This window comes from Castanea sativa, chromosome 6 (genome assembly GCF_040712315.1).
Source record: "Castanea sativa cultivar Marrone di Chiusa Pesio chromosome 6, ASM4071231v1".
Taxonomy (NCBI): Eukaryota; Viridiplantae; Streptophyta; class Magnoliopsida; order Fagales; family Fagaceae; genus Castanea; species Castanea sativa.
This window is the reverse complement of record NC_134018.1, coordinates 50244094-50387728: the sequence shown is the minus strand read 5'-3', so window position 1 is coordinate 50387728 and position 143635 is coordinate 50244094. Positions and strand designations below refer to the sequence as shown.

Here is a 143635-nt window from a genome sequence, read left to right as displayed (position 1 = left end):
TATCCAAATTAATATTTTTCTATATAAATCATAGAAAAATTTAAAAAATAAATTATTTAAAATAAATAATTAGTGAACTACGTATAAATTATTAATACATAAAAATAAATGTATATTATGCTTAATGATATAGCACAAATATAGGCTACTATAGTGCTAGTTCCATATGTGTGTGTCATTAAAAGGATTTAGGAAATGTAAATTATTAAGATTAATATAATTAAAAATAAGAATTCCTAAAGGTTATATAAATTTTACTACATATAGTATACAAATTAACTAATGTGCTAATAGATATGATTGGTAGATTTCAACCACCTCATAAATGGGTTGGGTGGGAATTTCATTTTGAGCCTTAGGTTTAAGTTAATAGTTTTTTTCAACTCATTTGACTCAACATAACCCATCATATATCAAAGTTTATTTTTCTTATGCTTATTTTAATTTTTTTAATTTTAGTATTTTAAGTAATTTTTTCGATGAATTTGAAAATTTGGAATAATATTATATGAATTGAATCATTTGTTGAAAAAAAAATATTTAAATAGTTTATGAAAGTCCAATTTTTTATAATGGAAGCACAACTCATGTGAGTTGCGTTGGTTTTGACTCGGGTTAGATTGAGAAGTTCTCACCTTAACAAGATTGGATAAGTGACATTATAAGAGTTATAATTGTGTGTATAATATACTACATTAAAGTCACAACAAAAGTCGGTAGAATAGTATTACTTCTGCTACTAGTATTGGGTTACCTACATTATAAGAGTTATAATCATGAGCACCAAATTAAAGTCACTTGAATACACCACCTATTCAAGCCACTTATTAACATTTGGTCATATAATAAAGAGAAGTAATATGTTCACAATATTTTCATAACTCTTTCATGATAAATTTTAAGTGGTAAGTTGTTATTGGTTCTAATTTGAACTCATTAATGAACTTACTTTTTATCCACTAATAACAACTTACCATTTTGAATTTGTTATAAAAGTATTATGAAAATTTTATAGATATAGCATTTTCTAGAAAAGGGATCTTTTGGGTGTAACATTCAAATCTTAATCCTAAGAAGAAATTAAGGCTAGGCAATATTGATAAATTTCTTTAATTCAGATGGAAAAAGCAAGTAAAACCGGTTCAAGTAATTAAAACCTTCTGGATAAGGTAATTAGGGGTTAAATTATAAACATGATAGTTTGAGACTTTAAAGGTTTGTCAACCAAAAAAAAAAAAAAAAGTGAGACTTTGAAGGTTTGTTCTTGCTTCCATGTGACAAGTTACCTGATGAGGCAATACAAAATATTTTGTCCACAGAAAACTGAACTTGCGATTGCAATAATTAGGGTAACTTTAGGTCATGTACTCAAATTAGCCATCGTTTTCTCATCCCAAATGTGACAAGTACTGTTTTGAAAGGTCAGGTCAGGTCAGGTCTACATCCAATTCCTGCTTGATTGAAACTCTCAATATTGAATATTGGCTCACTTATATATCCCATATATATATCACTAAGGTTTGTAGAAATTGTCATTCTAATCCAAAATGTTCTTTCAAATTTATACACCTAGCTAGCTACTGTAAGTCATTAGTCATATCAATCTTATTCCATAATAACCAATTGATGATGATGATGATGTCTAAGTAATATAGAAATGTGTCAATCAGCTATAAGCTGTTCTTCAGAAACCGCATGCGCCAAAAAGCGAATTAAAAGTTCAGGTCGGCATTGACACTAGCTAATATCCAAACAACAATACTGCTTATGATAATTTTAAGTCATAACCAATTCATTCCCCACTGGCCACTCGGCACTTTGCATAATGTGACTTTTTTTGAAAGATCATATATATGTAAATGGTACTTCCATACTCACATGTTGCTAATCCCAGAACCATGTATATTGATTAAGACCTTACTCAAATTTGTTTCATTATTGGTCGGTTGAAAAATTGAAATAAGTTAGGCACAGCCTGACATGGTTAAAAAAAATAAAAAATAAAAAGTAAGAAGGGATTTGGTATCAAGAGACGGTATCAAAATATAATAAGTAAGAAACATAACTGCAAAAAATAATTACCTTATTAATAAATGAAGGGAACACGTGTGTTAGTGAGTAATTATTTTTGTATATATACCTCTCATTTATGGATCATTGTTAACCGGTGCTCCTAGAATAATTATTAATAAATTATTTTAAAAAAATTTATACCATTTTTATAAAAAACTGAAAAAATTGTCAAAATATTAAATGTTTTTTTCTCTTTTTCCATAAAATTTAAAAAAAAAATTAAAAGTTTTATACCATTGGTTAATATTTCGCCTCACCACCACTTCCCCTTGATGCAGTGGTCACTCTACAAAGTATAAATGCTTGTGAGATGTGGGAGGTAAGAATCTCCAAGAATGAATTTCACACACATATACACTTAAATTAGACTAAAGTAGAAATTATATCTTTTATATAAAAATAAATAAATAAATAAACATTTCGCCTCATTTATTATTTCATTTGTTACAAAATATGCAAACGTCAGCCTAACTAAACCCTTGAAATTTGAAATTTATTCGTTATTGGTAGTATGAAGAGTGGTTGAAAAGTAGCACCTTTTTTAAGAGTAGCACTCAGCTTAAATTAAACCCATAATCAGATCATTGTCACTCTATCTGATAGAATAATTAATGTAGATTTAATGAGTCAGAAACTCCAATGGTGTACTGCAACAACGTACTCAAAGTAGGAATAGTCATTTTACACACTTGTTGTTTATCTAAGAACTTTAACCAATTTCTTAAACAAATAAACCATTTTTTTCAATATATTCACTTTTTAAATTTATCATATATATATATATATATATCATTCTTAATTTTTTTTTAAATTTATAATTAAACCTAAAACTTTAATCGTAATTTTTTGTTTTAAGAATAGAGAGAGATGAAATCAAGAGAACAAGTTTGAATGAAAAAGAGAAGTGCTCTCCGAACTTGTTGAGCATGGTAGTATTTTGCAAAAAAATAAAATAATATTAGAGAGCCCGAACATTTTCTGTGGGATTCTAAACTAAAATGTTCTTCAATTGGACTAAAAAAAAAGATGATTTGAAGAGCCCAATGCTAATGCTCTATGAGGTTAAACCAAATGAACCAAAAAATAATATAATAACAATAAAGTGGTTAAACAATACCGACAAAGGTTAATAAGGACAATCGCAAAGATTATAGTATCTTAAAACACAGTAATGAACTTAATAAAGAATTATACAAAACATAGAGTGAAAGAGAGCACACCCATTTGCCCACTTGGAACCCAACATATATAGCATATGAAATTATGAATAATGAGTGATGATGTATGTGTGAGAGAGAGTAATTATGAAATTATGAATAATGAGTGATCGATGATGTATGTGTGAGAGAGAAATTAGAATGTGTATGATAGTAAGAAAAAATGGTTCTATTGATGGGGTGCCTTGAGAAAATTATTAAAAAACTATTTTAAGAAAATTGTACCTCTATTTTTATTAAAAATAGAAAAAATTGTCAAAAAATTAATTATTTTTTTCTTTTTTCAATAAAAACTTTTTTTTTTTAAATAGTTCATTAACAAATGTCTTTAGAGGCAAGTATAAGCGCTTGTAGAGAGTGAGAGACACAATCATATACATTTAGATTAAAATAGAGTAGAATTTTTATCTTATATTAAAAAATAAAAATTATATATAATATTTTAATTATAGAAAAATATAGTTATTGGCTCCTCACAAATTTTAGAATATAAGCATTTAACTTTCAATCCTTTTGAATTAGTTTAAAACACAAGTTTTATACATTGTGCAATTATTTAGGCTTTAGATAGCTCTTAAATAATTTTTTTTATATTTAGTTTATTAGCCCTTTGGAAAAAATTTCTAGCTCCACCAATATGTACTTAGAGCATTTATTAACATTTAAAAAAAAAAAAAATTTGAACTTGGGAGGAAGCTTGAGCTAGTTTGAGAAGAGAGTGATCAATCTTCCATGTCTAGAAAAGGGTGCAAAGAATTTCTCCTATCGTTTCCTTGTCTGTAGAAAATGGTAAGCGATCAAAAAGAAAAGAAGAAAAAGGTTAAGAAACCCATATATTAAAAATGGGAAATGGAGGGGGAGCTTTATCGTGTAGAGTGTTGGAAGCAACAAGTGTGGGAATCCTGGTGTCAGATTTTATTGGCCCCCTCTGGTTTTTTGTTCACTGATCAGTGTCCCTTCCCTTAATGTTTGTATCTAAGTGTCTCACGGTTAGATTCTACTCCAACCCTATATTTCTCTTTCTCTCTCTCTCTTTCTCACACAAAGCTAAGTTACTGGAGTGACTGACTCATCTGGCTTTAAAGTTTTGAAAAACCTTCTCTGCTTCTATACATTTTTTTGCCTCGAACTACACGCAAACACATCCACGCACGCAGCTATTGGCATTAGTATTGTGATGATGAAGGGTGTGGTACAGAGAACCATGTGCTAGCAGCAACTTACTTCATTCTTCTTTCTCTCTCACACTCTTTGCATATATATACAAAATGTTATATATATATATATATAGACACACACACTCATTGCTTTGCTTTGCTCCTCGAATTTAACACAAGCAACACGCATGTTGTTGAGAGTATAATAGTACCCTCCCAATACACATACAAATGGTACCATTGCTCTCCCCTTTTGAGGAAAATAGTATTCCGCCGCTTCTCTTAGTCAGCTCCCTTTGTGTCCCACTCCATCCATAGCTACTACATCTGCTAGTTCAATCTGAAAACCCTAACTCTCTCTATCTCCTTCTTCTTCTTTTTTAATATTAAGTAAATGTAATAGAAAATATATATATTTAGTGCACACACTATAGCTTTAATTATTTGTGGTGAGAAAGAGGCCTTGGAGGGCTCCAAGATTCTTACCTTTCTCTCTAAAAAAAATGATGATGAATGTCAAGTAGAGACACTCAGACACCTTATTTACCGACACTTTGGATATTACACAATTCATGCTACAATGAACATTGATTATTATAAGTAATCTAAACTGTATTGTCCAATACTTTGATGAAGCAAAATATGGGTTTGAAACTCCCCCACTTAATGCAAGAAATGCATGTGTTTTCTATATATATATAATTTTGGAGAACAAGAGTGTCTAAGGAGATATATAGGTCAAAAATAATATATATTCAATAATTATGAATTTTCAATATACATTTTAAACAAATAAATTTGCCAATTACACGTAGCATTCACTGTAGGTGTCTAGGTGTTTTTCATGATATTTGGGCATAGTTTAATTTTATTTTGTTAAAATTGTATAAAGTTATTAGATAATGGAAACTTAAATTCATAACTTGTGTCCTTAGAGCATTAGCATTAACATAGGAAACTTTTTAGTCAAATTTTAAGTTAAGAAGCTACTTTTTCTAGTTTATCTACTTACTTTCAAAGACACACATCTAACTCTTTTTTTTTTTTTTTTCATTGTATTAATTTTTTTTTTCTCTCTTTCCCTTCACCATAGCTAGGGCCGGCCCTAGGCTTAGGCCAATTAGGCCATTGCCTAGGACCCGTTACTAGAGATGGCCCCAAATTTGGGGGCAATTTATATATATATATATATATATATATTCGGGAGATATTAAAACATTTTAGTTTACATTTTTTTCACTATTAAAAAAGGTCAAAGAATTAAGTAATGTTAGAGATAGAGATAAGACAAATGTAAATAAATAGGTCTTACAAATAGACGTGTTACTAATCACAAGTAATTCAAATAGGAAAATGTTAAAAATACTATAAATTTTACTACATTACTTTTATTTATTTAATTATTTTTATACAAGATAAAAATTCTACTCTAGCCTAATCTAAGTGTATGTGTGTGCGAAACTCTCTTCTAAAGATTTAAATCTCGACCATTGTCCCCTACACTCTACAAGTACTTGTAGAGTGATCACTGCACCAAGGGTACATAGTGATTTCCATAACTTTTATAATTTGATGTGACAATAAAAAAAATCATATTAAAAAGTAAAAAGAATGGATTTAAAAAAATATATTATATAAAATGCTACTTAAATAATATTTAAGTGATAACTAAAGGCCCCATTTGAAGATTTCGTCTTAGACCTCCAAAATGCTTGGGCAGCCCTGACCATAACCTATAAAACCAATCTCACCGCAATCAACCCTATAGTCCATACCACCACTCACATTGCAAAACAAAGTGATCAACACAACACAAAAACCAAAATCTCCACTTTTAAATCTTTGTTCTCATCAAAAAAGATGTTAAACGTGTGATAAGTTTGTGGGCTTTAGACCCACTTTATTTGTCTTGTTTAGAAAATATGTTTGTATAGCACACATACTTGTATTGTACATATAACACTTGTACTACACACTCTTGCCTCTTATATAAAGTCACACTCTTGCCTCCTATATAAAGTCATTCTTTTTGCTCATCCCACAAGCCTATTAAACATTAACGCAAGAATTAAACAAGAATCTCTATGGTAAAGATTAGTTGTTTCAGTTTAAGAACCATGAAAGATGTCGTGGGATATGGATCGTTCACGTGCATGAGAGAGAGAGAGAGAGAGAGAGAGAGAGAGAGAGAGAGAGAGAGAGAGAGAGAGAGAGAGAGAGAGAGAGAGAGAGAGAGGGGAAATGGGGATTAAATAGAAAAAAAAAAAAATCAATTACTAAACTACAAAACTAGTTAAAATTTCATAAGCATTGTAACTAGAACCCATTTTGCCTAGCGGAAAAAACTAGCTTAATGTTGGGTGATTTTTTGAGTTGGAAATTCAAATTTTAGCTGGACTAGTTTGATGGTGTCTAAATAATGCTAGTGCTCTTAGGGAACTTATTAACAAAAATTTTGTAAGATCTTATAATCGTTAAACAATAGTGAGTGCATTACACATATAATAACGCGTACCGTATTTGATTACACGTATTATTGCATGAGAAAATAACTATTTTATTTTTAGAAACGTTTAACTATTTTAACATTAAATAATATATCATATGGGGTAACTGTTGCACTCATAATTTCATGTTAAGTTGCAGGGATACTACAAAAGAGTTTTTGTATATGTTCCCTTATTTTTTAGGACAATAAACCCATAAAAATATGTCCATCCAAAAGTTTATGTTTGAATTGACTTATTTATTTATTTGCTTATTTACTTAAATTGGATAAGAGTATAGTTATATCTTAAAAAGTAAAATTTTAAAATGTTGTGCAAAACCAAATAAACTTCCTAAAAAACCTAAGGTGCACTTTTTAATTTTATTGGATCAATAAGATAATAATGTAATGTATCAACTGTCGGTAGCAGGAATGCCTGCGAATTCGAATGAGACAATGCAGCTATATACAAAGAATTTTATTTGTTATTTTATTTAAATTACACCCCTGACATAGAGTCAAGTGATGTGTGCAATTCATACAATGGACAGATAATAAGTCATTTCAAAGGGATAACATGTCACGCATGTGATACACGGGACTCATGTATCATGGCTTTTGTGGCAATTCACATGTGCATGTAAAAATTAGGATTAACATCATGATTTAAGAAATCTAGATATATAGAAGGTGCAGAGAAAATACCATTTCCCTTTTTAAAGTTATAGAAATTATGGTAAGAAAGTTCTGAGATAACAAAGTTATTTAGATAAACAAAATTTTGCTCCAAATTGATTTGAAAGAAAATTCTATCAATCTAGTTATTAAGTGATTCAAATAATTTAATAAATTATGTAATTTAATATATTTTAATAAGGGTAAAATTTAGCTACAAAATTGGTTATAGCCTGAGGCTACAACCTTACTCAATAAAATAAAATAAATACTACATATTTTGAAAATATAACTATGGAATTACATGTTCTTTACACTCTTAATACACATGTCAAATTTTGTGTCAATTGGATATTATAATATTATATACTATATGATCTATAAACTTATATTTTATGCATAATTTTAAATTATAAAAACTAGCAATTTAAACAATTTATTGATGGCATATATATTGATCTTTAATTTTCTAGAAATTTTGCAAACATGGAGGATATAAAAAAAAGATGTAATCCAACAGTGGAATTCTCAAAATTCACCTCCAATAAAAAGCTATTAAGTAAAGTTGTAGTCTTATGCTATAACCAATTTTGTAACTAAATTTTATTTTTTCAATAATCTTCTAAATTACTTATTTGACAAAAAAATTTAGCCTTTAAGGGTCAATTTTAAACCCCCCCCCCCCCCCCCAAAAAAAGGAAAAGCCATCAAAACATCCAAACAAGAAAACCTATATCCCCCTAATTAAGGTAACAGTCAAGACCAAATACAATTTGGTGATGAAAAGAGCTCTACATCAGAATCTTCTGTATATGATACTAATTGGAATAGGAGTCCTTATTGTTCACTTCTTCTTTTTTTCTCCATGAAATAATTACAATATACTACTAACTTCGGAGTTTAAATTATTTCCTTCTAGACCTCTAAGCACTTTATGCATGAAGAGGTATCAATTCAGGTACAAGACTCTTGACTTATTATCCACTTTTCCATACACTCCCAAAAGATATAAATAAATAAATAAATAACTAAGCTATAGTTTAAAAACCTCATTATTCATATATAATAAAAGTTATAGAAGATTCTCAAAAAATAAATAAATAAAAGTTATATAACCAGCCAGGAAATCAAAATCACTATCGGCACTGTTGCTAAATGCGACTCACTAGAGGTGATGGCCTAGAAAACGCCCAAATGGGCCTTTCATGATGCAGGTGATCATAGGCTTGGTACATTTGTACAGTATGGCCCACTAAACCAATAAATCCAGAAAGCAACTTCGGCTTCTTCTGGGCCAGAAAGTGTTTTTTAACAGTTAATGTAATGTTCCTAAAAACCGTCCATTAGTATATGTGGACCTTCACCAGCATTGGCTTTCACCTTGGCCCCTCGCTCAGGTCTGACTCCGTGGAACCTTCCGGAGAAGGCCCACCAACTTTGCGGATTGAGACCCAAAAGGAAAGCAATGAACAAAACAAGGAACCCAGTGAAAAACTAGGTGCAAGGGGAAGGGGATCGTCTCATTTCCAATAAATAAATATATGTATATATATAAATAAGATTAAAGTTATATCTGACATAACTCTAAGTAATGTTATACTTTTTAATAATCTTTTGTTGGATTAATTTTTCAAGACTCTTTTAGTTGAATTGTACGTTCTTTATATTCTTAACATGCATACTAAATTCCGTGCCAATCGAAGACTACTTACTATTCGATCTCCAAATTAATCTTTTATGAACAATTTTAAATACAAAAACTTAAAATTTAAACATTTAATTAATAACATAGTTATTGATCTCATATAATTTTAAAATTTTGCAAGCATATAGAGTATAAGAAGTGTATCTAATTCAACAATGAATTTGATTAAATTCACATCTAATTAAAAGAATATGTAAGTGATGTCACTAAATTTAAAGTTATATATATTTCCACGAGATAATTCTGCTTATTATCTTTTCAACCTTCTTAGAGGGAAGAATTCTTTGAGGGTAATCCCAAGTTGGGGGTCAAAAACTTCAAACCAAAACTTTATAAATAATGCCTTAGGAATCACTAGGCTAATTAACTTCTTGATTTTTTTTGTTTTTTGTTTTTTTTTTTTTTTAAATAATAATCTTAGCTTATTCCTTCACATAATTTAAGACGATTTCCAAGTCGAGGCTGTTGAGCCCATTCACCTACGAATTAAAAGTTCCAAAAGCCCATTACAGCCCACTTGATCCAAAAGCCCATCAGACCACTTAGCCCCACCACTTGCATATGAAAACCCTTCTTATATCCACTGCCAGGCGCCAGCACTGATGTTTGTAGCTTTGCAATTTGCTTTTCACTAGTTGTAAGCGTGTGTTAAGTCCACAATTAATTCTAAGTATCCTTAGGGCTGGTGTCTTCTTTTATATCTTGTAGTTTCATCACGGGCAGTGGCGTTGGGCTTACCCGCATGAAGTTTGGTTGGTGATTGAATCTAGGATACCCGGTTCTTTATGGGTAAAGCTTAACTGGGTAGGGTATGGATATTACCCGAATTGTTTGGGTAGGGTATGGATATTATCCAAACCCAACCCGTATTAAAAAAAAAAACCTCTCTCACCGTCACTCACACTCTCCGATGAGAAACCACAACAACAACAACAACAACAATCACAATAACTACTTGGAGGAGAGATTCAACGGAAGAGATTTCCTATTGAAGCGGTGGTACTCATTTAGATTCGAACGGAATTTAGCGTCCAAGAGGATGGTGATGGAGCCAGCAACAACGTCACCATGGCAGTACAGAAGAGGAAATTTCTAGAGCAAATGACCATCGCCGTTTGGATCCATAACAAAACCTAGAGTTTTCTCATTCCACTACTACAGAGGAATGAAATCGCCGTTTTTTCGAAGAAGAGGATTTTTCCCGTTATCAGAAAGATTCGCCAACTCTGACAATAGCGTCGAAGGTGAATCATCAAGAAAAACGAAATCACGCTACTCCACCCTGGTCAGACCAGCTAATCTCTCTCTCATCTCCACTATGTCTCCACGTTGCAATGGTATCACTCTCAACGCCGTTGTTTCCGCCTCTACCTTCCTCCATATCTCCGATCACGTTTACGACCTTCTCCACAATCTCTCTCTCTCTCTCTCTTATAGTCTTTGTTTGCTTGCTCAGAAAATTTTGTGTTCTGATTTTACTTTTGGATTTTGTTTTAATGACTGAGGTGGAGCTAAGTTTCTGCTTGGTTGACGAGATAATATATATATATATATATATATAGACACAGTAACAGACCAAAGAGTGGGAAAAAATACACATGGAGGGGCCATAAAGCTATTGATTAGTTTTTAAGTTAAAATGTTTTGGATTTAAAAAAAAATTAAATTAAATGGGTTTCGGGTAGGGTATGGACATTCATGGATAATATATCCGGGTAAGATTTGGGTATGGATACTAATGGGTATTGATATTCGGGCATCCATGGGCAAACTTTTCGGGTAGAGTATGGATATACCCGATCCATACCCTACCCATGGCCATCCCTAAAATTGAATCCACATCAAATCTCAAAATGGGAAGCGATTAAGATTATTTCCTTGCTACCAACCTTCTTAGATTTATTAAATAATTCTATTGTATTCAACAAAATAAATTTGAAATGAAATTCCCTTAATATTGGGAGACATATGAGTACAATACAAATATGTGTGTAATACAAGAAATGTAAATGACAAACAAACAAACTACGTTGGGCCTAAAGCCTAATAGATTTGTACACTAGTGGCCATAGTCTCCACTAGTGCCTTCAATGGGGGTTGGGTTAGGTTATGACTCAACCGGTTACCTTGTTTTTGCAGTCCCAATACTAGGCTCTTAACGGGTAAGATGTTATTATAATTACACCCAAATAGAGAACCCACTTTTAGTCACCCCCTTTTACCCATTTTAATGTTATTTTTAAATATCCCATAGCTTTTGTTAATGGATCAAGCCATATGTGAGAACTTATTTTACCCATCTGATGTATTGTCCTTTTCATCCTTTTCATTTTGTGTTGGACCAGAAATTATTAGACTAAATTTAAGGGAATATAAAGATATTTATATTCATAGGAGTATTACCCAAACCTCTTTTTCCATTGCCAAATTAAGTTGTAATTTATTATTACTTCATTTTATTTTTTAAAGCATACTATATCTCAAACACATCAAAATCCCACATATACTTTGTGGAGAAAATTTAGGACCACAATCTTTTGTGCCATAACTTTCTCACAACTTTGATATGGCCAACTATGAGTGGTGAAAAAAAAAATATAGGTTTATATGAAAATAATACGCAACCAATCATAGTCTGATGTATCGAATAATTGTGAAAAATAATGTGGTAAAAGTTGTGGCCGTAGAATAACTCCCGTAAGAATTTTACTCACATTAAAAGCCATTTGAGAATCAAAAAATCAGTAAGTAAAGTAAGCATGGTATATTTATACATTTTTAAAAAATTTCGGTTGGGCTAAACATCAACATTAGATTGATGACAAATCAAACTTTGTTGTTAATTAGTATGTTAAAGCCAAAGCTACTTTTTTTTTTTCCAATTATAATGATTTAATTATTATAACTGTACAGGCGTCTCCCTCCTTCAAGCCCACTTAGAGCCCAGGGAGGTAATAACACATATGAAAGGCTCGTGCCGATTACGTTTATAAACATTTACAGAATGGCCGGTAAGCATGAAGTCAAGTCCCCTCCGACAAATACGTCATCCAAGCAAGCTGAGCTCGAAATGCGCGACATCACTTAGGGGATGCCCTGCCGAGTGTAAAGCCTACTGGCGAAGCAAGTTCTGATGCCACTATCACCTTCTCCCACCCATCACCAAACATCCACTTAAATGAGATGGTATTGGACATCCACGCCGTTGCCTAGGGAGTGCCTTTGCCGAGCATCAGGTTCAGCGGTGGAGCTAGTTCCAATGCCACTGCTTCCCTCTCCCACTCATAGTTAAGACTCCACTTAGGAGATACAGTATTGGACCTCTCCCTCCACCCACCAGGAGAGTGATCATGACCATTTCCACTAATTTTGGTTCTAAATAGGCAAGGAAGACTCAGTTGAGTGGGTTGGCAATTCTGGAGTGAAAAGATTAGAGCGAAAAAGTGATCATCTTGGAAAAAGAAGGAAGGTGTCAGAGAGAATAAAGGAAACTTGGGAGCTGGGCCAGCCGAGCATAGCATCACCCATTGTAGGAAATCCGAAAGCCCACCATACAAATAGATTATGAGCCCAAATACCTCTGAGACCCAATAGTCATATCTGGGTGCGCACAATTAGTGCCATTTGTGGGAAATCCTACGTAGTTGTAGTACTATCTAGGCGCGCACGGGAGAATGTTTGGAAGTAGACAGGGGAGCCATGCAAGGAGCGACTCTAGAGGGGTCGTCGCGAGGTTCTACTTGGCGAGAGAGGAGGCAAAAAAGGCAAGAGGACCGAAAACATGAGGAGGCAGAGGAATCTAGGCCCGGAGAAGGGTCGTACCAAACCCTTCGGACAATATCTGACGCCTCGATAGAAGAGACCAAGAGCATGAGCAGAGGGATCAAGAACTCGAGCGCCTACATAGGACGGTGAGGGATTTGGAGTTGCAAGCACGGGGAAGACGCAGGATGAGGGACCATGAAGAGCACAGGGAAAGGTCGGCAAGTGTGGGGAGCCACCATGTGGAAGCGTCACATCGATCCGGGTCTCGTCAACACCGTGACCGTTTACGAGAATACGCAGGCCATGAATCGACTTTTCCAGATGAGGGAAGGCCTTGAAATGTGGTCGTGGATGCCATAAGCCGGGCATTGTGCCAAGCTGCCCGATCTGCATTTTCGGGAGACATTGAGAATGCGCCTATGCCGAGCAAGTTCACACAGCCACCGTTCAATTCTTACACTGGAAAGATAGACCCGGTGGAACACGTAAGCCACTATATTCAAATGATGTCTTTACACGCCCATAATGACGCATTGATGTGTAAGGTTTTCCCCTTGAGCCTCGACCCCACTACTTTGAGGTGGTTCAACGGGTTGAAGAAAGGTTCGGTCCATAATTTCTCGGAACTGATCCAGGAGTTCGGAGTACGGTTCATGACGTGCAGCTGGGTTCCGCAGCCCGTAGACGCACTACTGTCAATGAAAATGGGGTCCGGAGAAACCCTTCGCAGCTATGCCAGTCGATATTAGGAGTTGTACAATGAGATCGGTGGGGGCAATGAAAAGATCGTGGCAAGCACCTTCTAGATGGGGTCACCCAAAGAGTCCGGGCTGAGGGAATCGTTGACCCTGAGGCCTCCCAAGGATATGAGGCAGTTGATGAGGCGGTTCGGAGAGTACAAGCGCTTAGAAGACAATCGGCTGTAGACCAAGGGGAAGGCTTCCATCATCAATTACCCGCGGAATATTGGCTTCAACCCCAGATACAGGAAAGATTTAAGAATTCAAGAGCCCGGTACGGTGGTTGGAGGAGTCAATGCGGTGTTTAAGGAGCCCGTGCATGGGATCGTTGAGAGGATAAAAAATGAGCCGTATTTTAAGCATCCGAACAAGATGGCGGGCAACCCATCAAGAAGAAACCATAATTTGTATTGCACCTACCACTGTGATAAAGGGCACAGTGCAGCATATTGAAGGGTCACCAAAGCAGTTGGTCAAGGCAGGACATTTGAAGGAATTTCTGACTAAGACCAGGCAAAAGGGTCAGCAGCGTCGAAACCCCTCCCACCACCTCTGGGAGTAATAGAAGTCATCCATGCAGTACCAAGAGGCATACGAGCATCCACAATGAAGGGGGTATTGACCGTGGTATCAGCAGAAGGTTGCACAAGAGAGCAATCCCCGGGGAAGAAGTTGAGGTACACCAGACAACCCATAGTGTTTGATAAAGATGACTTGGAAGGCACCACTCAACCGCACTACAATGCTTTAGTAGTAATGGCCCGTGTGAGGGGTTTCATAGTAAAGAAAGTAATGATAGACCAGGGAGTGGAGCAGATGTGATGTACCCGGACCTGTACAGGGGGCTTGGCCTGAAAAATGAGGATTTGTCCAAGTATGATATGCCATTAATGGGATTCGATGGGCACCTGGTGACACCAAAGGGGCAAATTTCACTACCGGTCAACATAGGAGGTAAGGAGGTGATTGTGACTTTAATAGTGGTCGCTTCTTTCTCACCGTATACGGCAATCCTCGGGAGGCCATGGATTCATGACATGGGAGCTATACCGTCCACACTGCACGTCAAGGTCAAGTTTCGAACCGAAGATGGGATTGCAATGATACGGGGTGATCAGCAAGCAGGTAGGCAATGCGTAGTGGCCACAGCCTACAAATAAACCGAAAGGGAGGAGTCAACCGAGAAGGGCCCCCTATAGCAATTACAGCAGCCCCAAGTGAAAGGGACCGATGTCATCGAGGATTTAGTGAGAGTGAGAATCCTGCCGAGAGGCGAAAAGAGCTTCCTGATAGGGGCAGGCCTGAACAATGGGGATAGGGTGGAGTTGCTCCTTTTTCTCATACGAAACGTGGATGTGTTCGCTTGGAGCCCATATGAGGTACCCGGGGTTGACCCCGAGTTTATAGTTCACAAACTAAATGTGGACCCTTTATGCCATCCTAAGAAGCAGAGACCAAGGAGGTCCATAAAGGAGCGCACAGAGGCTATCAGGCAGGAGGTCGGGAAGCTCAGAGAGGTCGGGGCCATAAAGGAAACGTTCTTTCCAGAGTGGCTCGCAAACACAGTGGTAGTGAAAAAGAAGTCCGATAAATGGAGGGTTTGCGTCGATTTCACTGATCTAAACTGGGCCTGCCCAAAGGATCTGTTCCCAATGCCGAAGATCGATAAATTAGTGGACACCACACGCGGGCACCCAAGGATGAGCTTCCTCGATGCTTTCCAGGGTTATCACCAGATTTCCCTAGCCGCCAAGGACCAGGAGAAAACGGCATTCATAACACCCAATGCTATCTATCACTACACCGTGATGCCATTCAAATTGAAGAACGCGGGAGCCACTTATCAACGAATGATGACGAGGATGTTTCGGGATAAGATTGGACATATGGTTGAGGTATACATTGACGACATGGTGATAAAAAGGAAGAAGGGCAGCACATTGAAGACCTTAAAAAGGTGTTCGAGATACTTCGGAGACACTAGCTGCGCCTCAACGCTAAAAAATGCGCTTTCGGAGTAGGGTCTAGCAAGTTCTTGGGTTATTTGATTACTAAATGGGGGATCGAGGTTAACCCTGATCAGATCGAAGCCGTGATGTGTCTCAGACCATCGAGCAATCCAAAAGAAGTGTAGAAACTGACCGGAATGTTGGCTGCTCTCAACCGATTTATCTCCAAGTTTGCTGATCGATACCAACCATTTTATCAACTTTTGAAGCGGTGGAAGGGGTTTCAATAGAACGAGGAGTGCGATAGAGCCTTCCAAGATCTCAAGGACTACCTTGGGCGGGCACCAGCATTGGCAACCCCGGAACCAGGAGAAGACCTGTATATGTACCTCTCAATATCCGAGCACGCAGCCAGCACCATACTATTGAGGGATAGTGGTGTACAACTCCCGGTTTATTACATCAGCAAGACGTTAGTTGACGCCGAGACCAGGTATTTACCACTAGAGAAGCTAGTGCTGGCACTCGTGCACTCCACCCAAAAACTGCCCCATTACTTTCAGGCTCACACCATCCATGTCTTGATCGAGTATCCACTGCAGTCATTATTAAGGAGATCTGACTTTATAGGAAGGATAGCTAAGTGGGGGACTCGGCTAGGTTCTTTCGACATCAGTGGGCTGTCTATGTACGACAAAAGCGGGCTATCTACCAAAAGCACCTGGCTGAAGTTTTGCCAGGTGGTATACACAGGGTTAACTTCGAGGATCAAGTGAGATGCCCGATGTTGCCCGTCCTCGTGCACGAAAATCTCCGACCTGAGGACAAAATTGAGATCCCTTGCGTGTATCACTCGGGAATCCGGTAGGAACCTTTTTGATTCTGCAACAAATTCGAGGGTAAACCAATCAGTTAGACTCACAAATAAAAAATGCAAAAACGAAACAGGCAAGACTCTCGGTACCGACCAACTACATGCGGCGAAAGTGGGCAAAGTAGCTCGCTGGTGAGCCAATTGCCGCGCACCCGAACAAACTCTCCAGCTGAGTTTCTATTGGAGTATGGCAGACAAGAGATAAGCCGGACTTGCGTATCTCTAGTCTTTAAATAGTAGTCGGTGGTAAAGTTACCACACAGTTTGTACATGAAATTGATGTCATGGTGGTTCAATTGCAGCTCGAACATCTGGTTCAGCCGGCTAACATAGCTAACAACTCTATAAAAATTGGGGGGAAATTGGTTGGAGCAAAGCCCATAGAATCCTAGGGTGCCTATGATGAGGGGGTCTACAGGAAATCTAACCCCACCCTCAAGGATGGACATCGGCGGAAAGAAGGCGGCGCTTAGGTTGGCCGCCCTCTCAAGCTCGATGCTACCCTCATTGCAGTATGCAATGTCGACATCCCCTGGGACACCAAAGGTCTCTCTAAAACTAGCCAAGGCAGCCCTAGGGGTGAAGAGGTGAGAAAATCCCATTTCTAAAGTATGAAATAGACAAGAATCGAAAATGATAGAGAAGCAAAGAAAACTTACGTTAGGCTCTAGGGAGTGAAGAATTGAGGAAGAGTTTTGTGCACAGAAGAGAAATGCCCGGTAGAAGAGAAATTGGGCGTTTGAGAAGCGTGAAAGATGAAACGGGTGCCCAGAATGGGCTATTTATAGGACTTTGGTGCATTTAATGAGGCGAGGAGTGGGAAAACCCCCTCCCCCCAAGTTCCTTTTGGGTAACCTCCCCACACGTGTGGGCACGATTTACGAACCGTCAGACGGTTCGCGAACCGTCGGACGGTTCACCAGCCACCTAATCTTAATTACTAATGTGACGACCTGACACGACACCGTTTTTGAGAAATCTATTCGAACTATTGCCCTGGCCACGTATAGGGAGAGTACATTCACGAAAAGCCATCATGACCTGACTGGGCTCCTTGATTCATCACCTGAAGCGGCACATGAATCAAGGGGGGGCTATTGTACGGGTGTCTCCCTCCTTCAAGCCCACTTAGAGGCCCAGGGAGGTAAAAACACGTATGAAAGGCTCGTGCCGATCACGTTTATAAACATTTACAGAATGGCCGGCAGGCATGAAGTCATGTCCCCTCCGACAAATACGTCATCCGAGCAAGCTAAGCTCGGAATGCGCGACATCACTTAGGGGATGCCCTGCCGAGCGTAAAGCCTACTAGCGAAGCAAAATCTGACGCCACTATCACCTTCTCCCACCCATTACCAAACATCCACTTAAATGAGATGGTATTGAACATCCACGCCGTTGCCTAGGGAGGGCCCCTACCGAGCATCAGGTTCAGCGGTAGAGCTAGTTCCAATGCTACCGCCTCCCTCCCCCACTCATAGTTAAGACTCCACTTAGGAGATACAGTATTGGACCTCTCCCTCCACCCACCAGGAGAGTGATCATGACCATTTCCACTAATTTTGGCTATAAATAGGCAAGGAAGACTCAGTTGAGTGAGTTGGCAATTCTTGAGTGAAAAGATTAGAGTGGAAAAGTGATCATCTTGGAAAAAGAAGGAAGGTGTTAGAGAGAATAAGGGAAACTTGGGAGCTGGGTCTGCCGAGCATAGCATCACCCATTGTAAGAAATCTGAAAGCTCACCATACAAATAGATTGTGAGCCCAAATACCTCTTAGGCCCAATAGTCGTATCTAGGTGCGCACAATAACATATTTAAACTTAGGTACAGTAGTTATGTGTTTTTATCCTATTCCTATTATTTTTTAAAGATTATTAATATTGGGGTACATATAAGTTTTCCATTAATATTAATATATAGAATGTTTGATTTGTCACAAATATAATGTTCAAAGGGATAAATTGTTTAAGTAAAAAAAAAGGGGGATATATTGTTGAAATGAAGAGTTGACAAATGAAATTGACACTTAACTTTTCTTTTCTTTTCTTTTTTTAAGCTCATAAAGATTAAAGACAGCATAGGATTATAATTCTTAAACCCAGATATACCATTTAGTTGATAAACAAATACATACACAAGGGAGAGCTGGAGAGGAAAATGCGATTCTAACACGTTAACAGCCCTCAAATGATACACTGATCAGGCTGCTCCTGTGGATCCCAACCAAGAACACGTGCCAGCCACTCATCATCATCGAAGTCCCCACCATCACAGCCGTTGATCATCATCCCATGATCAAATTCAAACCCAATTTTAATCTCCTGTGACTGTGATGAACCAAACTTCTCCTTCCCTCCCGTCCCAGTGGGTCCCACGAACTCAATGCCAGCCATCACCGTGGACGTCGAGTCCGATACCGATGCCCCACAGCTCACACTCTTGCCGCCGTCGCTGACGGCAACAACCGGCAGCACCAACGGCGACTGCGACGGAAAATTGGCCGGGATCGAGGTGGTGGAAATGTTAGAAGCGGTGGTTGAGGTGGCGGTGCACGTGATTTCTTTGTACAACTCTTGCATGACCTCCTCTATCAGCTCCTCTTTGACAGTGAATTCCGTTAACTCGCCGTCGCCGTCGAGCTCCTTCAACAGGTCCGTCAACTCAACGGCGAGGTCAGATTTCAACGACGACTTTGGACTTTCCTCCATGGTAGCTAGTACTGTACTTTGTGAGTGTGAGTGTGAGTGAGAAGTGAGTGTAGCGTATGTAAAGGTGTTGAAGCATCGAAGAGAGCGTGCCACGTCTGCATGGAGGTTTGCCAAGCTACTGGGTAACACTTACGTGTCAATTGTATGCTGTGCTTGCCTAGTAACTGAAGAACCAAAGCTGACGATATGTATATGTATATGTTCATACCAGTACAATAACGTCAAATTTGTACAGCCAAAACCATGTTCTGTTGGACAAGCTGTATCACATGAATGCATGCATTCATATATTGTTTCCTTTTGCGCAAGAGGACATTTTTTGGGTTTTTTTCCCAGAAGAGTCAGATGGGTTGGGTCTCTTTTTATATGTTTATTCTTATTCAAAAAAATGAAAGAGGAAATTTGTGCACAATTTTTGTGTCATAACTACAGACATGTCAAATTTTTGACAAAAATTGTAATACTAAAAGAACATTTTTAAAAAAAATGAATTGTTTCAACTGAATATATATGCAACTCCTCTCTTTCACACGTATGAGTTTCATAAAATTGTGGGAGTGTGGGGTCCATGGTCCATACATTATAAGTGGAAATATATTAAGAGAGAGAGAGATTATTAATTAGTTCTATTGGAAGTTTAGGAGAGGCAAGGCATTTTAGTTAATGTGATTTTTGCGTCTATAACTTGCTCTTATTTTAGACTTTTGGATCATCTTTGGGGCTTCTTGTTAAGATAATATGAGTTGGATTAAATTTCTTTAAAGTTCTTAACGAGTTAGGGTAAACCTAATGTAAAATTTTTATCTTAGTATTTTGAAACAAGTGATTAGTTTTATTACAAAAAGTTTATAGTATGATCGGTGTCTTGTCAATAATATAATCAATAAAAGATGACACAATCATTTGTAAAGCTTATGTCGTAAATATACCATCACTTTTATATATATAAAGTAAAACGCTAATAGTACTATTTAATATTAATTGTATTACAACAAATTTATAACTTGAATAAATATGATTGGTTCAACTCTAACAAAATAATAAATAATTTATTTATTTACTTATTTGTTTTGTCTTTTTTTTTTTTTTTTTTTGAAAATTTGTTTTGTCTTGTGTTTAAGAAATTGACATACCAGTTTATAAAGATTATGTAATGGTTGTAGCATCATTCATATGCCAAAATAGAGATAACGAATGATTGCATAAATGTTGATGAGTTGGTAAATTATAATCCACACATTCAAAATGAATTTATAAAACTCTTTCTTATAGTTATCATATTCCTACCAACTTTAAAGAATAGGAAATGCTAACGAATGTCCTTAGAGTATTATTTAATAATCTATTAAAAGAAAGTTTTTATGGGAAAAGAAAGAAAGAAAAGTAATTAATGTTTTAACAGCTTTTTTCATTTTCCATAAAAGTGATGCCAAAATTTTTCTAAAATAGATTATTAATTAACACCCTAAGAGTACTAGTTAGCATGAACCTTAAAAATTATATTCAATTCCATATGTAGACGGAATATCCTCTACATGGAGCTTCTATTAAAGTGTAGAAAGTAGAAACAAATTTGAATTTTGGTACTGGAAAGAGACAAGTTGCCTAGAGAGACTAAAATTTCTCAAGACAAGGTTACCCTTCATGTGAATGTGAGACTCAGAAAATGTATGATGCAGATGAACTTGGCCTGAAAATGTGGGGCAATTAATTATTTGTATTTTCTAGTAGAGAGAAGGGCAACTTTGTGGACGCTAGAATTACACTAGTTTTCCGGATTGAATTCTGTACCATTAATTGTTTGATAAGTAAATGACCAAATATGGACAATTGGTTAGTGTGTAATTATTGAGTACTCTCGAAATACTATAAATGTGTACTTTTCCTTCTCATATAATTGTAAATTTCACTAATTAAATTTATGATAAGGTGAGACCCACAATTCATGTGAGAATGGAGAATACCCATTTATGATACTCCCAAAGTATTCAATAATTTTCCTTGGTTTAGAGCCACAGTATTACATCTAGTGTTCTTAAAAAAAAAAATTTTGAGAAAAGTGTTCTTAAAAATTAGAACCGTTCTGTTCATAGAAATGGCCAAAAAAAAAAAAAAATTCAAAATTTTTGGTTCTATTCGGTCCACTTTGGTCTCATTCTGTCCATTTGGTTCTATTCGGTCCACTTGGTCTTATTTGGTCTATTTTGGTCCATTCGGACTTACATGATCTACTTTTGTTCAATTTGGTCCTATTCAGTCCACTTCGGTCTAATTTAGTCCATTCTATCCACTTTGGTCCTATTAGGTCCATTAGGCCTACTTTGTTCATATTCGGTCCACCATTCTGGTCCTATTTGCTCCAATTTGGTCCATTTTGTCCACTTTGGTCATATTTGGTCTATTCTATTCTATTAGGTCCACTTTTGTCCAATTCTATCCAATTACGTGAAATTTGTTCATTTGTTCCAATTCGGTCCATTTGGTCCAATAGAATTTGGGCTGAGAATACCTATTCTAAATCTAAATTTATTAAAAAATATATAAATCTCAAACTCGTAATATCTAAAATTTTAAGTATAGCATTTATTATTACTACACTCTTATTGAGCCACATTGACGTAGCATTTCAATCTACTTAGGTCCAACTAAATTTAAGTAAAAATCTTTCTAAACATAAAGGCTATGAATATACAAACGTAATCTTTAGGGCAATTACTCATTTGTTTTAATGTCATTGCTTTTAAATAAATTGCAAGTTGATTACACCTTCAAGTAAAATAAGTAAAAAAAAAATAGAATTTTTATTTAACTATCTGGTACGTTGGAACTATCTAGATATGAATAATTTTTATTTAACTATTCAATGCGACACATTAATTGATTGGACAAAAAAAAAAATCACATTCATTGATGTATCAATTTGTAAAGATTATGTAATAAAATTTGCAGTATTCAGCAATATCTTACAATATAAGGTAAATTACAACGTTGGTCCCTATCCTTTACATCATATTTCAATTTGGTCCTTAACATTTAAATTGTGTCACTTTGGTCCCTAACCTTTTTAATGTCGTATAAATTTGATCCATGCCATTAAGTGTTGGATAAAAAATGTTGATGTGGCTAATAGCCCAAATAAAATATTATTTTTTGCCATGTCAACTTACTGCCACATCATATATAATTAATTTTTTTTTTTAAATATTACTCAACATGATCAAAATCCCTAAATCTTATATTGAAAACCCATCTTTGTAACAAGTTACGACCCACAATCCAAAGCTTCATGTTTTGGTCAAGAGAGAAAGGGTGAGGCCTGAAGATCACTGACTGTAGTGCTCGACAATGAGGAATGGCAGTGAGGACCGGTGTTGAGGTTGTTTCAGTTCCTCTACTGGCCCGATGGTATACTCTCTCTCTCTCTCTCTCTCTCTCTCTCTCTCCCTCTCAATTGAAATGGGTCATTGGATTTGTTTATTTCAAGTAGTGTTTTGGGGCTTGGTTGACATCTATTGAAGGTTGGACTTTGAGATGGTGGCGGCATGGCAACTTAAGTTTGAGTTGCTTCTTTGTTTGATATGGGTTTTTGGGCGATCGAATAGCAAAAGGTTTGGAATGTAGTATTGTCTCTCATAGATGATTTGGTGTCAAAGGAAATTCGATGGGGTTGAGCTTCCACTTGATAGGCAAAGATACCTATTCTTTTAGTTCTTTGGTTCAATGAACATTTGAAGATGACTTTTTCCAAGCCTAAACTATATCGTTTTGTACAAAGGGAACCTAAACACCTAACTCACTCATCTCAAACTCTCACGTCCCTCTATCTCACTCTCACACCTTTGTCTCACTCTCACGGTAAGAGTTGCACCTCACTCAAGCTCACGCGGCCACGCCTCTCTCTGAATCTCCCAAAAAAAATTTTCCTTCTGCTCATGGTGAAGGCCTCTGATATGCTTCTCATCCTCACGATCTGCTTCTGGTTTTTTTTTTTTCCCTTTGCTTGGTCTCATTCTAGGTCTCGCCCTCTCTGCTTCAGTGGCTTCATCAGGTATTGAACTTATTTTCCTTTTTCCTTTACTTTTGATTTTTGATTACTTGATTGATTCTGAAATCTGGGTTTTTTTTTTCTTTGTTCTCGGTCTCACCCTCGGTGCTCTGTGCTCTGCTTCATCAAGTATTTTGATTATTTCCCTTTTTCCTTTACTTTTGATTGTTGATTCTCTTTCTTTCATTTGATAATTTTCTCTGCTTCTGTTTTTTTTTTTTTTTTTTTCATTTCTTTCAGCTTCATATCAGGTTCTCCGTTCATGTTCTTTGCCTTCAAATTTCCAATCAGTTCAATGACTTCACTGGTAACTTCTATCGTTAACTTAATTATTCTTTCAGTCATTAGTTTAGCATAGCATTTCAGTTTATTTTTGATTTTGTGTATGTTGTGGATTTGATTTACAGAGCATTATTGTTTGTGAAATCTAGTTTAGTAGTTTACAAAGTATTATTTGTGTATGTTGTGTTGATGTATTTATTTTTTGATAAATTGGTTGCTGCCAATCTAAAATTGTTGAGTGAAATGGAGTCCGCCTCTGTACCATCTAATGAACATGCTTCTGCAACCGAATCTGATGCTAATTCTTCATCTGTGAGAGTGAAATGAGATCCCGCATGGGATCATGTAACTTAAGAGTTGAAAGACGGATAAAGTAGTTATAGATGCATACATGTGGAAAAGTTTATAAAGGAGGGGGCATCAATAGGATGAAAAGACATCTAGCTAGAATTAAAGGCGATGTGGCTGAATGTACAAGTGTACCTTATGATGTTAGGTTTCAAATGGTGGAAAATTTGAAGGAAATTTCTAAGTCTAAAGAACAAACAAAAATGGATCAAGAAGCATCTAATTATTCGCCATTAGAGGACTCACCGGAATTTGAAGATGTCTAAGAAGTTACTCCTAGAGGTAGGGGGTTAGGTAGGGGAAATAGAAGTGGTCCTAGTAGTTCTCCATCTAGATCCAATCTTGGCAAGAAAAAGGTTGGTGACATTGGTAATTATTTCGCTCCTAGAATAACACTGGGAGCTCAACCTTTTATTAAAAGTGTGCTTGCTAGCAAAGAAAAGAAAAGGAGGGTTGATATGGCTGTAGCAAGATGGATGTATGATGCTTGCATGCTAATTAATGCTATGAATTCTTTATCAACCTATGTTGAATGTTGTAGCTTCCTATGGTCCAAATATAGAGGCCCAAATTATCATGCAATCGAGTGCCTTTGTTGAGAGAAGCAAAAAGAGAAGTCCAATTGATTGTTGATTCTCACCGCTCATGTTGGGCTGACACTAGTTGTACAATAATGATTGATGGGTAGATTGATACTAGGGCTGTCCAAGGATCCGGGACAACCGATTCGCCCGACTGTATCCGTCTGACCCAAAGGCCCATGGGCGACTTCGAATGTAGACAATGGTCGGTCACGGGTCTAGCTTAAAAATAATCAAATATTTGGTTCGGGTTTCAGATTATAGAATATTTCATCCGAATTAACCGACCCGACCGAATTACTAAAACAATAATGTCTGGCTAGCCAACCATGTCCTGCCCCAACTTTTCAGTAACTGGAAAGTAGTCAGAATATTTTGACACAAGTTCCCACTTCCCAAATCAACTGTTTAAATCAAAAGCTATATTCAAGATCCACGGTCACAAATTATGTTTTAGTGCTTTAGAGTTTAGACTACTTTTTCTTTAACATGGCAACTCTAGCCTCTAGTCATAATATCATATCAGAATGGCATAATTACCCAAATTTCAAATCAGCCTTTAAAACTTAAAATTAAAATCAAGAAATAAATCCCATGGTCACCATTATAGTTACAAAACACTCTTTTGATCTGACATGATATCACAATTCCAAATCCCACTGCCACAATATAATCCCACGGTCACAAGAACTCTCTATCTCTTTAACCTCTTCAGCTTACTCTTTAGTTCAATCTCACTTTCTCAAAGACTAAAACACTCAAACCCTTAGTTCTCTCTTTGCCTCTCTCTACTCCAAACCATAGCAGCTCACTACTCACTACAAACCTTAGCCATCGCCCCTCCCTACTTACGATCAATATGGGTTGAAGGTTGAAGAAATCAACTTGGGTTATTCTTGATTTTCCTCCCCACTCAGTTCCCCCTCCAAAGCCTAGTTGTCACCATTATCTCCTCCTCAATCTGGTGTTGTCTTCTCCTCACCAACTCAGTTCTCACTCCAAATTTTCTTTGGTTAAATAATATCGGTTTCTCATCTCTCTTTTTGTATGTCTCATTGATTTTATTTGTTATGGAAATCAGCTGTTAAAATAAAATAAACCTAAAGATTTATTATTTGAAACCTTAACCGACTAACCAACAACTCCGACCCGCCCAATCGATGACCCGAAATATCGGGTCCAACCCGAATATTCGTGTTAGGACATATGTGTTTCACCTATTTAGAACATATGTCATTCTTTTATGTAATTGGCTAATCCTTTGACAAAACGCATTTTACTTATAATTGAGTAGAATTAGGATGTGTTTAATGCTTCAAGAAACTGAGTTTCAAGATTAAGTATTGAAGTCATCAAGTCTGTCCAAGAATCAAGCTGAATAGTGCAAGTTCATTAAAGCTTGACAGCTAGAATGTGTCGAGGTTTAAAGAGCTGTTCCAGCCTTGTGGCTCGACAGCATCTCGATACCTCTATTTATCGAGGTTTAAGAAAAACAGATTCTGAGTTTTGTTTTGATTCCAATCCGTGGATATGTCTTTGAGCCTTATTTTCTCCTAACCCTAGACATATAAAAGGATTATTTTAAGGGGCCGCCAAAGTGTGGCAAGTTGCACAAGCATTGAGAAATCCTTGTTCATGCAAATTGTGACTTGAGACAAAGTTCTTGCCCTAGTTCATATCTCTTGTGAAGAAGTTGTTGTATCTTTGCACCGTAGGGTTTTGTAACCAAGTATCTTCTTGATCTTCATCATGTGGATGAATTGAGGAACTTTGCAGCCAACAATCTTCTCTAGTTGGTGATTGAAGTCGCGTACAGGGATCCGTACAATTAGTTAATCACGTACTTAGGAGCCATGCATTGAAAGGAGAAATTGTCACTACAGAACAAGTCTAATTGGGTATTGGGTAAGGGTTCAACTGTAGGTTGGTAAGGTACTTGGGATTCCTTTACTTGTAACCGCTTGTTGTGATAATAGTGGAATTTCGGGAGTGGTGACCTTAAATTTACCCGGTGGGGTTTTTGCCGTGTAGGTTTTCCCCATTCATAAACAAATCACCATGTCATTTAATTTCCGCTGCATATTTAGTTTATTGGTGATTTGTTTGTGCTACCACGCATTTGCATGTTAATTTGATTAATTAATAACTTGGCTAATTAATCAACTTAATCCATCATAAGGGGTCAATACGTTTTTGGCCTATCAAGTGGTATCAAAGCAGGCACACTCTGATTAGGGTTTAATCTTTGTGTGTGATCCATTGACCCCTGTTTGTCATGGATAGAGGCCAGTCTCTTATTATACCTCCATTGTTTGATAATACTAACTATGCATACTAGAAAGTACGCATGAGAGATTTCTTGCAGTCTCTAGATGAGAAGGTGTGGCAAGCTGTGGAGATAGGCTGGACCAAGCCTAAAGAAGCGTCAGCCGATTGGGATGAAACTAAGATCAAGGCGGCGAACTTCAACAGCAGGGCATTGAATGCCTTATTCAATGCAGTCACTAATGAGGAGTTCAAGACTATATCCTCCACTGAAAATGCTAAGGAAGCATGGACCATCCTCTAGACAACCTATGAGAGAACAAAGGCTGTCAAAGATTCGAAGTTACAGAGGCTCACTACAAGCTTCGAAAAAATTAAGATGAAGGAGGATGAGTCATTTGATGAGTTCTATGCCAAGCTCAAGGACATAGTGAACTCAGCTTTCAATCTTGGAAAAATCATTCCTGAACCCAAGATTATGAGAAAAGTGCTCAGATCTCTGCCCGAGAGATTCCATGCCAAGATCACAACAATAGAGGAATCAAAGAATATTGACAAGATTCCTTTGACTGAGCTGGTTGGCAATCTACAAACCTATGAGCTATTGTTGACAAGAATCGGCAAGTCGGGCAAAGGCAAGAGCATGGCACTGAAGGCCAAGAGCAATGAAACAGATGAGTCATCAGACGTTGAAGACTCTAAGATAAAGTCCTACATCACCAGACAATTCAAGAAATTCATGAAAAATGCCAATGGAAAAGGCTTCGACAAGGACCGTAGGCAATCTAGCTTTTCTCGGTTCAAGAGCCAAGATAAAGGGAAGAAGGATGCTAGGGATGGCAGTCAGTACACTATTCCAGCAGGACCTAAGTGTTTCGGGTGTCAAGGCTTCAGCCACATGAAACAAGAGTATCCTACATATCTCAAGAGCATTAGGAAGAGCAAGGCACTAGCTGCTACTTTGAGCGACACTGAGCCTGAGGATGATTCTGACAATGAGGATAACGAAATTTTGAATGCCTTCACTGCCACTGCCAATCCTACTAAAGGGATTGTTGAAGATGTGGATGAAGAAGAGGAATTGGTGGAATCCAAGTTTGAAAAGATGGATGATCAAGATGTATCCATATAGCCGATGAGAAACTGTATAAGCTTTCTGAGAAGCATGAGAAACTCTATAGACTAGCCACCAAGAAGCTCAGTGATGTGGAACTTGACCGTGAAGAGCTTTCCACTAAGTTTGATGAAGCTAATCAGACTATTGGGGCACTGAGATTCGAGAACAATTTCTTGGCTGAGAAGACTAAGAAGCTTGAAACAGAACTATTTCAAGTTAGAGCTCAATTGGAGAGGACATCAAGTGCAAAGCTGGATGAGATGCTTAGCATTCAGAAATCTGCTTCTAATTGAACCGATTTGGGGTATGAATTCTCTTCCTCTAATGTTGCTTTTGCTAGTACTCCTGTTTTTGTTCCTCCTGCTAATAACATTAAAATTGAGAACAATGATGTTAAAACTGACTTAGCAAGTGAGAACCTAGACAAGGGTAAATTCATCTTAGGAGCACCACACCTAAACTTGAGAAGAAGGAAACTAAAAACCCAAGGCTAAGAAGGCTAACTCTCAAAAGCCTAAACAGAAGAAGCAGTATCTCTGTCATCATTGTGGTATTGCTGGTCATACTCGACCAAATTGCTATAAGTGATTAGCCATTCAACAGAGCAATGGCATGATAGCATCTGGGAACCAGAATCAGCTTCAAATCTCTCTTGCTTCTCTTGGAGATCTTCTTAAAGCCCTCATGTTTCTTTCAAACTTGAATGGTTTCAATCCTTCCCCCTCTTCACCAGTTCAAGGGTTTGCAAAAAGGAAAGGTTCTTCCAAGGTGTGGAAGGAAAAGGGTTCCAAGTGATTTATTCATTTTTCTCCCTCTCCCCTTCTTGTTTTTGTTTTTGCATTATTTGTGTGTTTTGCTTTACTGTTTTTGAGTCAGTCTAGTTTTATGCATTGTTTTGCTTTGATTAACATGTTTTTGTTTGCTTACTTTCAGTTTTTTATTTATTTTGCTTTTCATATAAAAATAAAAATAAATATTGAAAAATCAGAAAAATACAAAAACAGTGTGTGTATGTGTACATTGGTTCTTGTGAACCTTAAAATGGCTATTGAAACAGAGTTTTCTAAACTTTGTATCACTTGTAGCTTAGATGAGCATCTCTATGCATAACTAAGCGAGTAAACTTTGTAGCTATTAGTTTGTGATGAGTAAGGTTAAGTGATCTCTTGTACTTAACACTCGTATCACTCTTTTTGACGGGTAGGATTAGAAAATCCTAAGAGGAAGGCATAAATAATCATCTCACCACTGTTACCTGTCAATTATGATATGACATCTGTATGCTTCGACATAGCAAAAGTGCAATGTCAATGACATCTGTATGCTTCGGTATAGCAAAAGTACACTGTCAAAAGCTAAACATAATTGGGTATTTCTTTTCTCTTTTATATACCCATGCATGGTTTGGTTAATAAATATATATATATATATATGCAAAGAAAATAAAAGAAAAAAGAACAAAAATGCTTTAAATATGATTGCAAGCGTGTTTTTTAGGAGATGTGGGAGTTATAGGATGTACCTCAAAGGTGATAGTCTCCATCAAACAGTTATGATTGTGTGTGAGTTAAAGTGATTTTCTCATATCTCAAATCGTCATATCTTAGAGACATTTATGCAATCTTGTGATGTTTTCACACACAACACGCAATATTCTTTGCTATTTTTGATATATGTGCAGGTACAATGTGATTTGGCCATCACAAGGTTTACATGTGTTGATGTATGCTCACTAAACTGTCTTGACTTATTTTTGAAATATGAAATCGGTTAGACTTGTTTAGTGTGTGAGTGTGTATTTTGAGATCCCTGTGCTTAAAATTGTTGTTGAGAGATGATTTTGAGAGTCTAATATGTTGATTGGATCATTGGTTGAGTTGCATGCGTGATTGCATTCATGTTTGTGTTTTTCCCTTCTCGAAAAACTATTTTGAAAAGTTGGCTTGATACCTCCTCGACACTTGGCTGTCCGTCAAACTTCTCAGCTTTTTCTTATCGCAATCTCGATAGCTTCTCGACACCTTTTGGATCAATCGAGAAACCTCCTGTCCTCTCGATAGCTTCTCGACACCTTCTGGATCGATCGAGAAACCTCTTGTCCTCTCGATAGCTTCTCGGCACCTTCTGGATCGATCGAGCATCTGTTCTCGTGTCCTGTCTTGTTCCTCGACACCTTCTTAATAACTGAATCTATCGGCATTGTATTTCTTGACACCTACCTCGACAGATGTCTCGACACCTCTCAATTGTATCTATCGGGATTTACTGAACCTCTATTTAAAGGTTCTGTGCGATCTGTTTCTCTTTTCTCTCGATCTTTCTCTCGATAGATTTGTCTTTTCATCTTCCAAACTCTCTCTCTCACTCCAAATCCTTTTCTCAAGGTTTCTTCAAGCTTCTTCAAGTTTCTCTTCACTTGGTAAGCTTCTTTTCCCTCATTCTCTTGCATTTCATGTTTTGAAACCTAGGTTTTGGGGTTTTTGAAAAATTTTGGGGTTTTTCAAAATTGATGATTTTTTGTTGGAATTTTTGGGATGGGTTTTGTAGATTTGATCTTAAAAACTCCATACATTACATCACATTAGTATTCTATCTTTCTTCTCATGCATTTAGATGTGTGCAGTATGTTTGTGTGCTGGTAGGATTGGATTGGGCTGAGCCCATGATGTTTTTTATATTGCATGTCCCATATTCATGCATTCCTCATGCATACGTTCTCTTTTCAATATACTTGTTATATTTGTATTGTTTTTGGGACTTTTCTGAGTGTTTCTTTCTCCCCCCTCTCTGTCTGTTTACGTTAGTAGTGTCTATGGCACCAAAACGTAAGTGTATTCTGACCCAGAACCTTCTTCGTTCTAGGGCCTCCTCATCTTCTGATCCTACTCCTCTTTCTGTTTGGTTCCGTGATGAGAAAGCTCATCAGGACTTCTCGGAGAACTTCTCTAAACGAGGTGTTCATTCGGAACCCCAAGTTGTTCTAGCAGACTTCGCCGACACCGACCTTCCCGATGTCTTTCACAAACGGGAATGGGAGTCACTGTGTGACATCCCGGTCACTTGTCCTTCCGTGCTGATCCAAGAGTTCTACTCCAACATGCATGGATTTGATTCTTCAGTACCTTTCTTTCACACTCGCGTTCGAGGTACGCGCATTGTTGTCACACCGGAGTTGGTATCCGATGTGCTCCAGGTATCGAGGGTTGTGCATCCTGACTACCCCGGTTGTGAGCGTCTACGGACTGTGTCCAAAGACGAGATGATTTCTGCTTTTTGTGAGCGCCCTTCTGATTGGGGTGAGCACTAGTTTACGTGATGTCGACCTTTGGCTAAAGGTCCTCGTTTCTAAAACATGGTGATGACTTTTGTGTTGTATCCTCTCTCTCTACAACTCTATTACAGAGCCTCGTGCTCGTTTTCTGTTGTCTCTTCTTGAGGATCTCACCATTGACTTTCCTTCACATTTTATCTTTTCTATCATAGATGTGTATAAGGATACGGCTACCCGTGATAAGCTCATCTTTCCTTCCGCTATCACGAGGATTTTACCCCATTTTTCCATTCCTTTTCCTGTCTCCGACCCTTTTCATGTCATGGTTGCCATAGACACCGCTACCGTAAAACGTAGTGAGGCGTAGTTTAGATCACGACAGATAGGTTCAGCAGCTCCCTCCTCCCGTTCCGCTCCATCTAGATCTACCCGTGCTTCATCCTCTCCCTCCTCTTCTACGAGCGATGTGTCATTATGAGACATCATGGCGCAGCTTCAGCGCATGGATGCTCGCCTGGATACGCTCTCTACAGAGTTGTATCAGGTGAATGTTCGTGTTGGTCGCATTGCTCGGCGACAAGCGACTATGGGTGGTTTTGCTCCCAAAGGTTCTCCTCCACCACCTCCTGTGGCTTCTGAGTCTAAGGCTGATGATGGTGATGACGATGATGCTTCAGATGATGATGATGGAGATGCTAGCTCTACCGATGAGATGTCTACTTGACACTCTACCCTTTGTCACTCGTGATAAAAATGGGGAGTAGTTTTGGGTTATAAGAGTAGTCATACTTAGGGGGAGAGCTTGTATAGGGACTTTTTGATAGGGGGAGTGTTAAGTGTTGAGGGATGTAGTAAGGATTATTTGTATCTTTTTCTTTTCTCCACTTTAGATACATTTTCTTCTTGTACCTAGGTCTTGTGACCATTATTACATACATTGTGCTTATCTTTGTTATATATGTGATGATGTATGTTCTTTCACCTATCTCTACATGTGTTGTTTCTTTTCTCTCTTTATACACATGATTCTCTATTTGTATGCAATCTATTATTTCTGTTTCACACTAAGATGCCTTGATGAGTTTTGTTTAAAGTGTTTCAGAAATATAGGTTGTCAAAGTCTACTTGTCATAAACTCTCTTTTTGTAAAGTTTTTCAAGAGTTTGTGTTAGGATAGATTTTATTGTATTCAACAAGTGAGTATGAGTTGAGTGATTTATGACTTCTCTCATATGTTCATTTGTTTGTTGTGGTTTTGTCACAGATTGCCAAAGGGAGAGATTGTTAGGACGTATGTGTTTCACCTGTTTAGAACATATGTCATTCTTTTATGTAATTGGCTAATCCTTTGACAAAACGCACTTTACTTGTAATTGGGTAGAATTAGGATGTGTTTAATGCTTCAAGAAACTGAGTTTCAAGATTAAGTGTTGAAGTCATCAAGTTTGTCCAAGAATCAAGCTGAATAGTGCAAGTTCATTAAAGCTCGACAGCTAGCATGTGTCAAGGTTTAAAGAGCTGTTCCAGCCCCGTGGCTCGACAGCTGCTCGACAGCATCTCGATGCCTCTATCTGTCGAGGTTTAAGAAAAACAGATTCTGAGTTCTGTTTTGATTCCAATCCATGGATGTGTCTTTAGGCCTTCTTTTCTCCTAACCCTAGACATATTAAATGATTATTTTAAGGGGCCATCAAAGTGTGGCAAGTTACACAAGCATTGAGAAATCCTTGTTTATGCAAATTGTGACTTGAGACAAAGTTCTTGCCTTAGTTCATATCTCTTATGAAGAAGTTGTTGTGTCTTTGCACCGTAGGATTTTGTAACCAAGCATCTTCTTGATCTTCATCGTGTGGATGCATTGAAGTACTTTCTAGCCAACAATCTTCTCTAATCGGTGATTGAAGTCGCGTACTGGGATCCGCGCAATTGGTTAGTCACGTACTTGGGAGCCGTGCATTAAGAGGAGAAATTGTCACTACAGAACAAGTCCAATTGGGTATTGGGGTAAGGCTTCAATTGTAGGTTGGTAAGGTACTTGGGATTCCTTTACTTGTAACCGTTTGTTGTGATAATAGTGGAATATCGGGAGTGGTGACCTTAAATTCACCCGGTGAGGTTTTTACCGTGTAGGTTTCTCCATTCGTAAACAAATCACCATGTCATTTAATTTCCGCTACATATTTAGTTTATTGGTGATTTGTTTGTGCTACCACGCGTTTGCATGTTAATTTGATTAATTAATAACTTGGCTAATTAATCAACTTAATCCATCACAAGGGGTCAATACATTTTTGGCATATCAATTCGGTTGAATACAAATCCAAAACTTGGTCACCTAATCAAATCTGGTCAAGTTTGGATCAGACCTAAAACCAATCCGAACCAACTCGTGGATAGCCCTAACTCATACTAGGCATAGAATATTGATTAATTTCCTTGTCTATTGTCCTAAAGGAATTATTTTTATACATTCTGTCGATGTTTTTGACTTAGTTAAGGATGCTATTACTTTGAGCAACTTGTTTGATGAAATTATTAATTGGGTTGGTCCTGCATATATAGTACATTTGGTCACTGACAATGCTGCAAATTATGTAGCTGTTGGAAGAATTTTGTGTGGAAAATATAGGAACATTAGTTGCACCTTGGGCAACACATTGCCTGAACCTAATTTTAAAGGATATTGGGAAGATGGATCATGTAGATAAACTTGCAAAGCGTGCATCCAAGATCACAGTGTTCATCTATAACCATGTGGCTTTGCAAGCTTGGTTGAGGATTAGAAAAAATTGGACGGAAATTTTGCGTCCAAGGCCAACTAGGTTTGCTACTACTTTTGTTGCCTTAGGGAGCCTTAAGAAACATAAGCATGACTTACAAGCATTGGTGACTAGCAAATTTCATGTTGAATCAAAATATGCAAAAAATAAGAAAGCAAAGGCAATGTTGAAAATCATTCTTGACAATCAATTTTGAAATGATTGTCATGTAATTGTGCATATTGTGTCACCATTGATTCGTTTACTGCGCATTGTTGAATCTTATGAAAAACCAACTATGGGTTATGTATATGATGGCATGTATAGAGCAATTGATGGAATAAAAAAAAAACAATTCAAGAACAAGAAGAGATTATGGGAGCCTTATGTTAATATTATCAAGGATCGTCGGGATACTCAATTCTATAGAGATATTCATGCTGCTGCTTATTGGTTGAATCCTGCATTCCAATTTGACCTATCCACTCTTAATAAGAGTGGATGGGTCATATTCAAGCGATTCCCACTTTGGCCCCTAGATTTTATTTTTATTGTTTTTAGTCCCTATCCTGAAAAATGCTTCCTATTTTGGTCCTTGCCATTACATCAGAGACGAAAAATACACACGTGGCAAACAACAAAATTAAAAAATATTAAAATAATATCCACGTGTCACTGCTGGGCTACACGTGGCTTTCCCGCCCTTAGTTTGTCACGTGGCCCTTACGTGACATTAATTCTAAACCAAAAAAACCCCAAATCAGCAAGCACAATCCCTAAACTCTTACCCGTCGCTCATCACATGACCATAGACTTGTACAAAAAAACCCCCAAATCAGCAAGCACAATCCCTAACCTCTTACCTAGATAGCTTCAGAGTGATTGTAGCTTCTACCTATATTTCTATTTCTCTCTCTCATGTGTGAAAGGCAGATTGCGAAGGTTCTCTCTCTCTCTCTCTCTCTCCCTTTATAGCTTTTGTAGTTGACATAATGTTGACTGTGATAGAGGAATATTTTTGGGATTTGCATTGTTTGGCTGTTGTGTGTTACTTTTGCTTATAGCTTTTGGTATGCTCTGTTTGTTTTACTTTTGTTTATCAGGGGCCACAATATTGACTGTGATAAACAATGGAAAATTTTTGTTGGTATTTGCATTGTTTGTCTATATTGTGTGTCACTATTGTTTTTCAAGGGCCACTATATTGACTTTGATAAAGCATGGAATCTTTGTGTTGGTATTTGCATTGATTGTCTATATTGTGTTTTACTATTGTTTATCAGGGGCCACAATATTGAATGTGATAAACTATTGAATATGTTTGCTGGTATTGGTTGTGTTTGTCTATATTGTGTCTTGATTTTCGAGAAGTGGTTGGGTCCATGTGTTCCCTTTGTCTGTATTGTATGTTTTTTTTATTTGTTTATTAGTTTGTTAGCCTAACAAAGTATTATAAATTTCAAAAAGTAGATATCTGTTTTCTTTCCATGACTTGCATGCAGGATGGATGAATTTTTTACTTTGCATGTCCACCATGGTCGGCATTTCACGTGGGACCCTCAAGTGTATGTGGGAGGGACAGATGATATAGTGGATAATTGTGACCCAGATAAGTGGTCAAAAGTAGAGATTGAAAGTATCTGTAAGGAGTTTGGGTACACTGCAGTGGATAAGCTATGGTTTAAAATGCCTGGTGTGAACCCAGAGCAGGCAAATTTCCATCAGGTGGTTGATGATGATGCTAATGTGTTCATGACTGACTTGGTGAAGGGATATGAGGAGATTCATGTCTTTATGAAGCATCCAGTGCATGAACCACTTGAGTTACCAGTGGAGGATTGTGAGCCCTTAACTACTAGACAACCTGGTAGTGAACCAGAAGGTGTAGATGCTAAGGCCTTAGAGGTTTTTGTTGGTGATGAATAAAATAAAGATGTGGTTTATTGTGTTAGTAATGACAGTGAGCTTAAGAGTGATCACTATTATGAGTATGCTGAGTATGAAAATGATAATGATAATGATGATGCTAAAAGTACTAATGTTGACCATGGTAAGCCACATGAGGTAGATGTTGAGCAGGTTCATGCTAAGAGGGCTGGCAAAGCACCAGTTGTTGATGACCAAGTTGAGGAAAGTTGTGAGGCTGAGGGGAGTGACTTAGAAGAAGAACCAGAAATGCAACCAATGAACATTGGTGAAGATAGTACTGATAGTTGGGACAATCAAGCTGAAGATGATGAGGTTGAGCCAAGACAAATGGGTGGTGGTGTTATGAATTCTGACTATGAGAGTGAGGAGCTGCTTAGCCTTGACGAATCATCATTAAGTAGTGAGCATGGTGATGATTCAAGTGATGATGACATCCCTATTGCTGAGGTTGACAATTTTATTAGAAGGAGCAGACACACAATCTTTAGGCCAGTAGCCAAAGCTGAGCACCTTAGGTTTGAGAAGGATATATTGTTCATCTCACCTAAACAATTTAAAGATGCTATAATTGATTATGCAGTCCATGATGGGTGGGGTATAAAATTTGTGAAAAATGACTTGGTGAGAGTGAGAGCCCGATGCCAGCCATGGTGCAAGTTTGTTGCCCACCTTGCAAAGATGTCGAAGGAGAAGAGTTTTAGATTGAAAACACTGAACATGGAACACTCATGCAGCAGAAGTTATAGAAATCCAAGGTGCACAACATCATACATTGGGAAGATGTTTGTGAAGAGAGTTAAGAGACAGCCTGACATAAAACTCAAGGACATTCAGGATGCTATGCATGAGAAGTATGTGGTTGACATAAGTGCAGGCAAGGCAAGTAGGGCTAGAGAGAAAGCTCAAGATGCTATAGATAGGGTCCACACTGCACAATTCAACCAGCTATAGGAATACTATGATGAGTTAAGAAGGTGCAGTCCTGGGAGCACAGTATTGATGAAGGTGCATACTTATAATAATGGTGATTTGGTAGCTGAGCATGCCTTGGTAACTAGGCTGCCATATTTTGAAAGAATCTACATCTGCCTGGATGTTTGCAAAAAGGGCTTCTTGGCAGGGTGCAGGCTAATCATTGGTCTAGATGCATGCCATCTGAAAACCAAGACAAATGGTCAGCTGATGTGTGCTGTTGGCAGAGATCCCAATGATGAATACTCCCCATTCACATATGTAGTGGTTGAGGCTGAAACCAAGGACTCTTGGACCTGGTTTCTTAATTTATTACTTGCTAACATAGGTGATGGCAATAGATGGGTGTTCATATCTGATCAATAGAAGGTCTGATGGTAACTTTATTGCTTGCTGAATTAATTATGGTTGATGGGTGCTCTTAATTTATTGCTTTCTGAATTAATTGTGGTTGATGGTAGCTTCATTGCTTGCTAAATTAAATGATTGTGCTTTGTAGGGGTTGGTGAACACCTTTGTTGAGAATTGGCCACAGTACGAGCACGGGATCTGTTGCAAACATTTATACAACAACTTGAGGAAGAATCATCCTGGTGTCCTTATTAGAGACCTTTTTTGGAAAGTAGCTAAGGCTACCTATCAGCAAGAACATGAGAGGGCAATGAATAAGCTAAAGGAGGTGGATAAAGATGCTTCAAATGGCTGCAGTCTCACTCAACAACTATCTGGGCTAGGCACATGTTCTAAAGTGATGGTCAGAGTGACACAGTCCTAAAGAACATGTGTGAAAGTATCAACAGCAGGATAGTTAAGTTCAGGAGCAAACATATAATCACCATGGTAGGCAATCTACTCAGAGTAGTCATCACTTAGTATGCATAAATGTGCATTATGTTCCATAAACCTGTGTGATCCATGAATGATTAATTCTCCATTTCTCTCTATGTGCTTGCAGCTTGAGTGTATTAGGCTATATTTGATGACTAGATTTCAAGCAAACAGGAAAATGATTATGAAGGTGCAATTTGAGTTGTGTCCTAAGATAAGGAAGAGATTGTGCAAGGAGAAGTTGGCATGCAACAAGTGGCTAGCATGTTGGGCTAGCCGTACCAAGTTTGAAGTGAAGAATGGGCTGGAGAGTTCACTGTGGACTTGGAAGAAAAGAAGTGTAGCTGTAGGAAATGGGACATAATTGGCATACCATTTCCTGTATCTTTTTCAATAAGGAAGATGCTGAAAAGAATGTCAATACTTGCTACAAAAGGACCGCCTACATTGATTACTATGACCATATTATAGAGCCCAAAAATGGCCAGAATATGTGGAGACCTAGTGGACTACCACATGTGCAGCTCCCTATCAAGAAGAGACCTCCTGGCACGCCTAAGAAGAAGAGGCACTAGAGCTTGATGAACCTAGAAGTCACAAAAAAACAGACGTCTAGGCATCTAAAAACAAAGCAAGTCATATGGGAAATTAGGACACAATAGGAGGAGTTGCAAGGGAGAAGTAGGAGGGAACTCCTCCCTGCCTGGGAGTGCATCCCAAGTCAGCAGGACCACTAAAAGGGTAAATATAATATTTTGACTTAGATATCTGTGTTGTTTTATTTTCAGTTGGCAGATTATTAATTGTTATTATGCTTGTGCTTGCAGGCAGCCAAGGATGGTCATGCAAACAGTCCAGCTGTAGACAGTGTATAACCAAGCTCCAATGCTCAGCCAACGGTACATAAGGCAAAACCAAGCTGTAATGATGATGTGACCACAAGTGCACCCCCACCCCCCACTGATAACCAAACCAATCCAAGACCAAAAAGACAGAGGAAGAGAAGTGCAGTCACCACTAAGACCTTGAATGCAACTGGGAATGCAACAAGGTATACGACAGCAATGAGATCTGCTGGAAAATAGCAAGCTGAAGCAAGACCTTTTTTTTTGGTGTGCTATATGTTGAGAGCACTCTTCATATGTTTATGTAACTGCGAGGACAATTGGCATTTTGGTATACTTATATAATGGCTGACCAAGTTCTTTTTTTGTATGAATGTACTGGGTAGACTTTGTCCCATATTTTGTAATTATTGTGGTACACCAAAAACTGTCATTAGGGTTAATTAGTATTTACAGGTGATGTTGTGTTTCTATGTTCATTAGTATTTACCCTTTCTCCCATTGTTATGATGATTCTGCTTCCATTATTCAAATTTGGGTTGAGAACAGGTTTGGTTTTTAAAAGGCTTAAACGCATGTCTCTATTGGGCTAACAAGAAGCCGGAATCGTTGTGTTGAATACTTAATTACTGTACAGTTGAAGCCAGATTTGTTTGACTGGCATTGAGAGGTGTACGGCATATGGCTCCAAGCCCATTGAGCCTTAGCCCAAACACTCTCAAAACATTCTCAAGTAAGTCTAATGATAAGCCTTTTTCAGTTAAGTGAATGCTCTGTAAGCCCATACTGATCAAATATGAATTGGTCAAGGTGTACTTATTCGAAGCTGCCCGTAATCTCGGCAGCTCGGTATTGCCTTAGGAAATATCGCTGCTAAGCAACCTTTTGGAGGCTAAAACCAGTTCCAATACCATTATTATTGTTTCCAATGTGGTATATTCCTTGTCAGGAATAATCAAATCGGGTCGCATCCACACAAGTGAGACCAGAGCGTAATCATGAACACTCCACCAACCTCAAGCTATAAATAGAGGAATCGAGTAAAGAGTAAGTGGTTGTTGATTCGGAGTCTAAAAATAGAGAGTGGAAGAGAGAAAGAAAGCATTGTCCATAGAGAGAGAGAGGGTCTTAAAGGGGCGAGGGGAGAAATTGAGGGCTAAAGAGTTGCAATTAAGATACCCGGTAAGGAGCAACCCATAGTAGGAAATTCAAAACCCACTATAAATAAATTGTAAGCCCAACATTAGCCCCAGTCTAGTGAGGAAAATTGGGCACGCACAAAGGGCTATTGTGTTTTTAGGGCCATTGTACAGGTACCCTTATATGGTTCAGATATGCAGGTCTATGATTATGCAGGTAATATTCAACTTGAGTGTATTATGCAGAACATCTCTTAATGGAATGATAATTTCTATCATCCTGATGTGAAATAGTGAATTGCTGAAATGCCAAAGTTGCTGAAATGTTGTCTGCTTAGGAATCCAATGCTAGTATGGGATGAGATAGTGAATAGGGGGATTAAAAACTGTTGAGGCAGAAGCTTCAGTTGGTTATATTATAATTGGGGTGAGATAGTGAATTATAGCCTACTATTTACCATGTTTGGTTATATTATAATTAGGGTCTTATATTATAATTGGGGTAGTCCTATATGTCAACAGTAGGAACTAAGATGCTGATTTGCTTTGGTCTATCAGCAGTGGGCTCTGCAATCCAACTAGTTGAGTTGTTAATAAAATTTCTCTTATTCATAAAATAGAAAAAATGTAATCAGTGAACACATATACTATGTAAGCTTTCGAGTTCAGATATGGCTCTGTTTATTTGGTTTTCAGCTTGATATGCAGAGTAATATTGAGTGCACACAAGGCACAAACACTTCACAACAATGCAATAAATTGGTATACGAGTCATAGATTAATTAAAAAGTGATATTCCATTGCTAAAGTCTCAGATTACAGAGAGAAGTACACCAAAATTCAAGCCTTTTCCGACTAATACATACCAACACATACCTACACAAATTCAGGCCAACACATACCAACACAAAAAAATTTGCCAAAACCTACCAACATACACCAAAATTATGGGCTTTTTCCACTAGTACCTACCCACCTAATGACCCATTTTACCCCCACCTATTTAGCCAACCAAAAGAAGTATCAAGCAAAGTAGCATCCCACTTATCACCAGAGATAGCCTCAGGCAGATAAGCAACCTTTTTTCTCTCTTCCTGTAGCCTGCAATGTCAGCTTCAAGGGTTAAAATTCATTGCCTATACTCCGGAATCAGTACCTTGCCATGCTCGCAGATTTCATCATCACGCCACTGAAAAAATTTACACTTGCGTCCAGTTTAGCACCCAAGAGCCAAATAAAACTCATTATATCTTTAACCAAAATCATGAAAAACAACAACAAATAGTATTAGCAAAATCTACTCACAACCAATCCAACACTTATATTAGCAAAATACTAAAATCCTTCAAACTAAAAAAGACTCACTAAAGAAAATAGTTATAAAATAAAAACCCAATAACAGAATCCTATGAATGTTCCATAAAAACAACATCTTTACAGTCAAGAAAGAGAAAGCCAGATGCAGAGATAGATACTAACTTACCTAGAAATTTGGACACTCGTAGAACCTTTTTCCAGGGTTCTCAACTAAACAACCAAAACGGGTTTCTTGGAGCAAAAGCATTGGGTTAGGCCCCTTTTCATGAGAGCAGTTGAGTTGAAGATGTTTTTGGGCTGTGTTGTGAGCGAGGAATTGAGTTCGTGGTGAGGATCTTAATTTGGGGGTTAGGGATTTCAATTTGGCAAGAAGCTGATCCTTAAATGAGCAAATGATTATGAAGTCACGTGAGGGCCACGTGACCTCCTACAGGCGGGAATGGAACTAACTAAGGGCAGGAAAGCCACGTGCAGCCCAGCAGTGACATATGGATACTATTTTAATATTTTTTTATTTTGCCTTTTGCCATGTGTACATTTTCTATCTCTGATGTAACGGTAGAGACCAAAATGAGAAGCATTTTTCAGGATAGGGATTAAAAGCAGTAAAAATAAAATCTAGGGACCAAAGTAGGAATCGCCTGAAAATGTAGGGACGAAATGTCATTTCTGCCAAGTTTCAATTGGTCAAATGAAGTTGATGGAGGAATTAAAGCTATTTCAAGAGCGTGAACAAACTTTTGGAACCCAACTTGCTCAAGAATCAGCCAAGACATCTCAACCAGGTAAGATATTGCTTACTTTAGCTAATAATAAAATGAAAATATGTTTTAAAGATCATAACTCTTTTTTATATTTTTGGGATAAGTATAGCTATGTCTATTGATTCATTTTATCTTTGTTTTGTGTTGTATATGGAACTTAGATGAGTGGTAGAACTTGCTTGGATCTTGTGCTCCAACCTTACAAAAGTTTGCAATTCGGATCCTTAGCCAAACAGCTACCTCTTCGGGGATGTGAGCGAAATAGAGTGTTTTTGAACAAATACATACCAAAAGAAAAAATAGATTGGAGCATCAACGACTTAATGATCTTGTATATGTTCATTATAATTACCGATTGAAAGAAAGGTATATATTATATAATCTCTATGATTGTGAAATATAAGTGAATTGGTTACTAATTATTCATTATGTTCATCTTATGATATAGAGTCAAAAGGAAGAAGTTCAATTTTGATCCTATTGATTATGCAAGTATTAATAAAACTGAATTTTGGGTAGTGGAAGATGAGGAACCTCCATTTCTTAATCATGAGGAGATAGAGAATGCATTATATGAAGAGGGAGCTTATTTAATCAAAGAATGATCTTCTAGCCATGTACAAGGAGGTTAGCTTATAACAATTCTTTGCCTAATTACATATTTTAATTAGACTATTTATGATTTATGAGAAATGATTATTAGAATCATTATTTCATTTATTGTTCTTTGGTTTTGGAATTTGTATAGATATGGACAATGAAGTGATTGAGGATGATGATGACATCAATTTGGAATCATTTGGTGATGAACTTGATGCTCCTCCCGGATTTAGAGATAAAATCATCCTATTCAAGTTGAAGATGAAGAAGATGAGGATGAAAATGATGATAATGATGCTAGTGGTAGAGCATTTGGTTCACATGATGATATTGATTTCAATTTTCTTCATGACAAATGAGGTTTGTGTTATCAAATGAACCTTAAAACTAAATAGTTGTTTGTTTGAAACTTTTTTGTTATTTGAATGTAATGAACTTATTTATTTGGTTCTCTATTTGAAACTTATTTTTCTATTTGGATGTAATGAACTTATTTATTTAGTTCTCCACTATTTGGATGTAATGAACTTATTTATTTAGTTCTTCGTTTAAAACTTATTTGCCATTTGGATGTAATGAACTTATTTGCTATTTGTCATTTGGATGTAAATGGAATGACTAATGAACTTATTTATTTAGTTTTGTTGAAAGTTTATTATGTTAAGGATGATTGTTTTGTAATGTTGTTATATTAAATTCTATAAATAGATGTTATATACTTGTATGTTTTTTAAGGAACCATATTTATTACTATTGGTTTGTTAGTTTTAGTATATTAAAAAATTATTAATTATTTATATAATGTAAATAAATAATAATTAAATTATTTATAACGTCACCGGTTCGATCATCGGTCGGACTTCGGTCAAACCAAAAAACCAGTAATTAGTTCCTTTTTTGGTTCTTTCACTGTACCAGTTTTTAAAACCATGGATAGACTCTATTTGTAATAAATAAATAAAGGCAAAATTGATTAATGCCATCTTAATAGCAGGGAAAATTACTTTTTTATTATATTTTATAAATGTAATATGACATGGCGATACAAGTGTTAGTGGACCAAAAAAAATTTTATTTGGGTCATTAGTCACATCAGCATTTTTCATCCAACACTTAACGGCAGAGATCAAATTGACACGATACTGAAAAGATTAGGGATCAAATTGACACAATTGAAAGGTTAGGAACCAAATTAAAATATGGTGTAAAAAATAAGGACCAATGTTGTAATTTACCCAAAAATATATTGTCTTGCCAAAATTTAATGCATGTAGGACTATATGGTATTGGATTTCCTTGTTTCATCTATATATATATATATATATATATATATATATATATATAACTGAAGTCTCTGAAACTCTCATAATTTTCTACATCAGCACAATATTTAAAAAATAAATCATTATCATTTTTTAAATAAAATTATTTTTGTTTAGTCCAAACTTAACAAGGAGTGAAACTCTATCTTTCTAACAAGTTCAACTTAAACACAAACTCTCTTAAGCATTTGACTTTGATAGGCTAAGAATGTATTGATCTCTTGTGATTAATTAATTGATTAACTAGTCAAGTTTATTAATTAATCAAATTAACATGCAATGTACGTGACAGCATAAACAAATCACCAACTAAAATATAATGCAGCGGAAAATAAAGTTGACACGGTGATTTGTTTACAAATAGGAAAAACCTCCGAGACAAAAACCCTACCGGATGATTTTAAGGTCACCACTCCTGAGAATTCACTATTATCACAACAAGCGACTATAAGTAAAGGAATTTCAGTACCTTATACCAACCTAACATACAGTTGAACTTTTATCCCAATACCCAATTGGACTTATTCTGTTGTGACAATATCTCTCCTTGTATTGCATTGCTCCCAATATGTTACTAACCAATAGATGCGCAGATCCCAGTACATGACTTTATCACCAACTTGAGAAGGATGTTGGCTGCAAAGTTCTTCAATTCATCACCCAATGAGGATCATGAAGTTGCTTGGTCGCAAAACCCTACGTTGTACAGACACAGCAGCTTCTTCAAGATAAACTAGGGCAAACTAGGTTTTCGGTCACAATTTGCATGAAAACTTTTCTTCACACTTGTGCAATTGTGCTCTTGTTTCACCTGTGACGGCCCTTAAAATAATCCTTATATATCTTTAGGGTTGTGAGAAAAGAAAGCTCAAACTTACATTCACGGATTGGATGAAAAACAAAACTAAAAATCTGTTTTTCATAAATCTCGACAGATACCTTATCTATCGAGCAGCTGTCAAGCCTCGGGCTAAAAAAGTTTTTTAAGCCTCGATAGATACTAATTGTCGAGCATTAATGAATAACATTTTTTCACTTGATTCTTGAACAAACTTGCATGGCTTGAACACTTGAACTTGAAACCTTGTTTCTTGAAGTATTAAACACATCCTAGATCTACCCAATTACAAGTAAAATATGTTTTGTTAAAGGATTAGCCAATTACATAAAATGTTGACATATGTTCCTAACATGAATCACATATGTCCTAACAGACTTTTAGTTGACCTCTCCATAATTTTACATATCAGCATTTTTTATTTATAATTTTTAAATCTAATTTATTTTTTTCAATTAAAAAAAGACGCAGTACTAAAACTACACGCTTCATACTACTACTAAAACATAAAAACCCTAGAACTCTTCCCTTCCCTTACGAACGTACGGGGCTTCTTAGATTTTGTATTCCCATCTACAAATTTGTCCAACGTTTGTACTATATCCAGAAAGAAGAAAACAATTGCTTAAACTGACTCTTGCATGATACTTGTGTGTACACTAATGCTATTAATGCCTTAATGGACTTTCACACCATTCTAGCTATTAAAACTTGTATGATCTAATCTAAAGAATAAAAAAACAACCACAAACCTTTTTTTTGATAACATACAACTACAAACCTTGATCTTGGAACATGATTTTTTTTTTTTTTCATATGAGTTTTTCTAATTCTTTGTAGTAATTTTTTTTTATCTAATTGTTTTATGTAAGTATTGAATTTAAAATAAAAAAGATTTTTAAACTAAAATTTTTACTTATCAATTTATGTTAGAATATATTCATGAACTTTGAGGTTTGTAAGATTTATTGTTGAAGTTGGTGAAAGTATTTGGTTATGATTTTTTATTACACATCTTTGTAGATTTGAATTTTGATTTAAATTATGAAATATGTTATTTATAACTCCTCTTTTCATTTGTTTGATGGTTCTTCATGTTTTTCTTTTTTGGTTTTCCTTTTGATTTTGCAGGTTTCCGAGGAACACAACCTAGCAGGTAAGAGAATTAGTAATTATTTTTATCTAATTTTTCTTTTAGGTACAATGATGTTTTATAGTATTCCTCACTTAATGTCACATATAAACTGATATATAGACAGTAGATAATTGAAGGTGTTCTAGAACCATCAAAATCTAAACCTTCCAAAGGTGGTTTTTTACAACTATTAGAATCTAAATCTACAGCGCTACAAAGATCTTGGTATGTGTTTTTTTTTTTTTTTCATATGAGTTTGTCTAATTCTATGTTTTCTAATTCTTTAGTTTGATTTCAAAAACATGTGCATGTTTATGATTCCTTTTTGTGGTAATAAATTTCTATAGTTTAAAGGGTAGGTTTTTGTTTTCTTTTTATGTCAAAACATCCTCCTTCCTCCGTTGTAAGTATTGAATTTAAAACAAAAAATCTTTTAAACTAAAATTTTTACTTATCAATTTTTATGTTAGAATATATTCATGAACTTTGAGGTTTGTAAGATTTATTGTTGGAGTTTGTGCAAGTATTTGATTAGGATTATAATTATGTGCTCTCTACTATGTGGGCTAATGATAAGCTTGTTAGAGAAGCTTAAAATGTAATATCAACTTTCTCATTATTTGCCAAAGGCCTTGTAGTTGAATTGGCACCTATCCATGTACAAAGTGCTTGGGGGTCTAGGGAGGAAAGGGTCAAGTTGCGGAGTTAGCAGCATGTTGTAATTATTTCTCAACAAAAAAAAACTTTCTCATTATTTTTATTTTTTATGAGAGTAGACCACAAACAGAGAAGTTCTATTCTATTCAAAATTTACTATCAACTTTCTTCTTCTTTTCTTTCAATCTATAAACGTCTCACTCGACTTTCATCAGCCAACTTCGTATTAGCTAAAATCATATTACATGTTTAAATTTTAATGTCTATTTCAGTGCAAAGATTTGTATGTAATGTTTTTTATTGGCAGATTTATGGACACAGAGAACATGCTCTATTAGCTTGAATTCACATGTTTATAACAAAAACTACTCAAAGAAGAGGTAAACTTGTGCATTGCACGAATTAGTGACTAGTTATTCACAAATTTCAAAACTCCCTTGTTTCTCTGGATTAGTTCATTGGGGGAAGCGGTGGAATCTGCATTTTCCACGATATATGGGCCATGTGCTCCATTGTGGGCCTTAGGATATCAATTACTGTAAGTCCATAAAGAATGAGGATCCATCCACAAAAAGACTTTAAAATGAGCGGCCTTGGGTATTAGGTTGTGAGAGACGTTTTAATTTTGGCAAATTAACCTCTTTTTCTTTGTGTTTTTTTTAAATGTTTTTTTTTAGGGAGGCTGAATATCTTATCATAAATACCAACTTTGGGGAATTCACTGCAAATAGACGAAAGTAAACCGAAGTAAACAGACCGAATTGAACCGAAATGGATTAAATAGACCAAAATAGATTTTGCATGGACTAATTTATTGGCGACTTCACCACTAATTCATTCGAGATTGATGGCTAGAGGAAGGGTCAAAAGAGAGGGAAAGTCAATGAATTAAAGTAAGACTAATAATGAAGAAAAAGAAAAGTTGCTTTAAAAAAAAAAGTGTGAAAGGAGTTCTTTCTAAATTAAAGTAGATGAACGTGTAAAAACAAAGTATATAATATATATAAAGTTAAAATTGTCTAAGATATTATTAGAAAAAACACTGTCTAAAATGAATATATAAAGTCAACCAGTTAATATATTTGATATTATATAAAAATTAGAGAAACAAATTAATAAAAAATGGTGTTATAGTTGATGATGTAGTTCAATAGGAATGTAGCAATATCGAATACGACACTTCGACTTTTAAATATTATATAGATTTAGGAAGTTAGGGCAGTGGCAGAGCCACTTGATGACCAAGGGGGGCCTCCTCCCCCCCCCCCCCCCCACCAAATTTTTGAAAAAAATAATTTTTTTAAAAAAAATATCTTAAATAATTCGATAATTTTTAAATAATCTTATCATTTTGACCCCCCATACCTAATGGTTTACATACATTTAAGAAAGTCTAAAAATAAACATAATTTTCATTTAAATAAAATACAATCTATAAATATATATATATATATATATGTTAACAAATTACAATAATTAAATATTCATTATCTTTAAAATGAACACATAGGTATTTTAACAATTATCTCAACAAATAAAAGGGAAAAAAATTGAGTTGTGAAGTATTGTATATTACTATTTTACATTTTGTACCAAAAAAAAAATTTATATATGCCCCCTCCCCAAAGATAAATTCCTGGCTCCGCCACTGATGTTAGGGAATAATATGGTTCAAAATCTATAAGCATTTCATCCATGGCATCACTTCACATGTCTTTAAGAGGGCGTTTGGTTCGTTGTGATGTGTCTTTAATGTGATGTACATTACGATGATGTAACATTAAGGTTTTTGGTTTATTTTATTTTTTCTAACATTGTCATAATTTAAAATTACAAAATGTAGCACATCATCTTAATCTTATCATCTTCCTAAACAATGTAATGTTGTATTCTTGTATTAAGATTAAATTAATGTAAGATTACGATAAATATTATGGTGTAATGTAATATCACAGCAAACCAAACGCTCCCAAATGATTACAATTTCATGTCATCTATGTAATATAGAATGCATTCTAAACTCCATCCGTGTAAGATGTTCTAAACATACACACTAGGGAAAATTATGTAAACTCAAATATGTTCTAATCACATATTGCGGAAAATTCTGTCATTTGTAGTTACACAGTGTAGACTATGGATGAAATCGCCATGTCATTATGCTTCCAGTGATTAGTTCTTACTATTGTTGCAAGAGTTCTTAAAATTATCAAATGAACCACCATTTACATAAGAGATCATTATGTAGACAAGCATTGCATGAATTTAGAGGGGCTTAGCTGCCCAATGGTTCACAGAAGAGAAAAAAAAATTACCTCAAAGTCCATGAACAAATGCAAAAACTTAAGAAATATTGCTGATCTCCTTCTCTTAGTGAAATGGAGAAAAAGAATCCAAAACAATGGAATGTACAACATACTAAACTCATGTAGATTACAATTGAAAGGCTCTTAAAAGTAGCTTAAGCAAATTCTTAGAGTTCCATCAATCAAGTGTAATCATAAGGTCAATCCACTCTTTAGTATTTGATCCAACAAACTTACCACTTCAGGCATGGTAGGACGCTTAATGGGATTTTCTCTCAAAGCAAGCTCAGCTACATCAGCTAATTTGAGCAACGGTTCCACATCTCTTAGTAGAGCCACACTTCTATCAATAATGGAAGCTGCCTTGCCATGTCTTATTAGTGGCAATGCCCACTGAACAATGCATGGAGGTGAGCAATCCCTGTCATAAGCTTTCCTTCCACTAAAAATCTCTAGTAGAACAATTCCAAAATTATAAACATCACTCTCCATATCTCCATTTAAATCTCTATCACTAGCACTTAGTATCCCAAAATCTGCAATTCTTGCCCCCCATCCAGAGTCTAGCAGAATGTTTGAAGCTTTAACATCGCGATGAACAATGGGGGGTATGACTTCTTTATGTAGGTACTCAAGTCCTCTTGCAGCCTGTAATGAGATCCTCAACCTTAGGTTCCAATCTAAAGGTGAGAGCTCCCCATGAAGATGATCATGGAGTGTGCCATGAGGCATGAACTCATAAACCAACAACCTCTCTCCCATTTCTGCACAATAACCTATCAAGTTCACAATATTACTATGCCTAATGTTGCTAAGAATTTCTAGTTCTGCTTCAAAATTGCGGCTATTGGTGTGAATTATAGTGGCAGCATTAGCCCTCTTAACCGCTACTTGGCTACCATCTGACAACACAGCTTTGTAGACAAAGCCAAAACTTCCTCGGCCAAGTTCATTAAATTCCTTGAACCCATGTGTGGCATCCTTTAGTTCTGAAAGCCGGAATACTTGGGCTAATCCAACACAAGTGCTTATCGAATGAGACAATTGTAGACTGAGGTCAGGATCAGCTTCCACAACTGGCTTGCCTACACAAAATGTGCACTTGAATTTACCCCTTTCCTCATCCTTAGTTTTGATCATCCGCGGAATAAGACACCACCCAAATAAGATTAGTAAAGTACCTGACACCAAACATCCAATGATGATGACTAATTTGTTCATCTCTTGCTGCTCTTGAACCCCTGATGGCGGAGGAAGCCCACAAATATCCCAACAAGTTCTATTTTGGCATAGGGAACATGCAGTGCAAATTCTATCTGCACTGTCACTACACACACTAGAAGGAAAATAACCTTGAGAACAATTTGTCCCACAAGGCAGGCAAATTTTCAAGTCCTTCCTTACACATAAACTAATCAAATCCGGCTCGTTGAGGACACTTGCATTGAATGCAAACTTACCAGCACCACACAAGCCTAGTGAACACGCACCCGGACTACACAATTGCAAAGGCGGGCTATAAGCCAGTGGCAATTGCCCTTGAACGCTCCAGCAGTCAAGAACCAAGTCAACCTCTCTAACACCACAAATAGTATAATCTGATGAAGCAATTGACATAAACCCCGAACTCTTTGGAACCAAAGACGAATTCAATCTTCCCCAACATTCAACCCCATGATCATCCTTATGAACCCCACAATAATGTTGAGCACCAGCAGATAAGCCCACAAAACTAGTTCCAATTGGTGGAGTGCCAAAATCAGTGGCTTCACCCCAGCATTCTACTTCCTTAGACACATTAGAAATCCCACAAACAGAACCTCTCCCTGATGCTAATACATCAAAATCCTTGGAAATTGAAGGTGTTCCCAAGTTAATCGAATTGGGTCCCCAACAAACAACACCACCACCTTCTCTAACCAAACCACAGCTAAACCCCTCCCCAGAGACAATGTACCTCATTACAAGACCACTAATGTGAGGATCAAGAAACGAGGAGTTATAATTATAAACAAAACCATCATTAGCTAAACTATTGTTATGAAACTCCCAACAATCAACAGTACCAAAATCAATACTAGAATAGTAAGACCCTCTAATAGCACAGACATGGTTTTTGCCAGCTGCAATTTGTGAATAAGTTATGTATGGGAAACTTTGAGGGATAAGATTATTACTTGAACTCAACAAGTTCCAACAATAAGCCTTGGAAGTATTGGATGTAATCCCACACATAAAGCCCTCGCCACCAGAGAGAGTAGCCATTGGTGGCAGAGAAGTGGAATATAACGATGTTGAACTTGATGAGGACTTGTTGCTTTTATCCCAACATATGATTTCTTGATTGCCACCGGCATCAATGGCACAGAAGAACCGGTTAATATCACCAAATGCAGCTGCAACTGGGCCTGGTGAGCCATACCCGGAAGCAGTGAGTGGCATTGATGGAAGCAGGAGCAAGAGGAGGAGCCAAATTGGTGAACCAGAGAGACAAATATGGATTGGCATGGTCTTTTGGGAAGTGGGTTGTAGCTATTTAGTGTTTATATTAACATAGAGTGGAAGTGGGTGATGGTTTTTGTGGTATGGTCAATGGTGCTGGAGTAGTTTGAGCTTTGTTGTGAATAATGTGGGGAGTGCTTAGGCATGTTTTTATTTTACAGTTTCAGTAGTGTGAGAGGTCAGACAGTTTATGAAGTCAGTTTCTTGATTTAAAGAAGTTCAGTACCATATTCATTTTCTGCAGGCAACTACACTACAGGCTGGCTCGCTGACATGGATACCCTCCTTGTTCAGTGGAGTTTCCTGTGCACACGGCTCTGTTGTTGATTTGTTTCTGTTCCTGTTTCTTTATGTTTAGTTTTGCTTTCATATTCTTAAGGCACTCTTTTTTTCATAGATTATTTGCTTTTTTAAAATTTCTTTGACACTTCTCCAATATATTTTAAACCTTAGATCCAATCATCCAAGTTTTGAGGTCAAGCAATATGTAAGTTTATATATATATATATCTATAAACATCTCCAGACTCCATCTAATATCCCATCTAGCTCTTTCTCTATGGCTAAACCATTAGTATTTCTTAATCTACATTGGATTGTTGAAAATTAGTACGTTTTCTTTATGTTCTTATCGCCCTTGACCGAAAAAAAAAGTAATTATGTCACTTTTATTATAGTGAAGTCAAATGAAACGTCTAAAGGGGACTGATTTATATATACATGTCAAAGAAAAGGATGTCAACTATCTTTTGGGCTTTGATGCCTCATAGCTTGGTAGAATCTTTCTTCACCAGGTGTAAATTGGATAAAGGAGATGCTTATCAGTTATCAATAGTCAATACGGTGGATGAAATTAAAGGGAGGGTTCAAACTTTTCAGGAGTGCATGCAAATATGCAATGCAACACTTTGTGTTTTCACATATAAAGATGGTGTAAATTTGGTGCACTGTGAATCTGTGATAGTGGCAATCACATCTTTGCTACTTGTACACTTTGAAATTCAATATTCACATGAAAAACTCAAACTTATTGCAGTAAAAATCATATTGACATTCAAGTAACTATGACTGTCATTTTACCATAAATCCAATGGTTTTAGTTAATTTGTTTAGGCTAAGACCTATTTAAATTATACTATACATATAGGGAGACAGGAATATTGGTTTGTGGACAGGGGTTATGTAGATCTCCATACTAATTGCAATGAACAAGCAGAACATGATGTATGTAAGGGACTTGACAGTTGACATGGGATCCCTATTGAGTCTGCTACTTTGTCCTCCTGTCTTCTCAGTCAAATTGCAGATTGAACAATTAGATACTGAATCATTATTCATTTAATCTGGTACTTAGATATCTTATTAAGATATAGTCTTTTGATCTTTTTCATTTTATTTAGTATATAATTTTTTTGGTGTATTATACCCCACATGTGCCCAGAAAAGATTTAATCATGCTTGACAAACTGAGGGTTAAAACAACATTGTGCTTCTTAACAACGAGCACAGGGAATTATGATTCTAATATATACTTTATCTGAGAATTTGGATTGGTATTTGGTAGTTCCTTTAGATTTCTATTATGTTAGAAGATTCCAATACAAGGAAGCGTGATTGAACATGGGGTGTCAAAGTCTAAGTTCTAACTACTACTAATAAATCCAAAATTCAATTTCAATTATAGGAAGGAAAAAATGAAATCAAGGGAGTTCCAAATCTTCCAAAGATTATATGTTTATTCTAAGATAGATTAGTATCACATAATTGGGTGCCCCTTCCTTTTTTTATTTTGTTGTTTTGGATAATGATTAGAGATGTGAAGAACATTCTAGTCTTTGAGTTTTCATGCCCAACTTGGATCTGTCATTTTTCATTATTTTGATCCAACATTGTCAACAAAACTAGTTTCATCAAATCCCTAATGCCGATTCTTACATGTGAAGGAAATTAAAAAACATTGTAGCCAGTAACTTACAGATTACAATATGTCCTATCCTACATGTAAAGGAAGAGAAATGAGTAGACTTATAGTACTTCCGTACCCATGTTGCCAAGATGCATAAGAGAAGTTAAAGAATTAGTTTTTTGCTCTTGTGATGACTGTATAGGATCTGTCAAAACCAAAATAAGATTTAGTCAATGGAGACAATAGGCACCATTTGCGGTGAGAATATTCATAAACAAGTTACAAACCACATAATTTTCCAAACATTGGCTATTTTGTTACTTAACCCCCTGACCACAACAAGTGGGAACATGTGTATGCTTTCTCTGATTTAATTTTGCTCTGAGAATTGATTGAAAGCAAAACCAATTAGATTGTCTTTTATTCTTCTGAAATCATGGAAATCTCAATTCATTAAATATTGTTTTTTCACATTGCAGGCCATTAATTAAGTTGTTGCTAGTGCCATGGATAGGACTTAATGTGCACCTATTTCGTGTCTCTCATTATACTGGGTAATTTTTAGGTACTCCTGGAATATGAAAAATTGTGCTCCCTCCTCTCACATTCATGGTGGGGTCTACTTATTAAACTCTTGGTGGGATCCACTATGAATGTAAGAAGAGGGAGCATCATTTCTCTAAGAGCACTTAAGAATTTTTCCATTATACCACCCTCTCACAGCATATAAGACTCATACATTTTGTCACTTTTAGTTTTTCAAATAGAAACATCTATTATTTCAATACATCTCTCCAACTATTAAATTATTAAAAAATAGTAATAATAAAAAGACCGTCTTGATATTTTTTTTTTCATGATTGAATGGTATGAAGGGTATTAGGTTAATCATGGATTCAAGAATCCAAGCTAAATTTAAAATTTAAAAAAAAAAAAAATCCTAATGATGTTGATCGGGCAAATTTTTGTGGCTCCTCGTGGTTACACTGAGCCCATGGCCCAAGGGAAGCCAGTGACGCTGACTCAACTGTTCACCCAACGGGCAATGGGCTATTACAGTAAATAATGTCAAGAGTTAGGCCCAATTGTTCAAGCAACAATGATAACGTTATTATACTACTTTTCAGTTTTCATAAATTAAATAATAATTTAATAAACTAATACTAATTTATTTGATTTGGGTGTAGTTGTTGTAATGATTTTCTTTCTCGTTTTCGTATGGACTTTTTTTTTTTTTTTTCACCACTTACAATAGACCACATTAAAATTATAATGAAAATTGTGACACAAAAGTTGTGTCGATATACTTTTCTTTTTTGCCTTTAGAATGTAAGAAGAAAGCAGTGTTCCCAATCAATTGGAGATCGTTCTCAGCATTTCTCTTGACTACTGCCACGAATTATCTAGACTTGTTTTCCATTTACTAGAATCAAACAAGTACACTAATTTTCACAGTATTTTTAGGTACCAAAGTGAAAGTTAATAAAATGTAGCACTTCTAAGCTTATAATTACACAGACCAAAGAAATCCCGATTCATTACAGAATGTCACATGGACTTTTACAGTGAAAGTATGATCAAAATTACAACCCTCTTGGGATAATCACATTCCCAATGTTGTTGTGCCATGGGTCAGCCAAGTGAGTAGCCAAGTTCTCCAATGGTCCTGTGCCAGGATAAGCTGATTGTTGAACGCAGAACCCCACAAAAGCCAACAATGCTAGCCGACCTACATACAAATCAAATAATTAAAGACATCTTAGATACATAATTTACATAGAAAAATTGAAAGAACACATAAAATAGCATAATTTATACCACAATTGTTCACGTGACAGATTGTAAATGGTGGAGAAAAAATGATTCTTTCTATGAAAGTGATAGCAGTCAGTTACAGTCTGACACGTAAGACAGTTGTAGCAAAAATTGTGGTAATTTATGTGGTGCTAGATCTACTCATTTACTTAACTTCTAGTCTAAAAATGATTGCAACAATTAATAAATCAATCACTCTTACCATTTTTAATCTCTTTGACCTTGTATTCCTCGAATTTCTTAGGGTCCTTGGAGTAGCCCAAGGGGTCAAAAGCACCACCAGGGTACTTCTTCTTCTCAGGGTCTTTCTCCATGCTACGTTGGTGCTCAACGAAGGCAATTGAAAGGAATTCAATAGCCAAAATGGTGGGAAGGGTACCCCATGGTACTGGGTTTCCCAAGTATGTGGCTTGGCCTCCTGGAATTGCAGCCCACTCCTGAGCCTGCACCCAGTTCCCCAATCCCAACGCCTCTGGTACTAGGATTCCTGGCTACAAAAACATACGAAGATAGATGGAAAACAATTACATAAAGTGATAAGTTTTTGAGTTAATCAGTAGTTTATTATAGTGTCACGGTTTCAAACCGCTGATCTGAGTTCGAAACTTATTTTCACTTTACTTTCTATTTAAGAAGATAAAATTCCTACTGGGCTCACTCAATATGTTATATGAGCTCACAAGGATTATCAATTATATATTGCTACGGTCACAAATTCTCTTGATTCTTATTTGAGTCCGATATTAATATTATTTTTTTTACTTACAAATAATTACAAACCACGTAACCACATCAACAATTTGTCAGCAATTTGTAAAATAGTTTTGTGAATTCAACATTTTCTTTATAACTATAACCCAAACTTCATTTAGGAGACAAGTGTTTTCACAAGTTGCTTATGAGTCTTTAAAATGAAACTTACAACAGCAAGCATAGCCCATCTGCAGTGGATGAGTTCGGATTCCTTAAATCTTTCAAGGTTCTCTGGAACTTCACCTAGCCCAAGTGGGTCAAATCCAAAGTCACTGCCACACAAAAAAACACATGCAACTAATAAGTAATTATTCCCCACATCATGCTTACATGATACCTATAATTACACAAAAATGCTAAAATTACACTACCAATTTTACAACATAATATATAAGTGCCCCGATTTATACTTTTTTTTAAAAAAAAAATTGTTTATTATTATGGATGACACATCAGTTTGTAAAATTCATGTGTTTATGATGTATACGTACCCGGGTGCCGAGCCATCGAGGTGTGCAGGGCGAGGCTGACCTGGCATCCACTCGGCCGACATGGTAAAGCGGGACGAGGCATTGGCACCAGCACTAGAAAGAGGGGTAGCTGTGGCAAATTTGGACTTTGAAGAAGAGAGGACTGATGGGAAAGCTGTGGTGGCGATGCCACAGCTCATCAATCTGTTGGCAGCCATTTGTCTCTGATTGAAGTTTTGTGTTTTTGGAGAGGAACCAAAGTGAGAATGAATGAATGTGGATTATGGAAGAGGAACCAGTAGTACATGTATGTGTAACTGGGGATATAGGCGAATCCAAATTTGGATTGCCATTGGCTAATGATACTAGATTTTGCTATGCTATTGGGCCACGTGTCATATTCCAATCCATTGGGTACGTGGAATATCCCTGTGGATATCAGATATCTTTACGATATTTCCATGGTGGAGGTTGAGTGCCAGCGGGAAAAATCAGCAATCATTGTTACATGTCGCTGTGTGAATGCTAAAGAACTTGACTCAGACTTTTTTTAAAACATATATTTTACAAACTCTTTGTATTTAACTATTATCTCGAGCATATACAATTTTTCCGTCTTATGTGCACTAAGTTATTAAAAAAAGGACTCTCATAGAATGGCCACAAGATGCTAATAAGAGATTTCAAACCTAGAACCTTATGAATATTATGAAGTCTTAAAAACTACTGAGTCAACCCAAATACATATTATGAAAATATGCGATGTAGATCCACTCAATTGGACAAACCATCTCAATTTGCTTTCTCTCTTTCACGTTCATCTGATTCTTTAAGCCAATTTTGTTTTATTTAAATTTTGGGGGCCAGACTCAGGATTAACCCAAATGCATATTGTGAAGACAAGTCTTTTGCTTTGTTCTGTGCCATGGTCCCATGGAGTCATACTATACTCATGTTCATGAACCCTTGAAAAAATAAAGAGCAAATACTTACAAAGCCTTGAAGCCAAACAGAGTATGATCATCTCATTAATCCAAGTCACGACCAAAACCCAAGAAAAACAACTCGGAAGTCTAAAAGCACCTTATCGCACTTCACATTAGCTAAATTACGATTAATTAGCGCTCTAGTTTTTGCAACTATTAACACTAATGTGTAGCCTTGTGCATATGCGTAGTTACAATTAAAAATAATCGATTATATGATTCAAATTTATATATATATATATATATATATGTATATATAATGAAAAACTATTACATATTTTAGAAATGTATGGTTTAAAAAAGTGTAAGTTAATACTATAGAATTTTTTTTTTCCAAATGGCCTTATAATATCAAACATTTTTGTTAGTTGTCAGGTTTCAAAATAATGTTGGAAACTAACATCTTGAGTATTTAAAACTCGAGATCCAGTTAGAACTTGAGTTTTAGAAACTCGATCTTTGGTGTTTGTCCCTTATGTGGACAAATTTTCCACGTGGACCAAATTTAGCCACGCAGAAATCGAGTGTATAAGACTCGAAATCTGCCCACTATACAATCAGCCACTTTCAAACACCTCACTCAAATCTGCCCACTATACACTCAGTCTCTCAAACACTCTCACTCAAACACCCAAATCACTCACCCTCAACCCTTAAACGCTCTCCTCTTTCCTCACAATCGGCTTCAAACGATCCCCTCACCCATACCTTCAAAATCCCTTTTGTCCCTACCAATGGAAGTTCAAATTTTTTTCAAATTTGAAGGTATGTTTTCTCATTTGTATGATCATTTATAGAGAAATCAGGAATAATTTGTAATGTGGTAAAGGTACTTTTTCTTATAAAAATTTGAGCTTTTCAAATAATTATTCCATCTGGGTTTCTTTTTTTTCCCTACAAAATTTAGCCTTTTTTGGTTTATTTTGTCAGATTGCAACTTTTGATATGAGGAATCTGCAATGGAATTAATGACTATTTCCTACATTTTTAGTTAGGCAGTTTCAGATTTTTTTTTCATTTTTTAAAATCTTTCCTTTTTCTTTTATTTAATTTGTTCTTTTTGTAATAAATTTTGTAATTTTTAGCTGAAATATGGTTGTAATGTATTTAAAATTTTCATATATAATTAAAAGAACAATTATCATTGAATTTAAGTTTGTTTGTAATTTTGAGGATCTTTGTAGCTACATTGGTGAATTTGTGTAAAGACCTTATTTGTTCCTTAAAGATGACAACATTTCACATAATTTGCAAATCTGGGTTTGCAAGCATTCATATGCAGGTTTAAATAAGAATCCATTAAGGAATGTGGTGATTTTAATACGTAAAGTTTGCATTTTTTTTTTGTGTTATTTTATTGATATTGCAGCCTGCATATTTACAAACATTATGTGCTAAATTAATTTCCATCTAAGTTTGTATAATTAGGTATTAGAAGAAGAAATTGGACAAAAGGGACAAATCCTTAGATTCATTGTGAAGGAGATTCGGGTTTTAGTTGTTTGGCATGTGTCACTTATTATTGTCTTGAGTTGAAATTAATGGAAGATAGTAGAAGTCTGTTTCATCTCAACTTTTGAGGATATAGTTGAATAGACAATAAGTCGGTTCCCCAATAATTTGTTATTATTATTTTTCCTCTTCGGTAGGTACTCCTGTATGTGTACAGTACAGTATTATGTGTACATATAAAGCCAATTTTTTTCCGGAAAACATAAAGCCAAGTTTTTTTTTAAAATTTTTTTCAGTCTATAACTAGTGTTACATAATGACAACAAGTTATTTGCCACCACACTATTAATGATCTCACAGTAGCACTCTTTGCAATATGGAGCCTTTGATCGATGAGGAGCCAGAGATCATGTGCCCTGGTCCAGAAAATACTTCATTGCTGATGCAACAAACAAATCATCAATCAACCAACATTTGGAATGACAAGGTGAAATGTCTAGTTCTAACAACTGCTTTAATTTTTACAAAGCGAGTTTGACTTTCAGCAAGTTCTTTCAAAGTCAAAGCCACCATATCCATTGATCAACCCATATAAAATCTTTGACTATGTCTGTTCTTAATTTCCCAAATATCATCCCAATCACCTTTTGTTTCACATCTCATACCTTGTAGTAAGAAGGCTTATGACCATCATATTTCGACTCTATCATAGATCTGAGATGCTTAATTGGGGTAGTGTGATCCTCACATAACTTTTTAAGGATGTCTGATGCAATAAAATTACAATTCATCATTCTACCATCATTTCGCACCCTAGTTAGTATACACGTGTGGGGACCCACATACACGGTGACCATTCATAATCTATGGAGATTAGGCTTTATGGCTGCCACAACATGCCACAACATACCACTTGCATGACTCATCCACGCATTTCGCACAAAGTTTGACCTTCGTCAACCTACTGATCATAAAATGTTTGTTTTCCTTGAGGGCACAAATTGTTAATGTGCACTTCACCTCCATTTTATTGGCAAAAGTTAACCCTTTGCACAAATTCATCCCATCTCTCCAAGTAAACACAAATGGTATCTCAATATGATTAGGATCAACCATATTTGCCCAAGTATTTGCAGAAAATGACAAGGCAGAAGGGGCATAGACAAGGATTGTGTTCGTAATATTTTCAACACTAATAACATTGTCTGCATCAGGTTCACTACCGTCAAATGTCTCATCGTCATCAATGTCTCTCTCAAAGTCCCCAAAGTCCCCTCGTTCAATCATCTCTTCATACTCATCTCTATCGACAAAATCTTCACCGTTAATGGCAGTCTCATCAACATAGTCATCATCATTGTCGTCGTCATCATCATCATCATCATTATGAACATCATCCTCTACATGTGTAGAATACTCATATTGAGCATCCAAAACTATAACCTGTAAACTTGTGGTTGTTTGTTAGAATTCGTCAATACCAACTTCTGCATGCGGCTCCAATTGTATGTACAACTCAATACCATTTACTTCAGGTATTCTCTCCAACTTGTCAAACATGATTTTTACATGTTTGTCTGCTTCTATCGCCATATACTTGTAATTAATCCGGTTCTTTAAGACTTCATATGGCATACGATAAGTAATTTGTATGTTGTGCACAGTAGGATTCACACACAATTCTTCCATAACTATCATCTTCAATTCATCAAGTGTTTTCAACCTACAATCAATTTGGGTATAATAGCACTTTATACTTGGCCCTTCAAATGGCAATCCCTTGTTCGCATTGACATTCTTAAGCGGACCACCGCGGTATAAGATTATATCAATTACAGTCATTGTGAACCTGTTTGAGTCGAGTTACTATGTTAGTTAAAAAAACATTTTATCTAGTCAAACTACACAAAGTACAAATTCCAATTTATTCAAAGGGCATGAATTTCATTACACATTCGTTACACATTCATACCCAAATCTTTTTTCCGTCATGCTAAGACTACCCATTTCATACCCAATACAAAAAAAAAAAAAAAAAAAAAAAACCAAAGTCCTTGTAAAAGCATACAACATTCTATCTAGTCACATTTACATACCCATTTCATACCCAATACAAGCCATTTCATTACACATTCAAAGGGCATAAATTGCATACCCATTTTATTACAATTCATTCAAAGGGCACGAGTAAGTAACTCATTTCATTACATACCCATTTCATACCCATATACCCATTCAAGGGGCATGAATTACATACCCATTTCATTACAATTCATTCACTACCCATTTTGTACCCAAAACAATGGTGAATAAAGTCAAAAACCCTATAAGATCATGATAAAAATAAGAGCCTAAAAATGATGAATCTTGATAACAACAACCATGCAAATAAATACTCAAAAATCTAACACTAACAAAACAAAGTTCTATAATTCACAATATCAGTATCTTAACTAAGTTATGTTAACTATCTACAAAATAAATAGTCAAACTCTTTAACCTACACCTAACAACAAATAATACCCAACTACAATGACAAAGTCCTCAAAAAACCCTTACCTGATATATGAATTTGTTGAAAGAGAGGAGTAGTGAGACAGGCAATGTGGTGAGTGAGAGGCGATGTGGTGTGAGAAGTATGAGAGTTTTTGGTGAGTGAGGCAGTGAGGAGTGTGAGGCTGAGTGTGGGTGAGAGAGTGAGAGCAAAGATTGTTAGTGACTACGTATGCTGAGTGTAGGTGAGAAAGTGAGAGTTATGAAAGTTAGTGATTGCATGTTTATAAATTTTGCCCAACAAAACTCAAGTCTATAAGACTCGAAATATAACTAAATTTTAATTAGATTTCGAGTCTTATAGACTCGAGATCTATGTGTCAAAAACGTTTTTCCCTAAGAAAATCAAGTCTTTAAGACTCAAGATTTATGTGGCTATTTCCTGTCCAACTAATCAAGTATAAAGCGAGTCTTTGAGAATCGAGTTTTAAATACATCTCGAGTTTCTAAAACTCAATATGCTAGTTTCCTAAAACCTTTCAAAAGCGTGTTAACTTACTATTTTGTCCTCCCTTACTATGCTAGAGGCCAAATATCCTCTAATACTACATATAATTTGAACCTCTTCTAAAAAAAAGTATAATTTGAATCTTAGAATTTAATTGGTTTTAGACTCTTTGATTTTGCACCCAATAATTCACTTGCCACAAAAATTAAAAACTTAGATGGACAAATGGCAGAAAATTGGACTCTACTTAAAATCCAATTTAGAATCTAATTGAATTTGGAATATTTGATTTTTACACTCAATAATTCATTTGACACAAAATTAAAAATTAAATGGGACACGTAGTGCAAAATTGAGAATCCAATTAAAATCTAATTGGATTTTCTTTGAGTTTTGGATATTAATATATATATATATATATATATATATATATATATATATATATATATATATATATATATATATATATGACTTATGAGTGAATGGTGCATGATAAAATAGGGTGCGGCTTGTGTCTAGTGAAAGTTTTCACTGGACACGTTGGATTGTAGACATGTGTCCACTCTTGGACACATGTCCAAATCCTGCCGTGTCCAGTGAAAATTTTCACTGGACATAAGCTCTGCCTGATAAAATAGTATTATTGGTGAAAAATGATGTTACTTCAATCACATTCATCAACATAAATGGTTGTGAAAAACGTTATAAAAAAAAATGTGTCATAGTATTATTCAATTTTAATTTACCCTTAAATAGAGAACCATTGTATACGCAACATATTTTTCACAACTATAGGCATGGTGTGTTGTGATTAGTATATAATGAATCTACTCAAATGAAAGCGATGTTACTTCAATCACAATCAACTATCTCTTGAGAAAGAAACTGTGGAAAATGTTATATCCTTAGCATTACTCAATCAAGAATCAAAATTTGGAATGAGTCATACTGTTTGAGATGGATACCATGTCGCTTCTAGATCCCAAGTATCATATGCATCCAATTTGATGAAATTGACCTAACCTAATGCATTGGATTGATTTTTCGTGAGTTGATGGGTTGGGTTGGAATATTTTTATCCTCAAGTTAGATTTATGAAAAAAAAAAAAGTAATTTGCCCATATATTTAAGATCAAACTATCTCTAACCTTATATACTTAAGAGAGAGAGAGAGAGAGAGAGAGAGAGGCACACCTTAGATTCAGTCTAACCCGTTTGAGAGTTGACATTGGCAAATAGGGTGTGCATAAGTAAAGTTGATGGTTTTTTTTTTTCTTTTTTTTTTTTTTTATAATTTGGTCCACCATGGTTGGGTTGAAAAAAATTTAACCCAATGGGTTCAACCCAACCCACCTGAATTGAGTTGGACCCATGGATTGGATTGTTTTTTTTAAATAATTAAAATTTAATTAAGCATTAGAAAAACATTAATTCAAATAAAAACAAATTTATAATTTAATAAACTTAAGCATAGCACTAAACCAACCCAACTACTTTATTAGTACTTTAAAATTAGTAGGATATCATATAGTTCTATCTCAACTACGTTGACATCATATAGATCATGAGGGATAGGTCGAAGCTGCTATCAACAAGTCCATCCCCATTCCGTTGGGACTGTTAGAGGTTTAAGCGAAGGTTTTGGAGGAAAGCATACTTTTTGCATGGGATGTGGGTGTTAGAGATGTAGAGCATGTTTGGTTTAGGCTTGTTTTGAGTGATATCACTGGAAACTCATAACTCAGTTATGAAAAAATGTGGAACTCACATCAATTTTTTTGTTTGGCTTAATTTCTTAATCTTGTTTTCATCACTCAAACTCAAAAAATTTGAGTGAGAGTGATGAAAACTGAAAACACCAAATTTGGTGTTTTCAGTTTTTGAGAATTGAGTTTTAGTGGCATTTTTGTAAAATTAGGCAAATAATGGGACCCACCCATATGTCTTGTCCCATCAAGTAATGTCTCTCTTTCCTTTTTTTTTTCTTTTACCCTGAGCTTTCTCTTCTCTCTCTGTTCTTCTCTGTCTCTCTCTTTTTTTCTTTTTTTTTTTTTTTTCTTTTACCCTGAGCTCTCTCTTCTCTCCCCGTTCTTCTCTGTCTCTTCTCATTTTTTTTTTCTTTTACCCTGAGCTCTTTCTTCTCTCCCCGTTCTTCCCTGTCTCTTCTCCTTTTTTTTTTTTTTTTTTTCTTTTTCTTTTACCTTGAGCTCTCTCTTCTCACTAACCATTCATTGCTCCTCCACAAGCCGCCACCACCACACCAGTCATCACCGTCACGAGCAACCACCAAATCGGTTCAAGCTCAGCCCAGATCGGAAGTTTGGGTTTGCTATGTTTGTGGTTTGGGTTTGCTATGCACGGGGACCTCGAGATCAGAAGCTTCGCTGGCAACATCAGCTTGTACTTCGCCGGAGCTCCATTTTTGGCTTCATTTTTTTTTTTTTTTTTTGCTCTACATTATTATTCTTCTTCTTCTTCATGGCGATGTGGGATTTGGTTGTGGGTTTCCTGTGCATTCTTTTGGATTTTTTGTGTGGCTGTTGGTGGTGTTGATGGTTGTGGAATCTGGGTTTGTTGTTGGTGGTGGTGATGAAACTGGGTTTGGTTGTGGATTTCATGTTCTTCATGTAGAGTCACGCGGGTAAGGGAAGAATACAGTTGAAAAAAACTGATCGATGGGCTCCACCATTTTGGCAAAAGGTGGACTTAAAAGTTGAGATATATAACTGAGATTTGTTAACAAACAAAATTTTTGGAGTTTTTGAGTGATAGTGGGTTTTAAGTTATGAGTTATGGGTTTTGAATTTGCGTTATGAGTTTTGAAAACTAAGTTAAGAAAATTGAGCGATGGGGAAACCAAACAAGCCCGTAATCTTTGAATGTGACTCCCAAATTGTTGTTGATGTAGTAAATGATCTTTGTGAGCCATTTACTGCTACTGGTAATATTATAGACTACATTCAGCAAAAGCTATAGGACTTCCGTAAACTAAAGTTCCTCATATTTGTCAACAGAGTAATTGCCCAGCTCATATTTTAATTTGGTATGCTTCTCATATCGTTGGTTTTATAACTTGAATAGATGAAATTCCTTATATGATTAACTCTGCTATGACTCAAGATATATTGCTTCTATCTTTTTTTTTTTTTAATAAAAGTTAGTATTTTTATAAAAAACATTGGTAAACAAAAGGGTAAATAATAAAATTATATAATATATTTTTGGGTAGATTACATATTTGATCTCTATTTTATACACCATATTCCAATTTGATCCCTAACCTTTTAATTGTGTCAATTTGGTCCCTAACCTTTCTTTACCGTGTCAATTTAATCCTTACAGTTATCTTTTAGATGAAAATTAATAACATGTCTAATGACCAAAATAAAAAATTAGTTTTTGTTGATGTGATAATAAACTAAAATTTTATTTTGGCTATTTGTTGTGTAAATAATTTTCATTTAATATATAATAGCAAAGACTAAATTGACACGACATTAAAATGTTAAAGATCAAATTGATACAATTGAAAAGTTAATGACCAAATTAAAATATGGTGTAAAGACTAAGAGCTAAATATATAGCTTATCCTATATTATTTTAAAAATATATGAGTGACGTGGATTTATGAATATGTTGACCTGCACCACTCTCACGGGTAAAAAAAAAAAAAAAAAAAAAAAAGAGGTTGACAATCAAATCCAACCCATCACCCAGCGGGTTGGTTGGCTGCACACGCAAAAGAATGAGATTATCCCGTGTACGACCGTTAAAAATCGTCGACTCTCCCGAAAAGAAAATAAAAATATGACTCGCACTTGACTTACGTGTCAGCAAAGAACTAGATAAGTTTTATCCTTTTACCTCATTCACCAACGACCTAAGCTCAGCCTAACATTACCGCACGTGATTCTCACTGTTTCGTCACTGTCACTGAGCACCACACTCTACACACCTCGCTGCTCCCATTCCATCCATTCATTCACTCACATCACATGTTTCAAATTTTCAATCACAAAAACAAACAAACTTATTATTTATTAACCCCCCAAAAAAATGAAAGAAATATTTTAATTTTTTTAACTATCGAAATTGAAATTGAACCCCCGTTTCTTTCTTTTTACTGTTGGTCATCGATGGCGATGGCGGTGACGAAGGCACCATTATTTTCGCCGTCGACTCCAATCTCTGCTCGGCGCTATTCAGCGCGAGCTCGAGCCTCCAAAACGATGACGTCGATTAAGAAGGGACGCGTGGTGGGGAATTTGGGACACTTGGGCGAGGTGGTTCGCAAGGACATGGATTTTCTGAAGAAAGGTATAAGAAGAGGAATGGAGTGGGCGAACGAAGCTCTTCAAGTTCGTCGTGTCTCCAAAACCCTAGACGACCTCTTATGGCTTCGCCACCTCGAAGAGCCTCAGGCTACTCCATTACAGCCTCGGCCTTGGCCTCAACCTTGCTATCCAGGTCAAGCTTCTACTTCTCTCTCTCTTTTCCAAGTGATGGTGATTTTTCCAAGTAGTGTTGATCTGTTAAAGTTAAAGCTAATGTTTATTGCAAATTTGTTGTGCTTTTCTTGCATTTTTATAGTTTGGAATTTTCTAGAACTGCATGCTAAAGACTGATGGACTCTGCTTGTGTTATTGCTTAGCATTGCACTTTTTCTCTGGCTGCGAAAAATTTAGTCATTTTCTTATGAAGCGTGGTTTTGGATAAGAATTAAAAATTAAAATTATGGACTTCACTTTATGGATTCACTTTTTGGAACTATTTATGGCCTCAGTGTATTATTTCAACTAACTTTCGGCTGCAATAAGTTTTGAGTTTCAGTAAAATAAATGATATCCAAATAGATTGAAAATAAAGTATCATGTTAGATAGGACAGAATGACGGAAAAGAATACATGTTATCCGTTCCTAGTTTTGTGGCTACAAGGTTTTGTTGTTGTATATGGTAAACATTGATTCATGTAGGTAAATTATGTTTGATTTCTCTGTGTTATGTATGCGCAGCTTAAACCCTGCAATGCATGAAAAAGTTTAACAAAATGTGGTTTTTTTTTTGGGTCTAAATATGAAATTTGATAATTATAATAATTACTAATAGACATTGTTATATTATTATTGTTTTGTATATAGAACAATCTATTGCACTTTTTAAAGAAAATGCAAAATGGCTAGATTTTAATGGAGGGTTTAAATATAGGATAGAATTTAAAAATTAAGAAATATATATATTAGAATAATGACAAGGTCAACTAAAAGTCAAATGTCTTTGGTATTAATGTATTATATATATAAATTACAGATGTTTCTTTAGCTGGTTTTGATATTGGAACTTTTGTCTGCTGACAGAATTGTCTGGTGTGGATTTGTTCATGGCTGATCTCAAAGCATTGGAGGCTTACGCTGGTTATTTCTACTATCTTTCTAAGATTTGGTCTAAGCCGCTTCCTGAAGTCTATGACCCACAATATGTCGATGACTATTTTGGTTGCAGGCCTCATCTAGTGGCTTTTCGACTTCTTGAGGTAGTTGAAATGATGTGTTATCAACTTGTTTTTTTATACAAATGCACATTGTTCTAGAGGTTTGGCTCTTTTCTTTAACATAAGGGTCCTGTTAATGAGGATCCTTAGGGCAATTGTTAATAAACTATTTAGGAAATTTTTGACACCACTTTCATGAAAAATATAAAAAGCTGTCAAAACAATAAATTGCTTTTGTTCTTTTCCATAAAAAGTTTCTTAAAATAGTTCATAAACCAATGCCCTTGGGGCATCTGTTAACATTTCCCCTAACATAATTAGTCATCTTGTAGTGGATTTCTTTTTTGTTCTTGAGGAAGCTTTTTGTCGGAAATGAAACATGTCATTCTTGCCTGTGCCTGGAGTGTAGGTATGCCTTTTGAACTATGCACGTTTTCAAACAATGCGTGTCTTTTAAGCATTCAGATGTCATGTATCTACATATAGGGTAGAGATGGCATATGCATTGTATCAAGTTGGACTAAATAGAATCCACTTTACCAAGAAATACACCACATCTTCTTGGATTAGAGGAAATGGTGTGCAAGAAAACATGGTTATGATTCTTAAAATTTAAGCATGAGATGCATTCTATCTTTCAGGTGACAGGCTGACACTGCTCTACTATTCACCTTGTTTTGTGCTAGGTTTTCAATTCATTATTTTCAGGGTCTTCTATATCATCATTATCAAAAAATCGTTGTTTAGTATACTTTGTAAATGCATCCTTGTCTCTTGTGTATGATACTTGTGTATTGGAAGGTATTTTCCTCCTTTGCATCTGCTGCAATCAGAATTCGAGCCTCTGGGATTAGAAAGTACTTGAAATTGAGATCAGATAAGGATATTGATGGGAACATATCACAATACAAATTTGGAATGGTGTTAAAAGAGACAATGCTAAGCCTGGGTCCCACCTTCATCAAAGGTAAGGAATATTGTCTAATTGAAGTTTTAATTTCAATAGGTCCCTCTGCTCTATATTTGATTTTTCCCCCAATAACTGTTTTTGCTTCCAATATTGCTCTTTAAATTATATGCTGGGCCCTTATTTTTTCTCCTGCAGTCACAAGATTACCAATATGCTAGTTACATGCCTTTCCTTGCTGATGCAGTTGGTCAGTCCCTTTCCACAAGGCCAGATATTATTGGTACTGAGATTTCCAAGGTCAGTTTGAAGAGAGTTGTCCGTCTTGCCTTTTATTGGTGTAGTTTCTGGGTGTTCTATTGGCAATGAAGAGACTTAACGTGCTTCAATTTTTTTTCCCCTTCTCTCTCTTTCTGCTGTTACAAATAACTACGTTCTATGTAGTTCTGATAATACCTCATCAAATGTTCACGTATCTTGTCACATTGAGCGACAATAATGACATATCTTCGAGTAATGTTCTTTCCACTGTATCGATATAGAAAGTTCAGTAGGATCTCCCATTGAATTTCTGGTAGTTCTGTTTTACATTAATATGTATTGGCTTAAGTATTTGTGTTGTTATTTTTGTCTTGTTGTGTGCCACTATGGTTGCTTGTCCTTACATAGCATAGAATAATTAAACGTTTAAATAGCTATTAGTATAGAGAAACTTTCTAGAATACAAAAGTTTATTTTACATCTTATACATTAGTCATGGATATTCTTCTATACACTTCCATGTCTTTTTATGGGGAAAGTAACTGCTATGTTGCTTTTTATTTTTCCCTTTTTGGTTGTGAGTTTATTTTTCCCTTTTTGGTTGTGAGTTATGATTGCAGGCATTGTCTGAGCTGCACGATCAAATACCTCCTTTTCCCAGGAATGTCGCTATGAAAATCATTGAGGAGGAATTTGGTTCTCCTGTGGAATCATTCTTTAGCTACATCTCTACGGAACCTGTAGCTGCAGCGTCATTTGGTCAGGTGGCTCATTACTCCACTGCTATGTATGATTGAGAACATAATGATGCCATGCCTGCATACATATGTTTATGCTTGTGTAGAAATTTTCTGATTTGGTGCTTCTTTCATATTCGTTTGTGTTTTTACATGATCAAGGTCTACCGTGGGAGTACTCTTGATGGAGTTAGTGTTGCTGTGAAAGTTCAGCGTCCTGATTTGCATCATCTGGTTGTACGGGATGTCTATATTCTTCGCCTTGGGGTTTGTATTCACCTCTCTTAAATATTCTTTTATTTTTTAGTATGAAATTCTTGAATAATCTAGTGAATTACTGATTCAGCTGGGGCTATTGCAAAGGATAGCAAAGAGAAAAAGTGACCTGCGCCTATATGCTGATGAGCTTGGGAAAGGCTTGGTTGGGGAATTGGATTACACTTTAGAGGCTGCAAATGCTACAATGTTTCTGGTAATGATCATGTTTCCTATTCAAATTTAATCTGCCTATATGTAGTAGATGGTTATCCAAGGTTTTTTAGAATACAGCCAAAATCTGCTCATGGGCATTGGAATCCATTACAAACTTACTTTGGCCAGCATGGAAGTGGGATATAATTGTTAAATTTGTGAGATTTTGGGAGTAAATAGGGCAGGTTGACCAGCTATGAGCTAACCTTCTTCACCCTGCTTCCTATACTTCTAGTTGGGGTTTGATGGGGAGTGGATGCTTGAGCTTGGAATAAGTTAAGGATTTATTAGCCTAGCCTAACTTCCAGGTATTTTGGAATGTTTTAAGAAGCTTAAGGGCTTAACTTTTGCAATTGAAACCACAAGGGGAGTATGTGTTACTGACTTAAAGTTGGAGTTCTTTCCTTGTATGAATATTTGACTATATGATCAATTTTCAAATTTTTTTTTTTTTTTGGTTTGTGGTTAAGGCCATCTATAGAATAGTACTACTCTTGGGACCTAAGAATAATGCAAATGGATGGAGAAGACAGGTGAGAAGAAACCTCTCTCTCTCTCTCTGGGGATAAGTAAGAAGAGACCTTTATTATATAGAACTATGAAACAGCTTTCCTAAGAATTTAATGAGTAGTAGTTGGGTAGACAGTGTAACTGACCTTTGAGTTTGGCATGGAGATAGTTTGTGGGTTCTTTCTTCCCAGATTGAGAGCTAATAATCTTTTCCATTTCACTTTAGTAAATGTGACATTGTTTCTGCCAAGTAGAAACAACCTTTTAAGACTTTCAAGAAGTAGCTTAATTCCAGGAAATACAATTTTTATTGGCTAACATCATGTGACAATTCAGACATGGTATATCAATTTCTAGTTTAATGAAAGTTGAATATGATAATCCTTTTGGATCAATGAATTTGCCTTTTTGTTATACATGGAGACATACTCATAATAATTTAGGCATTAAGCAAAAAAGGTGAAATACAGGACATACGCTTAACAACTCTTTTAAGTGCCCAGCCAATTTCTTGGATAAGATACTTGTATGGCTTACTAACTATTTATTGTTGTCCATACAGGAAGCTCATTTGCCCACTAACTATTTATTGTTGTCCATACAGGAAGCTCATTTGCCCTTCCCATTTATTCGTGTGCCAAAAGTGTTTCGACATTTGACTCGAAAGAGAGTTTTGACTATGGAGTGGATAATTGGTGAAAGTCCAACTGATTTACTTTCTGTATCTACTGGAAACTTCATTGATCATGGTTCTCGTTATACAGAGAGGCAGCAATTTGATGCGAAAAGGCGTCTTCTTGATCTGGTGTGTAATAAAGATCTGCATACTTACCCTCTATACTTAGCTTTGACACTATCCCTTGCTCCCAGGGTGAAACCTGTATGCCAACATCATTGGTTAAACATCATACAAGGAGAAAATGCAGAGCCAAAAAGGGATTTACTAGTTTAACAAAAAAGATGATATCGCCCTACATAGAAATGGCAGTTAGACAAGATTTTTGCATCCCACTAAAATTATTTGGATGAGGCCATGACCCTAAGTTGGGATCAACTGAGTTAATGTTGGAAATGTGGTTCTTTAATCAGTCAGTTAGTGGTACAAATGAAAATATGTGCCAAGTATTCAATCCAATTGTCTTAATGCTTCAGTGGCATCATCTAGCCACATTTATATGCCAATCAATTAACAGTTCCTTGTCTATTTTAGGTGAACAAAGGAGTGGAGGCATCATTAGTTCAACTCCTTGAAACAGGCTTATTGCATGCTGATCCACATCCAGGAAACTTGCGTTACACATCCACAGGGCAAATAGGGTGCATTTTTCTGCCTGCCCTTTCCCATTATATAAAATTTTGCTTTTGTTTTGTTTGGAGACATAGTCATATCTATAGCTTTTGCTCACCTGTGCTGGTAATTTCTGTGTCAGGTTTCTGGATTTTGGTTTGCTATGTCAGATGGAAAAGAAGCATCAATATGCTATGCTTGCATCCATAGTGCACATAGTAAATGGGGATTGGGAGTCCCTTGTTCGTGCTCTGACTGAAATGGATGTTGTGAGGCCAGGGACTAACATCCGACGTGTTACGATGGTATTGTATTTGGTTCTCTCTACTCTCAAGTTTCAGTTTATAGCTGTTTCTTAGTATATTTATAATGTTAGCAAGCAGCAACTTTTAGCAGACAACCTTGTGAGACTCCTGTTCACACAACTAACTGGGAGTTGTAACTGTATTTCAGGATCTGGAATATGCCTTGGGAGAAGTAGAATTTAGAGATGGAATTCCTGATGTGAAGTTCAGCAGGGTGAGAATCATGTCTTGAAAACGCTAGTGGTTTGTAATCTCATTGTCATGGCTTGCCTTATCAACTGTCCATCGATCATCTACAATGATCCTCATGGGCAGTAAACTTGGGGGTGCTCCACTTGGTTATTTATGGGTGGACAGATTTACTGTTTTAAAGAATCTCCAAATGTCATGCATTAGTCAGTTGCGTAGTGCCAAGGATTCACCTTTTCGGGGTTTTAACCTTGAGGATTTCCTGAAATGTAGCTCTCATTATTAGAAGTTGTTATTCTTATAATTATATCGTGAAATGATTATCATCTATATTGTACTTCTTGAGGATTGCAGTGAAGTTTCATGATAAGTTTGGAAACTGTAAAGTGGCTCTAATTATTTATATGGGTTGACCTTTTTCAAAGCTCTCCTACTAGGTCCTTGAATGCAATTTTGATTTAAGTGTGGCCTCGTGTGTTGTGGAGTGTTGGAAATAGTACTCTAACTTCCTCTTCCATCACTGCACTTAATGTTAATATGGATTTACTCAGTGAATATTAGTAATGCATTCTATTGATCTATCTTTTTTTAAAGTCTTTCTTCTCTTAGTGTTATACACAATTACTGTTGCTGTTTTGTATGCATTAGTGGCTCATTGTTTCAAGACATGTTTCTAGGTTCTGGGAAAAATCTGGTCTGTGGCCCTCAAATATCAGTTTCGCATGCCACCATACTACACCCTTGTCCTGCGTTCTCTTGCCTCCTTGGAAGGTAAGCTTTCGTTTGCCATATGCATCATTGTCATTTGCTTAAAAAGCATTATATTTGTAGGAGCTTCAGTATGTTGTGTGCGTGAGCACTTGTGTGAAGACCTGCATTAAACTCACCCTAATAAGTCTTGATTTAATTAGTTGGATTCAAGTTCTGTTAAGTGTACAGTGTCAGTGAATATTTATCTACTTATTAAAGACAGTCTGAAGAGCTATAGTACATGAATATTTTATTTACTTATAAAAAAAAAGTGTAAGAACCTATAAGCTATAGCAATGTTTAGTGGACAGGAAGCTTAACAGATACAATGGCTGTAATAGAATTCTGAAGCATCTGTCATTTCTATGACACTATGCCATGTTGCCAATTTGATTCATTATCTACAGATATCCTAAATAAACATGAAAGATAACTGCACCAAGTTATTATCATCTACTGAGAAATCTCTAGCTGGAGGAAAGAAGCTTATTCTGAAAATTTGTGAATTTTCAGACCGAAGTAAATGATTTATATCATTTTTGAATCCTACCCAATTTGATTCTGGGTCAGTGCACAAATCTAAGGCTGTTCCGAATGGCAATGTAAATTGAAATAGCATATAAATTATGCCATTGGGTACTTAACAGAAATTGAAAGAAGGAGAATGCTATTAGAATTCATGGGAGAAAATATAATAAAAATGGGGAGCTACTAAAGGGTTGTTTTTATTTGGGTTTTTGTTGTTAAGAGGAGTGAATTCATGATTCCTGATCCTTTTTTATCTCACTTTTTATTTTTATTTTTTATAACTCGATAATTATAATGGGGGAGGGTGGATTTGAACCTTGAACGTCTTTGTTGAAAACACTAGGTTGTGCCAGTCGAGCAATGAGACTCTTGGCAATCCTTTTTTATCTCACCTAAAATTGAAGAAAAGTACTAATTTATGAAAGATGGAATATATCAGGTGTTCATAAGTCTGAACATTAAGTACACCAAATCAATGCAATGCTTATCCAGAATGTAAGGTTTTATCAATTTCTTTATGGCTCAATTTAAATAGGGGTTGAGTACCTCTTCTGGCCTTCATCTGGCACCTGCACACACACCTTGGGGTTTTCCTTTTGGGGGGAAGAATGGGGTAGGGAGGTGGGGGAACAAAAACAGACTACAGATACAAGCTGATGGAGGATCAAAGTCTGTTGAACAACTGTGAGATTATTTACAAATGTTCTGAGAAATGTCTTGCTTTTAACTCATGCATTTATTTGTATCTATATCTCATTTGGGGTATGTCATGTCAAATTTCCTAATGACAGCCATTTTGCTTAACCTAGATTTGCTTTGTCATTTTCTGTCAGGTTTGGCAGTAGCAGCGGATAAAAATTTTAAGACATTTGAAGCTGCATACCCATATGTTGTTCAGAAACTTCTCACTGACAATTCAGCTGCAACAAGGAGGATTTTACATTCGGTAATGCTTAAAAACTTTACTCTTTGTTAGTGTTGCTTATTGTGCTATAACATGTTCTCCATTAGCATCTAACTTTCTTTAAATGTCCTATAAATGACTCAAATCTTTGCTGCATGCTTTGAAGTTATTGGAAGCTTAGAAACTATGATGTGAATTGTGTAGTCTTAGCCTAAGTTTAGAGGACTCTGTTGGTAATGAAGAGGACATTGAAATTGTAAAACCTGTCTCATGGTCCTCAACCCAGATATCTATTTCAACATGTCCTGTTTTATGATTACAAGCATCTGGTAATCTGTTTTTATGAAGGATGAAACATTAATGGTGTTTAGATTTATTTATTTATTCACCCAGAACCCAATTAGAGACCATTATTTGGTATAATGGTAGAAGTCGCATTCTCAGGCACAAGTTCACAGATTTGGACTTGGAGAGATGCCACTTTGAGCAGAATTGCTGAAGGTTAAAACTGGATGGTACCTACACTGGTTGTGGCCTTAAAAAGTTATTTTAGCCCAGTTCCTGATTTTTGCATGCCACATGCTGTCAATATTCCTTCTGCTAGTTGCATTACTATATACAATACTGAAACTGTTTTCTTTCTGCTAGTATCTTGTAAGGAACTTGGGAAGATTTCTGGATCATTGTATTGCTGTAGTTACTGTTTGTTTACTTTTATCTTCACATTCAGGTTGTCTTAAACAGAAAGAAGGAATTCCAGTGGCAGAGGCTTGCTCTTTTCTTAAGAGTAGGTGCAACTAGGTATGCTCGGCTGATCTTGTTGAGTCAAATCTAAAATATTGAACCAAATTTCTCATTTGAGTATGATATTCTCTCTCTCTCTCTCTGAACAGTTCTAGCCAACACTATCTTCATAAATGGACTCTTTGCCTGGTCTTTTACTAGTCTCTGTTAATTTGTCTGGTAACTTATTAGTGTACCAATTTTTTCCACAAATATAGTTTAGTTCTTATTTTATTTGCAGGAAAGGCTTGCCCAAGGTGATAGTATCAAACAATGAGACTTCCCTTGACTATGTACCAAATAGGGAATATGATGTTGCAAACTTGCTCTTGAGGCTTTTACCATCTAAAGATGGTGTTGTGCTAAGAAGACTCTTAATGACTGCAGTGAGTGCCTTTGTGCTGGAACCTTTATCCCCCTTAAATGCAAAATTTACAAATCAAAGTTTATTAATTTTACTACTTGTTTGGGGTGCTATAAGATCATTTATGAGAAATATTATCATATTCCCTCATCTGCCATATGGTGGGGTGGCTGATGGCTTTTAGTTTCTTTTCAAGACTGCGATCAGTAGTTGTCTACTGATTGATGACAGTATTATGAGCGACTTTGGCCTTCGTCTTGTCTTGCCTTCATGTTAATGAAAAGAATGGACTCTCAGTTTATGTGGTATTTTTGTTACTCATCTCAATTCTTTTCCATCTCTTGGGAGAAATGCATTAGTCTTGGTTTTGGAAGTACTTATCATAGTTAGGGTGTTGATGGATTTGGACTAGGTTTTAGGGGTACCATTCTCTCTGAGTATGATGACAGTGGAAAGGCAGATTGAGTGTCAAAATACATGAAATAGATGTTTATGCCTATTGGCCAAGTTCAGCACCAGTGGTCTTGCATTTTGAAATTCTCATATTGCATTTTAATGAACAGGACGGAGCTTCACTAATCCAAGCAATGGTTTCCAAGGAGGCCAAATTCTTCCGCCAGCAACTCTGCAGGGTCATTGCTGACATATTGTACCAATGGATGTGCGAAGCACTTGGACAAGATGTTAGAATAACCCAATACAGTTCCCAGGTGAGATTAGTGACTGGACCTGACAACAGAGAGCTACGTCCATCTTCCAGATTATCCACACCCATGTGTGATTATAAGTCCATCTTGAGAGATCGGCGGCTCAAAGTAATTTTTCTGGCAGTATTGAACTCCATGAGGAAAGATCCGGTATTGATAGTGAGGTTCTGCTGGGCTTCCTTTGTAATGTTTGTCGCAGCTTCTGCTTTGGCTTGTCATCGGATTTTAGTCTCTTTGTCTGAAACTTACATTGGACCAGTACCATTTGCTCCCAAGCGATTTGCTGTTAGCACGTGAAATTTCATCAAACCCTTTCAAAAGGCCTCTTTTGAAGACAGATTGAATGCAGACATCATCACCAGGGGTACATCTTTAACCCTTCCAGTAATTTTATAAAATTAAGATGATCAGAGCTACTCTTGGGAAAGAAGGCCGACAAGTAGATAGTGTATATGGCTTACTGTCAGATTTATGGTTTGAGTGCCACACTGATATCTGTGCTGCTACTTGCTCTCAGATGCAAAATATGTTCCCTGTATACACAAACAATTTGGGTTACATCAATGTTGGTATTGGTGATTGGCATTGCATGCTGTTAAAATGTATATACATGGTGAGACTTGTGGATAGTTGCATCAGTAGCTAAAGCTCTCTATATGCTCTAAACATATAAAAGCTAGGCAGAGAGAGAGCGTGGGAGCATATAAATGTTTGTACCATTGGTAATGTAAACAAATAATTTTGGTAGTGAATGTAGCAGAACAACTCTAGGTATTATCTATTTTCCTACAAATTCTTACACTTGGTTTTCTGATTTGTGAGACGCAAATTCTATACAAATTGATCTTGTGTAAAAAAGAGAGTTAATCAGTATTCAGTATTTTTTGTTCATTTAGAAGCAGTTGGCAGTTGGACGTTCCTGCTTATTTTGTTTAGGATTGTATAGCCTCACAATTTTGTTGTTATTGGTTTTATCTCCCTTGACACTCGTAAGTAGTGGTAACAAGATGGAATTTGTCCGTCTCATTAATTAATCTATGGAGGGTAAACAATCGAATAAATCTCACGCCTATTTTTAGTGTTTATTTGTTTGTTTTTACGAAAATTGAAAATGAAAGCATTGATAATATTTATGGCCAAAAAGGAATAAACCATTGATGACATTGACAATTAATGATAAATCATATATGGAGAAATTATAACAGTGACATTTATTTACAAAGGGAAAAAGGTAACAGATGTCTTAAATACATTAGTTTATGAAATGATTTTTTTTTTGAAACTGTTTATGAAATAATTTAAGAAACTTTTATAAAAGAAAAAAAATTAGTTTTTTTTATTTATAATTTTTGAGTGAATGATAATTGGTTTATGAGTTATTTTTAAAAGTATTTTATTGAAAAAATAATAAAATAATAAATGTTATTAACAATTTTTTACATTTTTTTATATAAAAATGGTGTCAGAATTTTTCTATAATAGTTTATTAATAATTAACTTAAAGTCATCTGTTATCATAACCATTTTATAAAAATAGTATCAAAATTTTTTTAAAATTGTAAAATGGTAAGGGGACCGAACCATCATCGAATGATAAAATGAATCTTAAACAATTATTAATATATTAACACCAGCTTTTTGATAACTCCGTTCAACTGTTTGAAGTTCCATTCCCAACAAACATTATCCAATCAATTTCAGGCGTAAAAAAAAAACTAATAAATAAAGTAAACATCTGTACCATCAACAACGTAAAGAGAAACGTTTGTGGTGGACCATTTCTGTCATACTCAACTAATTAATTAACTTATTATTTTTCAAAAACCTTTTTATTTATTTATTTATGAGTAATTATCAATCTCTCTCTCAAAGGTCTCACCCGTATGCAAATCTCCTATTCTCTGGTCCAACCCCCCAAAGAAAAAGAAAAAAAAAACGTAGGGTGTGTTTGGAAAACATTAAAAATTTATAAATTATTTCATTATTCTACTTATTTTTTGTTATTATTCATAGTTCTATTGCATTTTTTTATATTATTTATAAGTTTATTATACTATTTTAACTAACTTTTGCTTTTAATTAGCTTCGTAAGTTTTCAGTTTCAACGGGAATCCAAACGTACCCTTAAATTTGATTCTTTATCCTGTCCTGTCGCCACGGGCTATCCAAATAAGCAATAACCCGAGATAAATAAAAACGTGACCTCTCTCACAGCTCTCCCGAAGTCCGATCTACAATACAAATATACAAAACCCAGATCTCCCAAGTCAAAACACCCACGCACACACTCTCAGAGGAAAGATCACTGGGCGTTGATTTCCCAGATCAACGACCACCATTCCAATTCTCCACCGCCATGAGCACTCCAGCACTTTCCGCAGTATCATTTCCTCTCTTTTTGCAGATCTCTAATTTTCTTTTTTAAGATTTGTAAAATTGAAATTGTGAAAAATGAAATAGTGTTTTTTGTTAACTTTGTATGGTATGGTATGGTTGTTAGGGGGCGAGCTTGTATTCAGGGTTCAGTCGACTATGCAAGGGGATTGCGGTGTTTCTCATTGGTGGCCACATTCTGGTCCACCTTCTTCCCTCCGCTATTACTTATCTTGCTCTCATACCCGCCAGGTATGGTTTGATTCTGAAAACTCTGACAACAGCTTTCAATTTTGATAATATAATTTTATTTGGAGTTTTTTTTTTTTGTTATTACTTTGGTAATTGAGTCTTGGGATGACTGATGAGCATAAATTGCTTAGCCCGTCAGGGGTGAATGCCCCTCGATAACCGGGCAGCTGTACTAGAGGCGACTACAAAGTGCTCTTCATCTTAAAAGTTCTCAAGATTATAAAAAAAAAAAGTCCTAATTTTTCAGAAATCTAGTATGGTGGTTTGGGCATCCAGATTTTGGGGTGTGAAATTCAATTAACTTGGTGTAACTTTTATTTATGTGAAACCCCTGGATTTTTTTTGGGGGCTGGAGCTCTGTCTGCTGATATTGGCAACACTAGAGTCTACATTGTTAAAGTTCTCCGGTAGAATGGATTTGATTTGGGGTTTAATCTAAAATATGCTTTATATGTACATCCACGGATCCAAAATGCTGCCTTATAGATGTTTTGGTTAATGTGATTAATCCACTGTTGTTTGTTCAGCTGACTTGTGTAGGCATAGTTATAATGAGGGATAGAACCAAATATGAAGACTGATTTTGAAACTAAGCTCAGTGTCGCATTCTTCAAAATTTTACCGGAATGTATTGTCTGTAGTTGTTCTTATACCTAATATCTGTGCATGTTATTTATTGATCCTTATTGGTGCCTCTTCCTTCTTCTTTTTTTCTTAAAAATGATAAGTCTGCCTACCCATTTATATACGTGCAATGGTTTTTGGCATTGCCTTGGTTGAAGAAAACTTGGCAGGGAAACTCCTTGCCCACTTGATTCTGTCTGTGATCTGAAACAAGCTGAGGGAGAAGTCTCTGAATGAAAATCTAATACCTATGAGGCAATATAATTCAAGAACTTATAAGCATTGTAAATGTTTCAATGCTTGATTTGTTTTTGCCTACAACTATATTTAATTTCACCTTTCTGGAGTTTGCTAGATTTTACTTAAATGATTCTTAGTCATTCTTCCTGTTTTATTATTATTTTTTCACAGGACAATTCCTTTTGCTTGGAACCTGATAACAGCCGGTTACATTGAACAATCAGTGTATGGGGTATGCACTTCTTTTGCCCTAATCAGTGTCTTCATGGTGTACTTGTCATATTGCCTGAAATATCTTTTATTGTTTGTTAGTTTTATTTAGAAAGGGATACTAATGGTCACACTTGCTTTGTAGGTGGTTGCCAGTACAATTGGTCTCCTTTTCATTGGAAAGCTTCTTGAGCCTGTATGGGGTCCTCGGGAATTCTTGAAGTTCATCTTTGTAGTTAACTTTCTGACTTCCGTATGCGTTTTTGTTACTGCTATTGCCTTGTACTACATTACAACGCAGGAGAATTACCTGTGAGTACCTAAAAATATTTACCTGTCTTTCTCTTCCTATTCGGTCAACTATACCCACTTGTCAATCCTTACCTTCCAACTATGTTTAGCACTCCATTTGGTTGCTGATGAGTGATGGAAAAATTAATTTGAGCCAATGAGCTCTAGGTTACCTGGCACCTCCTCCACTTGTAGGATGAAGTTGGAGGGTTAAGTTGTGCATTCAAGACCAACTAAGTGTGTGTATAATTACCATAAAAAATAAATTAAAAAATAATAATTTGAAACTTGACTACCATTTTCTCTTTCCCTGTTGACTTATTGGCAGGCAATTGGTGCAATCAGTATGTTTAAATTTTAACTGTAATAGGGAATTCTTTCTCAAAAAAAAAAAAAAAAAACTGTAATAGGGAATTACACTTAAGATTTTATCAGATGGGTGTGCAAACATCAATGTGTCAGCTCTTAAGTACTTCCATTCTTGGTCACCTATTGGCCTTTTTTTTTAATGCTTATGTATTTGTATTTCAGATTTTGATCATTTCTGTCTCATCCTTAACAACAATTCCTGATTTTTTTGTCCTAATTCTTTATTGTGTTAGTTACATGCCTCTTTCTGGCTTCCATGGGATTCTGGCTGGGTTCTTGGTTGGCATCAAGCAGATCATACCTGACCAAGAGCTGCCTGTAGTAAAGATAAAAGCTAAGGTATGGATCTTTTTTTAAAAATGTTCAAAAAATATCACTTCTTAAGAATCATTTGACATAAGTTCCTTATCTACCTGATGAGTTGTCTCTCACACCCTCTATTTGGCATTGAATCTAATTCTATGCAGTGGTTACCATCTCTTATGCTATTGCTGTCCATTGTTGTAAGCTTCTTCACACTTGAGTCGGCAACGTATCTTCCAACTTTAATATTTGGCACGTATGTGAGCTGGATTTACCTCAGATACTGGCAGAGGAAACCGGAAACAAAGCTTAAGGGTGATCCAAGTGATGATTTTGCATTCTCTACCTTCTTCCCTGAATTTTTAAGGTAATCTAGCATTTTCTTTTATATATTAACTTCTTAATTTAAAAGTTGTTAAAAGTGATATTATGGTTCTCTCTCTCTTTCTCACACGTTTCTTGTTGGCTGGAATGCAGACCAGTCATTGATCCCATTGCATCCATATTTCATCGGATGCTCTGTGGGAGAACTGAAGCTTCTAATGACTCTGATGATCACACGCTTGGAGGTGCCCCATTACCTGGTTCTGATCCCATTGAGGCATCTAGGAGGAGGTAACATCCTTGTTCTATGTTGCCATTAAAATTGTTTTACATTGCACTTGTCTTAGCAAATTGTAATATAATTTGGCACCCAAAAATAATATAGAACTTGCAGTCTTCCATTAAGCTAATTTTCACCTTGCATGTGAGTATAGTACAAATACTTTATCAAATTTAAAGCTCTAAGTTGCCTCATGATAGCTAGAGCCACCAACAAAACCACCAAAAAAAGGGGAGAAAGAAAATAAATAAAAAAGCAGAGAAGAGCATAAAAGGATGGTCTTCCTCTTATGTATCAATCACTTGAAACCCAATGAAGGGTGAATTTAGTCCTGAGTCTGTTTTCACTTTATCTTAGAGAAGAATTAATTTTTTCCTTTTGCTTTTCATCTTTTGGTGGCCACATTTTTCTTTTTAAGATGGTGGAATTCACATCTTTTGTTAGTTTTAAGTGTTGAAATTCTTTTTTTGAGTAATAGCAATAAGTTTAAGTGGTGTAATTCTTACAAAAATCACTGAGATACAATTCAAAGGTTTTAAAATAACATGGTTTCCATGATATTTAAAAGAAAATTCATGTTCTAGAATGGGATTTTCACTGGATGAAAAAGATTGGGGTCAAATTGGAAGCCAATAACAAAATTGATAATAAAAAGAATGCCCCCTCATAGAAAATTAAATCAACAAGAATGATAATATACTTTATTTTTATGAAAGATTTGTAGTAAAAAAGAATGATACAATGATTTATGAATACTAGCTACAATATTTTTTTTAAAAAAAAAGAAGAAGTCAATTTTAGGTAGAAAGAAAGAATATAGTCTGTGACCAATCCTATTCCTTGCAGAGAAAGGGGAGCTCGAGCACTTGAAGAAAGATTAGCCGCTGAGAGGTTGGGTGCTGCAAGAGGTGCAGAAGAGACGCAAGTAGATGCCACGGAGAATGTTTGATAACTCTGAAACTTTACTGTTGAATCCAGTCAACCAGCGCAATTGTGTTGTTTCCTTTAGTACTTAAAGAGGTTTTGCTGTATTTGGAGAGAAGCCTGCACTCCGAAGGAAGGTTCTATTATACATTTTGCCTGGGATTTTAATCATCATGGTACAAAATTTACGTTGTCTTGTGTTTCCTTGCATGACAATTCAGTTTGTGATCTTGCTCATATGTAGAATAGACACAAAAAGTGGCCCCGAATGTTTTGCCTTCACACATATTAAGTAGAGCTTCTTTTCAACTGTTTGGGACCATTTGGTATGGATACTTGTAAAAACGTATCTAGATAGCAAGACAATTTTACTTTCAAACAAAAATATGTTTTGTTTTATAAAGTACTGTTCTTAACTTCTTCCTAGCATTTGTTTTTGCCTAATTGTCTACCATCTAACTTTTCAGTTACTTGCACCTGCATATGTGCGATTGTAGTTTTCCAATTTGCAGATTGAGCAGGTTGCCAGTTATATATCTGTGGTGTGATGTGATGGATGTTCTCCATTGTGATTGGGAGTGAATTTGGAGTAAAACTAAAGATGTATTATTTTTATTTATTATTATTATTATTATTAAATTTTTGGGTGATTGGGCAGTGTACTTTTTTAAATTGTGAAAATCCAATCCTCTTATAACATGATTTTTATCAAATTTAACAATAACTCATGAAGGACAATGCATAAAAACATAGACATCGAGCAGTTAAGAAAAAAGAAAAGAAAAAAAAAGGGACAAGAAGCAGGTCTACACAACACCCTGAAGCAATCCTCAATGACACCCAAAGTAGGTATAAAATCTAATAGCATCCACGGAGTTATTTTAGGACTATAATGTTTACCATACCCTTGATTAATTCATAGTGGGGTCTACTTATTAAATTCATGGTAGAGTTCACAACGAATGTAAGAGGAGGGAGCATAATTTCATTTTTCTGTACTCTTTCCACAATCATTCTATGTGGTATACTGTGACTAGTTGCTTATGACTTTCGCATTGACCTACCACTCGTAGTTAGCCACATATGATAGTTGTGTGAAAGAGTGATTAAGGTTGTTTTACTAGAATTATTAGCATCCATGTCCAAGGATTTAGCCCACACACTCAAATTTGGCATAGATATAACCAAATGAAATTTCTACATTGAGGCCAATGGACTTCTTGATTAATGGTAATTACTCTGTCACTTATGTTGTGGGTCCAATTCGACCCATCTCTCACCCCCCAAAAAAAAAAAAATCAATACAAATGTGTTTGAATTTAGTTGGAGGATTGTGGCATCCATCTAGTTAAAGTGATGCTACCTATATAACAATTTCACAACAATACTTAAGTGTCAAGTTGTTATTGGTGGATAAAAAAATAATGTTAGTCGTGAGCCCATATTAGAATCAGTAATAGTTTTTCACTTAAAATTTATTGTGAAAATGTTGTGAATATAGTATTACTTATAATTATTCTAGGACCACAACTTTTACAATACCCTTTTACCACAATTATTCTATTGCCTATCATCTTCACATGAATTTGCCATTTTTTTTCTCTAACACTCACAATTAACCACACATGATAATTGTAAAAAAAATGTGTGGTAAATGTTGTGGTCCTATAATTATTGGCATGGAAGTCAAGGATTTAGCCCACACTCAAGATTGGCATAGATATAACCAATTGAAATGTCTACCTTAAGGCCAATGAACTTCTTTGATAGATGGTATTTACTCTTGTCACTTATGTCGCGGTTTAACTCGACTTTTCCCTCATTCTAAAAAATGGAAATAAAAATAAAAATCAATACAATTATGTGTTTGAATTTAAATAGAGAACTATACTTAAGTTTTACCTTAGAATTTTTTTTTGGAAACAAGAAATTTGAAAATTTCAATATATCTATTAAAAACACTAAAATGTACCAATTAAAATACAAGGCTCTTAATTAAATTTAAGAGACAAAATTATGAGGATTAAACAATTAGTTTTTCTAGACCACAAAATTTTGTAAAATTTGATGAAATGTGACTCAGATACCATGGATCTACCAACATTTCTCTACCATTAATAGTCATAGTCATCCATGTTAGGAGCAAAAGGTGTGTCCACAATCCACATAGTACTTTCTCTCAATTAATAACCTGTTGGTGCAGAATTATTAATAGATAGAATGAGTCTTAGAAGGAATTCCAAGCCAAAAAAAGAAAAAAGAAAAAGGAAAGAAGAAAGAAATGATATCGAGTTAGAAAATACGTACCTTAAGGACATTGTGATTGATCACCACACCACGGCACCGCAGGCATCACTGTACACAGAGAGAGACTCAATACACGACCTCAGACGTGTGTCATAAGGAGCGTGCTTTTAACGTAACAATTACAGAGAAACTTCTTATTATTATATCAGCAGAACATTTGATATAATAGACATACAATCTCAAATCTCAACCAAGCGATTCAGAATTTCAGACACGTCACGTCATCCACATAAAATAAAACAGCTCTATAACTTGGCCTTTGGGAAATGAAGAATAATGACAGTAACACAATAAAACCCACAATTTGCAGACTTTGCTAGTTCAAAATAAAAATAGTGAGTCCACAATTTTACAGTTCAAAATTTACAAGGACATTGGTGATAAATTGTGACAAAATTGTGAGTTACTGATATTATTGGGAAATCAATCAATTCATCTCATATAATGCTAGTACCACAATTAAACTCACAATTTTTGCTGCAATTATTAGGTAGTGGAGTAAAAGTTATACTTCTTCGCAACTAGCAACACGAGCATTTTGTGGTAAATATGCACGGGATAAAAGTGTACTAGTTATCTTAAAATTTTGACACGTGTCCGAATCGCAACGTTGTTATGCACGGGACAAAAGGCATGTTCTTGATGTGATACCAGCAGCATTATTCATTAATTAATATTTAATAATAATCCGGTTGCTTTACACGAAAAGCACCCGATCATACTTCCCACTTTATTCCCTCCCAATTTGTTCTCTTTTTCACGTCTCAGTTCTCACGTACCTTTCTTTTATTTAATTCCTTCCTTTTTCGTCTCAAAAACAACAACCACCTCTCCCTTCTCTTTCTCTCAGGTACGGTTTGTATATCATCTCTCTCTCTCTCTCTGAGCCGTTCGATTCTTTTACCACCGGGAGTCAACGTTAAATCCTACGTCCAAGGTATGCTCTCCGTCTCCGGCACATATTCACAACTTTTTCCGATCATGCATGCTGTGCTTGATCACATTCACGTAATCTAACTCTTAATCTGCTTGCATTATCACTAATTATTGATTATGACCCAGTTTAATGAGAGACAGTCTGAGTCTGATAATAATTTTCCTAGTTTTTGTTTCAATTTGTTAAGTTGGTTTTTACTTTTCGAGTTTTATGTTTGCTTTTTGTGTTTTTTAAAGCTTGTCTTTCTAGATTTCACATAAAGGCTTTAAAAAAAAAAAGATTTATAATCGATAATAATAATAATAATAATAATACAAATAAAAGAAATAAATAAGTTTTTGAATTTCCAATTTAATCTGTTATTTATTTATTTAGTAAAAACTTAGATGGTTACCGTTGACTATTTGTGTTTTTCTTTTGGATTTATGGTTTGTAAACCTTAAAATCATTAACAAATTGATCATTTTTTTTTCTAAATTAAATGGTTTTGTTAACGTAATTCCTTTTTTTTTTTTTTTTTCAATTGATTTTGTGTTGTAGCAAAGTTTTGTATGATCCTTTGTATTCAATTGTTGTATTTTAGTCATAATAGAATGGTCATTATCAAAGGGTGCTTCTATTTTGTTTTAATGGTTTCTTTAGAAGAAACAAGGAAGAAGCATGAGTTTGCTTGATGGATTCAATCTTTGTACCCCCAACCCAAGAAGCTCAAGCCCTTAGGTTTGCGTTATAGATTTTGTTGTTTGCATCTTCTACATCAAAGGGTTTCTTAGAGTGCAAGTTTTTTTAGTCCTTTCAATTTATTGTTTCTTGGAGAAGTTTGGAATGTAGACTTACAATAGAATACTTGTTTTACAATTTATGGATTGTATATATATTTTTTGGTTCTCTGTTGTTCTCTAGTCATGCCTTTTTTTGTACCTTGTTCTACCTTTTGATTCTCCAAGCTTGTTTTGTTTCTCAATGCATTCATCTTAGGATCATTATTTCACTCAATAACTTTATTTAAATTTTTTTGTCTATGTCCAATAAAAAAAGACATATCATTTAAAGTAGTAATGGACAGTATGATTTCAGATAGAATAGAATTGAGATAAAGATTACATTTGGCTGACCCTAGCTGACACGTTGAGGATCCATAACCGATGCCAAAATTTTGAGATTAAGGCTTTGCTGTTGTAGTTGTTTTTTGTTTGTTTGTTTTAAAATTTTTTTTAAAAAAAAATAGAAAAGGAAATGTCAATTAAGGAAGTAATATAGAGTATGTCTTTAGATAGAATAGAATGGAGGAAAATAATACATCTGACTAACCCTAACTAATTAGTTTAGAATCCATAACCGACTCCAAAATTTTGAGACTAAGGATTTGTTGTTGTTGTTGTTGTTGTCTTGAACCTAAGATGTTGGGCAACTTTGTATGATTCAAGTACCCATTGTGTACTCTAATATTGCAAATATTTTATGATAACTAAGAACTATATATATATCAAAATTATTCTGGTCCAAGAACTCTAACAAGTGCGGAATAGAGGGTGAATTTGAAGTTGAAGTCCACTCATATAATGCCTTAAAAATAATAACTTCAATTTTGTCGCTGGTAGCTCCTTTTCCCCAAAGCAATGGGTATTCCTTTCTCTTCATATGCACCATATTAAGCGTAGTGGAATAGTCTTCCAAATTTTGCCATTAGTCCTCTGGCCAAAATTCTCTTTCCAACAAGACAATAAACAAGCACATAATTAGGCATTACTGAACTAACACCTAACAAAGATAATAAATTGTAACCACATTTCTTAGGCAATGTCATAATGCAAAAAAAGACGGGCCACTGCTCCCCGTTGCTAACACATAGAACATTAGTCCAGAATAATTATCCCCTGCTTTCTTAGATTATTTTTTGTCAAGATTTTCCCCAATATTGCACTCCAAGAGAAAAAAGTCCACTCTGAGCAGGATATGAACCTTCCTTATACTTTGCTAGTTTGCTGTGGAAAATGGTTCCTCCCTTCTCTTTTCAATGCCTTGTAGTAGCTCTTCACTTGAAAACCATGATTTTTTTACCCAAACCATTTTGTCTTCCTCCTCCCATCCTATCTTGATAGCCTATAAATAATCCAAAATGTGCTCTATAGATTCTAAATCCCTATCATGAATTGCTTAGGAGAATAATGGGTTTGAATAAGTGGATACATTGTGATATTTTAAATAACCAATCAACCTGGTGTCTCTGTTCTTAGCAATTAAGGAAAGTGCAGGATAGGTTTCCTTCATCATAGTATCCCCATTCTAAGTGTTATGTGAAAAAATGAATTTTGCACCTTGTACCCACCTCAAATTTGAAAATTTTCAAAAGGTTGTGCCAACCTCTTCTGATTTTGCCCCAAAGACTCACTCTGTAAGGCCCTCTAACAACATTAGAGCACCAAGAAGTGTAAATCTGATGGAGACACTATAGGTAATCTCTTTCTACTCTGTTGGGGTAGCTGAGGTGATATGGGGTTTTGTATTGTGCTTATTAGGGTTGAGTTGGGCGATGCCTAGGATGGTGTTGGATTTACTGACCTATTGGACAGGTTTATGTGGCCAAAAGGTGCATGCTGAAATTTGGCCCGGGGGAGGGGGTATTCCTTCATGTTTGATGTGGATATTTGGAGAGAAATGAACATGTACATTTAAAAGTAAAGAATGTTTGAGAATCCAGCTGAAATTTCAGTTTATGGGAACTCTTTTCTGGTGGGAGCAAGCTGCTAGGTCATCTTCTGCTTCAGATCTTGTAGATTTTATGGAAAAATTGCACCTTAGTTGATTTTCCTTGTACTTTGTTTTCTCTTTTAGGTTCTCCCTTTTTTATACTCCCAGTGTACTTGGGCTACACCCTTTTTTTATTAAATTTATAATAAAAATTCCAAGAAGTGCTTGATTAAAAACCAGCAGCCTCTTAATTCCCAAACCTCCTTCATGAATTGATGTGCACACATTCCAGTAGACCAAATGTTTCTGCATATCCAAAAAAACTAGTTGACATATGACTAGTTGACATATGAGTATTATATACTTATATGATTCTTTTGAGGTAAAAAAAGTAAGAGCCTATTTGGTTACACCATTTTCAGCCTGTTTTTTGTTTTTGTTTTCTAAAAATCATGGGCCCCACTAGTGTGATAGTTGTTGGGCAAGTGTTTTTGTTTTCATTTTCTAAACTGAATCCATTTTTCACTCTGCAAAACAAAAAAGTAGGAAACAAATTTTTGGTGTTCTCTGAAAATTGAGAACTAAATTCAGTGGTAATCTTGTAAATAAACTGAAAATTTGTTGGGCCCACACATGTGTTGTCTCACTCAAACTCACCGAATATACTTTTCCTATATTGGGTTATGCCACTTAAGGTACTTGAGGTGTTTGAGTCTTGGCTAGGTAAATTTGGACGACATCGCAATATAGTTTTTTGGAGACTTGTGCCGCATTGCTTGATGTGGTGTATTTGAAGAGAACAGAATGCTAGATGCTTTGAGAGATGTGAGCACTCCTTACTAGAGATTAAGTCTTTCTTCTTGCGTACTCTCCTTGTTTGGAATGTGGCTTTGTCGCATTGTTCTTGTTTTTCTCTTCTTGCTTTACTTGATCATTGTAATTTTGGTTCTTGATTTTTTCCCCCATGCCCCCATAGTACATCCCAAAGTACTCGGGTTGGCTATTTTTTTCTCTGCATATCCCAACCTATCTATCTATCTATCTTTTGGTGTTTGTGTAAAATTTTTTTTGTTAGCTATCAAAAAAAAAAAAAACAATTTTTTTGTTTTCTATTCTTGAAAACTTGTTTTCAAAAATAGGAGCAAAACACAAATCATGCCAAAATTTTGTTTGTAGAACTGATTTCAAATACAATTTTTTGAAAACAGTTTTCTAAGTTTGGAAAAAAAAATTTGGATGACCAAACAGGCTCTAAGTTTTTGTTAAAAAATCACGCCAAAAATATTTTTGCATGAAATATTGAATTCTTGATTTATATTATTGGGTCAAGGATCTGTTGAATTCTTTGAGATAGCTCTTCTTCATTCGTGGTTTTTGTGCAATGTACAAAATTACAAAGTCCTTCAGCTTTCTATGTTAAGTCTCTTATTAATGTGGTCCTTCATTATTGTATGTTGAAATTCCAATAGAAATTTTATATTTTAGAACATGATAGCTGTTGGGTCAGGTGAAATTTGGAAGGAGAGCAAGGGATTCAATCAGCATCTAAATGGGAAGGGGCTTAATGATCCAAACTAGGATGTTGTGATACCGAGTATATATAGTGATAAAAACTAGTGTTAAATTTGAAGTAAATACATATGGAAAGGATTAGACGTTTTTTAGTGGCTGATACTTGTCTTCAGCTTTCTTTTCAAATTTTTCCTTGGGTGCTTTCTCTCTAACCTTGGGCCTGTTGGAATCGATGCTGTATGGAGAGAAACAACAGGCCATTGTCATTATTTTATTAGACATGCAGGTTTGGTTGCTAGTGGACCTTATAGCATTCTTTTGGGGGCATAGAGAGAGGCAAAGGTTAGAAGCTTGATGGGATTTAGGGTAAAGGGGTGCTGCAATTTTGATCAGATGGTATTAGATGTTCCTAATGCCCCTGCAGATACATCCACGAGTTGATGGACAATTGCATTTTTTGAGAGTTTTGGTCTACTACTTTCATTGTATTATAACATATGTGGATGAATAAGTTTTTTTACTTTTTCCTTTTTAATTTCATTTTTGTTTTCTATGTTTTTGCAAAAGGAGCACTATATTGTTAGAATTCTATATCAATCACACACCTATAGCTTAGTGAGTGTCCTTGTTCTTGCCTGTACATCTTCTTGATCTCAGGTTGCAGGTTGAGTTATACTTCTCAGCTTTTGTACTTTGTACCATTTTCTTCAAATAAATTTTTTTATTTTCTCTATATATTTTCTCTTGTTAGATTGGACTAAAGCCTCTAAATTAAAAATCATGAGCTGTGTGGAGGAACAAGTGTGCTATTTAAATAAAGTTGATAGAAGAGGAAACTGAAAAAAATAAAGTGAATTACATGGATTTTACTAAACACACCTAACAAAATCATTGGTATATAGAAAGGGCAGTTAAATAACAGAAAGAAAAAGGGCAAGAAACCCCCTCCAATTGGACTATTATTTACCTCTGAAGTCGTGCTATTTTAAGAAAGTTACATTGAATACAGATGCTACATTGAAATTGAATACAGGACTATAATCTGTTGAATATCTATGAAATTTCTTTTTATGACTTCAGTTTATCTTATTGTGTTTAGAAAAGCTGTGTAAATAAGCCCACTCCTGGAAAATAAACTGACCATGTGAGGTCAATTAATGTTTTACATGATCAAAATGAGGCTCACATCTCAAGATATTTTACAGCGACTAGATTACTTATCTCCCCTTATGTTTTACAGCAATTAGAATAAAATGGTTAGCCTGTGATATGAACGTCATACTTTTTGTAGTGAAAATGGCTTCATTTATGATCTTAGATAATCAATTTTTGCTTATTGTTCCAATGTTCCATGCATATGTGATATCAAGTCCTCTCATGTTACGCATATGGAAGAATCCAAAAGGGCAAGAGATCCATATTTTTCTCTGTATGTGTACACATGTTCAGAATTGATTCATGTAAGAGGGTCCTGCAATATTATTTCTCTTTAAGGACTCCATGAAGGCAAAATGAAGGTAGTAATAATACTTATATTTTGGTGAATTTCTCAACTCTCCTGTAGGATTAGGTGGTTTCCACCATGCTATTTCAGCGATTCTGATGTTTTTCTTTCTCTCCTTTTAGAAAGAGAAAGAATTGTACCCTTTTAGAAAGATACCATTGGTGAGGTATACCTATTCTAGACTCTTCTAGAAGATGCTATTTGTGAGATGTCCTTACTAGCTGTCACTATCAGAATCTTGAATTTAATCATCTAACCATTATTCTTAGAGTAATATATATATTGTTAAGTAAAAAAATTCATTGAAAATTGAAATAAGAAAATACAATGAAAACAAGGCACGCAGGTACTGTGCTATAGAGACAACATAAAATATAAACTAAATAACAATGAAAGTACAAAAATCAAGAAAATCTGGCAAATAATTTAAAAGTAAGAACACCAGAAGCATTTGCCCATTCAAAAAAAGTCTGAAAGAAGCTTTCAACTCATGAATCGATCTTCCATTTTCTTCAAATATATTCTTGTAAGATTGTTCATCTTATTTTCTTGAAAGTTGTAATTTTCATGCTTCCTAATTTCGCTTTTGTGCTGGTTCCTCAGCACACTGCCTGTGTGCTTTGGTTCCTTGTGTAATTTTTGTTTTCTTCAATGAAGCAGTATTTACTTATATTAAAAAAGAAAAGAAAAAGAATGTTCGTCTTATTTTTCCACTGCTTACATTTTCCTGTTAAGAGAATGTGCAAAATTTCATTATATTTAAGTTCTCTTTTGGAGCCTCAATTGTATCACTAATTGTCGGTGTATCTCCTTGCCTTCTTGGGAGGAAACCTTAGAATGTGGAAAGTAAGAAGAAAAATGTACTTGCCTAATCGAGTGCAGAAGCATAATACAAAGCGATGACGCATAGTACTGGTGAGATAACTTGGTTACCACCACTCTTTCTTCTGTAGGTTGGCTTCTCAATACCTAATCCATCCCATTATACTGCAATAATCAAGCCATGGTACACATTGTTTCCAATCTTGTGTTACCAAGCATGTAGAAGAAAATTTCCATCTCATACTAGACAAGATGCTAAGTGGAGAAATAGCTACACCATTTGTGAGATTTGAAGACCATCATATTGATGTCCTTACAAAGTCTTGTGTAGGAGTTGATTAGAGCCTATTTTGTTCCAACGTGGGTGTGTATGACATATATGCACCCTACCAACTGTTATTATCAAGATATTCTTTTTAGTATTTTATTTTAAAATCTTCTCCTTTATATTTGGAATGGATTGGGTGAGGGTTGAATACGGAAAGCAGCTCATTTTCTTAATTCCTTAGAAAGAGAAAGAATTGTCCTTATAGAAAGATGACATTTGTGAGGTGTCCCTGTTCTGGACCATTCTAGAGGATGCTAGTGGTAAGGTGTCCCCACCAACTATCATTATTAGAATATTCTTTGCAATATTTTGTAAATCTTCTCCTATATGTATGGAATGTATTGGATAAAAAAATTATTTCCTGATTTCTCTCTCTCTTCCTCTCCCCTTCACATTCCATGGAGCATAATATATGAGTTGTCACTAAGGACTCATGCATTGGTACCACCTCATATTTACAACTAGTTTATGTGCCTAGGCCCATTGTGTTTCTTTCATATTTTTTCAGTTACTTTAGAGAGGAAGTTTCTTGATGTCGTAACAGAGACTTCAAAAGAATCCAATTGTCTGATTTATTAGTTAATAGGCAATGAATGGGTAGCCATATTTGGTAAATAGCTAGTTAAACTTTCAACTTCATTAGCATTCATCTGAAACCTTTTATCTTTATCAGCATTCATCTGAAGCATATTAAGTTTGGTCTCATTGAGCTACAGAGGAAAAAGAATCTGTATATTGAAATTTTTTTATATAAAGAGAGAGAGAGAGAGAGCTGCAATTTTGTCCTAAAATCAACCTTGTGCTGGAGGAGCCTAGTGATTCTTAGATGGTATATTATTTTCAGTTGCAGGAGAGTCTTTATAATTCCTTGTTCACCATGCAGAAACTATTGCAACATGGGCTTGTTACTGTGAGTCTGGATATTTTTCCCATCGGGCATTGGTAAATCCTTAAGTTCTTACTGCATTAAATGGAGACTATGAAGTGGGGTACAACCTAATGAATATGCTGACTGCATTGTGATGTGGTGTACAAGATTTAAGATGGTGCACTCGATAGCTCTCTGATTTGCATATACTGAGATAAACTTTATTTTGCCCATTGGATATAGGTGATACCTCAAGTTCTTGCTGCATTAAGTGGAGATTACGAAGTGGGGTGCAGCCAAATGAATATGCTGACTGCATTGCTATCAGCTGTATGAAATTGAAGATGGTGCATCTGCTAGCGCTCTCATTTCTCTATCATATTGCAGTTTAAATTTTCCTACGGTTTTGTGATATAAAAATTGCTTTTACTCACAATGATAAAGTTTCCTGTTACTTTCCATATATAAAAATGTTTATAATTTTCTTGTAGTATAGTTGGCAAATAGACTGGGAATCAGCCTCCCCAAAATTGGGAATAAGGCTGCTAAACTACCGCCTCTCGCAGACCCTGCTGAAGTATGAACCTTGTGCACACCATTTTATAGTTGACAAATGGAGGTCAGAGGGACTGTTGTTACTGATTGGATGGAGAGAACCAGCATGTCTTTTAGTTTAAAGTGCAATAGTTTTGATGCTAGAGAAGTTGTTGATGACTGATGAGGTTGAGGAAGTGTTGATGTGGATTCAATGAGGAAGATGAATAGCCTGAGTTGCATTTAGTGCTGGTGATATCCTGAAGACTGCTATTGTAATAATATAATTGTACAATGGTAGGTATGGGGACATCGGAGAAGTTCGAAGAAGATGAAGCAGTATCTTTTTGGCAAGTCCATATAGCTCTTTATGGCTAGTTTTATGAAGTCCATCTGCTGTTGTCCTTTTCACTATGGGTGATAGAATTTCATTACCCTTCAAAGAATCAATTTCTGGTCATGATCTGTGTGTCACGCATTTCAAGATTATAGCTACAAAAGTTCATCATGATTTGTTTCAAAGACTTACCTAGCACCTTAATCTGAAGCAGTTCCATACTTTGTCTTTGATAAGCAGAAAAACTTTTCCTAACCACTTGATTTGATAAATGCATTGTGTAGAGGTTTGATATAATACCAGAAGACAGCTGAGCTAAGTGGTGTATTTGAAAGTGTTTTTTACAATTACTGAATTACGTACTTGTATATAGAGTAATACTGTTGTGCTTAAACAATCATAACAGTCACTTGTTATCTCAGTTATACACCGAAAAAGGTTCTTTGCTCATACCAGATATACGTAATTGATTTTGTTATAAATTGCAGTCATAGACAGTTTGGTGTGTTGCTCGTTTAACAAGGAAATAGCAATGTATTTTGGGTTCATTTAACTTGTTGCATTGTTCTATATTGTTAACATGTAGATCAGTGAGAAGTGGTAGAATGTTTGATCCATTTCAATAATTTAAAGGTCAAGTTAAAAAAATGTAGTTTTTAGTATCTTTATTTTTCTTCAAGAAAAATTGCTCATGTTGTAAAGTGAGATTATGCCTTGCTAAATCGCATATGGGGAAAATATTTGGAACAATTATTAACGGTGTAGATGTGGTGTATATGAATATTTCTTTTTCTTTTGCTGGTATGGTTCCTCAATGTTGTGAGGGATTATGTGGTTTTCCTTCTTCCTATTCCACCCTATTGTATCTGTGCGATATTATTTTAAATGGTTCCTAATATCTCCAAGTATAGAATCCTTCTTTGGCCTCAGCCTTGTAGTGTTAGTTTAAAGGGCAATGATTCGTGATTATGCCAACTTCCGTGAGCATAGCTGGTCCGATGATACTTCTAATCTATTACAAAATTAGTATATAAATATGCAAATGCTTAGCTTGGTAAATGATATGGGCAGACATACATGCACTATAAATAATAAGACTGCATAAACACACTCATACATTCATTCATGCATGCATGCATTTATGTATGTCTATATTTGCAGAATTTCTTTTTATAAATATATATGCTTTTTAATTGAACCTTCAAACTCTTATGCTTATATGCAGGTCGGTGTTGTTTCCTCTAACTCCAGATTTGAATCATTTTGTCCTTTTAAGTAGATATGGGACATAGGCACTTTTCCAACTCATTGCAAATGCCTGAGTTTGAGATGGACCAAGACTTTCATCATAGTCGTGGAACTTCTGAACAGTCTTACATTCATATGGGTACTGGTGTTATGAATGTGTTATTTGTATTATGTCCAATTATCCAATAGATATTTCTTTTTCTTTGGTGATTACTTCATTATTTGATTGAATGTTGCTGCCAGCATCTAAAAAATATACTAGATTTTCTCCAGACATGGATAGTAAAGCACGGGATGAAAAGCAATTAGCAGTTACCATTGACTAAGTTATTTCATCTTGAGTTGGGCTGAAAGCAAAGAAAATTTTGAACTCTCCTTATTTTGTGCAATTATGATTGAATGTCTGATTCCAACTTAATTTCTGTAGAGTTCCCCAGCATGTTTCCCTTCTATTTTGACCTTCGTCCATCAGTTATGTCCTAAATCAAATGTTAAATGATCTACTTCTACTAGGTCCAGAATTCCTAAAGAGAAATTTTTACTGTAATGCTCTACCTCGGAAATTCCTAAATGATCTGTTTCCTTGCTAGTAATAGTTATTTATATTTCTGCCACTCATATTGCGGAAATGGCTATTTTTCATTTGATAATTTGTATAGCAGGAAGGGCCGTTGCTCCCGAAAATGGTTCTATCGTTTATCCGATGGAAAATACACTGATGAGTGGAGTATACTGTGCCTCTTACCGGAACTTGGAATGCAGGCCTGTTCAACATTCCTTCTCTGGTGTTAGAGTGGAAGGTCCACATTTTCCAGTGGCTGATTCAAGATCATCATGTGATCCCTTTCCACTCTCTCCAGCTTATCTGCACCCAGAGAATAGTGCCAGCCATGCTCATTTAAGTTACTATAACGGGCACAACATCCAAGAAGTGCAAGGTGGTGTATTAGATCCTACAATGGGCACTGGAAGAAGTCCTTTCAAAAGAAAAAGCCCAGGCCTTTCTTTAGCCTGTGATAGAGGCAGCACAAGCAGATTTTACGTTGCTGGAAGTTCCTCTGGTTCTTCTGAATCTCATCCAGGGAAATCAACTTCAGACTGTGAAAACTATACTTCAAGTTCCATTGGCTTCCCTCCCTACAGGGGTGGCAGCCCCCTGTTTGGCAGTGAAGATTCTCTAAGGAATGTGAGAAGCCGATCTAGACTGGATTTGGAACCCACCATAGGGAGAACTTATATATCAAATCAAACTTCTCATCATTACCATCCAGTGACTCATTTGGCCAGCCAATCTGGAACACTAGACGTTACTTATACAAATGCTGATGTAAACACTCATAATCAGAACCATGCCACTCCACCTCCTGCTGCATACGGAAGGTTTCTGGCTTCAGGTCAGTTAAGACATGAATATAATTATTCTTCTTCACTATTATATTATGCCACTCTTCTGAGAATTTACCAACTTATTTATTATAATTCCAGAAAACATTGGCCAGGTCAGTTAAGATATAAATATTACTCTTCTTCACTTTTATGCCACTGTTATGAGAATTGACCAATTATAATTCCAGAAATCAATGGAATGAGCCATGAGAGGAATCAGCATCTTGTTGGAGCAAGTACTGCAGATATTGGTCACGTACACCTTAATTCCATACCAAGCAGAAATCCCTTTCCATCACCTCCACAATATCCTCATGGTATCTATGCGCAGACCACGTGTGAAGGTCATGGGAATTACTGTCGAAGAGCTACATCTTCATATAGAGCCACTCCAAGTTTCTCCCGATTGGGACATGAAGCAGCTCACTCTGAAAATGGTATGCAGCTTCTCTCAGAACCTTCCTCTTACAGATATTCAAGGTCATCGTCTGGCAGAGGCTGGCGTAATACTCATTGGGATGGAAGGTCGAGGATAGCGAATGAGAGATTCAAATCACTTTCTAATGCTGCGGATGCACATGATAGAATGGGACCCGAGGTGAGTAATTATCATTTTTCAAGTTTTACATGTGCTATGAAGGGAGCAAGATCTGGTACAACCACTGGATTATGACATTTGACAATCACTGAACTGATAGGTTTTGAGCTTCATGGTTTCCACTGTGGAGATTTCTGAGTCCTAGAACCAATATGATATCATTCTTAATCCTATACCTGTATAATTTTTTCATAGTTCTCCCCCCCCAATATCTATCATTAATTGGATGATTGTGCTGATTGGATCAAAAGCCATCTAACAAGGACTTTGTCATGGGTATGTTTTCAAGACAGAGTAATGTAATTATGACCATGCTAAGATGTACATGCTTGTTATACATGTTGATACCCGTGCAGAAAGGGGCAAGGAGAAGTCTTTGTTATATTTGATGGGAAGGATGCAAAGGCTAAGGATTGTGGGGGGCTGTTTTTTATGGCTTACCTTTTTCATATTTTTAATCTCTTGGTGGGATCTACGCTGGGACATGTATTTTGGAAGACACCTTGTTTTGTCCTTTTGGTCTGTGGAACAGTTCTATGATTTACTTTTTCTTTTCTATTGATAAAGCATATGCTTTACTGATTGTGTGTAGTTAAAAGGAGATTGAGAAATCTTAACATAAAAATGTTAAGAATTTCTTCTCAAAATATTATAACGGTGAGTTGGAGATATCGTCATTAGCCTTCTGTCATATACCGCATAAAATTGAAGCAAGTCATCATGGTTTATTGAGTTTAGCCATGTTATGACTTCATTTCAGTTTATAGATCCTTCTTGTTGGTTGAACCAAGTCCTTGAAGGATGCTTTGAGACTGAGCTTGTATGTTCAATCAGGGGCGGAACTAGACTTTTATGAATGGGGGGGGGGGGGGGGGGAATAATAATAAATATAAAAATTGAACCAATTCAAAAGTGTCATACAAGAAATAAGAAGTGTTTAGGGGCCCAACTTCTATCTTTTGAAAACTTTAAGTAAATTTAGGGCTAAAAATATAATAGTTAGGAAGTTTGGGGGGTCAACCACATTTTTTTTTTAATAAGTAAATTTGGAGGTAAAAAACTAATATTTGAGAAGTTTGGGGGGGGGGGGGGTATGGCCCCCCCAAGCTTCAATGTGGTTCCCCCCTGTGTTTAATGTCTCTCACCTATATATCTTGCCAAGATACTGAGTTACCGACTCTCTACAAGCCAGATTCTTGTTCTGCTTATTTGGTGGCATTGTGCAAACTGGATATATAGCAGCTCTTATGGTAATTCATCATGTGATGACATGTACTTGTCATATTTGCAGGCTATAATGATGGCTGATCACTCACCTATGCATGGCTCCAGAAATTTGATTGATCGGTATAGGGACATGAGGCTTGATGTTGATAACATGAATTATGAGGTAATTATTACCTCATCTATCTCCTTGTTGTCTTTTGGATTGTCCCAGCTTCTGTTGACCATAAATCATTGGCTTCGGGCAGGAACTACTTGCTCTAGGAGAAAGAATAGGGCATGTAAGCACTGGCTTGTCTGAGAATATGATTTCAAAGTGTTTAATGGAGAAACCATATTCTTCTTCAGAACTTAACCTGGAGGACCGCTGTGCTATTTGCCTTGTAAGTATTTTACTGTTCCTGTCTGGTCGTCTCTTTGATTAGGAGTGGCATGCATTTGAGATTTGGACCCAAAAGTATGGCTACTCATGATAATAGATGGAGTTGTGAAAATTTCATATAGTTTAAATTACTATGGTTAATGATTTTGAGCCATGCTATTTTCTTGTTTTTTTGAAATTGTTTGAGTCCATAATGATAGAGAATTGTGAATATATTTGAAAGTCTTGCAACAGCTTGAACTTGGACAGGTTGCTTGGATTTTTTTTTTGGCTGAATAAACATCAAGGTTACTTGGACATTTGAATATTACCGTGGCACAGCATAGATATTTTTTTTTTTGCTTGAGATTTAGGGCTCTTAATATTCCAAATTAAATTTTCTGTGGTCCAAAATTTGAGTTTAGTATAGACATGCACCCAGTTAGATGCACACATAGTTATGTATATAAAAACCATATCTGGATATGTTATTTCTAGATTAGATTCTTATTAGGTGTGATTTATCAAGTATTGGGCCCTGGCTTAATCTTATTGGTTCCATTTGCTTCTTGAAAAGCAGTTTACCTCGTTTGTTCGAAGAAATTAGCAAATTATTTTTTGATTCATGTCACAATCTAGATGGCTGACCCACTCTTAGTAGGCTTTGTGGTTTGTGGTTATCATTTGGGCAGTCCATGTTCCTAAAATATGAGATTTTTAATTGAAAAAAGTGATGTTGATATCTATGTGTGTGCGTCCATGCATCCCCTTCCGAGGGATCTCTTAACTTTTTCAGGATTTGGTTGACATCTGCAATTTACAGGAAGAGTACAAGATTGAGGAGGAACTCGTGAAAGTGAAGAACTGTGGCCATGAGTACCATGTGGACTGCATCAAGAAATGGTTATTGATAAAGAATGCCTGCCCCATCTGCAAAGCTCCTGCTCTACCAGATAGTTTGAATGCGCAATAGTTAACATTTGCTCTATGTTCTTTCAATCTCATTTTCTTGTAAATATATAAATGGAATTGATGAGGGGAATTACAGAGATCTCTCATGGAATGTGTATAGAATGTTTGAAGAAACTTGGTTTATTCTCAGTTCACTTATATTATTGTCTCCCATCTCATATTTATCATATCAAGCTCCAGCCAAATCTGAACTTGTTGGGAAACAGTATCAAACAATGATACAACTGTGTCCGGAAGTCTCTATCTCCTCATTTGAAGATGAGAGTATTTCCATTTCCTGTACAGTTGTCCCGTTGTGTTTTGAGTCTTTTGACTTTTTTCAACCCTACTAGTCGGCAATAGAATATGTATTGCCTTGGATGGGACGTGTCATGTTTAGCCCAAAATAGTTCGGTTTAGCCCAAAAAGGTTTTTATTCAAGTTTTATACAAAGTGATTTCATTTAATTGAATATAAAAAAAATATAATCAAAGTTTATCTAGCCCAAAACATATACCCAACTCCGAGACCATACCCAAATTCGAAATAATTAAAAAAAAAAGGAATAAAAAAAGAGGCAAAAGAGTATGATTACGAATTTTAAATGGCAAGTTGCTGTTGAAGGGTAAAAAAATAACATAAATGGACCAAAGTAGACCAACTAGACCGCAGGGACTAAAGCAGACTCAGTGGACCTAAGTGGGGCAAAATGAACAGAAGGAGACCGATTGGACCAAAATAGACCAAAGTGGGCCGAATAGATCGAGCTGGACCGAAGTGAAGCATACTGGACCTAAGGGGACCTATTGGACCAAAATAGACTGAATTTGGCTGAATGGACCGAAAGGGACCGAAGTGGACCTATTGGACCGAAATGGATTGAAGTTGATCGAAATGGAGCAAACTAGACCTCAGGGGACCAATTGGGAAAAAATAGACCGAAGTTGGCCGAATGGACCGAACTGGACCCCTTGGACTGAAGTGGATCAAACTGAACCGAAAGAGATCAATTGGACCAAAATAGACCGAGAGGGCCAAATTGACTGAGTTGAACCGAAATGGACTGAAGCAACCTAATTGGACTGAATAAATTGAAGTAGACTGAAATAGATGGGCATAGCAAGAATAAATAATAGGCTTCAAATTTTTTTTTAGACGGGACATAATATCCTTTTATAGTTGTAACTAAGCAAAGTTACAAAACCAAAGCGGGAAGTGGAGAATCCTCAATCCATATTACATCATTTGTTATGTCTATGCTTCAACTTTTAGATATTATATAGATATAAATGTGTCAATATATTTAAATTCTAATTTGATATCAATTTTCGGAAAGCCATAGATTCAAATTCTCTTGTATCACTTATTGTTTTTTATTTAAAAAAATCTACTATATCTTTAAAAAGTTATAAAATAGAACTCCAATTCAAATATTATCTCCATTCAATTGGAGTGCTCAACAATGACCACCCAATTATCATATCAAAAAAAAAAAAAAAAAAGAAGAGAAAAACCACCCAATTACCAGGTATTCAATAATTGATTATTTGTCTATCTTTTCTCTCTCTCTCTCTCTCTCCCCCCCCCCAAAAAAAAAAAATTGCGACAGAACATGTATTCATTACTCTTGAGTGGGTGTACCGTGTACCACTTACTTCCTTCAGACCAATGAGTGCAGTAGGGATACACAAAAAGCAGTCCCTCTAATTGAAAAGGAAAACACAGTACACTATAATGAAAATGACATCAGAATCAAACATATCTGATGTAAGGCATCCAAATTCATTAATCGCTATGTAACATAACTCACGTTCAATTGATATCAACAAATTTACAACTTCTTGTGAACTTATTTTTTGCAACTTCATAATACAAATCAACTCCTTCGGTTAGGGAAAAAGGTCTCAGTCTCTTCCGGTTTCTCAAGCATCACCAAATTGACAATGTGAAACAAACTACTATATCAACAATTCAATGTTTCATTCATGACAGACCATGAGAAATTGAGAACAAAACTTATACTTTGAACTTTAAAGCCGAATCTACTTTTTCCCAACTTTACAGATATTATATGGCAACAACATCCAAATTTTTTCTGTGGTGACAGAAGTCTACCAATCAGCTTTCAAATGCTTCCCCAGCAAAATATTGTTTGTGGACCATTTTTTGGTAATCTGCCAAAATCATTCCACAATTCACAGATAAGAAATTGCTCAAATGGAAAATTTAAATTTCCAATATTTTAAATACAACAAATAGTGGTATTTCAGTGACATTGTGTGATAATATATGGGAAATACTATGCCTACATTCAAAGCCAGATATGGTAGTTTGAGAGCAGTAACAATTGCATGGTGTTTAATACTGATACACTATTAAGTTCGTTAACTGGAGTTTGGGAGATTTGGGACATTCATAACCACCGCCAACAACCTAATCTCGAAGCTCAAAAATGTAGAAGAAGAAAATAAATGAATAACATAAATTGGTGGAAATGAAAATATGTGTATCTATTATCTAACCTTCCTTATTGCTCCATAATGCTGCGGCATAGCTGTTGAGAGGACTCTCTGGGTTAGGCTCTGCATAAGAGAACTGCAAAGTTAGGCACTGAAAAAAAGCAACAAAGAAAACTTAAATATGTAGGTTATAGCAACCAGACCTCCCAATAGACTCTGGATGGACAAAAGAATTGTTCTACAATCATAAGCTGAAGACCATTTGTCCTGAAGCAACATAAGAAGAGAATTACATCAGTTCTACTTTTTTTATTTGGGTAGTCTCTGAATGGACAAAAGAGTTGTTCTACAATCATAATGAAATAATTTCACGTCAGAGCCAGTAAAACTCAATATAATCATAAAACATTGCTCAGGTTTCAACTACTTGAACTTTAACTTATCACCCACATTGAGTCTTTTTGTTTTCACCAAAGTTTCCAGTGCCTGATAAAACTTGTAACCATCTAAAACCTTGACTATTCTAACTTAATTTTCTGACCCAAAATCCATAACAAAAAAACTGTCCTGTAAAATCATTCAAGTGACCTATTCCTAGATCTTTTCTTTTGTATAAGACTATAAGTATAAGTGATCTATGCTATGCCTGAGTGTTCACCCTCACTAACAAAAAATTCAAACATAATTAGTTATTCTTTTTTATTCATAAGTTAAACATGCACCCAGTGGAGGTCTTGAACCCACAACCTTACTCTCCATTCCATTATTATGGGAGAGGAAAGTGTTGGTTGAGCCATAGCTCATTGGCAAACATAATTGAATATTCTTAATCAACTTATTCAAATTTCATCATTTTAGAACATCAACATTAACCATTGAATATTCTCCCAATCTCCCATTTCATCTCTCTTTAAGTCCAGCATTACAAAGTTTGCTAAAAGCAAGTTAATCTGCCAGCTTTAATTAATACCTGAAGTATGTCAAGACAAATGTTGCCAAACTGATCAACATTCGGATGGAAGCACATAGTCTCGAACTTGATTTGGGGTGGTTTGAAAGGGTAGTCCATGGGAAAACGTAATGAGAGTTTGTAAGATAAACCCTCATACATAGTTCCTTTTCCACCCTCAATCGTACCAATCCATGTAAAAATGCTCTCGCCCTCAGGAAAAGCTGATACTCCTAAATCCCCTCCATTCATCTGCAGAAACAAACTTCTCTCTCTATTAGAATTAGTGAATACACAACATCAGCGAAAAAAAAAGGGAGAAAAATGACTTTTAAGACTTTTATGGAGAATCAAGGAAAAGCAATTCTTATCTAATGACCACAACCAACAAGAAACAAAGAAACACACTCAAAGCTCCATAGGTAAGATTGAAAATTAATGATCCACAACCCTTGTCAGAAACCACTTAAATGACATAATTAATGATTCACTCTATTATAAATGACATAACAACCCATTTGTTATCTAAAGACTTTTACATTAATTTCCACAAACTTAGAATCCATTTTCTATTCAACTTTCCATAAGATTATAATCAGCATAAACAAATTTTCATTAAAAAAAAAAAAATCTTTATCCATTTCCTATTCGATCTTCGACAAGATTCTGATCAGCATAAACAAATATTCATTAAAAAAAAAATCTTTACTCATTTCCTATTCAACCTTCCATAAGATTTTAATCAGTATAAGCAAACTTTCATAAAATAAGTAATAAAAAAAAAAAACAAATCTTTATCCATTTCCTATTCAACCTTCCATAAGATTCTAATCAGCACAAACAAGTTTTCATTAAAAAAAAATTAAATCTTTATCCATTTCCTATTCAACCTTCCATAGTATTCTCATCAGCATAAACAAATTTTCATTAAAAAAAAAAATCATCATCCAAGAGAATTCAAAAACTGAAAGCAATCCCCTAATCAATTTCACTACTTCATTAGCCTATGAAAGACAAAGATTGATCAAACAAAATATGCAGGTTTAAAACAATCAGCACGAATCGATTAGGAAGATATCGAAGCAAAAACATACCATGAGAGACATCAATTCCTTTTGAAGCCTGCAAAAAAAAATTATATAAAAAAAAAAAAACTAATTAAACCACCATGAAATCCGTGTAAAGCCTAAAGATTCTGAAGTCAATATTTTTTTTTCTTTCCTTCTTCAAATTTTCTCGGCAACTAAACACAAGGAAAAAGAAGAAAAAGAAAACTTCTTTCTTTCTTCCTTGTTATTGTTTTCTCGGGAAACAAACAGAAATTTGAGGAAAAAGAGAATAGACCTCTGAGAAACAGAAGATGTGTCGACGGGGATAGGCGAATTGGCGGCCTGTTTCGGTGGAGCCGCCGCTGCATGGCGATGATGCGGCTGCGGGATCGACGCGTTGTCCGCCGTCGGATTGGGCCGGACCTCCATGACTCTACGATCAAGATCGAGATAGTGAGACTGTGAGAGAGAGAGCCTATTAGAAATGAAAAAAAACCGATTCAACGGTTGTGATTTAATCGATCGATCAATCAATCAATGAAGTTGGTAGTCTGATGAGTAGCGATGAATTATGAATAGTGGGAAATGAAATCAATTTTGAAATGTTTGTTTGGGAAATCGGCAGTTTGGCACTTATGGTAGTTTAATCTGTTACGAATATTCTTCCTCTTATTTTTTAAACTAAATCAAATTATATATATAATATTTTGGATATATATCAATAAAGTTGGTTGTCATAGAATATTATAAAAATATTTAAGATTTCACCTTTGTTTATACTAAAAATGAATTTGTGTCTTGATTAGATGATAAAGAGTAATTATTATGAATAGACGGCATAAATTAAATTTCTCTAAAATTATTGTATTTAAGCATGATTATAATGCAGCCATGGCACCTGTTGTGGACGTAAATTGCTAATCCTACCTGTCTATGAAATAATAATATGCTTAAAGATTAATACATTTTTCAATATAAAGATTAATATAATCAGGACCATTTTCTAAAAAAATAAAATAAAATAGGAACAGTATTGACATATAAGCAGTTTTTTTTTAAAGGAAATAGTAATGGAATAATTGATGACTCAACAGCTTATTAAAAATTGTACAAAATTTAGAGTTAGCTTCTTTAAAGCTAACTTTCCTGAGGTGGGTTTTGAAGATCAATAAATTAATGATAATGATAAGATAAATGATATTGATCTAAACTATAATATGTTTTTTTTTTTTTTTTTTGTTGATAGGAACTATTATATGTTTGGAAGGGAAACTTGTAAAGACCTTTATGCTTTATTTTTTAAAATTTAATCTGAGAATTATGTTGGTGCTAATTTCTGTCTTGATGTCATTGTTCGATTGTTTTGTCTTTTAAGGAAAGGAAAGGGCCCAGCTAACTGCCATCAGAGTCAGACTACACATCCACAGCTCAGATACTCGCACAAATCTAAATCAAAAAAGAAAATAAATAAATAACACATAAATATATATGGTAATAAAGTAATGGATTATGAGTTCATTTCTTTGTATAATTTGAAAAATTAACCTTAATTTTGATTTAGTTACATTGCGTCATGTATGATTTTTTTTAAAATTTTTTTTATTGGCCGTCAAAATCAATATAAGCTTTTCAGGGAGCTGGTTTATATTGCCAAAAATGTCGGCTTTGATTTCAATCAAACTTTTCTTTTTCTTTTTCTTTTTGGTAGTATAATCAAACTGGACATCTTAGTAGTTAGAATTGTCTCCCTGCAATAATATAAGAGTTAAATAATTGATGGGGCCTGTGGAATCCACTTTACGGAAATGGAATTAATTTATAATGATTGATATTCTGTTTTTAATTATGAGATACAATGAACTCCTGTTTTTTATAGCATAGCCAGAGATTTTATGTCTAATTGTCTGTACATCTACAAAAATTCGTTTATTTTGCAGTTTATTAAATGATATGGCCAAGATGTCTAATTTTCAATTTATTTTATGCTGCAAAATAATTTTTTCTGGGATTTTTTTTATTATGTTTCCATTTCCAGAGATTGTAATTTGTATCGATGTAGCTCATAACATTTCTTTACTTGTTGTTTTACACTTCTACTGAGCTTTTTTGAGCCAAAAAAAAAAAAAAAAATCTATATGTTCTAGGTTAACAACCATAAAAATTGTTCCGTAAAAAAAGTAAACAACGATTAATATTACAAATATATGTGAATCAAATCCAAATTCATATTATCATATTTTGTTGGATGCCAAGTTGCCAACAAGATAGGATGCTTTATTTGCTGGTTATCTCTCAAAGATTGCTGGACTAGTCAGAATAAACTATTGAAATGGGGTTACTAAGGTGACCATTTGTGTGCTTTTTTTTTGTAGGGATTGTATAAAATATAAGGATTACTTGTTCTTTGAATGCCCGTTGACCAAGAGGATTATGGCTCCAGGTTGAAAGCTTACGCCTAACTCGGTTAATTAAGAAGGCAGACCAGGCCTGAACTCCTTCAATGGGGTGTTAAGGACTTGAAAGGAAAGGGAATCTAAAATCAGTAATCTGCAAAAGTTGCTTAGGCTGCTGCAATATATGATATATGGCTCTAAAGAAATGCAAGAATATTCAATGGAATCATCAAGACTGAGGAAAGCAATATTCATGCTATCAAATGTGATGTGAAGGCTAGGATTGGTTAATTCAGGAACTTTAAATACTCCTTTACAGATCAAAATTCTTTGTACTTGTTCAGTGTTCAAAGGGTAGGTGGGACAGATTTAAGTTAGGGCTGGTCTTGGTTTTAGTCTTTCTGTTGGCTTGTATTTTTGCTAGTATGTATCTGTGCTCCTGCAGCTTTTGCAGCGATTCCTATTTACTGCTTGTAGTATGGATTGTTAAGGTTAATAAAGTTTCTGCTCATTCATCAAAAAAAGAAAACTATTGCGGGCTAACACACACTGATATGTATATTGGGCAGGCAAAAAAAGAACTTGTGTAGAACTGCTCTGCTAGTTACATGGATCTTGGCAATGGCAGATTATATATAGAGACCTGATATGGAGGCTACAATACTCGTTTCATTGCTGTTCATGTACAACTAATAAAGGATCACCATCAAACTAATATGTACTCACACATTTGCACACTCACACTAAAAATTTTCTGTTTAATCTTGAGAAAAGAAAAAAAAAATTATGGCAAATAAACAAAAAAATTCTTCTCGCTCTCTTTTTTGTTTTTTGTTTTGTTTTGTTTTGTTTTTTTTTTTCACTTGTAAAACGAAAAGTATTATTCACGATGCCTCAAGCCCTCGAAAAAAAAATGTCAATCCTAATTACAAATGCTTGAATCATCCTTGCCACTATTGGAACACAAGTGCCAACAATCTGTCATGTACAAAAAATGTACGCTGGTATAAGTATGTAACAGTCTCCTATGATCCAATCTCCATTGGCTTATTCATTTGCTAAAGGAGAAATCCGACAAACCAATGTTGATTTCATGTTGAGTACGAATGGGTCCTGGAGCTGGAGGCAATGGCATTGAGCTAGGATCTTGAATTGCCGGCCTCTCTTGCAGCTCGGAATGCCTACTAAAGTGATTCTCATTGGGTCCACTTTTGTTACTTGGGGATGGCACATCTTCTATGTCCGAATGATCATTTTCGACATCAAACCTTGTTGGAGATGCATGCAAGCTATCGAGGTTGCTGTGGTGATAGTTGTGCAAGAGGTGTACCGGTACTGGGGACATGCCATGTGTTGGAGTTGCTGGCCTACTTGAAAAGGGTGTGTTACTCTCAGAATGATGGCTATGCTTAATGTTCTTTTTGGCTCTGTGGTGCCAATTTTTCAATGCTGTTGCCACTTTATCATTAAAAATGGTGGGTTTCATGGTAGATCCCATCTGTAAAATCAGTCCCCCAAAAAAAAAAAAAAAAAGGTTATAAATTGATGGTAATTATCATCAATTCACAATGGTTCTCTTTTACTATGGTATTATAGTTTAGAGTAAACTAAATTTATTCTTAGTTCTGTGACTTTTTCTAGCTACAAGACCTATAGGTGTAATAGTACTATATCAAGAAGTTAGAAAAAGATATGCTATCATTTCTCACCTGAGTCACCAAAGCATAGAGAGGCAAAGTCACATAACTGCATATAAATTGTACGACAACCCTGAAGAAAATGCCAGTGTTGTTAAGATTAATAATTCTTAAATTTAATGATAATCAATAATCGCTAGTCCTTAATCATCTATGTAAATCTGAACAAAGACACCAGCATACAGAATTCTATACATGGGTATTTGTGATGAAACTCACCCCATTGACATTCTGATGACGAGATCTGCAGTCCGCCTATGGAAGCAATTCCTTATGCCAAACTCATACTGAAAGAGATGAAAACATATAATAGGAAAGTTAGAAAATGCTCTCAGCATATGGTTCTCTTGTAGCAAAATTCTATATCCTAAAAATGGTTTAAAAGAACAGAATCGTGTTGCTCCACGTTAGACAAGAAACAAAGTGACATATTAATTAAGAATTAAACATGTTAAATACAGCAGGTATGATCAAGTTGGCTTGTTAATTTTTATTTGTATAGTTAGCTCATGACTCAAAGAGCATGATTTCAGATAGAATAGAATAAGGATCCCTAAGGCTATGATTGTTGTTATTGTTACAGTTAGCTCGCAATTCATCCAAAAAAAAAAAAAAGTTTATTAATATTGTCATCATATAAGCAACAGACATATGATTTTGAGCAATGAAAATGTCACAAAGGACTTCTATAGTAGTGCAGACATCATTAAGTACTTTGTAAATGACAAAATAGTTGAGCAGAAATGAAATGCTTACCGTACTCCAAGCAAAGAAGGCCCATTGAAATGCATTCTGCCATTAAAAGTCATCACATAGAGAGGCCAAAAGCAAAAGAGGTTAATGTTAGAATCCTCATATATAGAATAACATACTAGTAATTTTCTTGATGTAAGTGAAAGATACCTGAAAAAGAACCAAGTGAATAAGAAAGAGAACGAACTTAGGGCAACCAAACCAGAAGAGGTCATCACCTGGCTGCACCACAGGTGCACCCCTAACCACAGCACCTCTATCTTGAATGCTTAGCCCCATTTTTGTAATTATCACTAGTAGCTTTGTCCCCACCAAGAGTATTACCTATAAAATTCACACAAAAAAAAAAAAAAAAAACACATTATCTTCCATTTATTATGCAACAACCCAAAATTAGAATGAGTTCAAGTTCTTTTCTGGTTGCTTACAATTAATGGGAGAAATGGTAGCCATAAATAAGAATACAATCCTGTCCAAATATAGAAAGAAACATTTATTAGTCAGACAATCCATACCAAATTTGGTCTCAGAAATGAGAATTGACACAAAATAATGGGCCCTGGCTGTATTCTAGTCAAAACAAAAGTCATACACTCTGCTTCAAGTTCAAATTTGACTAGGCCCATATTCTAAATTGACAATTCTGTCCAAATTTGTCAATAGCTTTAATATCTAAGAAGTAGTGTTTAGCTTACCATATGCGTTGGACAGTAGGAATAACACAGCAAAGAACCAAACCATTGGACTGCACATGAGAATTAAGGTTAGGAATTAGGATTCTAAGATAATTGAAAATCAATGAAAGAAAGCAATCAAATTCTAAAGTGTTGGAGCACCAACCTGATTCCCACCACAACTATGAAATCCTCTTCAAGTGATTTGCTAATATATTTTTGAAAATCGAATCTCGTTTCACTTTCGGGTGCCAAATGTGCCTGAAAATCACATAATGTAACATAGGAGCTCCCATTATCAACATGAATTTATATATATATCCCTTTCTCAGCAAGGTGTATAAAAGCTTGAATATTTTGTTACTCCATATATTAAAACTTACCATGATAAATCCATGTCTCATTGTAAGGTAATCAATCTTGGAAACTGAGGTAAAAAATTGTCTGAAGAAACACCCCTGATGACAGGAAGAGAAAGAACAAGTTTAAAATTTGTACCACAATTATGTCTTATGCCTTTAATTTTCCAAAAAAAAATAAAACAATAATTTCAGTATATAGAAAAGTATTTGAAAGTCCTTAAAACCATCAACTTTCTAAAATTATTATTTTTTATTAATTGCATTCTCAGGCTTTTTCCTTCCCCAAAATATTTTTCAAAAAATATCTGACCACGTCCCAGGTTCTATACTAATATATCATTCACATGCAGAGTAATTAGTTTAAATAATAAATCAATAAAAAGTTTTTTAATTCCTTAATAAATTCATGTAAATCGGGTAATTAAGGATGTTATAATTTCAACTGGAAACTTAATTCCTACTTACAATCCAAAGGGAAATGGGTGACTTGCTCCAAAAGTTCAAATGCCTTCGCCCAAATGATGTATCCCTTGCAAACCTAAACCTCTCTGGATCTGCATCACATAAATCATTGTATATATGTCACACCCATCAAGTGCATACAATTGTTTTTAAAACATAACTATCAAAATGCAAAAAAAAAAAAAAAACCTTTCGTTTTATTTTAACTTAAATTGGCATCAGCAAACCTCAAATTGACATTGCACATGCAATATAATAATGTACTAAACTACTAATTCACAGAAGCTTAACTGCCCACTCAATCAGTAAAAATAGGTAAAATAAATAAAACATTAATGTTGCTATCATAGCTAAAAAGGGCACGAGTAATGTTAGTCACATTAATTTTTAATTTTTATTTTATTGTTAAAGTGGTAAATTGTAATGAAAGTAACATTTTTTTTATGTGAATCTATTAGTCATAACATTTTTATTATTATTAGTATCGGTCATAAGTTCATAACAAATCACCTTATCAATTACAAAAAAAAAAAGGAAAAAAGAAAAGAAAATTATTGTGCAACTATTATCTTTTTGACAAGTAAATATAAAATAATCTGATATTTTATTTTATAGTAATAAACAAGGATGTGATGACTTTGTGAGCCACCTTTGTCAATTATTTTTTGGTGTTTGACGAATTGAGAGAGCGACTGTCTGTGACAGAGAGAGAACTCTGACCAGGTCCATAAACAGACAAATTAGCTAATTTTAACATACTTGAAATGGGTTCAATTTTTAAACGATAACGTGCATGCATTTTTGACTTCAACGAAGGGTCCTCACGGATATATCTTTTATTTGTCTACGAACTAATTGCTTGTTTGTTTGTTTTTTTTTTTTTTCGAGAATCACTAATTGTTTGTTTTTAGCAAAGGAAACTACTACATGTATTCCCGCATAAAATAATGAGAAACAAAACTTAGTTGGTTAGCTATATTGACCCGTCTGAAAGTAGTACTTGAGAGACTTACCGTTATAGTATTGGTATTCAAGTGTTTTTGTTTCGTCCTCCCAAACCTTCCATTTTCTCATCTGTAATCCATTCCAAACAAGAATTTAGTAATCATTCAAAGTAAGAGGAGGTATTTTGCACACATGCTGTGTGGGATTCACTAATAATTATCTTATTATTCTGACATATACATAGGGGCCGCACCACCTTAAGGTCAAGGTGGTCCTTAAGGTGGTGCGGTCCCAGGACCATCCTGACTTGGAAAAAAAAAATTATATATAATAACTTAAAAATTTTAATTTTTCTACCTTTCAAATAAAATTTGGGAATACTCTTATACCAATAAAATTAAATTTTGCTCCATAATTTGTTTTACATTCAGTGGATGAATGGTTGTTTGGTAGTAGATATTGAAAGAGATGTAGCTAGTAGCATTGATAATGAGACTATTATGCAACAATTTCAAAATATGAAAACTCTTAGAAGATAATTGTAAACTTTATGAGTCCGTTTGGATAGAAATTATTGCTGAAAACTGAAAACTGAAAACACTGTAGCAAAATAATTTTTAAATGTGTGAATAGTGCCGTGAGACCCATTTTTAATGAAAAAGTTGCTGAAAAGTGAAATTTGTGAGTCCATGAACAGTGCACGGATGCACTGTTCATGAGAAATTAGTCAAAAAAAAAAAAAGGGGGAAAACGTGGAGGTAGCAATAAGCTGCATCCAAACGTCCTCTATGTATTTGCGTGTTTGTTTTATTGTTGTTGTCAATATATGAATTTCTTTTTTTTATTAGATTGTATAATTTATAATTCTTAAAGAATACCTTAAGAAAAAATTCTTGGAGTCGCCTCTACATATACAGTATATATATATATATATACACACACACACACATTTGTGAGAGAGATTATTATGTACAAGATATCCTCTGGGCTCACATAGTGTTAGATATAATGCATAAGATAATTGAGAGAGAGAGAGAGAGAGAGAGAGAGAGAGAGAGAGGTGTTGCAATTGTGTATGGTAAATTAATTAAGTACCTTAGTTCTGCCCAAAGCCAAGGTGGTGATGCAGTAGAGCACATGAAAAACAGCTAACACAAAAATGAATACATGGAGCTCGTGAATCCCATATGCAGAAACCAAGGCCACTTTACCCTGCCAAAATGTCAAACATGTATAAAAACTTTACAGAAAATAGAAATACCACAAATTTTTTTTATATAAATTTTACAGATTGATGTGTTAGAAATTACAAATTATAGCTCAAACATTATTTATTTATTTATTATGTTGTTAAACAGGCACAAATTACATTGATTAATTACCATTTGCCATTTTAGTTTTCAAAGCTGAAATCAAGATTCTACAGCCAATTCATAATTTATTTGTTCCATTCCAAGTCTTCAACGACCTCTACCCCAATAATAAAAGAATATTCATGAGTAATAGTCTTTTATTATTGTAACGCAAGCCTCGGAATTCTTCCTGTGTGCTGATCAAGCTAGGAGTATTAGTTGCAAAAGCGTTAGAAAAATCAGATGGGAAGAACCGGAGGTAGGCTGGATGAAACTTAATACTGATGGAGCCTCGAATTCTTTGTTGGGCTCAGCTGGTGGAGGAGGCTTGATAAGGGATGAAGCTGGCAGATGGGTTGCAGGTTTTGCGAGAAAAATTGGGAAGGTTAATAGCTTCCTTGCGGAGCTATGGGCTCTTCGAGATAGCCTCATTTTGTGCCAACAGATGAACGTGACTGCTGTTGTTATAGAATTAGATGCAAAAGCTCTAGTTGATGCTTTCACTAATCCGAGCTATTCCAATACTGTGGTTTCTGGGCTGTTTGATGACTGTAAGCAGTTAGTTGCACATCTTCCCATTTTTAAATTAAGCATGTCTTCTGAGAGGCAAACATGTGCGCAGATCAGCTTGCTAAATTAGGCTGTTTACAAGCTTCAAATTTTATTTTGTTTTCTTGTCTACCTGTGGACATCATGAAAATTTTTGAGGTTGAGGGTTTTTATGTGAACAGGCTTTGTATTGATTCCTTTTGCTTTTCTTAGTTTAACGCAATATTTCCTTCTTACCAAAAAAAAAAAAAAAAAAGACTATTCATTGGTGGTACCACAATATTAAATTCATTTAAATTAAGTAGCTATGGTAGCTATAGCAGAATACCAATATATTTGGAAACACAAAAAATAAAGAGACAAAAGAAATAATTGAGCTAGCTTTACCTTTGTTGAGCATTTGTCAATTACTTTTGCAGCTAATATTCTTCGCGAACCGAAATCAGAATCCAAAATTTGGAGTAGTTTCCGTCCTTCACTCTGGGAATCTGTGTATGCGCTACTACTCTTGTCACCCTTTTTACAAGGGTGCCAAGTAGCTCCAACACTCTTGGGTATACATATATTAGTAATGGGTTTTTGAAGAACTATTAGGAGCAAGGATATGAATCCCATTATCATAAGCTCTGGAGGAAAAAAAAGGGGGTTAGGCTTTGGACAGACTTAACCTTTTTTTTAAGACATGTTTGAGATTAGATAAACTGAGTATTAATTGTAATAATATATAAATGATTATGGTTTGTTGGTACCTCCTTTGATCTTTTCAAGGGCTTCATAGAGAGCTCTTTTGTGTTTGTTTTTTAGCCACTACAAGGAAATGAAAGAATCTCTCAGTCATCAACAAGAAGAAAATACAAACTATAGAGGAACAACAAAAATAGTAGGTTGGACATCACAAACAACTTCTTTGTTTCTCTAAGTATCAGAGAGCAAAATTCAAGAAGATATGAGTATATGACACAAAAATGATTGTTATGTATAGGTCTGACCCCAAACTTTAATTTTGAAGTACATTGAAAGAATAACGTGAACTATATATAGATAGATCTCTATTTAAGCCAACCGATCGACTGGCAAACTTAAAGATTACTGTTTAGAAATCATGAATAGCTATATCTATCACCTTAAAAACTATATTATATAAGATAACTATTAAGAGTCTGTTTGGATAGAACTTATTGCTGAAAACTGAAAATACTGTATAAAAATAAAATTTTAATGTGTAAAAATTACTGTTCATCCCAAAAAGTACTGTTTATTGGCTTAAAATTACTGTTCATGATCAGTGAACAGTGACATATGCGCGTGAAAAAAAAAAAACGTGGACGCAGCTGGAAAACACTGCATCCAAACGTATCCAAACGTATTCTAAAAAGTTTTGGTGGGACACTAAGATAAATAGGTAACATCACCTTTCCGATGATATGAATAATATGTTCAACGAAGATAGAAACAAGAACCAACACGAAGCAAACCACCGCAACAGCCCATGTTGGCGTTTCCTCTAGTGTACGTTCATACTCTCCTACGGCCATCACAGTGTCCTAGCCCTCGATCGTAGCAAAACTCTAAGAAAGTTTACAATTAAAAAAAAAATGGAAGTGATTGCTGCAGGGATGAAGATATGGATAACTTTTTACAAGTTGTCCACAGCAAAGATTTAATGATTGCAGCTTGCAGTTTCTATACGCATATTGTATTGCTGGATGTATATGTGTGTAGAGAGAGTGTTTGTTTTTATATAGTGAAGAAAGTCTAAGCTCTAAGGTTACAGAAGAGACCCAGAAGGTAAGACAAGGAATAGAAGACTTTGACATTTTCAAAGATCAGACGTTTGGGGAGAGAGAACCACTAGTATAAAAAAGTTTATCTATTAACAGAAGAAATAAAAGAAACTTTTCTCCTATATTAATTGTTCGGTGGATAAAGAAAAGTGAGACAGAGGGATAGAAACTACGACTAAATTAGCTTTCTTTTATTTTACTTCCAAGTGTGGATTTATATCATTCCTCCTAAGACACGATGTAATAAAACATTTGCTTTTAATATTCTCCTTATCTATGATTCATATTTTACTCAATAAGTGGGATTTAAAAATGGTGACTGACTTTGAATTTAAAAACTCCAAAGAATTGGTTGAGTGATTTCTAAATCTTAAGATCTCATGATCTCGTTTTTCATGAGATTGAAAAAGTTCAATGTTCAAAACTTCTAGCCAATAACTTTAGATAATTTTTGAAGGATTCTAGATAATTTGGTACTCGAAGAATGTTGTAGACATAGGTAAGTTGAACCAATTTAAAATCTTATTCATGCTCTTTGTTACCTCTTTTCTCATAACACTCTCTAAGGTGGGAGTAAAAATGGGAGAACTAAAAAAAAAATGTATGTTGACAAATAATCTTATTTGACTGATTTACTCCTATTTTAATAATTTAATTGATTTTTAAAGACTAACAATAATTCATTATAACACTTTTCCCCTTCCATTTTTCTTGTCTTCCAAACCAAATAAATATATATTTTTATTTATTGTGGTAGCAAAAACTTTAGAACTATTTTTTTTTTTGTGGAAAAGAAAAATTGTATTATAGAAAACAAAAGATTGAAAAATGCACACAAAACAACAAAGTTTAACGTGAATCAACCAATTCTATGCCTATATACAAGATGTGGGGGGCAAAAAGATCTTGATGGGAACGTGGGCCTTTTGGGCCGTGTTAAGGAAGACCGACCTGACCCTGGGTTTGGAAGTTGTTAGTGCTATGGGTCGGCCCATACGCCGAGGATACGAGGATCCAGTCGAGGGTGAACTTACCCTCGGATGAGCACCAAAGAACTCGGGATTTCATAGTAAAGGTTAGGGGATGACACAGTTAAGGCCAATGGTTAAAAGGGGTGAACCCTAGAACGCCCCAGAAGCACCGGTGTTGAAGAAATGTCAAAGATAAAGGCTGCTACCTCCACATTAAAGACCCTGCACCTACCACCCTGGCCGCATTTATGGGGAAGTGACACCTGAACAGTGGAAGAGAAACTTCTGGTTACTATTCAAAGGCACTGAAAAAAGAAATATCTAGGCTAAGGGGGAGGTGAGGCAACACGTGTACAAAGCATTCAAAAGAGTAGTATATAAAGAGCCATTTAAGACAGAAAGAGGGAGGACTTTTTGTAACCTAAAAAGAGAGAAAAGACTAAGAAAGGGATATAATATAAGAACAGCTCTCGGTTTACGTCCGAGGAGGCCAATTTACAATATTCCTTATTGTTTCCAAGTATTCGAAATCCTTAGTTTGTCATTTAATCCCCACATACTTCTAACCTGGGTTTCAAGCCCACACTCTACAAATTCATATTGTTTAAGGCTCATTGGGCCTGGGCCCGTAACTGTTCTTGGGGCCAGGTGTAATTGTGCACTTACAATTGGCGCCGTCTGTGGGAATCTAGTCTAGAAGAGGTAGGGATATTATGGCAGGCTTAGGCTCTCACCATGCAGAGTCACAAGGATCACAACCGGAAGATCATTTCCAACGTCTTGAACATCGTAGGGATCGTGAGGGAAGTGTCCATACAGAATACCCAGGGGCTAGCCATACTCATGGAGGGGGTAGCACTACCCATGATGAGGGTTCTAAATCCATGCAGAGGGAAATCAATCGTTTGAAGAGGAAGTTACGCTGCGCGAAGCGTAAGGTTTCCCCGTCCTCGTATAGTTCTTCCTCAGAGAAGGATAGGGGAGTTGGGTACAGTTCAAGGTCATGTTCCCCCACCAGCGCAACATCCTCCGGTGAGGAGGACGACCGGCCAACCCGCAGACGTAAGAAGCTTCGTTCTAGGGGCTTAGGCAACGATACCATGAGTAGGGCGTTGCACCAACTCTCTAAATCTCCGTTTTCACGGAGGATTGAGAGGGGGAGGCTTCCCAGGAGGTTCACCCAGCCCACCTTTACCATCTATAATGGCCGGACTGATCCGGTGGAGCATGTGAGTCACTTTAACCAAAGGATGGCAGTGCACTCTCACAACGAGACTTTGATGTGTAAAGTCTTCCCCTCCAGCTTGGGACCTGTGGCTATGAGATGGTTTAACGGTCTCAAATCGGGATCTGTAGGGTCATTTGGGGAGCTAACTAGGGCATTTGCTTCGCGGTTCATTACGTGTAGCAGAGTCCCTCGGCCACTGGACTCGTTGCTATCCATGGTCATGAAGGAAGGGGAGACACTGAAAGCATACTCCGACAGATACTGGGAGATGTTTAATGAAATAGACGGCGACTTTGATGAGGTGGCGCTTAATACCTTTAAGGTAGGCCTCCCTACTGATCACGACCTAAGAAAGTCTTTGACGAAAAAGCCCGTCCGCAGTGTACGCCGTCTTATGGATCGTATTGATGAATATAAGAGGGTAGAGGAAGACCAGCAGCAGGGGAAAGGAAAGGAGAAGGTTATCCCGCAGGAGAGAAGGGATTTCAGGTCGGACAGATATCACAACAAGCCGAGGAGGGATTACTTCGGACAATCCGGCTCGGCAGCACCCCAGGCTGTAAATACTGTGTTCCGAGAACCAGTGCATCAGTTATTAGAAAAAGTTCGTAAAGAGCCCTTCTTCAGATGGCCCGGCAAGATGGCAGGGGACCCTGCTAGAAGAAATCAAAACCTTTTCTGTCAGTACCATCAGGATGTGGGCCACACTACCGAGAACTGTCGGACCCTGTGGAACCATCTAGAGCAGCTCGTCGGTGAGGGAAAGTTAAAGCGGCACTTGTGTCGGCCCACCGGGCAGGTCGGTCAAGTTGGTTCAAACAATCAGAGGAACGGTTCATCTCGGCCAGCATTGGGAACAATTAATGTTATCTTCGCTGCACACTGTAGGACCGGCTCGGGTCCCACTAGGGTTATGGCGGTTTCCCATCCGCAGCCGAGGATGTGGGTCGCAGGCCGAAGAGATAAAAGCGCCCTTTACCTGTCTTGGGTTTCTCCGCGGAGGATAAGGAAGGGACAATCCAGCCCCATGACGATGCTCTTGTGGTTACCCTCAGAATAGGGAACTATGATGTGAGAAGGGTGATGATAGATCAGGGCAGCGGTGCAGATATCATGTACCCTGATCTATTTAAAGGGCTAAGATTGGAGTTGGAAGATTTAACCCCTTATGACTCCCCACTTATAAGCTTCGAAGGAAGGGCCGTTATGCCGAAGGGACAGATCCGTTTACCCGTTCAATCCGGCACCGAAACGGTTGAGGTAGATTTCATTGTGGTTGACGCGTACTCTCCATATACAGCCATCCTCGCCAGGCCATGGTTGCACGCCTTGGGAGCTGTCTCCTCTACCTTACATGTTAAGGTGAAATTCCCCTCGGGGGAGCATGTTGAGGAAATCCTCGGCAGCCAGGTAGTGGCTAGGCAATGCATATCCGCTACGGTGCTTCGTCAATCAGAAATTGAGTCATCAACCTTGCCCATCCAGGAGTCATAGCAATTAACAGCTCCGGAGGCACCTGGAGCGATGACAGGAGACGAGGCTATTTGTGAGGAGTTAGAGAAGTTTGTAATAACAGATGATCCAGAGAGGTTTTTCCAAGTTGGCATACTTTTGCCACACCAAGAGAAGATGGAGTTGTTGAAATTTCTGAAAGATAATTTAGATGTTTTTGCGTGGGACCCCTATGAGGCTCCAGGCGTAGATCCGAACTTTATTTGTCATCGTTTAAACGTCAATCCTGCCATTGTTCCGAGGAGGCAGCCACCTCGGCGATCTTCCCGAGAACATTCTGAAGCTGTGAAGGAAGAGGTTCTTAAACTCAAAAGGGCGGGGGCTATCAAAGAGGTTTTCTACCCTGAATGGTTGGCTCATACTGTTGTTGTTAAGAAGAAGAACGGCAAGTGGAGAGTATGTGTGGACTTTACTGATCTGAACAAGGCCTGTCCTAAAGATTCGTTCCCAATGCCACGGATTGATCAACTGGTAGATGCTACTGTTGGACATCCTCGGATGAGTTTCTTGGACGCCTTCCAGGGTTACCACCAAATTCCCTTGGCGTTAGAGGATCAGGAGAAGACTGCTTTCATTACTCCAACCGGGAACTATCATTATAAGGTCATGCCATTTGGATTAAAAAATGCTGGGGCTACTTATCAAAGAATGATGACCCGAATGTTTGAACAGCAACTGGGGAAAACCATCGAAGTGTACGTGGATGATATGGTGGTGAAGAGTAAGACAGTACCTTCACACATGACAGATCTGGCCGACACCTTCCAGATGCTAAGGAAGTATAAATTGCGCCTTAACGCCTCCAAGTGTTCTTTTGGCGTGGGATCTGGGAAGTTCTTGGGATTTATGATAACTCATAGGGGCATAGAGGTAAACCCAGTGCAAGTTAAGGCTATTCAGAATTTGCAGCCGCCTAGGAACCCAAAGGAGATTCAGAAATTGACTGGAATGATTGCTGCGTTGAATAGATTTATTTCTCGGTCAGCTGATCGGTGTCGTCCTTTCTTTCAGTTGTTGCACAAGTGGAAAGGGTTTCAATGGACCGAGGACTGCGAATTAGCTTTCCAACAGCTTAAGCAATATCTTTCTCGGCCACCTATTTTATCTCGCCCTGAAGTGGACGAGGTTTTATTCGCTTATCTGGCCGTGGCTATTCACGCGGTGAGCTTAGTCCTTATAAGGAATGAAAGCGGGGTACAGAGACCGATCTACTACGTTAGTAAGTCCTTGAATGAGGCCGAGGTGCGCTATCTACCCTTGGAAAAAGCACTTCTGGCTGTAGTCCACGCCACGCGCAAACTTCCTCATTATTTCCAATCTCATACTGTGGTTGTTTTGACCCAGTTGCCTCTTAAGGCTGTGTTGCGTAGTGCTGATTACTCTGGCAGGGTGGCAAAATGGGGAACCATTTTGGGAGCCTTTGATATTAAATACAGGCCTCGCACATCGGTAAAGGGACAGGTCCTCGCTGATTTGGTGGTAGAGTTTACTGAACCATTGTTAGAAGAAACTTCAAAAGAAGCACACATTGGTGAAAAATCAGTTGGTGTGATCACAGACGTATCGCCCTCGGTTTGGAGAGTTTATGTGGATGGGGCTGCTAATCAAAAAGGGTCTGGTATTGGACTTGTTCTAATGTCCCCTGAAGGAATTGTCTTCGAAAAATATTTGAGATTGGCCTTCTCGGCTACTAACAACGAGGCCGAGTATGAAGCAGTCTTGGTAGGCATGCAAATGGTACATAAGATGGGTGGCAAGGAAATCCACGTGTTCTCGGACTCTCAGTTAGTGGTCGGCCAGGTCATGGGAACCATGGAGGCCAGAGACCCTGCACGTGTGAATATTTGGCCCATGTCAAACGCCAGCAGGCTGAATTTGACTCCTTTGCCTTAGCTCACGTTTCTAGGAATGGAAACACTCATGCAGATTCCTTGGCTACGTTGGCAACATCCTCGGCTCAAGGTTTACCAAGGGTTATCCTCGTTCAGGATTTGGTAGAACCTTCTCTTGTAACTGCTAACGCACCTCGCATCCATCTAATAAGGCCCGGTCCTAGTTGGATGGATTCGATCATATCTTTTCTTAAAAATGACATTCTTCCCGAAGCCAAGGCTGAAGCAGAAAAGTTACGTCGAAAGGCGCCGCGTTTCTGGTTGTCCGAGGACCACAAGCTATACAAACGATCCTTTTCAGGACCGTACTTATTGTGTGTACACCCTGAATCAACAGAAGCATTGTTGGAGGAATTGCATGAGGGAATTTGTGGGAGCCACACTGGGGGAAGGTCCTTAGCCCATAGAGCCCTGACTCAGGGTTATTGGTGGCCCAATATGCAGAGGGAGGCTCAGGACTATGCCAGAAAATGTGATCAATGTCAGAGGTTCGCCCCTAATATCCACCAACCTGGAGGGGTTCTTAACCCTCTCTCCAGCCCTTGGCCTTTCGCACAATGGGGCTTGGACATTGTAGGGCCATTTCCGAGAGCTGCTGGCAACAAAAGGTGGCTGCTCGTGGGAACAGACTACTTCACTAAATGGGTTGAAGCTGAGCCCTTAGCCAATATACGAGATGTTGATTCCAAGAAATTTATATGGAAAAATATTGTCACTAGATTCGGAATACCACACACACTCATCTCTGATAATGGTGTCCAGTTCGATAGTAGGGCTTTTAAGAAGTATTGTGGTGACATGGGTATCATAAACAGATATTCCACCCCAGTTTACCCTCAAGGAAATGGACAAGCCGAGGCAGTTAACAAGGTCATAGTTAACGGGCTCAAGAAGAGGTTGGACGATGCAAAAGGCAGATGGGTAGAAGAGCTCCCTCATGTCCTGTGGACATATCGGACCACACCGCGCAGGTCCACTGGAGAGACGCCATTCTCTATGACTTATGGAGCCGAGGCGGTGATACCGCTAGAATCTGGTTTTCCTACTTTAAAGACAAGTTCTTTTAGCCCAGAGAATAACCAGGGACTTCTAGAGAAAGATCTTGATTTATTTGAGGAACGGCGTGAGGTAGCTATGGTCCAATTGGCTTATTATCAGCAGAAGCTAAAACAAGGATATGATGCCCACGTGAAGCTAAGGCCACTTGCACCTGGTGATCTTGTATTAAGGAAAGTTGTAGGCACTTCTAAGAACCCAGCATGGGGTAAGCTAGGACCTAACTGGGAAGGCCCCTATCGCATTGTTTCAGTAGCAGGCATAGGGTCATATAGGCTAGCTGATCTAGACGAACGAATTGTTCCACGTCCATGGAATGTAAATAATCTTAGAAGGTATTATTATTAATGAAATGAGCTTTTGTCAGTTTGTATTTCAAAGTTATGAGTAGCTCTGACGCTCGCAATTATCAATTTTAAGAATCAAACAGAAACTTGGTTAAGTGCAGTCCTCGGACCACAAACCTTGTGGAAATTGATGTCTTATCATTTGTTAAACAGAACCTTAGTTATGCCGGGTCCTCGGACCTCCTACTTTGGGAAAATTAACATTTGAAGTTATTGTTCTAAAGAATCAAACAGAAACTTGGTTAAGTGCAGTCCTCGGACCACACACCTTGTGGAAATTGATGTCTTATCATTTGTTAAACAGAACCTTAGTTATGCCGGGTCCTCGGACCTCCTACTTTGGGAAAATTAACATTTGCAGTTATTGTTCTAAAGAATCAAAAAGAAAATTGCTTAAGTGCAGACCTCGGACAACAAACCTAGAGTAAATTGATGTCTTATCATTTGTTAAAACGAACCTTAGTTATGCGGGTCCTCGGACCTCCTACTTTGGGAAAATTAAGATTTGTAGTTATTGTTCTTAAAAATCAAACAGAAACTTGGTTAAGTGCAGTCCTCGGACCACAAACATAGCGGAAAATCAAGAGTGTTAAATACTTAAACAGAACCTTAGTTATGCCGGGTCCTCGGACCTCCTACTTTGGGAAAATTAACATTTGCAGTTATTGTTCTAAAGAATCAAACAGAAACTTGGTTAAGTGCAGTCCTCGGACCACAAACCTTGTGGAAATTGATGTCTTATCATTTGTTAAACAGAACCTTAGTTATGCCGGGTCCTCGGACCTCCTACTTTGGGAAAATTAACATTTGAAGTTATTGTTCTAAAGAATCAAACAGAAACTTGGTTAAGTGCAATCCTCAGACCACAAACCTTGTGGAAATTGATATCTTATCATTTGTTAAACAGAATCTTAGTTATGCCGGGTCCTCGGACCTCCTACTTTGGGAAAATTAACATTTACAGTTACAATTTTTAAGAAGTAAACGAAAGATTGCTTAATATTTATCTTCGGGCTACGACTTTGATTAAAGTTAACTTCTGATTGTGTCTGGATGTTAATACGTTACTGTTTATTAACTCGGATCGTAAAGTTAACTTCTGATTGTGTAAGGAATGGTCCTCGGATCTTACATCTTACTAGAAACAGAGCTACGCATTACAAGGGTTTAATCGTTATATGAGGCCCTCTCTTCTTCTTAATCGAGGCATTGTTCAAATGAATTAACCATGTCACCTTGTATTAAATCTTTAATAATATACGCATAATTATGTGGAAGTTATGATTGTGCAATCCTTGGAGTTAGATTTTTATACTCTGAGAAACTTTTGATATGACTTAATGGGAAACTTTTGTAATAAGTACAAAAAGAATAAAGTAAAAACAGATACAATCTAAGTGAAAAGTAAACGAAATCGTTCTTCATTAATCAGTTGAGTATGCATTACAATATATAATTCAAAAACAAAAAAATGGAAAAAGAGAAGCCCAAAGCTAAGTCCTAAGCTGTTGGAGGAGGATCTTGCTGAGAGGTACTAGTGCCCTCGGTCTTTCTCAACTCCAGCTCAAAAGGAGTCATAACCTGCTTTCCTTTATCCGCTGTCTTTGTTGGAAGGACGTTGGGTTCCACTGTCTGGTTCAAGTCCTTCTCTGCATCCACTCCTCCTTCCTTTTCTTTATTGGAACCAGAAGGTTCTGTAGGATCAGGAATTTGCTGTGGGACCACCGGAGGTAGAGCAAGAGGAGTTGTCTCGGGGATAGGAGTAGCAGCAGGAGCCTCTTCAATCTCCTGTATTTCTAGGGGAAGCCAAACATTCTCGGACTTCCTCAAATCCGAAGATTGGGGAACTCCTGCTACGTTTAAAGCTTCCCCCCATACTTTTTGACAGTATTCACGGCATAAAGCCGCGAACTCCTCTGTCAGCTGCTCCTCTGTGGCTGCTACCCCTTCATCGAAACTTGCCTGCTTGGCAGCTTGAAGAGAGAGTTGGAAGGAGCTGGCTTCTTCCTTCATCAGAGCCAGTTGCTTCTTCAGATCCGAGCACTCCCTTTGAGCTTGGGAGAGTTCTTCATCTCTTTCATGAAGGAGCTTGCGCTGTCCTTCTATCTGGGTCTTCATGGTCTTCAAGTTTGACTCGACCCCATTTTTCTCTCTCCTCAGATCAGCCACCTCCGAGGTCAACTTCTCATTCGCAGCAAGGGCTGTGCCCAAGGACTTCTCAGTTTCCATCCTGATTTCGAGCTCAGTCCTGGCTATTTTCCGAGTGTCTTCAATAAACTTCTCAGCTACGAAGACCTCCTGAATAGCCTGTAGTAAAGTATGATGGAGTTAGGAATAATAAGAAACAAACTTACCTATAAATATTATTAAAAGTGGAATCTCCCTAAAAAAGGAGAAAAACTTACCAACGCTAAGTCTCTTTTTAGTGAGAGGAATAGTTGTGGCTGGCCCATCTTTTCCAAGGTCTCCATGTCCTTGGGCAGCAGAAGAGGGCGTTCCAAGACCTCGGCCAGGTGGTGGGCGTGGCCTTGTTGAACTGCCCTTATATTGGACTGGCAGGAGATGGGTGCGCCGTCCAGCCTTAGATCGGGTGACCAGGTGGTCGGTGCTCGGCGCACCTCAGCCTCGTCCTTGATTTCCCCGATTTCTACCGAACGGGCTCTACCCTTGCCCTTGTCCAGCTTCTGCTGCTGGGCCGGTGGGAGTTGTTGGCGTGGTTTCTTGGGGTCTTTATTAATCGTCCCATCATTATCCCCCTTCCTCTTCTTCTTGGGATCCTCGGCTGGCAGTTTTGGCTCAGCTGGAGGAGGAGGAGGAGGTAAAGTTGGGGGAACTTGGGACGTCCCCGTTTTCTTTTTCTCTGCAACCTTAGCAACCCTATTGGTGAGGAGACCCTCCATTCTTCCCATGTCTTCTTCTAATTCGTCTTCGGGAAGGGCAACCACAAACCCTGCAATTCCAGAGGCCTCGGTGGCTTCTTCCTCCTCGTCGGAAAGTACCACAAACTGGTTCCCGCGAGGTCTCTCGGTGTCTTCGAGATGGAATTGGTCTATCTCGTCGTCAAGTGTGTGTGAAGAAGACACCTGCTCTTCTGGAACAACAGTTGCTTGTGAGTGCACGGCGAGGGGGACTGCTGCTATCGGCCGGTTGTACAAAATGGTATTAGGAGCGCCCGAGAGGTCACGGTCGTCCAAAAAGTGGGGCCGAGCTACGTTTATCCTCTTTCGTCTTCGGTCGCTCGCAATTATGGCGTTCTCTATCTCCTGGAAGTCTTTGGAAAGGGGGGTGTACCCAAGAATAAGGTGAGCAGCCCGGAGTTGTAGGTCTTCACTAACGAACACCTTGGAGCGAAGTACCCGGTTTAGATCTGCGATGTTACAGTGACTCAGACGAGGACGCACGTGTTGCTTATCTGCAAAAAAGACGTCAAAACAAACAAACTTGGTCAGATTTACATAGATGTTTAACAAATTTAAGTAAGTACGAATACGCATTTCTGTGTGTGTGTTAGGAGAAGTTGTGTTGTGGGGAGATTAATCTTACGGCGTCGCACCTGGATCCCCCCACTCAACTGGGCAGTGGAAGCCGTCGTGCCAGTTCCCAGACACGATCAAGTAGTCGTCCTTCATGCCTTTGTTTGATTTGGGCAGACAGGAGATTAGCCTAACGGTGCTGGACCGAGATTTAATGTAATAACCTACTTTAGAAAGTTTATGGGACTCGTATAGGAACACGACATCGTGCCATGTGAGGTTTAAACCCATCTGCTCGTTTAGAGCATCTACACTACCTAGAACTCTAAAAAAGTTTGGGAGGCATTGATCGGGACACAACCGGTGGTTGCGAAGGTACTCCCTAGTTACAGGTTTCATTGGAAGGGTCATCCCACCCTCTAGAAAGGCTATCATAGGAATGATAACCTCTCCCTCTTTCCTAGAACCGGCCACGGCTGTTGCCGGGCAGTATTTTAGTCCTACATCGCTGGGAATACGGTATTTGGCCCTAAAGCCTTCCATCCCAGCGGCGGTATCAACTAGACACTTAAACTTACCCATTGGAAAAGAACGAAAGGTTAAACTCTAAAGGGGAGAGTGTTTACGAAGACAGCCGAGGACTGTATCCGAGGAGAAAGGGTTAAGAATAGAGAGAGCAAGAACTTACAAGGTTGAAGGTACAGATTTCCACGGTTTTCTGCTGGTAAAGGATGATTGTTGGTGTTTTGATGGGATTGATCCCTGAGGAATTAAATGAAGGCGCAGGTTCCCGAAGCGTCACGACGTGCGAAAAGGCGGCCTCGAAATTATATTTGTCCCGCCTAAAATTTCGTGGAGTAATGAGAGCCGTTGGATGCCCATCTCACCGTTGAACGTGAGGGACAAAGTGTAACTGGCAGTATTAAATACGCGCGTTGTTCAAAATAAAACTGCCAAATGGCATCTTGTGGAACGCGAAACGATTTCCACACGTGCCATTACTCACAAAATGATTGGAGTAGGTTCTCGTCGGATCAAAACCCTATTTTTCTCCTCGGACGTTGAAAATTAGAGTTTTGAGGGGCTATTGTGGGGGGCAAAAAGATCCTGATGGGAACGTGGGCCTTTTGGGCCGTGTTAAGGAAGGCCGACCTGACCCTGGGTTTGGAAGTTGTTAGTGCTATGGGTCGGCCCATACGCCGAGGATACGAGGATCCAGCCGAGGGTGAACTTACCCTCGGATGAGCACCAAAGAACTCGGGATTTCATAGTAAAGGTTAGGGGATGACACAGTTAAGGCCAATGGTTAAAAGGGGTGAACCCTAGAACGCCCCAGAAGCACCGGTGTTGAAGAAATGTCAAAGATAAAGGCTGCTACCTCCACATTAAAGACCCTGCACCTACCACCCTGGCCGCATTTATGGGGAAGTGACACCTGAACAGTGGAAGAGAAACTTCTGGTTACTATTCAAAGGCACTGAGAAAAGAAATATTTAGGCTAAGGGGGAGGTGAGGCAACACGTGTACAAAGCATTCAAAAGAGTAGTATATAAAGAGCAATTTAAGACAGAAAGAGGGAGGACTTTTTGTAACCTAAAAAGAGAGAAAAGACTAAGAAAGGGATATAATATAAGAACAGCTCTCGGTTTACGTCCGAGGAGGCCAATTTACAATATTCCTTATTGTTTCCAAGTATTCGAAATCCTTAGTTTGTCATTTAATCCCCACATACTTCTAACCTGGGTTTCAAGCCCACACTCTACAAATTCATATTGTTTAAGGCTCATTGGGCCTGGGCCCGTAACTGTTCTTGGGGCCAGGTGCAATTGTGCACTTACACAAGAGCAACACCAACACCAAATGTACATTGTCTCTACCATAGTGCTGTGAATTGTGATAGAAATTTATTTTATTTTGTATCCTTTTCTTTTTATTTCCACACTTAAAACTTTTTTATTCTACCTTCCAATTAATAAAAAAGGTAAAGAATTATGAGTCTCACTCAAACATTGACTAAGGTAAATGGGTAATTCACACCGCCAAAATAAAAGAAAAAATAAATCTGAGTAAGTAGTTTGGATCTAGAAATGATTCTATCTATTTGCTTTTAAAATTAACAAACGTGATTTTACAAAGATTTGATTTTGACAGATATAAAATACATTATATATTATATATATTCTATTAGATTTTAATTGTATTCAATTTTTTCCAATGTGTCATTCTAATTATTCAATTATTTCATACCAAATGTCTCTATACTTTAAATATCCTCTAATTTCATGTCAAGCGTCCTTCTAATTATATTTTAGTTTTGTATCAATTACTTTTACATGCATTAGGAAATTAAAAAAAAAAGATTATGCTAATACACACACACACACATAATGTACGTTTGTGGGTTTTAATCAGCTCAACTGACAAATTTTTTTTATTGTTAAATAAGAAATTTATGATTTTTAGTCTGATAATAAAAGACAATAATTATAGAACAGACTCCATAGATTGAAATACTATTGCATCTATCCAAAAGATATAGTTATAAACTAATTGTTATTTAAATAGAATACTAATCAATTATGGGGATTCAAGTTAGGTCAGTGGTAAATTGATAATGTTTTTTTTTCTTTATTTCTTTTAGGACTTTATGGTTGTGGTTCTCCTCCTTTTCTCGCTATCCAAAAACAATACTATTAGTTATCACTAGTGTGTAACTCTATGCATATACATGAACACAATAAAAAAAAATCATAATTACACAGTTCAAATCACACTTTTTTTTAGAAAATGTTGAAATTATATATAGTATTAACTTACATATTTTAGATATATTTTTTAAACCATAGATTTCTAAAATATGTAATGGTTTCTCATTATTCATATGTGTGTGTGTGAGAGAGAGAGAGAGAGATTTAGAAATTAATTGGATTTTGACTTTTTAGTTTTTGTACCCAATAATTTACTTGCCACAAAAATTAAAAAAATTCGCTTATAACCTCATGCATATGCATGGATACACTTAAAAATATACAATAAAATGCATAATATAATTCATATATATATTATAAGGACACGGTTCGCTCCACAGCTCAAATGGAATGGACAATGGCCAAAAGAGCCCAAAATAATGAATTTGTTAGAGAATGAGCTTGAAAATGAACGTTCAATGAGATAGGATTATGTCTATCACAATAGACTAGCTAATAACAAAATGAACAAGACAAGCAATGTGAACAAGAAAGTTCTCCTCGGACAAGTCTGATGATGGTTTGTTCTTATATATTATTGCTCTTGGACTTATACAAAAATTTCGATTCTTGGTTACACAGTGATTTTTCTCAGTTTTCCCTCCTAATCCACTGTAATGGAATTCATCCCTTTTATATTTCCTCTCTCTCTTTCATCTCAGTCCTCCACATGTAGGTCAGAATGCTAATCTTCTTGATGCTTGTCCAATCAGCACATTCCTAAAGTCGTTGGGGGTAGCTACAAGGTTGAAAGTTACTGTTCATGTATCATTTCCACATTAATGCGGTTACGGGGTTAGATGTAGAGTATTCAATGCGGTGGTAGCAGCTTTTTTCTCAAATATTTCTCAACTCTCTTTTGTCTCATCCCTTTCTGATGCTTATCCTTCCAAGCATGATTTCCCGTTGCCCGGTTCTTGGTGGGTGGTTGGACTTTAGGCCTCCACCCTATTAGCCAAGGAGGGATTTTTCCTCGGACAACATTTCTTGCTCACCGCAACTTGTACTCTTCCACCGCCCAATAATCTATTTGCCATCGCTAGTACTTATCTGTCCTCGGGCAATTTGGCGTCCTTGGGCCATTTGACGTCCTTAGGCCATTTGACGTCCTCGACCGCGGCCCATGGCCTAATATCTAGATCCAGGCTCTTCATCCCTACATATATAATTTAAATACTATTGGTAGCCATTTTTATATTTTGTCAACTCTTTAAAAAAATTTGTAAGGATAATATTAGGTATAAATGTAAATTGTCCATTTTTTTAAAATTATTGTGAAACACTTTTTTTTTTTTTTTTTTTTTACGATTCATTTATTTTAGACTTTTTGGTTTTTGTACTTAATAATTTACTTGTATGAATATTTATGATGTGGTCCCATATTTGATTCTAAAATTAAGAAATAAAACTCTTTAAGAATAAATAATTTAGGACACATGACACAAAATGAAAACTCTAATTTAGAAGTCTAATTTAAGTTTCTCTCAGTTTCACCTATTATTACATATATAGATTAGATGAACATGTGGCGCAAAATTAGACTCTAATTGAAATTTAATTAAATTTGAACTCTTCGATTTTTATACTCAATAATTTACTTGACACAAAAATAAAAAATTAGATAGGACACATGGCGCATCATTGAACTCCAATTGAAATTCAATTTGGATTCTAATTTGATTTTCTCTAAGCTTTAGCTTTTAATATATATATATATATATATATATTTATATTTTTTTTTGACATTTTAGTGTTTGTATTTAATAATTCATTTGCCACAAAAGTTTTAAGAATAAGTTAGATGAACATGTGACATAAAATTAAACTCCAATTGAAAATTTGAAATTTAATTGGATTTAGACTCTTCGATTTTTATACTTAATAATTCACTTGACACAAAAATTAAAAATTAGATGGAAGACATGGCGCACAATTGAGCTCTAATTGAAATTCAATTTAGATTTTAATTTGGTTTTCTCTAACTTTAGCTTGTAATATATATATATATATATATATATATATATATATATATATATATATATATATATATATATATATATATATATATATATATATATATAGACACACACACATACATGATTCATACCTTTATTATTATTATTTTTTGGAATAAAATTCTAGTGGGGATGGAAATACAAGGGGAGGGTGTGCCCCTCTCCCCTAAATGAATTTTTTTTTGAAAAGCTAAATGATTTATTATTATAATTATATTATATTATATATACACCATTGACCTTTAAAATATATATTCAACTACGTCCAATTCAAAGTAAAAAAGAAAAAAGAAAAACAAAAGAAGATGACTCTAATCGATTACTCTTTTTTTTTAATAATAAAAATTGGATGACTCTAATGGAAACATGAACAAGTGACCAAGTCCTTTTACCTACGTAATGTAATAACTATTCGGGCTCTTCAAGGACCACGAGGAGATTTTTAAAATTCCCATTTTCTTCTAGCACTTACTTTACCCTTGACCGGCCGGCAATGGTTTTGTTATCTCTGAATCGTGCTTTTTCAATTTTCATGGATTAAAAATTGAGCTTGATCTTATTCTTTAATCATTAACAACGTCATTATTATTCTTTTGATAGCGATTTTATACTTATCTAGTACTCAGCTAAGAATTTTCTCCAAAAAGAAAGAGTACTCAGCTAATTAAGAACGCACATCATGTGTCACATGTGGCAAAAAAACTCTCTTAAAACTTGCAATATTATCCAATAAGATCAAACTCTTCCAATATTATATATACTAAACTTCACATGAATAGTTTTTATCCAAAATAAAACCTTAACGTGCATATTTATTATTTTCACATTAGATTATAAACCTATCATTTTTTTATTAGTGAATTTTTTTTTTCCGTTACCAAGACATTCAATGATGGGGCTTAAGTGACAAACATCATCATATGTTTTCAACAACAAAATAATAACGTATTGTGCTAAAAAGTTTCGTCACTATAGTTTGCTTTTGTTGTAGTGTGAATAGTGTTAAGAATATTACAAATTTACTACATAAACTTACAAATATATGTGTCATTTTTTTAAGAAGAATATATGTATCAATAAGTACAACAAGAAAAAAAAATCAATTATTTATTTTTAATGGTATTGAGGTGGTATCAATCACATCTATTGTTATGTCAATATATAATATTTTTGTATTAGTTTTATAATAGTTTTGACATTTTTCAATTTGTTAAATATTAATTTATTTTGGCATACTTCATGTCAAATTTACTTGTAATCAAATTCAAATACATTGTTTTTTTTTGCATTTTATGGATTCATTTGTTATTGGATTGAGGGTTCAAGAGCTAAAAGTGAAGCTGTTGTGAAACTATTTTTGCTCAAGTGAAGTTGGGTTTCGATCCCGCAAGTTTGGCATGTGGTGGTCATTTGAAATTCAATTGAGGAAGATTTTGCAAGAGTTTTGCTTGACCGAAACGCTCAAACATGAGGCAAATTATAGTGACTTTTGAGAATTGAAATGTGGAAATTCTTCAGTATGGTTGCATGACTTTTTCGGTATGAGAGAGAGTAATAGAAGGCCACAACTTTATGGAAAAACTTTGAAAGAGGCATTATTTGAGGTTGATGAACTAAAAATCTCCTGGTGATAGTCTTAGCACTCATTGGCTATGCATTGCTTTCTTTTTTTAATCTTAACTATAATGTGGTTATTTATAATTAACTTTTATAATTATTTCAAAATTCGAATTAAATCAATTAATTAATAAAATTAGGAGAGGAATCATTTGTTGCTGTTAAATTTTGAGGAATTTAAATGTGTTATGTATATGATGTTGCATTTTATTTATATCATCTAAAATCATTTATCCCCCTTATCCTTACTAGTTTGCTCCAAGAAAGGGTAGAGGAGGATTCTTGAATCCTAAATATCTCCATTGGAAATATTAGAGATGTCAATCAATTGAGTAATAATGTTCTTGATGTGAGTCTTGTTTAATAATTTATAAAAGAATGCATATGAAATATAAACTAACTTAAATAGTACTCAAGAACATAGTGGATGGTGGTTTCTAAAATAGTTTTACATTAATTTATGGTGCAATGCATATAAAAATTTAACTTAATATGATTTTTCCCTCTTGTTTATTTATTTACTTCTTTTTTATTTATTTATTTATTTATTATTATTATTATTATTTGTCTAAGCATGAAATTTATAATTATGGTAATTATAGGCATTTATTAAGTCTGTGCACCACCGGGGATGTTTTTCTGAAAGGAGTTTAATAGCTTTCTAGATGAAAGGAGTTTAGGTTTGGCAAGTTGTCAAGACTCCAAAGCTAGAAAGTTGGACTAATTGGGAGTCAAAGCAGATATGCTTGACCTTACGAAATCGGATCACTTCCTTAATTTGGAAGCGCAAATCATGGTGGAAGATTTATCTAGTTTAATTTATAGAAAAAAACCGCTTACACTGGCTAAATGTGGTGTGATTTTGCCATATACTTAAGCCTTAAGCATACTTAGTTTAATGCTAGTGCTAAACAAATCATTCATTCATTAAAAATAATAAAAAAAAATAATAAAAAAGAAGATAAATTTAACTATATTTTGGTCCAAGGATGTTTGCAGGAGTTATCATCATGCAGGGACAGAACCAGATCCATACCCGAGGGGGCCAAAGCTTAAAACCAAAAAAAAAAAAAAAAAATTATGAAAATAAAAACATCTATTTCATATTTAACAAAATATTACATACAAAATAAGTATCTTTTAAATATTTCATATTATAAAACATGTCAACAAAGCATAACATACAAAATAAGTGTTTCTTATTTTGTGCACAATTTTTGTTTAGTCTATAGTTATTTTTTTATTTTGTTTTTGTAGTTAAAGGGACATGAATTTTATTTATTTATTTCTTTTCTTGTAGGTCAATATCTAAATATTTTAGTGGAGGAAAGACAAATATATATATTTAAGGACAAACTTAATTTTTTGTATACCAATTTTTTTTTAATTGGGGGGGGGGGGGGGCATGGCCCCCTCTGCCCTACTGTAGGTCCACCCCTATCTGCATGAAGGCAATGAGAAACCATCAAAGCAAAAGTCGTTAAATTAATTGATCTAGTTCAACTTAATAAAGATCGACTACTATAATTTTAACAACTTGATACTGGTAATATGCTAGTATGACTAAGTCATGAATTAAATTTTATAATTAATCTTAGTTTTGGTTATGGCGGAAGATTTATCTAGTTTAATTTAAAAAAAAAAAAAAAAAAAACTGCGTACACTGGCTACGTGTGGTGTGATTTTGCCATACACTTAAGCCTTAAGCCTACTTAGCTTAATGCTAGTATAGTTCTCATTTAATTTTTTATACGGCTTGCTTAATTGTTCATGAATGTTTAGGCAACTTGATTAATTAACGTACAAGCAAGGCCAACTAACTTGGCGGGCTAGTGACTAGAGTAGACGAAAACCTTAGATACGTACTATACTGAAAACTTTTCAACACCTTAAGGAGTAGGATAGCCTGTAAGATCAGAACAGATAATAATGTATAGTTTATTTCCAGAGTTTAGCATTTGGTTTAAAAAATGAACATGTAAATTACCAATCTTTTGCTGAACCTGTAACCCTTTACTCTTGGAAGAATGCAATTTGGAAATTTTGGTTGCAAAATTTTCCACATTTATAGTCTAATATTACTTGGATAATGATTAGAATTTTGGTATAACAGTCATAAGCAGCCTCTACAAGAACAGAAAAAATGCACGACTACCTTATTCAAGAACGGCACAATGACCGGTACTTGTCCTGTTGACAAAGTTAAATTTGAACAGCAAGATCCATACCGCATACGCCATCTTGAAATCGCCATTATCAAATTTTAAGTAAGAACTCCATCCATAGAGTTTTTGCACCACATATTGCACTATAAATATCAAATGCTCAATCTTGTTTTTCATCACACATTATCTTTTTTATTCTTTATCTACATACAAAACTTCCCAAGATGGTTGCACTTAGTGTGAAAAAGAATCTACTAATCCTTGTTCTAGTCGGAATCCTAGCCGGATTTGTGCCTGGATATGTGAAGGGTCAAAATTGTGGTTGCGCAGCAAACCTATGTTGCAGCCAATACGGCTATTGTGGTACTGGCTATGACTACTCTGGCCCGGGCTGCAAAGAAGGTCCTCGTACTTCGGGATCACCTACTACACCTACTACTAATGGTGGTTCTGTACCTGATATTGTGGCCCAAGATTTCGTTAATGGGAAAATTAATTAGGTTGATGCAAGTTGTGCAGGGAAAAATTTCTACACAAGAGCAGGTTTTCTTGATGCTCTCAATTCGTATAATTAATCAATTTGAAAATCTTGGTTCTGCAGATAATTCCAAGCGTGAAATTGCAGTTTTCTTTGCTCATGTTACTCATGAGACTGGACGTAAGATATTTCTCTATCTTAATATATATTTTAATTAACTTGTTACATATCATACGCACGCTGACATATACAATAAGGTGCATGCCACAAAACACCCATAATATCCAATTTAATTAATGTCATATTAAGTAACTAATTGCTATATCTAATCTATGATAATAATTACAATAATATTCTGTTGGTTATTTATTTTTTTTATTATAATTTTGTTATAAGTTAGATTATAATTAATTTGCATTTAGGTTATTTTTGAATTGCATAATATATAGTATACACCAAAATCCTTGTAAATGAGGGGTGTTTTTTTTTTTTATAAAAAAAATCGTTTATAAGAATAATTATGGTTCAAATCATCATTCAATACATTTTATAATTAATTAATTAAAAAATACAATATATAATACATAACACACAATTGAATATATTTTCATATATATAGATCGCTATTGATAATTTCTGATTTTTCATATTATACTTGTAAAGGTTAATATCTTTTAATTTTAGAGCTAATTTTCATAAAGTTATAACAAAAGAATTAAAGGGCACGTCTATATCTTATTTTTGTTTTTGACCATGCAACTTTTCCTTATAGTCAGACCTATATGATCATAGACATACAGATTTGTGCATTCTAGTAAGAGTTTTTGAGCTATTTAATTCATAGTTTAAATACACAAGTTAACCTGAAAGGTAATAAAAAAATTAATGTCTATCTTTGGGCAGACTTTTGCTACATAGAGGAGATCAATGGTGCTTCACAAGACTACTGTGACGAGACCAACACACAGTATCCATGCAACCCTAACAAAAAATACTTTGGTCATGGACCGCCATTTTCAGTGTCACAGAGAAAAAAAAAAAAAAGAATAGAGAAGTGAAAGATGCAAAGGTAACCTCAAATTGATTTTGAATCGAAGAATGAGCGAAGATCAAATCCTCTTCAGCAAAATCAGAATTACAATAAAATCGAAGGTGTAAATATGAGAATAGAGGAAAAGGGAGCTAAAGAGGAAGGTGTTTGTTTGGAAAACTGGAAAAAAAAAAAAAAGAGCATAGATCGTGGTGGTGGCGGCTGGGAGAGAGTGAGAGACCGAGTTAGAGAGAGAGAGAAATCTGAGGGTTTTAAGCTGCGTTTTTGTAAAACGCGGTTTTAAGAGTACCTATGGCCATGTTTTTTAAATGCGGCTGTAGGACTTCTTTTAAAAAAAAAAAAAAAAAGAAAGGCTAAATTGAGCTGGACCTATAGCCGTTTTTTTCAAACACGGTTGCAAACACTAAAAACGCGGCTACAGAACTGTCCTATAGTTGCGTTTTATAAAATATGGCTATAGGTTATAATTTTAGCTGCACTTTTAATAAACGGGACTATAGGGTATCTATAGCCTATGACCCGCGTGTTTTGTAGTGAAATCAATTAAGCTTTCTTTAGTTGTACCAACTTATACCCAACCTTTATATACATCATTTCTCATGAAATTCAACCCTAATTCTCATCTAAGAGTTGAGAGGAACTTAGCAAAAAATGAGCGTAAAACACTTGAATTGGTTAATCACTTAAATTCAGTGTTAATTGTTAGATTAGTTCAAAAGTAATTAAACCATAGTTTACTTTGGGGGTCTAAATCATTATCTAGAGATAGGTAATTTCTCACAATTTACACTAGCTATTCAAATTTTTTACTCAGTTAAGCTCGGCAAGCTGAGATACCTCAAAAATTCTCCAAAAAAAGAAAAAAAAGAAAGAGTTAGACCAAGGAATCCACCATTCCACCCCGCTGCATTGACCATATTAAAATGTGTATCTTATTTTTGGTCTGCAAAATGATAAGAATGTAGCATCCCCACAATTGATATAGTTAGTCATCATCAAAAACTAATCAATGATTACTTCTAAAAAAAACTAATCAATGATTAAAGATACTATAGTAAACTGGTTCTTGTCTAATCTTTATGATGTTTTTGGTGTCCAAGTCAAGAATATTTCATCTGGGTCTTAATATTTTTTGTTTTTTACTTTCAAAGATGATGAAAATGATTTATATTTCACATTAATTTTTTATCAAAAAATTATAAAATTTGATGAAAAATATGATTAGATTCAAGTTTAGAAAATATTTCTGAAGCTTGAAGTTTGTGTTTGATCTATTGTGCTTTATCAGTTTTTAGTGAGACTGTTTGAAAATTCTAAAAAAAAAAGGTTTTATTTCTAGGAATTTTCAATTTATTTTCTTCTCAGGAAGGTTCCTTTTAGTTTTGAACACAATAATTCAATTCCCAACCTTTGATGATCACTGATAATAGTTTTTCAATTTGAAAGAAATAGAAAAAAGAGTTTTAGTATGGTTATCTTACTCAATCCAAGTAAGGGAAAAAGGGAGATGCTATCTTGCAACTTGTTCATTAGTATTCCGGGTCATTTACAAAAAATAAGTGCTTTAAATACTCCTTACTTGAGAATTAGTAGCTACATGTACTCCTTCCAATTGATTTCAAGGGGAGATGACTGCCTTCTTATCCCTTGGCTTTAAGTCTTAAATTAATATATAATAACAAGTCCCATGAAAAATTGGAGGACCACCACTTTCTGGTGGTTCTTCATTCATGCTAATGATTGTTAAGACCATTTTTTTTTTTTTTTGGAGTTCTTGTCATCATTTTTCCTTTTACTTTTCCCTTCTTGTTTAAAGTGTTTTTACTTTCCACCTTTCTACTCAGGCATAATAAAATGATATGCAAATAGTCCTTGATAATTTTGCTTTGTGATACTAATTATTGTGATGAATCACAGACTAATATCAATATTCACTAGTTTTTTAATGGGTATATAGAAGGTCGGTTTGATTGTCATTAATGACCCTTGATAATGAAGCTAAAAGATTGGCCTCCAACTACTTTATTTGAACACTTGCCACATGGTATGAATTTATCTGTTGCTTGCCATTTAAGGAATATACACATCCACACAAGGGTATTTTAAACATTGTTCTCCAGTTGCCCAAAAAATCAAATACGGCTCCTAAGACTTATTTTGCGTATGGAGTTGCTCAGGAGCTTGGCCATGGATACTCTATCACTAAACTTCACTGCGACATGTCTAATGCGGTATGTTTGGTCTTGTTGAAACTCCTACTAATCAATTTGTTTTGTTTGTCAAAGGAAAATTTTTGTTTGGTTGAAGTATTGCATGAAAATGTCTATATGAGTTTGTATAGGTTAAAGGAAGTATATGTGAGGGCCAGATAAGCTTGGTAAGGGTTGGCATTTGGTAACAACTCCATGACTGTTGATTACTGCCCATCACACATTTTACAGAAAATTTCTAGTACCGTCATGCTGACATAAAGCAATGGCTCGCATTTTCTCTTTTGAAAGCCATTTTGATGAAAGCAGTCGTCAGTCTAGCTACAATTGGAGAACATTAAGATATTGTGTGAGAGGGATAGAGCTACTGGTGTTGGTGAGAAATATATGGACGATGCAGTTGAAATTATGACTAAAGACAGAGAAAAGTGATGAATTCTCCTATTACACAACAACACGTCAACACTTGGTATCAATAAGTTATGCAATTAAGCCTTGCCAAAGAAAAAAGAGCAGAAAAGATCCACTTCGAAACAATTTTTAGTTTGAGATTTTGAATGTTGTTTAAAAAAAAAACCATGCATTTTGGGTACTCTCTCTAAAATATTTTAGTTGGAAAGAGTTGGCAATACATTTTTTTAGTTGGCTATGATGGATGATATTTAGTCATTATCTTGTCAATTGGTGCATCAATGGCCTCTTTGTTTTGAAATTTGTGTAAAAAACACATTTTGGATACTTTATCCTCTCTCTTGATATAGAACTTTTTAGCTATTAAGAACTTTGAAAAAAAAAAATTTAGTTTGAGTTTTAAATGTTGTGAAAAAACTCATGCATTTGGGTTCTCTCTTTATGTTGGTATGGAACATTTCAATGGTCAATAGTTGGCAAAAAAAAAAAAAAAAGTTGGCTAAGATGATAGATTTTTAGTCATTATCTTGTTAATTGGATTTTATCAATGGCATTTTGATTACCTCATGTATTTATTAAAAAACTATTACTAAAATTAAAATGTAGAAAGTTTAAGAAAAATATTAATTGGGAAAATTATTTTATTTATCTTAAATCTAAATCTAAATCCAAATACAAATTTAGGTATCCAAACAATGGAATTTCAAATCCTTCGTTGTATAAAAATACCCAAACGAGGACTTTAAAAATCAATGGCTTTTTAAACCCATTGATTTCAAATCAAGCTTTGAAAACTATTAATTTTAAAATCAATAAGTTTCAAATCAAGCAAATAGAGTGGTTGTATAACATTTTTATTGTCATTTTAGTCATGCAAATAAAGGTTTCAGGGGGTATTTTGGTCAATTTTAGATTTCAAGGGTCCTTCGGTCATTTTTTAGGTGTTAAAGGTATTTTAGTAATTTTCAAGTTTCAAGGGGCATTACGATCATTTTTAAGGTTCTAAGTGTATTGCAGTAATTTTTTAGGTTACGGGGCCATTTCAGTCAAATGTGAGAAAAATACGGTCAAATGTGATGTTAGTATTGCTTAATGTGACAATAGAACCATCAAATGTGAGAAAAAAAAAAAGGAGCAACCAAATTTGACAAAAATATAGTCACATGTGATGTTGGTACTACACAATGTGAGGATGAAAATGTCAAATGTGAGAAAAAATAAAGAAAACCACTAAATATGACAAAAGTACTATAAAATATGATATTGGTATTGTCGAATATGACAATGGAACCATCAAATGTGATAGTAATTAATATTTAAAGTGTGCACTATGTAGTGATTTATCTTTATCTTTATCTTTTTTTTTTTTTTTTTTTGTATGGTACTTTACTTTCAAGAAATCAAGTATTGGGTAATTTTTTTCACTTTTTTTTTCTTTTGTAAATTTTATATTAGTAAGTGGATTATAAATATTTAAGATAGTAATTAGAATTTAGAGTGTGGAGTGTGGAGTGATTTATCTTTTTTTTTTTTTATGGTACTTTACTTTTAAGAAAATAATTATTAAGACTATGGATTGCTATTGTAATAATATAATGGTACAATGGTAGGTATGGGGACATCAGAGAAGTTCTAAGAAGATGAAGCAGTATCTTTTTGGCAAGTCCATATAGCTCTTTGTGGCTAGTTTTATGAAGTCCATCTACTGTTGTCCTTTTCACTATGGGCGATAGAATTTCATTACCCTTCAAAGAATCAATTTCTGGTGATGATCTGTGTGTCACACATTTCAGGATTATAGCTACAGAAGTTCATCATGATTTGTTTCAAAGACTTACCAAGCACCTTAATCTGAAGCAGTTCCATACTTTGCCTTTGATAAGCAGAGAAAAACTTTTCCTAACCACTTGATTTAACTTGTTGCATTGTTCTATATTGTTAACATGTAGATCAGTGAGAAGTGGTAGAATGTTTGATCCATTTCAATAATTTAAAGGTCAAGTTAAAAAAATGTAGTTTTTAGTATCTTTATTTTTCTTCAAGAAAAATTGCTCATGTTGTAAAGTGAGATTATGCCTTGCTAAATCGCATATGGGGAAAATATTTGGAACAATTATTAATGGTGTAGATGTGGTGTATATGAATATTTCTTTTTCTTTTGCTGGTATGGTTCCTCAATGTTGTGAGGGATTATGTGGGATTATGTGGTGTAGATGTGGTGTATATGAATATTTCTTTTTCTTTTGCTGGTATGGTTCCTCAATGTTGTGAGGGATTATGTGGTTTTCCTTCTTCCTATTCCGCCCTATTGTATCTGTGCGATATTATTTTGAATGGTTCCTAATATCTCCAAGTATAGAATCCTTCTTTGGTCTCAGCCTTGTAGTGTTAGTTTAAAGGGCAATGATTCGTGATTATGCCAACTTCCGTGAGCATAGCTGGTCCAATAATACTTCTAATCTATTACAAAATTAGTATATAAATATGCAAATGCTTAGCTTGGTAAATGATATGGGCAGACATACAGGCACTATATATAATAAGACACACTCATACATGTATTCATGCATGCATGCATTTATGTATATCTATATTTGCAGAATTTCTTTTTATAAATATATATGCTTTTTAATTGATGAACCTTCAGACTCTTATGCATATATGCAGGTCGGTGCTGTTTCCTCTAACTCTAGATTTGAATCATTTTGTCCTTTTAAGAGATATGGTGTTGGAAAAATAGCATGGAGTGAATAAGAAATTGATATTTCTATGTTCATTTAAAGATGTTATTAAAAATAATAAAAATCTTGAGTCTCACTTAGGAAAAGATATAGATAATATATGAGTTTATATGCTCATGAGTTGGACATTGGGTTGGACTTTTGGCATATGCAGATTGGGCCTACTTGTCCAAATAATAATATTTTATTATTTTTAATTTTTGAGTCAGTTAGTCTATACACAACAGTTATTACTGAAAAAGAGTACTTGTTCAGTAACGTATAATTTTATATAGTCCATCATTCATAAAAAAAAAAAACTACTTTTAAAAAAAAAAAAAAAACTCTCTAGTGAGAATTTTTTGTGCATTCATTCTGTGTCAAAGAGAGAGAAAGAGACATTGAGTAGTTCGCAGAGCACGACCTTGTATGCTTCGTTTTCGTGCTGTAGATCATTTTATCTTGGGAGGCAGACATCCGTGAGTTTCAAAGCACCACAGTGATTGTGTGAGGGGCGAAATCTGCTTTAAGGAAATTGTGTCAAACACAAGACTTGATCTAAATTGTTCATCCTTCGTGCATTTGGTCTGTGAGTTTTTAATTATTTGCAGATTTCTCTTTATATATATATTCAGTATTTGTTTATTACTGTTGTCTTGTTCATCTATTTGTGTTATTGCTTTTTCTTAAATCTGTGTATTGTTCATTTTGCTTTATCACAAAAATAAATTATTGAAATATTCCCAATATATGGGACATAGGCACTTTTCCAACTCATTGCAAATGCCTGAGTTTGAGATGGACCAAGACTTTCATCATATTTGTGGAACTTCTAAACAGTCTTACATTCATATGGGTACTGGTGCTATGAATGTTTTATATGTATTATGTCCAATTATTCAATAGATATTTCTTTTTCTTTGGTGATTACTTCATTATTTGATTGAATGTTGCTGCCAGCATCTAAAAAATATACTTGATTTTCTCCAGACCTGGATAGTAAAGCATGGGATGAAAAGCAATTAGCAGTTACCATTGAATAAGTTTTTTCATCTTGAGTTGGGCTGAAAGCAAAGAAAATTTTGAACTCTCCTAATTTGGTGCAATTATGATCGGATGTCTGATTCCAACTTAATTTCTGTATAATCTAGAGTTCCCCAACATGTTTCCCTTCCATTTTAACCTTCGTCCATAAGTTATGTCCTAAATCAAATGTTAAATGATCTACCTCTATCAGGTCCAGAATTCCTAAAGAGAAATTTTTACTGTAATGCTCTACCTCGGAAATTCCTAAATGATCTGTTTCCTTGCTAGTAATAGTTATTTATATTTCTGCCACTCATATTGTGGAAATGACTATTTTTCATTTGATAATTTGTATAGCAGGAAGGGCTGTTGCTCCAGAAAATGGTTCTATCGTTTATCCAATGGAAAATACACTGATGAGTGGAGTATACTATGCCTCTTACCGGAACTTGGAATGCAGGCCTGTTCAACATTCCTTATCTGGTGTTAGAGTGGAAGGTCCACATTTTCCGGTGGCTGATTCAAGATCATCATGTGATCCCTTTCCACACTCTCCAGCTTATCTGCACCCAGAGAATAGTGCCAGCCATGCTCATTTAAGTTACTATAATGGGCACAACATCCAAGAAGTGCAAGGTGGTGTATTAGATCCTACAATGGGCACTGGAAGAAGTCCTTTCAAAAGAAAAAGCCCAGGCCTTTCTTTAGCCTGTGATAGAGGCAGCACAAGCAGATTTTACGTTGCTGGAAGTTCCTCTGGTTCTTCTGAATCTCATCCAGGGAAATCAACTTCAGATTGTCAAAACTATACTTCAAGTTCCTTTGGCTTCCCTCCCTACAGGGGTGGCAGCCCCCTGTTTGGCAGTGAAGATTCTCTGAGGAATGTGAGAAGCCGATCTAGACTGGATTTGGAACCCACCATAGGGAGAACTTATATCAAATCAATCTTCTCATCATCACCATCCAGTGACTCATTTGCCCAGCCAATCTGGAACACTAGACGTTACTTATATAAATGCTGATGTAAACACTCATAATCAGAACCATGCCACTCCACCTCCTGCTGCAAATGGAAGGTTTCTGGCTTCAGGTCAGTTAAGACATAAATATAATTATTCCTCATCACTATTATATTATGCCACTCTTCTGAGAATTTACCAACTTATTTATTATAATTCCAGAAAACAATGGCCAGGTCAGTTAAGATATAAATATTACTCTTCTTCACTTTTATGCCACTGTTATGAGAATTGACCAATTATAATTCTAGAAATCAATGGAATGAGTCATGAGAGGAATCAGTATCTTGTTGGAGCAAGTACTGCAGATATTGGTCATTTACACCTTAATTCCATACCAAGCAGAAATCCCTTTCCATCACCTCCCCAATATCCTCATGGTATCTATGCGCAGACCACGTGTGAAGGTCATGGTAATTACTCTCGAAGAGCTACATCTTCATATAGAGCCAGTCCAAGTTTCTCCCGATTGGGACATGAAGCAGCTCACCCTGAATATGGTATGCAGCTTCTCTCAGAACCTTCCTCCTACAGATATTCAAGGTCATCGTCTGGCAGAGGCTGGCATAATACTCATTGGGACGGAAGGTCGAGGATAGCGAATGAGAGATTCAAATCACTTTCTTCTCAAAATATTATAACGGTGAGTTGGAGATATCGTCATTAGCCTTCTGTCATATTCCGCATAAAATTGAAGCAAGTCATCATGGTTTAGTGAGTTT

At 35.8% G+C, this 143635-nt stretch overlaps 11 protein-coding genes, 1 long non-coding RNA gene and 1 pseudogene across 22 annotated transcripts; 8 read left to right on the top strand and 5 right to left on the bottom strand.

The window, feature by feature from the left end:
* The first annotated feature begins 14641 nt into the window (after positions 1-14641).
* On the top strand, positions 14642-15841 carry LOC142640136 (uncharacterized). Its single transcript, XM_075814229.1, has 2 exons — positions 14642-14945; positions 15114-15841. Exons 1-2 carry the CDS (start codon positions 14642-14644, stop codon positions 15839-15841), a joined length of 1032 nt encoding a protein of 343 aa, XP_075670344.1.
* A 6783-nt stretch (positions 15842-22624) lies between these two features.
* On the top strand, positions 22625-39073 carry LOC142641051 (uncharacterized). 7 transcript variants are annotated; one of them, XR_012845304.1, is made up of 5 exons: positions 22625-23400; positions 23649-23704; positions 37421-37761; positions 37877-38490; positions 38577-39073. XR_012845304.1 is itself a non-coding variant. In XM_075815414.1 (5 exons), the coding sequence occupies exons 1-3, from the start codon at positions 22705-22707 to the stop codon at positions 37694-37696; spliced, it is 396 nt and encodes a 131-aa protein (XP_075671529.1). In that variant the 5' UTR covers positions 22629-22704; the 3' UTR covers positions 37697-37761; positions 37877-38490; positions 38577-39073. The 7 variants fall into 7 exon arrangements, 4 of the variants coding, with proteins under 4 accessions (XP_075671529.1, XP_075671526.1, XP_075671527.1 ...); XR_012845305.1 differs by having other exon boundaries at positions 23638-23704; XM_075815414.1 differs by having other exon boundaries at positions 22629-22757; positions 23638-23704.
* A 2559-nt stretch (positions 39074-41632) lies between these two features.
* On the top strand, positions 41633-42817 carry LOC142638632 (uncharacterized). The gene is made up of 4 exons (XR_012845033.1): positions 41633-41835; positions 41976-42180; positions 42334-42441; positions 42563-42817. It is a non-coding gene; the product is annotated as an uncharacterized LOC142638632 (long non-coding RNA).
* A 6047-nt stretch (positions 42818-48864) lies between these two features.
* Positions 48865-51180, bottom strand: LOC142640135 (serine/threonine-protein kinase-like protein CCR2). Its single transcript, XM_075814228.1, has one exon. The coding sequence runs from the start codon at positions 51178-51180 to the stop codon at positions 48865-48867; it is 2316 nt and encodes a 771-aa protein (XP_075670343.1).
* Positions 51181-54469: 3289 nt separating this feature from the next.
* LOC142640466 (chlorophyll a-b binding protein 6, chloroplastic) lies at positions 54470-56443 on the bottom strand. Its single transcript, XM_075814581.1, has 4 exons — positions 56139-56443; positions 55817-55919; positions 55097-55385; positions 54470-54808 (listed from the first exon to the last, which is right to left on the bottom strand). The coding sequence occupies exons 1-4, from the start codon at positions 56333-56335 to the stop codon at positions 54663-54665; spliced, it is 735 nt and encodes a 244-aa protein (XP_075670696.1). The 5' UTR covers positions 56336-56443; the 3' UTR covers positions 54470-54662.
* Positions 56444-65483: 9040 nt separating this feature from the next.
* LOC142639408 (uncharacterized) lies at positions 65484-76640 on the top strand. Of its 2 annotated transcripts, XM_075813595.1 has the most exons (16): positions 65495-66023; positions 66912-67087; positions 67847-68012; positions 68200-68252; positions 68834-68977; positions 69113-69217; positions 69297-69422; positions 70536-70736; positions 71142-71248; positions 71362-71524; positions 71673-71738; positions 72391-72484; positions 73825-73937; positions 74626-74696; positions 74920-75064; positions 75606-76640. In XM_075813595.1, the coding sequence occupies exons 1-16, from the start codon at positions 65552-65554 to the stop codon at positions 76044-76046; spliced, it is 2643 nt and encodes an 880-aa protein (XP_075669710.1). In that variant the 5' UTR covers positions 65495-65551; the 3' UTR covers positions 76047-76640. The 2 variants fall into 2 exon arrangements, with proteins under 2 accessions (XP_075669711.1, XP_075669710.1); XM_075813596.1 differs by lacking the exon at positions 74920-75064 and having other exon boundaries at positions 65484-66023; positions 75606-76542.
* A 1198-nt stretch (positions 76641-77838) lies between these two features.
* On the top strand, positions 77839-82368 carry LOC142640925 (rhomboid-like protein 19). The gene is made up of 8 exons (XM_075815244.1): positions 77839-78129; positions 78250-78374; positions 79410-79470; positions 79594-79760; positions 80342-80447; positions 80576-80778; positions 80889-81026; positions 81862-82368. Exons 1-8 carry the CDS (start codon positions 78106-78108, stop codon positions 81962-81964), a joined length of 927 nt encoding a protein of 308 aa, XP_075671359.1. The 5' UTR covers positions 77839-78105; the 3' UTR covers positions 81965-82368.
* A 2609-nt stretch (positions 82369-84977) lies between these two features.
* On the top strand, positions 84978-99720 carry LOC142638963 (uncharacterized). 4 transcript variants are annotated; one of them, XM_075813041.1, is made up of 9 exons: positions 84978-85183; positions 93152-93255; positions 93405-93792; positions 95005-95166; positions 95687-96421; positions 96602-97011; positions 98303-98401; positions 98484-98618; positions 99420-99720. In XM_075813041.1, exons 4-9 carry the CDS (start codon positions 95061-95063, stop codon positions 99567-99569), a joined length of 1635 nt encoding a protein of 544 aa, XP_075669156.1. In that variant the 5' UTR covers positions 84978-85183; positions 93152-93255; positions 93405-93792; positions 95005-95060; the 3' UTR covers positions 99570-99720. The 4 variants fall into 4 exon arrangements, with proteins under 4 accessions (XP_075669156.1, XP_075669155.1, XP_075669157.1 ...); XM_075813040.1 differs by having other exon boundaries at positions 93152-93792; XM_075813042.1 differs by lacking the exons at positions 93152-93255; positions 93405-93792 and having other exon boundaries at positions 84979-85183; positions 95690-96421.
* Positions 99721-101315: 1595 nt separating this feature from the next.
* On the bottom strand, positions 101316-104665 carry LOC142638554 (uncharacterized). The gene is made up of 6 exons (XM_075812581.1): positions 104300-104665; positions 104050-104077; positions 102977-103207; positions 102210-102273; positions 102070-102129; positions 101316-101721 (listed from the first exon to the last, which is right to left on the bottom strand). The coding sequence occupies exons 1-6, from the start codon at positions 104431-104433 to the stop codon at positions 101666-101668; spliced, it is 573 nt and encodes a 190-aa protein (XP_075668696.1). The 5' UTR covers positions 104434-104665; the 3' UTR covers positions 101316-101665.
* Positions 104666-107015: 2350 nt separating this feature from the next.
* Positions 107016-114897, bottom strand: LOC142638552 (MLO-like protein 6). The gene is made up of 15 exons (XM_075812579.1): positions 114604-114897; positions 113941-113998; positions 113579-113817; positions 112386-112502; positions 111359-111419; positions 110349-110437; positions 109905-109979; positions 109688-109782; positions 109543-109592; positions 109276-109316; positions 108998-109171; positions 108851-108886; positions 108314-108381; positions 108107-108167; positions 107016-107895 (listed from the first exon to the last, which is right to left on the bottom strand). Exons 1-15 carry the CDS (start codon positions 114724-114726, stop codon positions 107449-107451), a joined length of 1734 nt encoding a protein of 577 aa, XP_075668694.1. The 5' UTR covers positions 114727-114897; the 3' UTR covers positions 107016-107448.
* An 8584-nt stretch (positions 114898-123481) lies between these two features.
* Positions 123482-124513, bottom strand: LOC142640134 (uncharacterized). The gene is made up of 2 exons (XM_075814227.1): positions 124387-124513; positions 123482-124288 (listed from the first exon to the last, which is right to left on the bottom strand). The coding sequence occupies exons 1-2, from the start codon at positions 124450-124452 to the stop codon at positions 123482-123484; spliced, it is 873 nt and encodes a 290-aa protein (XP_075670342.1). The 5' UTR covers positions 124453-124513.
* A 9668-nt stretch (positions 124514-134181) lies between these two features.
* LOC142638555 (endochitinase PR4-like) lies at positions 134182-135667 on the top strand (annotated as a pseudogene).
* Positions 135668-142220: 6553 nt separating this feature from the next.
* On the top strand, positions 142221-143580 carry LOC142640133 (uncharacterized). The gene is made up of 3 exons (XM_075814225.1): positions 142221-142778; positions 142936-142984; positions 143165-143580. The coding sequence occupies exons 1-3, from the start codon at positions 142221-142223 to the stop codon at positions 143578-143580; spliced, it is 1023 nt and encodes a 340-aa protein (XP_075670340.1).
* The last annotated feature ends 55 nt before the right edge of the window (positions 143581-143635 follow it).

Bases quoted from the DNA above. Each gene is read 5' to 3' on its own strand.
- LOC142640136 (XM_075814229.1), top strand. From the start codon at position 14,642: ATGTACCCGGACCTGTACAGGGGGCTTGGCCTGAAAAATGAGGATTTG. The intron at 14,946-15,113 runs GTAGGCAATGCG...GCTTCCTGATAG, and splicing joins ACGGGGTGATCAGCAAGCAG to GGGCAGGCCTGAACAATGGG.
- LOC142641051 (XM_075815411.1), top strand. From the start codon at position 27,253: ATGAAGGAGGATGAGTCATTTGATGAGTTCTATGCCAAGCTCAAGGAC.
- LOC142640135 (XM_075814228.1), bottom strand. From the start codon at position 51,180: ATGCCAATCCATATTTGTCTCTCTGGTTCACCAATTTGGCTCCTCCTC.
- LOC142640466 (XM_075814581.1), bottom strand. From the start codon at position 56,335: ATGGCTGCCAACAGATTGATGAGCTGTGGCATCGCCACCACAGCTTTC. The intron at 55,386-55,816 runs GTAAGTTTCATT...ATGTTTTTGTAG, and splicing joins GATGGGCTATGCTTGCTGTT to CCAGGAATCCTAGTACCAGA. The intron at 54,809-55,096 runs GTAAGAGTGATT...ATTTGTATGTAG, and splicing joins GGTCAAAGAGATTAAAAATG to GTCGGCTAGCATTGTTGGCT.
- LOC142639408 (XM_075813595.1), top strand. From the start codon at position 65,552: ATGTTTCAAATTTTCAATCACAAAAACAAACAAACTTATTATTTATTA. The intron at 67,088-67,846 runs GTAGTTGAAATG...GTGTATTGGAAG, and splicing joins TGGCTTTTCGACTTCTTGAG to GTATTTTCCTCCTTTGCATC. The intron at 73,938-74,625 runs GTAATGCTTAAA...CTTCACATTCAG, and splicing joins CAAGGAGGATTTTACATTCG to GTTGTCTTAAACAGAAAGAA.
- LOC142640925 (XM_075815244.1), top strand. From the start codon at position 78,106: ATGAGCACTCCAGCACTTTCCGCA. The intron at 78,375-79,409 runs GTATGGTTTGAT...ATTTTTTCACAG, and splicing joins CTTGCTCTCATACCCGCCAG to GACAATTCCTTTTGCTTGGA. The intron at 81,027-81,861 runs GTAACATCCTTG...TATTCCTTGCAG, and splicing joins ATTGAGGCATCTAGGAGGAG to AGAAAGGGGAGCTCGAGCAC.
- LOC142638963 (XM_075813041.1), top strand. From the start codon at position 95,061: ATGGGACATAGGCACTTTTCCAACTCATTGCAAATGCCTGAGTTTGAG. The intron at 96,422-96,601 runs GTCAGTTAAGAC...TTATAATTCCAG, and splicing joins CGGAAGGTTTCTGGCTTCAG to AAATCAATGGAATGAGCCAT. The intron at 98,619-99,419 runs GTAAGTATTTTA...TGCAATTTACAG, and splicing joins ACCGCTGTGCTATTTGCCTT to GAAGAGTACAAGATTGAGGA.
- LOC142638554 (XM_075812581.1), bottom strand. From the start codon at position 104,433: ATGGAGGTCCGGCCCAATCCGACGGCGGACAACGCGTCGATCCCGCAG. The intron at 103,208-104,049 runs GTATGTTTTTGC...TTGTTTCTGCAG, and splicing joins AGGAATTGATGTCTCTCATG to ATGAATGGAGGGGATTTAGG. The intron at 101,722-102,069 runs GTTAGATAATAG...TGATTTTGGCAG, and splicing joins ATTATGGAGCAATAAGGAAG to ATTACCAAAAAATGGTCCAC.
- LOC142638552 (XM_075812579.1), bottom strand. From the start codon at position 114,726: ATGGCCGTAGGAGAGTATGAACGTACACTAGAGGAAACGCCAACATGG. The intron at 109,980-110,348 runs GTAAGTAGGAAT...TCCTGTCATCAG, and splicing joins CACCCATTTCCCTTTGGATT to GGGTGTTTCTTCAGACAATT. The intron at 108,887-108,997 runs GTATCTTTCACT...TTTTAATGGCAG, and splicing joins TTCACTTGGTTCTTTTTCAG to AATGCATTTCAATGGGCCTT.
- LOC142640134 (XM_075814227.1), bottom strand. From the start codon at position 124,452: ATGGAGACCTTGGAAAAGATGGGCCAGCCACAACTATTCCTCTCACTA. The intron at 124,289-124,386 runs GTAAGTTTTTCT...ACTTTACTACAG, and splicing joins TAAAAAGAGACTTAGCGTTG to GCTATTCAGGAGGTCTTCGT.
- LOC142640133 (XM_075814225.1), top strand. From the start codon at position 142,221: ATGACTATTTTTCATTTGATAATTTGTATAGCAGGAAGGGCTGTTGCT. The intron at 142,779-142,935 runs GTGAGAAGCCGA...ACTCATAATCAG, and splicing joins GTGAAGATTCTCTGAGGAAT to AACCATGCCACTCCACCTCC. The intron at 142,985-143,164 runs GTCAGTTAAGAC...TTATAATTCTAG, and splicing joins TGGAAGGTTTCTGGCTTCAG to AAATCAATGGAATGAGTCAT.